The following is a 130,025-nucleotide window of genomic DNA, read 5'->3' as shown; positions in this document are numbered from 1 at the left end:
GCTCACCCAGACCAGCTGGGAGGCTCCTTAGCAGAACCAGCGACACCAGCTCCTCCCAGTCTAACCAACCTCCTCTTCGCAGCCCTCTCCCAGGGCCGCCTCACCTGGCTCCCACCTCTTCAATCCAAAGACCCTGTCACGCGTAAGCGCAAGAGAAGTACAGGCTGCTTTCTTATCCCAGCCCAACTGCGATGGCCTGAGAAGGAACCCTTGACCCGTGCTGCCCCTTCAGCCCCTGGAACGACATTTCCCGGACTGGGAGCCCACAGGAGCTAGACATGGACTATGTGTGGGTTAGGCAGCCAGAGCACTGGGTTCTGGGTGGCTTTACCCTATCTGGCCTGGTTATGGGTAGGAAAAAGGGAGAAGGGGTATGGCTAGGACCTGGGTCTCTTAAAACAGTTGGGGAACAAATCCCAAACTGTGCACAGGCCGGGGATCCTGTGTGGGGCTGAAGCAGTGACAGGACAAAAGATGTCCTGCGGCCCGACCACCAGGAGAACGGAAAGAATAAGGATAAAGTAACTGGGGAGGAATTCCAGCAATGCACTGCGCTCTCTCCCTGCTCACATTCTGGTGCCAATGCCAGAAGGGCCCAGCATAGAAAGTAGGGAGCCGATGTTGAGCGAGATTAAGAATCTTCCCTAGACAGGGTGAATGCTTCGTGCACTGGTTAAGAACTCCTTGGGATGCCCACACGACACAGCTCCACCACTTCCGATCCAGCTTCCTATCATGTGCACCCTGGGGAGCGGCAGGTGATGGTTCAAGCACTTGGTTCCCTGCCATCCACATGAGATACCCAGATTGAGTTCCACGCTCCTGGCTTCAGCTTGGCCCAGCTCTTGCTGTTAGTATGCATTTGGGGAGTGAACCAGAGGATGCAAGACCTGTCTCTGCCTTTTAAGTAAAATGGGAATAAAATGAAAAGCATTACTTTAAGGGGAAAGAAAAAGCTTTGCTACGGTCATTGCTACTACATGGGGGAGCCGGGCCTTGCTCTTGCCAATGAGCATGCATGAAGTCACTGCTGTCACTCTGCTTTGTCTCAGCCCAAATACCAGCTTCTTCCCATCAGTAATTATCTGGGGCAGGGGAAATAATGTGAGCCTGCCCACGTCCTCCACCCACGTGCTGGGCTAGGACTGAGGGGCGGAGCTGGGAGCCTGCCTTCCCTCTCTCTGCTCCCTCATCCTCACCCCGCAGTGGCAGACAGGTGAGCAAATGCCAGGGGCTGGTTCCTGGGCATCTTGCCCCACCACTGCCAGCACCTGGCCCCCACATGTATCCCTGCTGAGAACCAGTCACAGGCCCCAGGCTGAAGTGTGGGCCTCACCAGAGTCGGGGGGCAGGGGTGAAAATTAGTCCACGTGTACTAACAAGAAAACTCAGAGCACCCAGGCCCGCCCACTGAGACTGAGGTGGGAGCTGCTACCCTGCCCCAGCCCCCACTCAGAACTGTGCCTCAGTGTGGGCCCTGGGACAGAAACCAAGCTGATAGGCTGGGCATGAACTTTTTTTTTTTTTTTTAATAAAGATTTGTTTATTTGAAAGGCAGACTGACAAAATTAGAGTATTAGGAGAATCTTCTAGCTGATGGTTTGCTTTCCATATGGCTGCAACAGCTAGGGCTGGGGCCAGGTTGAAATCAGGAGCCAGGCATGGCTTCGGATGGGCACAGCTCCGGCTGTTGCAGCCATCTGAGTGAACCAGCGGATGGAAGACCTCTCTGTCTCTACCTCTCTCTGTAACTCTTTCAAATAAATTAAAGTAAATCAAGAAAGGAGAGGAGGCCGGCGCCGTGGCTCACTAGGCTAATCCTCCACCTTGCGGCACCAGCATACCAGGTTCTAGTCCCGGTCGGGGCGCCGGATTCTGTCCCGGTTGCCCCTCTTCCAGGCCAGCTCTCTGCTGTGGCCAGGGAGTGCAGTGGAGGATGGCCCAAGTGCTTGGGCCCTGCACCCCATGGGAGACCAGGAGAAGTACCTGGCTCCTGCCATCAGATCAGCGTGGTACGCCGGCCGCAGCGCACTGGCCGCGGCGGCCATTGGAGGGTGAACCAATGGCAAAGGAAGACCTTTCTCTCTGTCTCTTTCTCTCACTGTCCACTCTGCCTGTCAAAGAAAAAAAGAAAGAAAGGAGAGGAGTGGAGGGGAGCAGAGGGGAGGGGAGGGGAGGGGAGGGGAGGGGAAGGGAGGAGAAAAAAAGGGGGGGGGGAGGAAGCAAGGTTGGTCAGGAGCCAGGAACTCTATCCTGGTCTCTCCAAGTACCTAGCCCATCTTCCACCGCCTTCCCAGGCACATTAGTAGGAAGCTGGATCTGAGCCAAGACTCAAATTGGCACTCCAGTAAGGGCAGTTGGTGTTGCAAGTGGCAGTTTAACCCATTGTGCCACAGAGCCAGCTCCATAGCCTAAAATGTTATACTAGAAGGATCCTAAGGAACAGGTTAGTGGCAGGGCTGAGGCCCAGGCCCCTGGTCTCCCACTGCGTCCTCCTCACAGGGGACTGCTGACAGCTACTAGCTCCCAGAGGAAGTAGTTCTTGCCTATCCAGACAGAACACACAGCTGCCACTTCAAGAGAGGCCTGTGGATGCCTTCAGCCCTGCCGTCCACAATTCAGAACGCAGGGGGAGCACCTCGACCTGACTTCTGGGACTCCTCATTCCTTTGCGCCACTGGGTCAGTCCATGCATGGTCAGCAGCACTGTCTAAAGAGCTTCAGGAACTGCACTGAGCTAGACAGGCTCAGTTTCGCCTCTGCTGGCTGAGGACTGGCCATCTACTCAGCCATCAGAATGGGAAAACCCACCCTGCCCTGAGGACCCAAAGCTGTAAGTCCATGCATGGTCAGCAGCACTGTCTAAAGAGCTTCAGGAACTGCACTGAGCTAGACAGGCTCAGTTTCGCCTCTGCTGGCTGAGGACTGGCCATCTACTCAGCCATCAGAATGGGAAAACCCACCCTGCCCTGAGGACCCAAAGCTGTAAGCACCCTTCTGTCTTTATCAACTAAAGAACCGGACTCCCCTCGAGAGGGAGTCCCTGGACTCTCGTACACAGGCACTGGGATTAAGTAGCCACCCGAGAGGAGCGGGGCGACCCATTTGGCCGGCATCGCGGGAGCAAGCACCTTCAGAAACCCGAGCTCCTCCGGCTCTGCCAGGACCGCTCAAGTTCCAGCTTGCTGATCTTTTCCGTCTCTTCCCTGGGCTCAAATTCTCCACAACTGGGGATGTGGGGTTTGTAGAACACTCCTGACCCCAGAATTCTCTCCAGCCCCCTCAAAGGCCTGTGTAGGGTTATCTGGGCTCCTGCCCACTCTGAGGAATGTTCTTGCCACAGTCCTTGGGAGAGACTCTGCTGAGGACAAGGGGCAGTCAATCTCTCAGACACCGGTGACATGGGCCCTTGTCCCCTAAGAGGGCCACATTCTTGCCTAACCCTGAGCGCAGCCTGCCCCACCTGCCAGTGCTCTGACGGCCCCCTTGTTCTGACCCTTGAGGTCCTGGGCTTGAATTCAGTCAAGGAGGTCACGCATGGAGACAGGAGGGGGACACAGGGAGGTGACCAGACTCCAACTGAACGGGAGGAGATCAAAGCGCAGCCAGACCCTACTTGGTCTTTTTTCCCATTCTCCTTTATTCCATAACCACCTAGTTACAAGTTGCACAAATCAAAAAATAAAGGCAGAGAAGGGTGGAGGGAAGATTTCTGTGATGTGTGCGTGGGCGGGAGGGGGAGGGAGAAAGAGTCGGGAAGCAGTCCCTGGTTCCACAGCCCTGGACAGGGCTATGTACGGCCCCTGCCATGCGGGCTCGGAGCAGGAGCTGGGCGAAGATCCAGGGTGGCTGAGAGATGGAGGAGGCCCCTGAACCTAGAGCTCACCCCCAAAGACCCTCGGATGCACAGCAAGGGTGGAATGGGAGCGTGAGGAGCTTCGGAGATGGAGCAGCGATGTGGAAAGTCAAGTTAGATCCAGGGCGGGTGCAGCGGCCGTGGGAAGGGATGAGAAGCAAGAAGTAGGTCGAGGGGGCCGTGAAAGGCTCTCCCTGAGACCCCCAGGGGGAGGTGGGGGCCAGCCTGCCTGTTAATTTAATATTAAATTGGGGGTGGGGGTTGGAGAGGAAAAAGTAATTTCAGGGGATGGTTTCTCAGCCTCTCAGCCTGCACCTGGATGGGGAAGAGAGGAGCACAGGTCAAAAGGAAAGAACGCTAGGAAAGCCGGGGGCTGGTGCAGTGAACTCAGCTCCTCTCTCCCGCCAACTGGAACGTGCTCTACCCGAGGGGCAGCACAGCGGGGCCCCAGCGCCCCTGTGCCAGCCCCTGTGCGGCTCGCCTCGCGCAGCACTGTCCCTCCCTCCCTCCCCACTACTTACAAGAGAGGCCGAGGGCCCGGGGCCCTCACCAGTCGTAGCGGCGGGACTGTCGGGAAGGGGAGTCCTCAGGTCCCTGGATGGCCAGGCGAGGCGGCCCCTCGGCCCTCCGGCCGCCAGCCGCTGAAGCCTCATGCCGTCGGAATTCCAGTGGGCGCTGCTGCCGGAATCGCGACGTCTCCCGCCGCCACTCATCATCAAACGCGGCGGCCTCGCCTGCGGAGCACACAGAGCGCAGCTATGACGCTATGACGCCATGACGCTGGCACGCAGCAGGGCTGCTGGATGCACATGCGCAGAGGGAGCCCCAGCCTTTCAGCGGGTGAAAGGCCCTGTGCTTGGGGGAGGGGAAGCAGCAACTTCCTTTAGCGATTTCGCTTCCACGTGGTCCCTGGCGGCCACTGGCAGGCTTAAGACAGAAGGAAATCGGGAATGGGATAATTACTGAGTTGGGGATCCAATGGTATTTCATAACTGTTTTTATTTTAAATGAGATGAAATCAAGGGAGGAGAAAGAAATCCTGATCCAAATGAAAACGGGTAGAATGGTATCGACACCATTCTGGTTGGCATCAGTGACCAAGCCGGCCCTTCCCTCCTCGGGAGGCGGCTGCCAGCACTCGACTCAGTCCCTGGGCTGACACCAAGGCTCCCAGCCAGAGCAGATCCCCACAGCTCTGCCGGAGGAATCTCACTGGGGAGGGCCAGCTGGCATCCCCTAGGAAGCAGACCAGGGCTGCTGGCCAGCCAGCGGGGAGAAAGGCTCACTCTCGTCCAGGTTGATGTAGTCCTGCCGCTCCTCCTGGTCGCCTGTGCGGTGGTTTCGGGAGCGCTGCAGGATGTGAGCCCTGTCCCGGATGTGATGCCCAATGGACATCTGCTCGAGTCCGCTGTCCGAGTCCCGGACGGTCCTCCGTGTCTCCCGGATCTGGGGAGAACAGAGCCTGCTTGGTTAGCCTCGACAGAGCCCTGGCCAGACCGTCCCGGGATACACACAGCAGCCACAGAACCCAAGCCTGAAGAGAGACGGTAGGGCTTCTCCAGGTGTTCTTCAACCCCGCTCCTCCCACACTTACCCCGCCTGGCGCTGAGCGCATCTCCGATGTCTCTTGGTAGACCTTGGGGGCCCCGTCACCCGTGTTGGAGTAGGAAATGACAGTGGAGGACGAAAAGGTCTGGCAATTGCCTCCAGCTGTCATGTGTTCCTGGGGAGGAGAGGGGGCAGTCGGACAGAACGGAGGGGCAGGGGCTTGGTGCCCACATCCCATCAGGGTGCCTGGGCTCCCATCCCAGCTCTGCATGTTCCCAGCTTCCTGCTCATGCACTCCCTGGGAGGCAGCAGGTGATGGCTCATGTAGTGGGGTTCCTACCATCTACATGGGAGACTCAGTTTCTGCCTCTGGCTTTGGCCTGGCCCAGCCATGGCTGGTGTGGGCATTTGGGAAGTGAGCCAGTGAATGGAAGATCTGCCTCAGTCTCTCTGCCTTTCAAATAAGTGACAATGCATAGTTTTTTAAAAAAGGGGGAGAGTGTTTTAGCACAGTGGGTTAAGCCTTGGCTTCAAATGCTCACATTCCATATCAGAATACCTGGGATCTAATCCTGCCTCCTCTTCCAATGCAGGTTCCTGCTAACACACATGGGAGGCGGCAGACAATGGCCCTAATACTTGAGTCCCAGCCATCTACTGGGAGACCCAGAGAGAGTTCCTGGCTCCTGGTTTCAGCCTGGCCCAGCCCCATCTGCAGGCATTTGAGGGGGTGGATGTAAGATAACTCACTCTCTCTCCATCTCTGTCACTCTGCCTTTCAAATTAGAGGAAAAAAAGAGAGAGAGAAAGAGAATGGGGAGGATTCCAGGCCAGAAAAGAGATTTCACTCTTCAGCTGCCCCTAACTTCCTCTGAGACCAACATAAGCAAGAACGCTGGTAAGAGGCAGAGCTGTCACTGCCTACTTAAGAATGCTGCTGCTGCCGCTTCCCACTCAGGCCTGAGGGCAGACCGGCTCCCAGCGTGCTGGGTTCCATCACACTCTCCAGTGCCAGCCCTTCACAGCACCCTCTCCCCCGCAGCCCCAGAGGACTTGGGGGCCCCCAGTCATCACCGAGAACGAGGCTGGCAAGGGCCAGGGGGCGAGAATCTCACCATGTTCCCAATCATGTCATTCATCATCCCAAACATGTCCATGAAGCCACCAGACTAGAGAAAGAGATGGAAAACAGGACTTCAGGGTCAATGCTCGGAGATGACCCGTAGGCACCCCCCGGCCACATGGCCCCCGTCCCCCTTCTCCTCTTCTTTCACACCCAGCAGCTGCTCTCTCTCTCCATCAGAGTGACCGAAACGCTCAGGTTTCTCCCGTAGACTGCTGACCTCCTTCTCCGTCCCCCTGGCTGCTCTGATCCAATGCCCTTCTCCTGACTGCCACTTCAGCCCCTATCTTTAAGAGGCAAGCCGAAGTTAATGGGAGTCTAACTGCTAAGAAATTATTAGAATCTACTGAAAACCAAATCTCGTCAGCCATTCCACAGTTGTCCCCTCCTCTAAAGACCAAACTTTGCAAGATAACTCCATCTTCCTAAGGGTATGGAGTTCCAGGAGCACAGGGGTAGGCACAGAACTGGCTCAGAGTTCTGTGAACTCAAATTGCAGGGCCTGGCGCTGTGCTGTAGTAGGCTAAGCCTCTGCCTGTGGCACCAGCATCCCATGTGGGCACTGGTTTGGGTCCCAGCTGCTCCACTTCCAGTCCAGCTCCTTGTTAATGTGCCTGGGAAAGCAGTGAAAGATGGTCCAAGTGTTCTGGCCCCTGAACCCACATAGCAGACCTGAAGAAGCTCTTGGCTCCTGGCTTCAGATCAGCTCAGCTCTGGCTGTTGTAGCAATTTGGGGAGTGAACTAGCAGATGGAAGACCTCTCTGTCTCTCTTCTCTATATCTATAACTCTACCGCTCAAATAAATAAACCTCTAAAAAAAGAGAGAGAGAAGATCCTGGGGTTACCTGTGAGACTACTCCAAAGCAACAGATTTGGAATGATACCTAAGGTTACAGAATGAACGAGACAGAAGGCCACCGGGAGACAGGAACTCACCATTCCCAACATCCCGAAGGGGGAGACAGCCCCAGCCTACAGGAAACATGGGAGGAACCAAAGTGAGACAGCCACATCCTGTCGTGGTACAATCCCCAACTTTCAACCCTCCTCTCAAAAGGGGTCAAGCAGCCTTTTTCCACACCCCTCCCCCACCTCCTCTAAGATCATTTCGTTTGCTAGGCTGGCTGTGGTGCAAGAAAAATAAAGTGCCGCGTGGGCATCTGGTGCAGCGGGTCAGCTGCCGTTTGGGAGGTCTGCGTCTGTATCCCACGCTGGAGGGCCTGGGTTTGGGTCCTGGCTCTGCTTTCCATTCAAGCTTCCTGCCAATGCACAGCCTGGGAGACAGCAGGTGACAGCCTAAGTAGCTGGGTCCCTGCTGCCCAGGTGAGAGACCTGCCCTGGCTCCTCGCTGTGGCAGGCATTTGGGGAGTGAAGCAAGCAGTGGGTAGGGGATCTGTCTCTCTGCCTTTGAAATAACAAACAAATGCACACAGTGAATAGAAAATCAAGTGCCCGCCCTCTGGCCTCCCCGGGGTCTGGGGTATGTTTCACACGGTCACCTGCATCCTGCGGCTGGCAGGCCTGGCCCCCGGCACGCTGCCATCTGTGATGCTCAGGAAGGGGCTGTATCCGAAGCCGCCGGACAACATCCGGCTCATGTGCTGGCGGTGAATGGCGAAGGGGTCCCTGTGGAGTGAGCATTCTGTAGGACCGGCACAAGGGCCGCGCTGTCAGCCCACAGTCACAGGGCGCAACTGGAGGACACAGACCCCACTGCCCTGAGTCAGAGCTGGTGCTGAGCGCCCAGGGGCCTGTCTGCCCTGCTCCCAGCGGAAGCCGAGCCGGCAGTACTCACATCAGGAACATGGGATCCTCGGGCTCCACGTCCCTCATGAAGCGGAACATGCTGATCTGAGCTCCAGGGGGCTCCCCGCTGTAAAGATGCCCACGCTCGGTTACTCAGAGGTGACCAGGCTGCCGCACGTTCGCACAATGTAGTACTCTCAGCGCACCGTCCCTTCCACATACTGACGCTGACCCCCAACTCCCGGTACTCCACACAACCCCCTTCAAACCTCACACTCTCGGTGAGGGCCATGGAAAATTTTCCGAAGCCCTCAGTCTTCTGCCTCCCCCGCCCAGGGCCATCTTCTTCCCAAAGCCCGAGGCAGGAACACCCTCCCTCTCCCATCCGTGCCCCGGACGACAACCCCAAGTGCTGGCCCTCCGCCCCACTACTGACCCCAACCAGCTCGGCCTCCCCCCCCCCATCTGCGGCCGGGCCTGGCCCGGGCGGACCTCCTGCGCCCCCCGCGCCTGTCGGCTGCCCCCAGCGCCTGCCTCCCCGCCGGGCGGCCCGGAGAGGTAGGCCCGACCCTCTCCCCCGTCCGCACCGCCGGCCCCTCGCACCCTGCAGTCCGCGGGCGCGCTCCCGCCCTGCCCGGGCTGCCTGCTCTGCTCTAGCCTCACCGGTCCCCGGCTCGGGCTCAGCGGCCCATCCGGCCGGTTTCGCTTCTCGGTGCGATGCAGGCTCAGGGTCGCGGCCCGGGACGTGGGGATTGGTCGGGGCTGGAGCTCCTCGGCCGCCCGCACCGCCTCCTCCCACAGCTGCCACCTCCGTACCCCCGCCCTCGGCCAGGCCCGGGCGGAAGTGACGTCACGGAGGGACAGCCCACTCGGGCCGGGCGGCGGGAGCTCCGCCCGCTGGGGTTGGGGGAGGGCAGCGCCGCGTCCCCGGGGCTGGCGAGGGGGGAGTCGGGTCTGGGGCCGCGCGGGGTCCGCTGGGAACGAGGGGCGGGGAGGCCTCATTAATAACCTGGATTTGGGTCCCGGTAAGGGTGGGGGATGAGGAAGAGGAGTCCTTTCCTCGGCAGGGGACAGGGCACCGAAGCTCGTTCCCTTGGGGGCCGGAGGAGGACGCGGGCAGACACCCCTGGGCCAGGGGCGGGCGCTCTGTGGGCGACTAGGTGTGGCAGATCTCTGCGGGGAGCTTTAAGCAGACTTTCTGCAGAGGCGTTCAGGCCTCGAGGAAGGAAGGGCAGCGTTTCTCAGGCGGGAGGCGCCCGCGCCTGCCCCCCCCCCGGAGGGAGGAGCTTTCCTGACAGGGCGGGGTCCCTGGAGTGACGTAAAAACTCTCCAGCCCAGGTCTGGTTCACGCTTGGGAAAGTCAGACTGGGGCAGAGAGGCCAAGGTTGAGGGGCTGGCCGCCAGGGGGCGCTGGTGGGCCAGGCTGGAGCTGTAGCCGAGGCGGCTCCTGGACCCCCTAGTTATCCCCTCCGTGAAGGGTCGGACTGGGCAAAGTCTAGTTCTGAAGTCCTTCAGTTATGTGCTGATCTTCCCTAGCTGTTGTATCCTTACAAGCTCCTGATCATGCACGGATCATTTTTGCCTCTAGTTAGACAGGTAGGTCAAGGGTTTCAAGTTTGGGAGCAGAACGGGGTGGAGGGGATTACTCGGAGGCGGGGCTCCAGACAGTGCCCAGGAGACCTGACTCCAAGGCTAGTGGCTGATACTTTGACATATTAAATGTCTTGCATAAAATCTGGCTCTCCTGGAGACAAGGGCCCTCCCCTGTGGTGTCAGAAGATTTGGACTTTCTAGGGTGGACTTTAGACCAGACTCATCCAAACTCCAGCTCTCCCTGGTTCTTTACTCTGGCTGTTAGTCATATTAGTGCTGTGGAGCCTGACCTGTTCCCAATAACTCCCTGGGGGAGATGGAGGAGAGGGTCGTTGGTGACTCGGAAAAGGAGCTGGGAGCAGGGCTTCTCAGGTTTCTTTGGACCCATCACTGTGAAAGAGGAAGAAACAGTAGTGGGGGTGGGTGCAGGGGCAGATAAGAGGTAAACCAGCAGACTGGCAAAGTCCAAGGAAAACAGAAAAAAGAAATTTTGTCATTACTATTTCTAGGGAAGAGAAGTCATAATATCTTTTAAGTTTTTAATCATCCAGATGCCAGTCTGTTTAATCTGTGACAACCCTGAACACCACCTATGGTAACATACATGACAAAAGTAGCCCAGATGGCTTTAATCTCGACAGCCAACATGCAACCATCCCTTTTCCTCTTGCACCAAACAAAAGCGGTTTGACATGTGACCAAAGGATTCTGGGCCCAGCCTTAACTAGGGAGATCCTATCCGATTTTTTTTGTCCTCTCTTCCTTCCAAAGGAAGTTCTTTATTGACCACTGACAATGTTTAATGAGGCCTTGCACTGACCTAGGTGCACTGTACTGAGCATAAATACAAAATTATAAGACACAATTCCTACTAATTTAAGGCATACAAATCTCCTAGCCTCTTTTGCATTCTCTATTAAAAAAATTATTCAGGCAGGGGCTCACTTGGCTAATCCTCTGCCTGCGGCGCTGGCACCCAGGGTTCTAGTCCCCTGGTTGGGGCACCAGATTCTGTCCCAGTTGCTCCTCTTCCAGTCCAGCTTTCTGCTGTGTCCTGGGAAGGCAGTGGAGGATGGCCCAAGTCTTGGGCCCCTGCATCCGCATGGGAGACCAGGAGGAAGCACCTGGCTCCTGGCTTTGGATCGGTGTAGCGCGCCGGCTGTGGCAGCCATTTGGGGGGTGAACCAATGGAAAAGGAAGACCTTTCTGTCTCTCTCTCTAACTCTGCCTGTCAAAAAAAAAAAAAAAAATCATCCATTGAAAGGCAGAGCAAGAGTGAGAGAGAGAGGGAGAGAAAAATATCTTCTGTGCGCTGGTTTCCTCCCCAACTAGGCCAGGCCAAAACCAGGAGCCAGGAACTCCATCTGGATCTCCAACCCAGGCAGCAGGGGTCCCAGTGCTTGGGCCAACCCCCACTGCCTCCCAGGTGCAGGAAGCTGGATCGTGGAGCCAGCGCTCTGATATGGAATGGCAGCATGGAAAGCAGCGGCTGAACCCACTGAGCCACGACAACGGCCATACTTGCTGCCTTGGCTTCTCTCCATAGCCCAAGATTCTAATATCAGGCATCTTGACCTCTGTGTGATGTTTAACCAGTGTATTAACTTCTCCTAGGAGACAAAACTCAAAACCTGGGTTTTGTTCCAGATTTAAAAATTGTTCAGCAGGTGAGAAAGGAGGAGGAGAAGCAAGAGTTCATTGTCAAAGCCCCTGGAGACAGCCTGTGGGCAGCTGCCTGCTCCTGCAATTGAAGGGGGTGCTACCTCACAAGAAACCAGAGTTTCTGTCTTCCACCTCTTCTTTCCTCTCTTCCTCCCTCTTCCCTTCCCCTCTCTCCCCACCTATCGCCCTTTTCTGTCCAGTAAGTCGTCATGAATGGGAATTCCTCAGTCTAGAGTATCCCATAGCTCCCAGATGCTAAGACACAGGAGGAAGCAGGCCCTACCAGCGATGAGGCTGACAACCAGGAGGATGAGGACTGCTGGGAACGCAGAGAAACAGAGTGACTTCTGCCTTCACTGCTTTGTCTGATGGGGCCCAAGTGGGGAAGTCCTTGCGAGGGTGGAGCTGGGCCAGAAGAAAGGGCCCTCTTTAGATGTGAGGTCACGCATCTGGAGCAGTCCCAGGGCACTTGGATATGTGAACAGAGCGAGGGTGGAGCAATGGTGTTGGAAGTAGGGAGACTATAACAGTCCAGCTATATTTTAGATGCATTTCAGGAAGCATTTTTAAACTTCTAGAATATGCCAGGTATGGAAATGGGTAATATGAAAATTCTCAAAATCATGATTAAAAACCTTAAGAACTTAAAGTCAGTGAGGGATGCTGATGCTTTGAGTAGATGCAGGGGTATGCTTGGAGAGGGGCCTTCAAGGAATAAGAAGGAGCTAGTGAGGGAAAGAAAAGTCCACGTGAGGGTCCGGCACTACAGCCCAGCCACTTAGGCCACCTCTGGGGACACCAGCTTCCCATGTCAGAGTGCCAGTTCGAGTCCTGGCTACTGAGTGGCAGCAGATGATGGCTTGGATGCTTGAGCCCCTGCCACCCATGTGGGAGACCAGGATGGAGTTCTGAGCTCCTGGCTTCAGCCTGGCCCACCCCTGGCTATTGCAGGCATTTGGAGAGTGAACCCCCACTCCTTGTCTCTCCGTTGTGCACAAAAGTGGAGATGAGGATCACTCTTTTGCCTGAATGAATGGGTGGAGGTGAGCACCATAATGGAAATAGGAAACACGAGGGGCTTTCAGTGGGAACATCAAGGAGCTGGGCTGTGTTCAGGGAAGCAGAATGGAATGAGGGCCATGACTCGGGCTCAGGAGTTAAGTCAGTGTGAGAGAACTGAGTCATCAGTGTTTGCTGTATGTTTTGGCAACACAACTTAAAACCACTGAAGTGTGTGATGGAACACCCTTTTTATTTGAAAGGCAGAGTTAGAGAGAGCGAGAAGAGATACAGAGAGAGGTCTTCCATCCATTGGTTCACTCCTCAAATGGCTGCAACAGCTGGGGCTGGGCCAGTCTGAAGCCTGGAGCCTGGAACTTCTTCCAGGTCTCCCACGTGGGTGCAGGGGCCCAAGGACTTGGGCCATCTCCACTGTGTTCCCAGGCGCATTAGCAGTGAGCTGGATTGGAAGTGGAGCAGCCAGAACTCAAACCAGAGCTCATAAGGGATGCCGGCACTTCAGGCCATGGCTTTAACCTGCTGTGCCACAGTGATGGCCCCAATTAATTAATTTGAAAGACAAAGTGACAGACAGATCTTCCCTTTACTGGTTCACTCCCTAAATGGCTGCAACAGCTGGCGCTGGGCCAGACTGAAGGTAAGAGCCTGGAACCCTATCTGGGTCTCCCACACAGGTATCAGGGGCCCAAGCAACTGGGCCATCTTCCACTATCTTCCCAGGCACATTAATGGGAAACCAGATCAGAAGCTGAGTGGCTGGAACTCAAACCAGTGTGATATGGGATGCCAGCATGATAAGCAGCTGCTGAACCCACCACCCCACAGTACCAGCTCCTCCTGGTTATTAAGTCTTTCCTTCTGGGCAAGACAAGACCTTAGCTCTCCTTCCTGGTGTCATTTTCCCTAGCCTTTTCATGTTGACTTTCCTGGTCCTCTGGATCAACCACACTGTTTAAACTACAAAAAGATCAAAACTCTGTGATAATGTATGTGATGACAGTGGATCAAATGATATGAAACACAGCCGCCAGGGTTGCTCTCTGCCTTTCTACTCACAGATCCGTGGAAGTGAGAAAAGAGGTAGAAAAAGAGAAAGTTGAGGGCCAAGGTCTAAGTAGTGATGTCCAACATGGCAGCTGTCAGCCACACAGAGCACTGAAAGGTGATCAAAATAAAATCAAATCCAGCTGCCTAGGTTGCACTAGCCACAAATTCAAGTGTTCAATATCCTGACAGGGCTGTGGCTATTACATTAAAAAGTACAAGGGCACTTCCAAATGTCCATGGAAAAATGGAATTAATACATACATTTATTTGGTTGTAAAAAACTTAAAATTCATGTTTTTTCATAATATGCCATTTTCCTGAGCTTTTGGAGACCCCCATATAAAGAACATTTCCATCATCATGGAAAGTTTAATTTGACGGAGCTGGAAAACAACTTCTGGACTTTTTTTTTTTTTTTAAATAAAAGATTTATTTATTTGAAAGGCAGGGTGACAGACGTAGGGACAGAGACAGCGAGAGAGAGAGATCATCCATCTGCTGGTTCACTCCCCCAAATGGCTGGGCCAGGACCTCCATCTGGGTCTTCTACATGGACGCAGGGGCACAAGTACTTGGGCTATCTTCTGCTCCTTTCCCAGCCCGTCAACAGGAAGCTGGCTCAGATGCTGGCCACCCAAGCAGGGGCTTAACCTGCTGCACCACAACACCAGGCCCCTGCGTCTGGACATTTTAAGGGCCCTTGAAGGCTTTTTTAAGCACACATGTAGGGGAGAGAAACTGGAGGGAGGACAGGGGAAGGCTGGGCAATAGAAAACTATTCTAGGTGTAAAAGCAAAGGAGGTCATAAACTCACAGAGAATAGAAAAGCCAAGCAAAGAATCTGAAGGAGGTATAATGGTGAAACCAACTGTTCTTGCTGGAGAGAAGGCTCATGTAGAAGCAGAAGAAGAGAGGCCACAGAAAGTTCAGTTGTGGGCTGGCAGTGTGGCACAGCAGGGTAAGCCACTGCCTGAGCTCTGGTTCAAGTCCTGGCTGCTCCACCTCCAATCCAGCTCCCTATGTAATGCCTGGGAGAGCAGCTGAAGATGGTCCAAATGCCTGGAGCCCTGCTACCCTTGTGGGAGACCCAGGCAGAGTTCCAGGCTCCTGGCTTCAGTCTGGCACAGCCCCAGTTGTTGGGGCCATCTGGAGAGTGAAATGGCAGATGGAAGATCTCTCTCTCTCTCTCTCTCTCTCTGCAGTTGCCTTTCAAATGCATAAATAAATTTTAACAACAAAATTTCAGTTATGATGTTCAAACCACAAAAGACAGCGACCACCAGGACACCAGTAGTTAATGAGATCTCCAATGAGACACCGACAACAAACAGGCTGTGTTCTCCCAGCCTATTTAAAGAACTCAGGTTGACTCTGAAATTTCTAGTCCAAAATGGTATCTCAGGCTAGTGAGGGCTTCCTCTTTTGTGCCTAGCATTGTGCTAGGTATTTACTGTGCCGCAGGGGGAGCTGTCAGTGACAGCAGAATGCCGATGGAGGAAGGCAGTTTGGTGTCAAGGAAGCTACAGCAACAGATGCGTGGTCTTCGGAGTGCCGTGAGATCAGGGAGGTATTCCGGATCCTCAGGGAGACCACACAGTGCGTTGTCCAGCAAACAGTCCTGGATGCGTGGCCCTTATCACTCTGTACTTTGATCTACTGAGCTCTCCCCATCGATTCCTTCAGTGCAAGGACCATGTTTTTCATTTACTTTTATTTCCATCAGAGTCCAGTGCCCAACACCTAACAGGAGCTTAATAAAAGCTGAAATGCCAGAGCTCGAGTTGCACGTGGAGGGCAAAAAGGCACATCTTTGTTTTTAACTTAGACGTGAGCAGAAGTTGCCCTGGCCACGATGGGCTATACTGACTAGTAGTGCAGTGCGCATGGTGTTTATGCCTTACTGGGATCGCCACAAACAGGTCAAAGTTGGGTGGCTCAGGTCCCTAGCAATCCCATCTCCACTGACCTGAGTTTTGAAAAGATTGAAGCGGGGAGTGGGGAGGGGGAATAGAAAACAAATCACTAGGAGTGGAATGGAGCTACAAAGTATAATGAAGAGGGAAGATGGCCCCACACTCAGGGCTCTTTCTCAGCACCTAGTCTATCAAACAACAAAACAAAACAAAACAAAAAAAAAAAAACAAAAAAAAAAAAACAAAAAACAGGCACGCTGAAAAAAGTGTAGGAAGCTGGAGGGAGTGAAGGACTCCCCAGGAAGGGCTGCAGGTACCACCGCAGTGAGGTTCCTTTCTAGGCTGTCGGGCCAGAAGTCAGAGCTCCCAGGGACTCAGGCCGCCCTTCTCGCCTGCTCGCCTCTTTCCCACCTCCAGAAGACGTGTAAGCAGCACAGGCGACTAGAGGGAGAATTTCTCAATTGGACTGTGGAGTAACTGAATTCTAGGAACAGGCAAGCCTCCACAAAGCCTCAGAAACAGTTCTACGGAAAGCACAGGCATTTGGCACCATTGGCCGGGGACACTAACCCCGGCGGCTGCGGGGGTGGGGGGAGGGGGCAGCTAGCTTAGCATCGCACTAGCTCCAAAGTCATGCTAAGTCTCACTTCCAGCTGCTTTCTCACGAAGAAGCCAAGACTTCCAGGCCCCGGTCTGTTGTCCAACCAGGTAGGTTGGACCACAGCCCAGCCCCTTAGCTTGTGCGGGACAAGGATCCGATCCAGGCCTCTATCTTCCCAGGTCTTTTCCCAGGGGTCCCTGTGGACCCTGGTGTCCCGGCTCTGATTCCCAGTGCGCTCTCCCTTGGGCCTCGGGACAGGATTCTCATTCTCTGCCTCTCCATCTCCCTGGAATTTTCCACTGCAGCTGCCTCTGCTCCCAGACACCCCTCCCCGGGAAAAATTCCCGGCTCCCTCCGCCTCCCCTTCCCTAATCACACCTCATTCCCACCCCCAGCCCAGAGGCCCAGCCCACAGCCCGGCCCACCCCACACTAACCCCAGTGGTCCCAGTGAGAGAAATGAGAGGCCTGGCCCCTTATAGAAAGGGAGAAGGAGGGTCCCCGTCTCTCTTAGGGGCGGGGAGAAAGGACAGTGGAGGGGCTGGTCCCCTGTGGGGCTGGAGTGGGGGGAGTGGCCCTCCTCACATCCCCATATAAGGCAGGGCAAGCAGCTAGGCTCCTGGATTGGCTGATTCAAATGAGCATTCCACCTGGCAACAGGGTTTCTATTGGCTCTCAGGAAAAATAGGAGGAAGGTGGATGGAGGTTGTTAGTGGCGGTGATTGGAGGGGGGAGGGGAGTGGAGGTGACCGGAGTAGGGGGCGGTTACCAGGGCAACAGGGTAAGAGCCCAGCAGGGTGTCCGAGACAGAGGGAGGGGCTGGGAGGTGGGGGAAGAGGAGCGAGGAACAGGAGGGCGGGAGGGAGAGGGTGCGCGACTGGGAGATGGGGGGGGTAGCCAAGGAGGGGGGAGAGGGAGATAAATGAAGCCCGAGAGTACAGAGATAGAGATGGGGAGAGATCACTAAAGACATCAGCCAGTGACTCAGAGAGACAGATTGAGAGAGGGAATGGAAAAAGCTCAGAGGAAAGATGGACCGAGTCCCGCAAGGAAGAACTGGGTGGGGCCCCCAGATCTCTGAAGAGACGGAGACTGAGAAGCCGGGAGAAGACTCGGAGAAACTGAGCGGTGTGGACACCAAGGACCAGACGGCGGTGTATTTGAGCATGCAAATGTCAAATGACGATGACTGATCGGCCAGCGTGTTTTTTTTTTTTTAAGAAAATGAACTGGACTAAAATTTAGATGAATATTGATGACAAACATGGGAGTGTACACACACCAGACACACCTCTTGCCAAACCCCAGCCTTCCACCCACCCACCTTCCTGACCCCAGCCCCCACCCCTGAGATCCCAAGAAACTGAGATTGAGGGCAAGGCGCCGGGGAAGTGTGGGGTTCCAGCAGGACAAGGCTGGAGCTCGGGACCTGGCCTCCGCAGGATATTTGCAAAGGAGGCATCTGAATTAAGGACAGGCCGGGGAAGATGGCAGCAAAGCACAGAGAGGCAACTGTGGGAAAACGAGGGCAGGAAGAGTTGAGGGAAATCGGCAAAGGACAGAGAGCAGGTGGCGACTGAGTGAGGGCCGGAACGCACAGGGGCGCGGGTGGAAGAGGGTGGGCGAGCCGCGGAGAGGAGGTGAGGTCGGAAGGGCAGATGTGCCAGGCAAACGGCTGCGAGGGCAGTCAGGTAAGTCTAGGAGGGCTGCAGAGAAAACAGAGGGGCCCGGCGCACAAGTAGGTGAGCTCGGGGACAGGTGGAGGGTCTGCCTCCCTGCAGGTCACGGGAAAGCAAGAGTCAAGGGGGAACCGAGCGGGGGTCCCGCGTGTCGGTCTCGGCAGCGGAGAGCCCGGCGGTGCCCTTGCTGCTCTGCCACCCCCTCCCCAGGCCCCCGAGCCTGTAGAGGGAGATGACCGCCGACAGCCAACGTAGTGTGCAAGCAGCCCCGCAGCCCTCGGCCTCTCGTCGGCTTTGGCTTTCTCAAATACCTGCGCTGCCTCGCCATCTGCTACCCCACCCCGCCCCACGGGATCACAATGTCAGGGCTTTTTCGGGGTTAGTAGGATCCTGGCCACCTCTCGAGTCCGCCCCCAGAAGACAGACTCGGCCTTCGCGCAGGCAGTAGGTTGGGATTTGGGAGAGGTGCCTCCCCGCAGGAACCCCACCCCTTCCCACCTCCTCGCCCCACTCCTCCCTCCGCGGCCGTCAGTCTCTCCATTCCCCCCTCCCGGGCTCGGCCCTGCCTCCCGCCCCTCGCTCTCCCTCCCCTCGCTTTCATCCTCCTATCCCCACCTCTCCAACCTCCTCTTTCATCCTCCTCCCCGCTCCCGCCTGCCCCACCCCTGGGAAGCCCCTCCCGTCGGGCAGCGCCGCCTTATAAGCGGGTTCCCTTCCCGGGGGCGGCAGCGGCTGGTCGGCGGCAGCTCTGCTGGTGCGGGGGCGGCAAGCGCAGGACCGAGCGACCGCGGCCAGAGCGCGCCGGCCACCGCCCGCACCGCCCTTCCGCCCGCCCTCCGGACGGCCGCAGCCCTGCGGGTCTCCGCTCCAGACCCACCTCCGCCCCACCCCGCGCGCCTCTGCCGCCTCTTCCAGAGACCCAGCTTGCAGAGCGGCCGCCTCTGCCGCTGCCGCCGCCGCCACCGCACCAGGTTCCGGCCGCGGCCACCCTCCGCCGTCCAGGGCCCCTCCGTCTCGGCCCCGGGACCCCGGCTTCCCGCCAGCCCCGGCCCCGGCACCATGTCGGAGAAGAGCGTGGAGGCAGCGGCCGAGTTGAGCGCCAAGGTACGGGCGGGAGCGGCTGCGGTCGGGACCCCGCGCGCCCCCCGCGGATGTGCGCCGGCCCCCGCCCCGCGCCGCCCCCGACGGCCCCGCACGGCCCTCGCGCCCGGGTCCCGGCGGACCCCAGGGCGCCCTCCCCCCAGCTCCTGGCCTGGCGCTGCCTACCCCGCTGTACGCGCCCGCGCCCTCTAGCGGCCCGCGCGCCACGCCGCGCCCCCGGCCTCGCCAACAGCCTGCCCGCGCCCGGCGCTCGGAGCCCGCCGCCGTCCCCACCCCGCCCCGGCCCACTCGCGGCCGCCTGGTCTACCCCTGCGGTTTCCCGTCGCAGCGCTCCGGGGCTTACTTTGCGGAGCCCCCTCCCCTCGACCTTTCCCCGTTTCTGCTTCCAGTCTGACCTCCCCTTACCTGTGCCGGACGGTTGGGGAATCCGAAGTGTACGCGGGACGCTCCCGGGAGGCGGCCGCCCTCGGCCCCTCCCCTCGAGGCCCGGCCGCCGCTGGCTTCCCTCCCCGGACGGCTGCCGCCTCTGTGTTCTTCCCTCCTTTCCGCCCTCTGCTCCACTGGCGTTCAGCTTTCTCTTCCTCGGCGCCCCCCTCCTCTATTAAATAATTTTGAATCCCTAAAAACCTGCAGGAGGGCGGGAATCGCCTTCGCGAAGGCCGAGGCTCGGCATTGCGTGGCTTTGCCTGCAGCTGCCCTCGCTCCCATCCGTTTCCTGGCCTCGTCCCTGTGCCCTTGCGTCTCTTCCAGCCTCCCTCTAATTTCCCTAAGGAACCTGCCTCGTGTCGCTTGGGGAAATTAATGCGGCCAGGGTTTGGGGGCTGGGAGCCCGCTCTCGCCGGGGAGGGGGTGCCGGGGCCTGCCAGGGAAAAGCGGGGAGCCTGCAGGACGCACAAGGCGTTGGGAGGTGGGCCGTGTGTGAGATCCCACGAGGTGTGCCAGTGTGGCCCTCGGTGGCATGTGGCATGTGACTTCGCCGTGTAGGTGTCTTTGTGTGTCTGAGATCCGGCGGCTGTGTGGGGCTTCCTGTGCCAGGTACATGTGTGCGGGTGGAGAACGAGCTGTTTTGGAGCCATGTCGCCGCTTTGTGGGTGCGAGTGGCAGTGGCTCAGCCAGGCTCCCGTGCCCATCGCAGGAGTGGGTGCGGAATGCCCCTACGCGGGCCATGTGGCCACCCATGGCGGAGCACTCCTCTCTGGCTGTGTTGGCTGGCATCGGCGTGTGTCCCTGCATGGAGGCCAGGGAGCCGCTTAGCACAGACCTAGGGCCCAGGTCACAGGCCCTCCTGGAAGAGGGATCATGGAAGGACAGTGGCCAGAGGACAGGACAGGGGAGGGGGGCCCCGCCCCTCGGACTTTGCTCTCTGGTGTTCTGCCTCCTTCCATCAGCCCAGGGCCCTCAGGGCAAAGCTGACCAGCCCCTGGTTCTCCTGGCCCAGACTGTAGGGGAGAGCTTGGTAGAAATGCCATCCCGACCTTGTGGCAAAGAAATGGAGACAGCAAAGCAGCTGGAGGGGGAAGGGGGTTGGAGACCCTCCCCTCCTGCACCAGGCCCCTCTCCTATTCCCCGTCCTGTTCCAGATGGGTCATGGCCTCCCGGGTGATCTGCCCACCCAGGAAACTTCAGCCACATGGAGTCGGTGAGCATCACCAGATCAGATCACACAAGGACACCTACAGTGTCACCCAGTGCCTGCCAGAGGCGGGCTGGGGACAGGACTGGAATCTGAATTTGAAGTCTGGGGTGGAGTCCAGAGGGGACTCTCCTGTGGCCAGCTCCTGCTGGCCTATCAGGCTGGGACATCGCGGCTCTGCCCGCCAGGAGCCAGGGTGCAGGAGGCCCGGAGCTGTGTGCTGGGAAGCTGCCTAGACAGGCGCCACCTGCATCTGCGTGCATCTCCCACCTCCTGCCCAGGCCTTGTTGCCCGCTGCTCCCTTCCACACTCTTCCATCCGACTTTACTCCTCTTCCCCCACAGCAGTGCACGTGCCAGGGGAAGAGGACCGTCTGGGGTGGGGGTGGGAGGAAGTGAGAGGGGGGTGCTGGGAACGCGCTCGGGTGCTCTCGCTGTTCCTGTGGTGTTTGGCCAAGCGTGAGGCTCGGGGAGAAACAAAGGCATTATTAGAAGCTGGGAGGGATGCCCAGGAGACAGAGCTCAGGAAAAGGCTCCAGAGGTAGACAAAGGGCAGAGCTGGGTGGGCCTGGGAGGGACCCCGGGGAGGGCGTGGGCACCGGGCCAGATGGAGGGACTTGTGTTGCCGAGCTGACCTCTAGGGCCAGCGAGGTTTGGAAGACCTCGATGGTGGTGGGAACCGACCTACTGCCCTTCCGTGGGGACTTGGGGAAGGAGGACTCCGTGCTCAGTCCCTTTGTGGCGCAGACATAAGGAGCTTGGGACCCTTGTTCTGTCGCTCAGCTGTGGCCCCTTCTCCATGTCACTCTCCTAAGCTCACTGCACGGGGAGAACCAGGGTTGGAGGAGCTGAGGGCTGCAGGTCAGTTGTGGTGAGTGACAAGTGACATCTTCCCTTGCAGGACCTGAAGGAGAAGAAGGAGAAAGTGGAGGAGAAGGCCGGCCGGAAAGAGCGGAAGAAAGAGGTGGTTGAGGTGTGCTGGGGGCATCGGGCGGAAGCCACCTGTACACTCCCTGTCACTGTCCTGCCAGTTGCTTTGGGGGGGGGGGCTCCTGCCTGTCCCTTGGTCCCTCCCAGGTCCTTGTTGTCACCCTGTGGTGGTGGGTGACCCGGCCTTGTCGTCTGTCCTCCAGGAGGAGGAGAACGGAGCCGAGGAGGAGGAGGAGGAGACTGCCGAGGACGGAGAGGAAGAGGATGAAGGAGAAGAAGAAGGTGGGGAGGGGCAGGGGAGGTCGGGCTCAGAGGCTCAGCAGTCAGGGTGGGTTTGCAGGCCCGAGCAGGGCTGAGGGTGACCGCAGGGGGTCCCCGCCGCAGCTGCCTGCCCTTCCCCATTGACCCATTTCTGGCTCCTCAGATGAGGAAGAAGAAGAGGAGGATGACGAAGGGCCCGCGCTGAAGAGAGCTGCCGAAGAGGAGGTTTGGGCTGGGCCGCGGGGGCCAGAGGGGCTGTCAGGGATGCAGCAGGGGCTGGGCGCCCTGTGGATGTGGGCGCAAAGCCTGTGGCAGCCCGGGTGGGGGCTGGCGCCAGAGCCGGGGGAGGCCCCCGTCCCACCTCGCAGCCACCCCAACGCTCTTTCCTTCCCTACAGGATGAAGCGGATCCCAAGCGGCAGAAGACAGAAAACGGGGCGTCGGCATGAGCCCCCTGCCAGTGGCTGGGGCCAGAGGCCCTGGGGGCCCGGAAGGGGCTGGGGACAGACAAGTGCAGCCACTTCACCTGGCTCCCTGCTCTGGGCCCTGCGCCAGAGCTGCCACCCTCTTCCTTCTCCCTGGCTTTCTCATTTCCCCTCCTCCAGTCACTGCCCCCTGCACCCTCACTCTGCCGTTGTTGCCACCTGACCTGCTCCGTCCATCTCAGTCCCCAGCCGGTCCCCAGTGCCCCCCGCCTTTCTTTGCTCTCTTCCTCCCTGTCCCCCACCAGCCCCCGCCTCCCTCTGGTGGCCTCTCCTACGTAACCGCTGCACCCCCCAACCTCACACCCCACCCCGCCCCTCTCCTGCCTGATCCTTGGCTCCCCGTCAGATCCCCTCCTCTCAGACAGCGCCAGGCCGGGGTGGGGCCGGGGTTTGGGGCCGAGCCCCACAGCTGCCCCCCTCCCCTCCCCTTTTTGTATAATTTAATAAAGAAACGGTCGCGCTTCTGTTTTTAATCTGTCTCCTGCTTTGCCAGGCTCCAGTCAGTGCAGGTCAGGGCAAGGGGAGGGGGAAGGGGGGACAGCAGGTGGCTGACCTCAGGCTGCCAGGGCCCTTCTGTTAAAAAAAAAAAAAAAAAGCAGAGCTCTGGGCAGGAGTTTGGCACAGTGGTGACGTCGCCACCATTTGGGACTTTGGATCCAGCTTCCTGTTAGTGTGTATCCTGGGAGGCAGCAGGTGACGGTTCAAATACTTGGGTCCCTGCCACCCATGTGGGAAACCCAGACTGAGTTCCAGGTTCCTGGCTGCAGCCTGGCCCAGCCCCGGCTCTTGAGGGCATTTGGGGAGTGAACCAGCTTACTCTGTTGTAAATTCGTAAATAGTTTTATAAAAAAACAATACTCCTACCACCCATGACTCAAGAAGACAAGATCAGCCCTCGAGGGCGGCCCATGAGCCGGCCCTTCTGAGAGCAGACATGTCCTGTTTTGGATTCTTGGGGATGCTCTTCCCCAGCGATACCAGACATTGCTGAGCCCAGTGGAAAGCTACCAGCTGTATTGTGCTGAACCAGGCAAATATTAACAGCCCCAGAGACAGGAAGTCCCGCCCCTGGAGTGGGAGAGGGCAGCTGGGCCTGGGTGTGAACCCCTTGGGATCTGGAGTATAAGCTGCCTCTGCCTCTGGCGTGCAGATCAGGCAGGGCTTCTGGTGGTTCTCAGGCCTGCTGTTCTTGGCAGCTACCCTCACCTCACCCAGTTTGGTTCCTTGGGCTGGGCTTGGGTGGAGAGCCGGAGCTGTCTCAGGCTTCCCTCCTTAGTCCCTCCCTCTCCCTCCATCCCCCTTGCTATCTTGGCACAGTGGGGACAGAGGTTGACTCATGGGCGGTACCATTCTCCCCAGATGTCACCTTTTAAGTCAAGTGAGGGGCAGGCCCATACAGCACTCACAGCTTACACCTTCCTAGTCCCCAGCAGGTTACTTAATTGCTCTGAGCCTCAGTTTCTTCATCTATACAATGGGCAAGGAGGATATGCGATTTCATGAATTAAAGTGAGATGTTCCAATGTAGTACCTAGCACAAAATGAAGGTTCAACACACTAGTGATTCTCACCAGCCCAGTTACACCTGATTTATTTGAAAAGCAGAGTGATAGAAAGAGATGATCCAGCCGCTAGTTCACTCCTTAAATGCCCACAAGAGCCAAGGGCAAGGCCAGCCTGAAGCCAGGAGTCAAGAACTCCAACTGGTCTCTCATGTGGGCTCTAGGAACCCAAGTACTTGGACCACCATACACTGCCTTTCCTTTGCACTAGCAGGAGGCTGGATCTGAAGCATTGAGTAGTGGGATTTGAACCAGCACTCTGATGTGGGATGTGGGTATCCAAAGGAATGGTTTAATCCATTGTGCCACTCATTCGCCCAGACTTACCTTTAAAAAATAAAATATTTGAGAGACACAGAGGTCTTCGATCAGCTGGTTCACTCCCCCAAATGCCTGCAATTGAGCTAAGCTAAAGCCATGAGCCTGGAACGCAGTCCAGGTCTCCCACGTGGGTGCCAGGGACCCAGCTTCTTGAGTTATCAGTGCTGCCTCCCAGGGTGCACATTAGCAGGAAACTAGAAACGGGAGCAGAGCTGGCACTCCGACATGGGATGCAGGCACCCCCAGTGGCGTCTTAGCCGACCATTGTTTAGGGTGCAGTAAAGCTTCGGTCCACCTTGTTCCCAGGAGCCCCTGGGGATGGGTGGGGATGATGAAGGTCTGGGAGGTTAAGGGAACAAAGGGGGAGACTGAGCAGCAGGCCTGAATCCTGGAGCTGGGAAGCCACGCAGGGATGGCGAGTGGGCAGTTCAGGCAGAAATGCTTGGCAAGGAAGCCTAGCAGGCCTCTGGGAATGGGCAGAGTGGGTGGGGCGGGGGAGGGGAGGGGGCAGTGGGGAGACCCGGGGCTGAGGAAGTAAACAAGGGGAGCGAGGCCACAGGGGTGGAGGGTGATGCTGCTGGGAATCAACCCCCTCAGACTTTCCACTGCGAAGCGAAACCGTGAGCCCCGGGGTGTGGGGGGCGGGCAGCACCGGGGAGGGGAAGTGGGGAAGGTGAAGGGAAGGCAGGAGGACACGGGCCAGGGCCCTGGGCGCAGCAGCACTGCATGCCGCCTCGCCAGCCTCTGCTCTCTGCCACCTCCCTGCTGGGTCCAGGGACCACAACCCCCCCCCTCCCCAGGCTGCCTCTCTGGTCAGCTTTCCCCCCAGCCCAACCTCTGGTCATTGGTCCTCCCCTACTCTGTCTCCTAGCACCTAACCAGTACCCCCCTCTTTCCTCCACCTCCCTCCTGGCAGAACTCTGCCACCCCTCCCCCCTCCCTGACCTCCTCCCTCCGGTGGGCTCCAGGCAGCCCAGGTCCTAGGGGAGATGTGGGAGGCTCGGCTCCTGGGCTTACTGCTTCTGCAACAGCTGTGGGTGGCTCCAGGTAAGGAGGGGGTGAGGGAGGGCTGAGGTCTCCAGGATCTCCCTGGGGTCTCCCAGGTCCATCACGGAGGTCCCGAGCTCTGTGTTGGATCCTTCTGACACCTTTAAGGGGGCATTTCTTCCACCTCCCAAGCCTCTCTTCAATGGCAGGGAAGGGACAAGGACACAAACTGCTCCCCTGCCACTGGGGGTCTCCCTCAGCTGACACCCAGGCTCCTTCTTTCCCCCTTGGCTCACCGTCTCTCCCCTTGGCCTCTGTTTTGATTCCCAGTGGAGGCTCCAGCGCCCGGGCCAGAGGTCCCAGTGGTGTGGGCTCAGGAGGGCGCCCCTGCTCGGCTCCCCTGCAGCCCCTCAGCGCCCCTCCAAGATCTCCAGCGAAGAGGAGTGGTCACTTGGCAACATCAACCAGACAGGTATGCGCCCCAAACTTGGGCAGCAAAACCTCCATTCCCAGCATCGCGGCCTCCAGACTCGCAACCCCACACCCAAGCCAGCCGTCTGCCCTCTCCCCTGAGTGGCTCGGCTTCCCCTGCCGGCACGAAGCCCTCCTGCCTTTCCTCTGCAAAGGGCTCCCTTCACACCTGCCCACCATCCGATGCCCGCCTCTGCATCTGTGAATGGTGCCGGCCCCGGGAGGGGGTCAGGGGCGGAGGCTCGAATGGCCGCCAAGCGCTCTCCTAGGGAGGCTTCCTCGTCCTCAAAGTGTGGCTTCTCGCCCCTCCATTGCCCCAATTCGCCTCTCTCTCCCACAGCGACCCGCCCGCGCCCGCCGCCCGAGGCTCCGGGCCCCAACGCTACACGGTGCTCAGCGTGGCGCCCGGAGGCCTGCGCAGCGGGAGGCTGCCCCTGCAGCCCCGCGTGCAGTTGGACGAGCGGGGCCTCCAGCGCGGGGACTTCTCGCTGTGGCTGCGCCCGGCTCAGCGCGCCGACGCCGGCGAGTACCGCGCCGCCGTGCGCTTGGGCGACCGCGCCCTCGTCTGCCGCCTCCGGCTGCGCGTGGGCCAGGCCTCGAGTAGGTGGGAGCGGGCCAGGGGAGGGGGCTGGGAGGAGGGCTCCCCGTTCACCGCCCGCCCCGCTCCGGGGGCAGGAAGCACCGGGCGCGGCTACGCCCTAGGCTCTGCCTGAGAGCTTCCCCAAGGATGGAGGGAGGGGGTGGGCCGTGGAGAGGCTGTGGCACCTCTTAAGCTCCCCTTCCCCCACCCGCACTGGGGGTGCCTTGGTGGAGGCGGGCAGCGTCTGGGGGAGGGAGCACTGTGTGGAGTGATTCATTTCAGACACCTGTAGCTTAGGGGGTGGGCCGCTTGGGGGTCCCTGGCAAGCACCTTCAGGTGCCAGGCGCTGAGGGTTTGGGATGGAGAAGGTCTGTGTTTCTAGGACCTTCCCAGTGGTTCCCTGTGGTGCTGGGAAAGCGTGGTGGCCGCGGGTGGGGCCAACCCTGTTGTCTTTGTCCCTGCACAGTGACAGCCAGCCCCCCACGGTCTCTCAGGACCTCGGACTGGGTCGTTTTGAACTGCTCCTTCAGCCGCCCTGACCACCCAGCTTCTGTGCGCTGGTTCCGCGGCCAGGCCCGAGTCCCCGTGCACAAGTCCCCCTTGCACTACTGGGCTGAGAGCCTCCTCTTCCTGCCCCGGGTCAGCCCCTTGGACTCGGGGCCCTGGGGCTGCATCCTCACCTACAGAGACGGCTTCAATGTCTCCATCTCGTACAACCTCACTGTGCTGGGTAACTGACTTCCCTGGTCCTCTCTGACCACACCCGCTTCCTGTCTCCCCCTTTCCTGCCCCAACTGCGCACCCCCAAACCAGGTTCTTGACAGCTAGCGTCGCCCCTCGTGGCTCTGGCCCTCACTGTCTGACACGCTCAGCTGCCATCTGCCCTTCTGGCTTTTCCCGGGGCTGTTCAGCCTCCCTTGCCAGCTGTGGCCTCAGGCTGGCCCAGCCACTGTCTGGATTTCTGAGCATCTGCAGGTCATCCCCCTTAAGAGCTCTGCTCAGCCAGATCACCTGCTTCGCTCTTCTGCCTCCCCTTCCCTACTCAGCTCTGCCACACACCCCCACTCCCCACCCTGCCCCACCACAGGCTTTAACTCTGGGGCTTTCCTTTTCTCTCCAGGTCTGGAGCCCCCAACCCCCTTGACCATCTATGCTGGAGCAGGTTCCAGGGTAGAGCTGCCCTGTCACCTGCCTCCTGGTGTGGGGACCCCGTCTTTCCTCACTGCCAAGTGGGCCTCTCCTGGTGGAGGCCCTGACCTCCTGGTGGCCGGAGACAATGGCAACTTTGCTCTTCGACTAGAGGCCGTGAGCCAGGCTCAGGCTGGGACCTACACCTGCCGCATCCATCTGCAGGGGCAACAGCTCAGTGCCACTGTCATCCTGGCAGTCATCACAGGTCAGCCCCAGGTGGGAAAGGAATAGCTCTCATCCCAGGGGAGCAAGGGCAGGGTGGGGGGTGGGGGGTGGGGGGCTGGCTGGGCAAAGACTTTGCAAATCCACCCCGCCATGCCTGTCCACCGCTTTTCTCACCCGTGTTATAAACCGAAGTGGGACACCTTCCCCGGAGTCGCACAATGAACGTTCCAGTCTAAGGGACTCCCCCTGATCTGAATTGGCTGGAGGGTCTGAGACATTAGGAGGAGGGGTGCAAAAGTTTGAATGGTTCCAAAGACATGGAATACATGTCTAGAATCTTTGTCCACTTTGGGGCCAGGGCTTGGGTTCAAGTTGCAGGAAGTGGCCTGGGTTTGGGAGGAGCTGATAAAGCAGTGCCTTGGTCAGCAAATATTTACTGAGCGAGGGTTTTCCAAGACAGTATAAAGCAAACAGAAAAAAAAAAAAATCTCAGAAAAACATGTGTTCGTTGACTGGTCATTGTCAGCGATGACAGATTAACCATGTCTGCTGTGTTTACCTGTGGCCACTGAATAGTAGCGCCGCATAGTCGGTGCTTAATAATATGCAGTGGTTGAATGACTGACAAATAAGCTGACAGATAATACATCGGTCCTGAGGGCCAATCGTGAATTTCCTCGCATTTTCTGGATGTCTTCACCTAGATATTATATGTACTCCGGGCCTCCCTCTGAGCCCCATTTTTTTCTGACACCAGCCTCGGCCTGGGAGTAGCCCCACTGGTGTCCCCTCCTCCACAAAGCCTGGGGTCCTTCTGTACACAGTCCATCCCAAAGGCTATCGGTTCTTTCTGTCCAGTGTCTTCTTAAGGATGGGCTGTTTTATGTACAACTCAGTAAGAGAGATCATGTGACCCCTGTTTTACAGAGGAGGAACTTTCTTACACAGCAAGTGTCAGGCCAGGGTCTACACTCGGGTGTCTGTGTCACCTACTCCTCGCTGCCCCGGCACCTGCTCGGCCAGATGGAGGCTCTCCACGCCCTGTGTCTCACTGTGCCACTTTGAGAATGCTCTGTCACCAGTGGGACACTTTGGTGTTCTCTAAACATCCAGAAAGGAGAATGAAGTTCATTTCAAGGGGGCTCCACAAGGCACAGGCCCTGGTGTGACTCGGTTATTACGGAAGGGGAAACACTGCAAGGTGTATTCAGGGCCTTCTCACCTCACAATATCTGTCACTGCAGACTCTCAGCCCTGGAGCAGAGGGTGATGTAGAAGAGGGGTGGAGTTGCACTCAGTGCAGTGGGTTAAGCTGCTAACGGCCACACCAGCACCCCCTATCAGAGTGCTGACTTTGAGTCCCGGCTGCTCTGCTTCGGATCCAGCTCCCTGCTAATGTGCCTGGAAAGGCAGCAGAGGATGGCCTATATCCTTGGATCCCTGCCCCTCCAAGTGGGAGACCCAGATGGAGGTCCAGGCTCCTGAAGCAGCAGATAGAAGGTGTCTTTTCTCTGTCTCTGTCACTCTGTCTTTCAAATAAATAAAGTAAATCTTGAGAGAGAGGAAAGAGAGAAAGAGAGGGAGAGAGAGAGAGAAAATCTAAATTAAGATTTCTTATGTGGTCCTACAGTGTCCTAAAAGGAGCCTGAGAAGTTTCTTTCTTTCTTTTTTTTTTTTTAAGATTTATTTATTTATTTGGAAGGCAGAGTTACAGAGAAGCAGAGGCAGAGAGAGAGAGAGAGAGAGAGAGAGGTCTTCCATCAGCTGGTTCACTCCCCAAATGGCCGCAACAGCAGGAGCTGCGCTGATCTGAAAACAGGAGCCTGGAGCTTCTTCCTGGGCTCTCACATGGGTGCAGGACCCAGGAACTTGGGCATCTTCTGCTGCTTTCCTAGGCACATTAGCAGGGAGCTAGATCAGAAATGGAGCAGCCAGGACTGAATCAATGCCCATCTGGGATGCTTCACCCACTACGCCTAAGTGCCGGCCCACTTGCAACATTTCTAAAGCAGGCAGTGATCCACTAGAGCAGGGCATTATTTTTTGTTTGAGAGGTAGAGACAGAGAGAGGAAGATTTCCCATCTGCCCAGGTTCATTCCTTAAATGCCCACAATAGCCAGGGCTAGGCCAGGTTGAAGTCAAGAGCCAGGAACTCCATCTGGGTCTCCCACGTGGGTAGCTGAGACCAAAGGGCTGGAAGCTGGACTCCAAAGCAGAGCTGGGACTCGAACCCAGGCGCTTCGCTATGGGATGCAGACGTCCCAGGGGACGGCTTAACCACCTTGTCTCATGCCTGCCCCTGGAGCATTGCCTTGAGAAGATTAATCTGGCCATGACTTCTGATCTCCTCTCTCCAGCCTTTCCCAGTCAGAACCCCAGGGTGTGCAAAGTGATTGCGATTCAGGATTTGAACCTGGGCTATCAAGGAAATGGGTTGGACCCCTGAAAGCTCTCTTCCCTCTGATTTTTTTCAGTGACTCCCCAGTCCTTTGGGATCCCTGGCTCCCCAGGGAAGCTGCTGTGTGAGGTGACTCCAGCATCTGGACATGAGCGCTTTGTGTGGAGCCCCCTGGGCAACCCGTCCTGGAGGAGCGCCCCGGGCCCCTGGCTGGAGGTGCACGAGGCCACACTGCTTTCCCAGCCCTGGCAGTGCCAGCTCTACCGTGGGGAGAAGCTCTTGGGAGCAGCAGTGTACTTCACAGGGTCGCCCAGGCCAGGTCTGAGGCCCCAAATGCCGTGGCCCAATCCCCTTCCGGATCACTTCCCTGGCCCCCTTCCCGGTGGTCTTTCTTTCTTTCTTTCTTTCTCTCTTTCTCTCTTTCTCTCTTTCTCTCCTCTCCTTCTCTCCTTCTCTCCTTCTCTCCTTCTCTCTTTCTCTCTTTCTTCTTCTTCTTCTTTTTTTTTTTTTTTTGCCAGTCAGAGACCTCAAGCTCTTGTCTAGGCCTGACCTACTTCTGCCACTAATCAGCTGAATGACCCTGGACCAGTCCCTCAAACTCTCCGGACCATACCCCGCCTCTGTCCAGCACAAGGATGTCCTTTGCAGGCCTGACCTTGTGGCTGATCCTGTCCTTTCTCCACAGGAGCCCGGCGCTCTGGGAGAGCCCCAGGTGCCCTCAAAGCACCTGTCTCTCTCTCTCTCATCCTCGCTGTCCTCTTGCTGCTCCTCTTGGTGACTGCAGCTTTTGGAGTTCACCTTTGGAGAAGACAGGTGAGCTAGGGACGACGCCCCTCCCCACTTCCGGCTTCCTCTCTCCTCTAGGGAAGATGATCAAGGTGGACCATGAACCTGTCTCTGCACTCCAGGGCCTGCTTGTGCTTGGGGAAGCTTGAAGGGGTGGGGAGAAAGCTGGGGACCAGGTGAAGAGGGCAAGGGGGCTGGGAAAAACTTGGGGGACTGAGCCTGCTTCCTACGCCTTTTCCCTGGGGCCCTCACGCCTCCTTCTCCCACCCTCCCTCCCTTTCTCCATCTCTTCCCATAGTGGCGACCAAGAAGATTTTCTGCCTTGGAGCATGGTGCTCCCCCTCCTCAGGCTCAGAGCAAGATAGAGGAGCTGGAGCTGGAGGCGGAGGCAGAGCTGGAGCCGGAGCCGGGGCTGGAGCCCCAACAGGAGCCAAGGCAGCTCTGACGGCCAGAAGCGGCCGGATCTCGGCTGCTCCCTCCAAATAAACCCCCTGTCAGCAGCAAGCCTGCCTGTGGCTGTTTCTTGTCCAGTGCCGGTTCCTGTCCCTTCCCTGCCTCTGGGGGCTCCCTTCTCCCACCCCAGCCTCCTAACCTACTTTCCCCAGCCAGTCTCCTCCTCTTCCCCCTTTTTGTTTCTGGCCGCTTCCAGTGTCTCACCCTCACCGTCTCCTGAGGAATCACTTCTCCCGGGCTGCGTAAAGCCCTCACCTCTCCCCTCTGCAGCCCTCCCACCCACAGGGTGCCAGCTGCCCTGGTTTCCTTTATATTGTCGTCCCTCTGGCCGCCCCAGCCCACGCTCAGCTGCACTTTGTCACTGGGGCTAAGCAGTAGGCGGACCCATGCATACGTGTGCGTACACACTAACACACACGTACACACAGAGGAGACCAAGTCCCACAACCTTTCTGGAAAGCCAGCTGAGTTTCCTCCCTCTACTCCCCCTAACCCCCCCACCCCACCCCCCATCCTCAGCCCTGGGTGGTTTTCCTGGTCCCAGGCATGCGAGCACACTGCCATCCAGTGGTCACTGCGTGTCACACCCCACCCAGGTCACCCGGCCTGCTGTGGGAGCTGGAGATGGAAGGCTGCAGTGGCTGAGCCAGAGCACAGATGGCCGCGCGTGCAGGCACCGTCTTTGTGGCTGCAGCCTCTGTGGGCAACGTGCAAGGGTGCACCCCGCAGCTGTCACATGTCCTCAGTCCCCTGCGGCAAGAGGCTGAACAATGCAAGCTTCAGGAGATGCAGCCTTGGCCCTGGCAAGGTTTTAATCCAAGTCTGACAAAGTGGAAGACTGTGAACAAAGACTGCACGTGGGGACGAGACCAGCCAGCAAGACAGCTGGCCGGGGCTTCGGCTGTGGGAGTCGGGAGCCCTGCTTCTCGTTCCGGCTCTGCTGATGCCCTCTTCGCCAATCTCCCCGAGCCTGTTTCCTCACCTACTAAATGGCATAATGGTAATAGCCCACCAAAATGGGTTGTTGTAAATATTGGGTAATAAAGGGGCTTTGAAAGCAGAAGCGCTCCCAACACGTGGCATATGGTGTGTTTGTCTGATTTTCCATTGGGGAGGAGAAAGCCAGCCTGCTCTGGTCATGCTAATAAGGAGACTGAAGACCGACAGTCCATCCATGCTCGCTCGCTCTCGCTCTCTCTCTCTCTCTCTGTCTTTGCTGGAGGGGACATGCACAGGGGCCAATTGAATAGCTCTTTCCACCTCAACCTTTAGCATCCTCAAGTCTGCCTAGAGACCAAGCCCTAGCCCTGCTGTGGGTGTGGAGCTTTGGGATGTGGCCCCCGACAGCTGTGTCAGGGAGCTTCAACCCCATAAAGGGGAACAAGCCATCAGAAGTGAGCAGGTGCCGGCCTTCAGGAGCAGGGTGCGGGGTGGCATAGGCGTTGCTGTGGGGCTCAGCTGGTGTGCTGTGTGTGAAGTGCCTTGAGAGACAAAGCATAAGGCTGAACACCCATCCCTAGGGATGGAGAATGGAGAGTGGGACACCTTAGCTCTGGGCAGAGCCCTAGGGAGACGTGGTGGGGGCACCTTCAGAAGCCTGAGTAATGAACCATCTTAGGCAACTGAGACTGAGCCTCAGGGCAGTGGAGACTCTTGCTTTGCCACAGGGAGAGAAACTGTGGCACAGGAAAGAGGAGGTGCAGGTCCTGACCATGGGGTGGCCAGGCTGTAAAGTCCCGAAGTCCCCTTAGGCATTGTGGCATTGTGGCGTTAAGCTGCACCTGCGCAGCCAGCATCCAATACGGGCTCCGGTCTGCTCCACTTCTGATCCAGCTCCCTGCTAATAACCTGGAAAAGCAATGGGGGATGGCCCAAGTCCCTTGGCCCCTGGACCCATGTGGGAGACCAAGAATAGGCTCCTGGCTTCAGCCTGGTTCAGCCCCAGTTGTAACAACCATTCGGGTGGGGCGGGGTGGGGGGAGTGAACCATTGGATGGAAGATTCTGTCTCTTTCTCTCTCTTAACTTTGCCTTTCACATAAAATGAAAAAAAAATTTTTTTTAAAGTAGTCTCCATAGCATGCTTCCCACCCTTTGCTGTGGGCTGGAGGCAGCTGCCCCAGGACCCTGTTTCCCCACAGCTGCAGTGGAAGACCCCAGGTTTTCACAGGGCAGGGGTTTCCTGGAAAGTTCTGTGGGTGGCATTTTTCCTTTCTGCTCACTAACGTCCTATGCCCTTTGGGCTTATGAGAGGAGTCATCGAAGATTCTCTGTGGGGACTTCCCCTGGCTCTTTCGTGAAGGGGGCAGGGAGGGGACAGAGTCAGAGTGAGGAGGGGCCACCCGGATCCCACCTTCTAGAGAAGAGAGGAGCAAAGGAGGTGGGGAGAGGGAGGAGCTTGTGGGCTCACAGGGCTGTGCTGTGGGGTCTCGCCTGAGAGGCGGCTTTCCTGCTCCCACACCTTGTCCCCACCAGACCTCAGCTCCCAGCCAGCAGGGTAACCTCCAGCCCATGCTGGTCCTCTGAAGGCCTGCAGAGAGCTAGGTTAATTCATTGCCATTTCCAAGTTTACCTGGAAGCCTGTGTTCCAGGATGGGTACCTGGGGGGAAAGGTTATTGGGAGGCAGGGAGCTCAGGGAGCTACAGCAGAGGGGAGAACGATCCCAAATCCTTGTCTGGGAGGAAGCAGGACGTGTTAATTATCACCCCAAAACTTGGATTAAAATAATACACTGTGGCCGGCGCCGCGGCTCACTAGGCTAATCCTCCGCCTTGTGGCGCCGGCACACCGGGTTCTAGTCCTGGTTGGGGCGCCGGCTTCTGTCCCAGTTGCCCCGTTCCAGGCCAGCTCTCTGCTGTGGCCAGGGAGTGCAGTGGAGGATGGCCCAGGTGCTTGGGCCCTGCACCCCATGGGAGACCAGGAAAAGCACCTGGCTCCTGGCTCCTGCCATCGGATCAGCGCGGTGCGCTGACCGCAGCGTGCCGGCCGCGGCGGCCATTGGAGGGTGAACCAATGGCAAAGGAAGACCTGTCCCTCTGTCTCTCTCTCTCACTGTCCACTCTGCCTGTCAAATAATAATAATAATAATAATAATAATACACTGCTTGGGGCCAGCACTGTGTCGTAGTAGGCTGTTTCTGACTGTGGCACCGGTATCCCATATCGGCACCGGTTCGAATCCTGGTTGCTCCTCTTCTGATCCAGCTCTCTGCTTATGGCCTGGGAAAGCAGTGGAAGATGGCCCAAATGCTAGGGCTCCTGCACCCATGTAGGAGACCTGGAGGAAGCTCCTGGCCCCTGACTTCAGATCAGCTCAGTTCCAGCCATTGTGGCCATTTTGGGAGTGAACCAGCATTTTGAAGATCTCTCTGTCCCTCTGCCTGTAACTCTACCTCTCAAATAAATAAATAAAATCTTTAAAAACAATTAATGTACTGCTTGGGACTCCTGCATCCCCTGTTGAAGTGACGGAGTCGGAGCCTTTATTCTGCTTCCAGTTTCTTGCTAACGCCCGCTCTGGGGGGCAGCAGGTGAGGGCTCCAGTGGCTGAGCCCCTGCCTCTCACCTGGGAGGTCCAGATGGCGTTCCAGCCTCCTGGTTTCATGCTGCGCCATTCCCAGCTGTCTGTGCACTTAGGAAGGGGGTGGAAGATCTCTGCCTTTCAAATAAAAATTAATGAATTTCAATGTTAAAATCAACATATGAACGATCTTCAAGAAGTTCATGGAAAATGCATGATGTGAAAATAATTATGCATGGGAGACCAGGAGAAGCACCTGGCTCCTGGCTTCTTCGGATCAGCACGGTGCGCTGGCCGCAGTGGCCACTGGGGGGTAAACCAACGGAAAAAGGAAGACCTTCCTCTCTGTCTCTCTCTCTCACTGTCCACTCTGCCTGTCAAAAAAATAATAATAAATAAATAAATTATGCATGGATTTCAACATTTTGGGGCATCAAAATAAACTTGCGTTCTAGTTCTTCTTTTCACTGAACTTGTTAAAGTACCCTCACGTTCTCTCACATGGTCGGAAGTCGGGAGCAGTCTGGCTGAGACAGTGTGGTGCAGAGTCTCCCCTACTCTTGCTGCTAGGAAGTAGGCCAGGGCTGATGTCTTCTGAAGGCTGGTCTGAGGCTGGAGAGCTGCCTCTCAGAAGGTTCACTCTGGAGGCCAGCAGTGTGGTGTAGTGGTAAAGCTGCCACCTGCAATGCCAGAATCCCATAGAGGGACGAGGCCTGGCTCCTGGCTTTGGCCTGGTCCAGCAGTGGCCATTGAGGCCATCTGAGGAGTGAACCAGTGGACGGATCCCTCTGTCTCTGTAACTCTTTTAAAACAAACAAACAAATATTTAAAAAAAAAAAAAGGCTGTGGGCTAGAGGGCTTCTTCATTCCTCCCTGTGGACTTTACCATGGCAACTGGCTTCTCCCAGAGGGACAGAGTGGACAAGACAAAAGCCACCATGTCTTTATAGCCTAAATCTATTTATTTATTTATATTTAAGAGACAGAGATAGGAAGAGAGATCTACTGTCCTCTGGTTCACTTTCCAAATGCCCACAACACTCAGGAGTCTGGAACTCAATCCAGGTCTCCCATGTGGGTAGCAGGAACCCAAGTACTGGAGCCATCATCCGTTGCCTCCCAAGGTGTGCATTAGCAGGAAGTTGGAGTTGGGAGGGGAGCCTGGACTCAAACCCAGGCTCTCTGATACAGGAGGAAGGCATTTCAAGCAGTGTCTTAACCGCAGCACCAAGTGCCTGCCCCCATGTCTAATCTTGAAAGCCCTGTGCCATCATTTCTGCTTTATTCTATGGGTCATACAGACTAACCAGGCAGAATGGGTGAGAGGACAGCCTAAGGGGCTGAGCTGAGGAGGTGGGAATCCCCAGAGCTGCCCTGCGGCCTGGCTATCAGGCGGAAGGAGAGACAGGGCTAGAGAGTGGAAGGGGCATCTGCCTCCCCAGCCCTCCCGCGGACCTGGCAGCCTCCACCATTGTCTGCTACAGAAGTGTTTGGAGGGCAAAAGCAGCCCGGGGCCTTGTCAAGTCAAGGGTGCCAGGCAAGAAGCATTGAGGCCTGGGGTTCCAATCTGCAAGGCTTCTCGGATCCCTGCCCAAGGAGGGGCAGGGGCCTGAGCAGGTGGAGAAAGCTCCCTGTCCCACCTGCCCCACCAGAAAGCTAGATCCAGACCTGAGCCCCTGTCCTAGAAGGGAGAAGGGCAAAGAGCTTAGTGTCCCTGCTCAGGCAGCTCAAGGCAGCCCCCGCCCCCCCTGCTTTGAAGGGAATGGGGCTGGGGTGCGGACGGGGTCCATCTGCTGCACTCTGCGGCTGACGGTTTCTCCAAGGGGCTGCAGGTGTCAACTAGCTGAGCCCAGGCTGAACTCTGAGTGTGCCTTTCAAACTTCCCACAGGGTGTGGCGAGACCAGGCACCACCCTTTGAGACTTGTAGGAAGTGTTATGGAGATGGGGACACTGTGGCCAGAGTGGGGTCGGCTCCCCACACTGTGCTTCCCAGAGAGCAGCCCCCCACCCCGGTTCTGCCCTCTAACTCCTGAGCCCTGCCCCCACCCCGTGCCCTTTGCAGGGCTGGCAGAGTAGCTACAGATGGCTCTGGTAAGGAGGCCACCGCAGGGCTGCACCTGGGCTTTCTAACCCCCTACACAGCTGGCTGCCCTGCTTTGGCAGTAACGTGGTCTCCAACACTCTGTCAGTTGCCTCTGACGATGTAGGAGTCCCCCGGCATCCCGCCTTCCCCCTTTGCCTCCTCCAGCCGGGAGACCCATAACACACAGCAAAGTCAGCTCTGGGCCAGGAACCACAAGACTGCTGGAAATCCCCGTGCTCCACAGCTGCTGTCACATGGTGGGGTGGGGAGCTTAACTCCAATTTCTTCTCTTCCTTTTCTTCTTCCTCCTTTCTTCTTAAAATATTAATTTCTTGTTTATTTATTTGAAAGTCAGAGTGTCAGACAGAGAGAGAGAGAAGACCAAGACAAAGAGATCTTCCATCTGCTGGTCCACTCCCCAAATAGCTGCAACAATTGGGGCTGGGGCAGGGAGCCAGGAACTCCATCCGGGTCTCCCATGTGGATGCAGGGACCCAAGCACCTGGGCCTTTCTCTGTTGTCTTCCCTGGTGCCTTAGAAGACAGCTGGATTGGCAGCAGTGTAGTTGGGACATGAACTGGCACTCCCATATGGATGCCAACATCGCAAGCAGTGGCTTAACCTGCTGTGCCACAATGTCATCCCCTCTAGTTCCTTCTCCTGCCAAGTGAAATCTGGCATGTGCCGATATGGGTGAAAGGGCCTTGGCAATGAAAAATAGTCCTACAGATGTGAGGATCATGGGGCTGTTAAGCCTCAGAACTCCCAGATGAGGCTCTCAGCCTTGTGTCTCCTCCACTGCTATGGAAGAAGGCAGAGGAGAGACAGTATGAGGAGAGGCACATCTGAGATTGGGGTCCAAGCAGATGAGTTCAAATCCCGGTTCTACCAGCTCTGTGACCTTTAGCAATTTGTAAAAATAAGTAAATAAATATTTCTTAACTTAGTTATTTTTATTTGAAAGGCAGAGGTACAGAGACAAAAAGAGAGACCTTCCATCTGCTGGTTTATTCCCTAAATGCCTACAACAGCCAGGGTTGGAGCAAGCCGAAGCCAGGAGCCCGGAACACATGAGTCTCCCCATGTAGGATCAGGGACCCAGCTACCTGAGCCGTCCTCACCTGCTGCCTGCCAGGAAGCTGAGGAGAGCAGCCCAGGCACTGGATACGGTATCCAGTGAGCTGTGGTGCAACTCAGCTGCTGCACCACACACACTGCCCCCATTTTTAAAAACCTCTTGATGTCTCAGTTTCCCCATCTTCAGAATAAGCCATCTGGAGAATACACCACATCCTGTCATTCTTGTGAGGATGAAGCACAATACAGTCATATAAAGCACACAACAGTTCTTGCGGGGGCTCCAGAAAGCTTGTGGAACTTTTCTTTAAAAGATAATGTACAGGGCCGCCACTGTGGTCCAGCAGATGAAGCCACCGCCAGTGATGCTGGTAACCCATGTGGATGCTGGTTCAAGGACTGGGTGCTCCACTTCCGATCCAGCTCCCTGCTAATGCACCTGGGAAAGCAGCAGAGGATGGCCTGAGTGTTTGGGCCCCTGCACCTATGTGGGAGACCTGGAAGAAGCTCCTGGCTCCTAGCTCCTGGCTCCTGGCTCTTGGCTCCTGGCTTCAGCTTGGCCCAGCCCCAGCTATTATGGCCATCTGGGGACGAACCAGCAGTTGAATCTCTCTCTCTCTTTCTCTCTCTCTCTCTCTCTCTCTGCCTCTCCTTCTAACTCTGACTTTTGAAATAAGTAAAAAATTTTTTTAAGATAATGTGCATTGGCTGGCGCCACGGCTCACTAGGCTAATCCTCTGCCTTGCGGCACCAGCACACCGGGTTCTAGTCCTGGTCGGGGCGCCGGATTCTGTCCCGGTTGCCCCTGTTCTAGGCCAGCTCTCTGCTGTGGCCAGGGAGTGCAGTGGAGGATGACCCAAGTGCTTGGGCCCTGCACCCCATGGGAGACCAGGATAGGTACCTGGCTCCTGCCATCGGATCAGCGTGGTGTGCCGGCTGCAGCGCGCTGGCTGCGGCGGCCATTGGAGGGTGAACCAATGGCAAAGGAAGACCTGTCCCTCTGTCTCTCTCTCTCACTGTCCACTCTGCCTGTCCAAAAAAAAAAAAAAAAAAAAGATAATGTGCATTAATTCTATTTTCTTGAGAGCTTTGGAAGCAGCTTTGCAAATATTCACTTTATAAACTCATGAACTCTCTTTCTTTTCTTTTCTTCCTTGGAAATCCCAGCAGGAAAGCCAGATTCATTCTCTCTCTCTCTCTCTCTCTCTATTTATTTATTTTATTTTTTAACAGGCAGAGTGGACAGTGAGAGAGAGAGACAGAGAGAAAGGTCTTCCTTTGCCACTGGTTCACCCTCCAATGGCCACCGCAGCCAGCGCGCTGTGGCCGGCGCACCGCGCTGATCCGATGGCAGGAGCCAGGTGCTTCTCCTGGTCTCCCATGGGGAACAGGGCCCAAGTACTTGGGCCTTCCTCCACTGCACTCCCTGGCCACAGCAGAGAGCTGGCCTGGAAGAGGGGCAACTGGGACAGAATCCGGCGCCCGGACCGGGACTAGAACCTGGTGTGCCGGCGCCGCAAGGTGGAGGATTAGCCTAGTGAGCCACGGTGCCGGCCTTTATTTATTTTGTTTTTATTTATTTTAAAGGTACAGTGACAGAGAGAGAGAGAGATTCAGAAAGAGAGAGAGATCTTCCAACCACTGGTTCACTCCCCAGATGCCTGTAAGGGTTGGGCCAAAGCCAGGAACTGGACCTCCACTTGGGTGTCCCACATGGGTGACAGGGACCCAAGTACTTGCGCCATAATCAGTTGCCTCTCAGGGTACATGAGCAGAAACTAGACTCGAAGCAGATGTAGGACTCAATCCCTGGCACTCTGATATGGGGTGCTGGTGCCCCAAGCCATGGCTTGACCTGCTGTGGCACTGTGCCCACCCTGAGCCAGGGCTGAACCTGTTGACTCCCAGGAACCCATCTTCAGAGGCAGTCACAGCCACAGGCCCTCTGTGAGAAAGTCTCAGAACATCTACCTGGCCCACAGGTGACACACTGGTGGGCCTGAAGCTGCAGGTGCACCTGGAATGCTTTGTTTGCTCTATTCAATGTTACAATAAAATTAAACACTCATTGCCAGCATTAAAACCGGGAGAAATCACATAGGAGTGTGGTTTCCCACCTTCTCTCAGAATTCCAGCTGTTCTGGTAGCTGTGGTTCACATTCTGGCGTGGCCTCTCCTGGCAGCTCAGCTGGAGCCCTGGGGCAGCGACAGGCCTTGTGCCATGAGCTGGCTGTCCTCCTGGGGGCCTTGGTCCGCACTCTCTCTCCCAGCACTGCCAGCCGGCTCTCCTCACTCGCATTTAAGTTTGTGACGCCCACTGCGCTCGTCCACTCTCTTCATTCACTCACCCAAAAGTGAACAGGAGGCAGGGGCTGGGGGGAGGAGAGAGTGAGGAGTGAGGGTTTAATGGGTAGAGTGGGGGGAGGTTGCAAAAGTTCCAGCGATGAACAGTGCTGATGGCTGCACAGCCATGTGACTGTCCAGAGCTGTGCACTTACACTTGGCTCACACACAGCTTCTACGTGTACTGAGGTGTCACAGGGCACCCCATCAATGTGTATCATTTTCATACGTTGGTTAGAAACAACTTTTTTTTGACAGGCAGAGTTAGACAGTGAGAGAGAGAGACAGAGACATTTGGGTTCACCCCCCAGATGGCTGCTATGGCCGGCCCAGCGCACTGCGCCGATCTGAAGCCAGGAGCCAGGTGCTTCTCCTGGTCTCCCATGCAGGGGCAGGGCCCAAGCACTTGGCCCATCCCCTACTGCCTTCCTGGGCCACAGCAGAGAGCTGGCCTGGAAGAGGAGCAACTGGGACAGAACCGGTGCCCCAACCAGGACTAGAACCCAGAGTGCCGGTGCCACAGGCGGAGGATTAGCCTAGTGAGCCGCGGTGCTGGCCAATGCGTATCATGTTCATACGCTGGTTAGAAACAATTTTTAAACATTTTTTATATTTATTTGAAAGGCAGAATTACGGTGGGGGTGGGGGAGATCTTCCATCAGTTGGTTCACTCACCAAACGACTGCAACAGCCAGCTCTGGGCCAGACAGAAGCCAGGAGCCCACTTTATATAAATATATATATTTACCTGCTATATATATATATATATATATAATATATATATATATATTAATTTGACAGGTAGAGATATAGACAGTGAGAGAGAGAGAGACAGAGAGAAAGGTCTTCTTTCCGTTGGTTCACCCCCCAAATGGCCACTACGGCCGGCGCTGTGCTGATCCGAAGCCAGGAGCCAGGTGCTTCTTTCTGGTCTCCCATGTGGGTGCACTTGGGCCATCCTCCACTGCCCTCCCAGGCCACAGCAGAGAGCTGGCTGAAGAGGAGCAACCAGGACTAAAACCCGGCGCCCGTATGGGATACCAGCGCTGCAGGCGGATTAACCAAGTGAGCCATGGCACTGGCGGCCCCAGGAGCCCACTTTTCACTTTTAAAAATCAGGTTGTTTTTTGTTCCTGGCTGCGGCCTGGTCCAGGCTGGGCTGTTGTGGTCATTTAGGGAGTGATCCAGAGGATGGAAGATACCTCTCTGTCTCTCTCTTCCTCTCTGTCACTCTGTTTTATACATATATATATATATATATATTTCTTTTTTCAGTTCTCTTTTGTATAAAGCTAGAAATAAAACTGCTGGATCATATGGTTAACTCCAAGTTTTTGTGTGGGAACCTTTTTTTCCTGCCAAGGGCCATTTGAATATTTATAACATCAATCGTGGGCCATACAAAATTATCAACTTAAAAATTAGCCTGATACAGATTTAATGAATTTCAAGTCGAGTCTGTGGTTGCCTTGGCAGGCCCAGGCCAAACGATTTCACAGGCTGTATCCGGCCCTCAGGCTGATGTTCCCCACCCTGACCGCTAAAGTCTCAAGTTTTTTTTTTTTGTTTGTTTGTTTTTTTTAATATTTACTTGTTTATTTGAAAGGCAGAGTTACAGAGAGAGGGCGAGATAGAGAGAGATCTTCTATTTGCTGGTTCATTCCCCAAATGGCTACAACAGCCAGGGCTGGGCCAGACTGAAGCCAGGAGCTAGGAATCTCTTCTGGATCTCCCACATGGCTGCAGGAACCCAAGGACTTGGGCCACCCTCCAGTGCTTTCCCAAGTGCATTATTAGCAGGGAGCTGGGTCAGAAGTGGAACAGCCAAGACTGGAACCAGCTGTCCATTTGGGATGCCAGCGTTGCAGGTGGTAGCTTTACCTGCTGCGCTACAACAGTGGGCCCCTCAGTTTTTTTTTTTTTTTAAAGATTTATTTATTTATTTGAAAGAGAGAGAGAGAGAGAGAGAGAGAGAGAGAGATCTTCCATAAGATGGTTCATTCCCCACATGACCCCAGTGGTCAGACCTGGATCAGGCCGAAGCCGGTAGCTTCATCCGGGTCTCCCACCTGGGGGCAGGGGCCCAAGCACTTGGGCCATCTTCACCTGCTTTCCCAGCTGGATCAGAAGTGGAGCAGCCAGGACTTGAATCGGTGTTCACATGAGATGCCTTGGTCGAAGGTGACAGCTTAGCCAGCCTCTGAGGATTTGATTTTAACAGTATTTTACAGGCCTTTTCATAATCTGAGTCTCGCCTGCACCTCTTGCCTTATCTTTGTTGCACACCAACAAATACCACTCACAGCTTCCCATCCAAACCACGGTTTCTTCCTCTGGGCTTTTATTTCTGCTTCATCTGCCTGGGAACCTATTAGACTCCACTTTTTTTTTTTCAGATTTATTTTATTATTTGAAAGTCAGAGTGATAGAGAGAGAGGAGAGCCAGAGAAAGAAAAGTCCTTCCATCTGTTGGTTCATTCTTCCAAAGGGCCACAACAGCCAGAGTTGGGTCAGGCCAAAGCCAGGAGCCTGGAACTCCATCTATGTCTCCCATGGGGGTAGAATGGGCCCAAGCACCTGGGCCATCTTCCACTGGCTTCCCAGGCACACTAGGAGGGAGCTGGATCAGAAGTGCAGCAGCTGGGACTCAAGGGTGCTCCGATATGGGTGCTGCTGTCACAGGCCACGATTTAACCCACTGCATCCTACCACAACATTTTTTGTTAAGACTTATTTTTATCATTGAAAGGCAGAGTTACAGAGAAGCAAAGGCAGAGAGAAAGAGAGAGAGAGAGAGAGAGAGAGAGAGGAAGAGAGAGAGGTCTTCCATCCACTGGTTCACTCCCCAAATGGTCGCAATAGCCAGCATTGGGCAGATACGAAGCCAGGAGTCAGAAGCTTCTCCTAGGTCTCCCACGTGGGTGCAGGGGCCCAAGCACTTGGGCCATCTTCTACTGCTTCCCAGGCCATAGCAGAGAACTGGATCATTAGTAGAGCAGGCAGGACTTGAACCGGTGTCCATATGGGATGCAGGCACTGCAGGCGGCGGCTTCACCCGCTATGCCACAGCACTGGCCCCAACAACAACATTTAATGCATGAAGAAAGTATTCAACAAGTGCTCAGGCACTCTGCTGAGCGCCGGTGTGTAGTGCAAAGGAAGATAGACACAGCCACGACGCTCACCTGCGACACAGACATCACGCAATGAATGATTTACACTTGGATACGTGCTCTGTGCAGTGGAGTCTTTTTTTTTTTTTTTTGACAGTGAGAGAGAGAGACAAAGAGAAAGGTCTTCCTTCTGTTGGTTCAGCCCCCAAATGGCCGCTATGGCCGGAGCTGCGCTGATCTGAAGCCAGGAGTCAGGTGCCTCCTCCTGATCTCCTATGCGGGTGCAGGGCCCAAGCACTTGGGCCATCCTCCACTGCCCTCCTGGGTCACAGCAGAGAGCTGGACTGGAAGAGGAGCAACTGGGACTAGAACCGGGCGCCCATATGGGATGCCAGCGCCGCAGGCAGAGGATTAACCAAGTGAGCCATGGTGCGGGCCCCTGCAGTTGGAGTCTTGGTGGCAGTTGGAGTAACAGCTCAGATCCTGACGCTGGGGGAAGGCCGGGGCTCCCTCGCCTCTGAACCCCCCGTCTGTAGACCTCTTCCACATGAGAAAAGAGTGTCAGTCTTGCCGAGGCCTCTGGTTTTTTGAGTTTTCTTTGACTTGGGGCAGAAAGGAAGCCAACAGTGCTCAGGACACACTTCTCCCAGATGTAGGAAGGCTCCCAGATGGTAAGGCCTCCCAGCATACTTGCTTCTTCCTGTGTAGCTCTCACCCAATTATAATGAAGTCATGCATTGCTGAGTGCCCGTGGCAGAAGCCGGAATGGTGACCATACCCGTCTCACTCCCATCACACCCCCAGCACCTAGCAGAGGGCCTTGGGCTGGCAGACACTTAGCAGTAATGGATTACGGGAGCGAATGAATGGAGAGGAGCCGACTAGGGAGACCAGCGCAGGGCGGGGCAGGGGGTAGGGATAGCCCTGGGCAGGGGCACTTAAATGCTTCACAGGAGCCTGCTGGGTAATGTGAAGGAGGAAAGCAGCTGGCTGTACACAGCAGGGAGCTGGCTTGAATTCCAGCCTGCCCTGAGGTAGGGCACACACCCAGCAGTTAAAGAGCCACTCAGAGGTGGCGGCTAATGCCTCGCTTAAGTCCATTAACTAAAACAGCATCACCTGGCCACACCTGCCGCAAAGGAACCTGGGAAGTATTACTTACATCTGGGCAGCTATGAACCCAGCTCGAAGTGGAAGGTTCTGCTAGTAAGAAGAAGGAGAAATCAGATTGGGGCAAAACTAAAGAGAGCTAAGATTTGAAAATGAATAAAAATGACTTAAGGGCTGGCGCTGTGGTGCAGCTGGTTAAGTCACCGCCTGTGACACCAGCTGCCTTGTGGGCACTGGTCTGAGTCCTGGCTGCTCCACTTCAGATCCAGCTCCCTGATAAAGCATCTGGGACAGCAGTGCTTGGGCCCCTGCACCCTTGTGGGTGACCCAGATGAAGCTCCTGGCTTCGGCCTGCCCAGTCCTAGTCATTGCAGCCATCTGGGGAGTGACCCAACAGATGGGAGCTTGCTCTGGGTCTCTCCCTCCCTCCCTCCCTCCCTCCCTCTCTCTCTCTCTCCCTTCCCTTCTCCCTCTCTCTGTAACTCTGCCTTTCAAATAAATAAATAAATCTTAATATAAAAAATGACCTAGCTCAGCAGTTCTCATAATGTGAGGGGGGCCCCTGGGAGTCCCCGAGATCCTTAGGTTATACCTGAGCACATGCAAACAGAGGAGCACCCACCACACACTGATAAAATTTGAGGGTCCTTTATTGTCAGTGGCGAAGAGTGGGCTCAAGCCCTAAAGAACTCTTGACCCCGAAGCCCAAAGCAACAGGGTTTATAAAGGCAAAAACCACAAAAATGGGAGGGGGAATACATAGTTACTGGGGTCAAGCTAACCTAAAGCCTATGCAAAGCTCATATCAATTATAATCTTAACAATACTAGTTACAATCTTAACAATTTTAGTTATAATCTTGACATTAATCCAGGTATTGGCCTAAATCATAGGTAGGACATAGACAAATTACATTTTTACCATTAACCCAGGTGAAGCCTATCTGCTTCTAAGCTTGAGCAATCATGCTAAGGGGTGTCTGTACTTTGCCAAGCGTGATGTAGTGCACTGCTACTGTCTGAGCGCTTTAGACCATAGTTCCAGACCAGAGTCTCCTGCCGGGGTGTGTGTGTGTGTGTGTGAGTGTGTGTGTGTGTGTGTGTGTGCTTTCTCAGGATGGAGTCCCGAGTGCTCTAAATGGTGTTAATTCACTTCCAGGGATCTTTAGGGCCAAGCTATTTTCCTTCCTTCTTTCCTTCATTCCTTCCTTCCTTATTTGAAAGTCAGAGTTACAGAGAGAAGAGACATACAGAGAGAGATCTATTCACTGGTTCACTCTCAGATGGCTGCAATGACCTGGGCTGGGCCAAAGCCAGGAGTCAGAAATTTCTTCTGGGTCTCCCACGTGGGTATAGGAGTTCAAGGACTTGGGCCATCCTCTGCTGCCTTCCCAGACACATTAGCAAGGAGCTGGATCCGAAGTGGAGCAGCCAGCACTTGAACCCGGAACTCATATGGGATGCGGGTGCTGTAGGCTGAGGCTTTAACCCAGTGAGACACAGCGCCCGCCACCCCCCAAGCTATTTTCATAATAACAGGACATCATCTACCATTGTCACTGTTAGAGTTGGATTGCTCTTGCCACCCCAAAAACGCTCCAAGAGACCTTCTCTCATGCAATTAACAAAGGGTAAGGTTTATTGATGATCCGACATGTCGGGGCCCCCATCCCAGTACAGGCGAGCGGCCCCAAATAGTCTTGGGTTGGGGTTTTTATACACGTTTAAACAAAGAAAATCAATCATTGCATAGATCAGACAGAGGTATAGAGTAAACAATTGATACAAGTTAAGTGATTTTACAACCAGTTGATTTATGAATACAGGGAGTACAGGATATCGAGTAAGGGCCTGATTAGACCTCAGAGAACCATATGGCCTATACAGGGAGTATCAAAAAGCCTCCTATTGCCAAAAGGGAGGGCCACACAACAAACATAACAAGGTTGCAGGAACTGCCTTGATGATACCTAGGAATGCAGCTGAATGGCGATAAGGGACACATGGTGGGGTCAGGGGTCCAGGAGGCAAAGAGATATATGGTGACTTCTTCTATCTTACTTAGGTGAAACTAAGGTTACGCTCACATTGGGGTAATTTACTGACTAATTAACTTTATAGAGAATGGCTATGCAGAGCAAGTCTAACGAGGTCAGGAAAGTTCACCAGAGGAGGTGGGGGGGAGCGGCTTTTAACTTTTTAACCCTTCAGTCACTATGTTGACATGACAATGATGTGGCAATAGCCACCTGGGTGAAACTGCTGCCTTAGCAAAAACCAAGGCAGTGGCACCAAACTGCCCTGCACTCATTGTGGTCCTCACTGCCAGGCACTTGCGGTAAAATTACAGAAAAAACAAGTAATGCCAATTTCACTTGAGAACGCCCTTGATTTTGCAGTAAATATTAATTTCACCCCTTGAGTACAGTGTGTAGCGAAACGAGAAGTAGCAGAAAGCGCTTCTGCTGCCGCTGAAGCACAGTGGACATCTCCAGCAGAAGCACTTGTGTTAATTGCTGGCACTGCAAGCCGAGCTAGCCACATCTGCAGAGGAGGGCAGTGCCGCACTCCCATGTGCAGCTTTTGTTCTGCGTTTGTTTTTTGTTGAGAGAGAGAGAGAGAAAGCTAGACAACCAAACAAAGATGGACAGCTCTTATCTGCTGCTGGGCTGGGGCCAGAGCCAGAAGCCAAGAACTCAATCCAAGTCTCCCACATGGATGTCAGGGACCCGGATACTTGAGCCGTCACTGCTACCTCCCAGGGTCTGCATTGGCAAGAAGCTGGAGTCAGAATCCAGGGCCAGATATTGAGCCTAGGTGCTCTGATATGGGTTGTGACCGCCCCAAGCAGGGCCTTAGTGGCTGGGCTAAATGCTCCCTCTCCTCTATCAAGGGTCACTCTGGCGGCTCTATGGAGGATGGCCCAGAGGAAGGCACGAGGGTGAGTGCAGGAGACCAGTGGGAGGCAGGAGCTGCAGGCCAGGCTGAGGATGGGTGATAGTGGCGTCTGGGATTGGAATAGTGGTGGCACAGCACAGTGACCTGGATGGGTTTCTGAGGCATTTCAAATGTAAAGTTCATGAGACTTGGTAAACAAACTCATGGGAGGGATTGGGTAAAGAGAGAGAGTCAAAGATCACATCCAATTTATTTGTCTTGGGCATCTTAGTGGATGGTGAAGCCCTCACGGAAGAGGAACTTGGAGAACAGTAGTGTGCGGGTGGCTAAGCTCAGCATGGGACAGGTTGAATTTGCTATGTCTGGTGAACATCCAATAGAGATGTCCAACAGGCAGATGGATACCCACATCTGGAGCTCATGAGGCATCTGGACTGCAGAAAAAAATGTTTAAATGTTTATTGATTTATTTTCATTTCATGCGAAAGGGAGAGAGATAGATAAAGATCTTCCACCGACTGGTTCACTACTCAGATGCCTACAAGAACAGGGCTGGGCCAGGCCAATGCCAGGAGCCCAGAGCTCAATCCAGGTCTGCTATGTGCATGGCAGGGGGCAGGGACCCAAGCACTTGAGCCATCATCTTGCTGTTTCCCAGGGTCTGCATTAGCAGGAAGCTGGAACCAGAAGCAGAGCTGGGACTTGAGCCAGGCATTTTGATACGGGATGTGGGCATCCCAAGTGGTAGCTTCAATGCTGCACCAAACCCCTGTCCCAGGAGAAGACCAAGGGAGGCTTGGCCAGAGACAGAGACCCAGAGGAAGAGTGGTCCATGGTCCCCCTGGGCATCTCAGGAATCCTCTCAGCCAGGGTCTTCCTGCCAGCCTGGCCTCTGCCACACACAGCCCTGGAGGCAGCCCCTGAACAAACGTCCCCAGCGCTCTGGAGCAAGGAGCTGTGCTCAGCTCAGCACAGCTGCGCTCACTTGTCCCCTTCCGCCTCCTTCTTCTTTCCCCCACGTCTTGCCAGGCTGGAGCATCACTGATGCACTTTATTTTTTTATTTTTTATTTATTTATTTTTTTTGCTATACAGCTGTGGCAGCGATACTCAGGGCTCCAGACTTAGAGGTTCAGCTGTAACTTTTTCCCTTGACTTTGGCATTTTCACTTTGACATCTTCACGGGGAACCAGGGGGTGGAGACCCCAGCCCCAGCTGGTGACGTGCGGGACCCGCCCAGGCCTGGGGTGCGGAGGAGCCTCGCTCCTGGGCTTCCTGTTTCTCTTCACTGAAGCCCATCTCTGCAGCAGTGACAGAACCCTCTTCCCACCGGCCTCCTGGCTGCAGAGCTCCAAGCTTGCGCCCAGACACACCCGTGTGAGCAGAGGGGAAGGCAGCCCAGGGCCCAGAGGTAAGCTGGACAGACAGCTTCGCTCCTTTCCCTGGAAGTGCAGAGGGGAACGTAGTGGCAGATGCGCTGGAGCGTGCTGGGCTCTCGGTTCCCCACTCAGAGCTCTGGTCACTTTCTGACGCATTTTTCCCCAGACCGGTCATGAGCAGTGATCTCCCACTGGGACCACGAGCTTCGGGAGGCCAGAACCTGCACCCCACTGCGCACAGCCAGTGTCCAGAGCCGCAGGAGCTCCTAAGAGGGGTACTGACCCCAATTGCAGGGTCAGACTGGGAATGGGGACTTGGGGCCACCTCGGGATGGGAAAGGCAGTGGAGGACAATCGGGCATTGGGTGGTAGAGAAGATGAAGGGTGGAAGAGAGAAGAGAGGAGAAAGAGGAGGAGGGGGAAATTAGAACAAACAAGTGTTAAGGCAAGAGGAGACCTACAAAAAAGAAATGGAGAGCGAAAAAAAAAGGTAAAGGCAAGAAAATGAGAAAGAGAAGTAGACTCTAGTCTAGAGGCAAGTCCCCCCACATCAATTTTCCCAATGACGCAGTCACCAAAAACTCACCCCGATGTCTGCATTTCCTACGCGATGTGATCTTGTAGCCTCTTAAGTATCTGCCGTGTAAACATGTGTCTACTTTTGGGCATTGTTAGGATCTGTGATCAACAGGCCTAAAGGCATTCTGGCTTTGGTTGACTTACAAATGAATAAGGAAATGCGAAAGCTAAAACTCTGGAATTGTGGAAACGGAGCTCTTATGTATGAAAGGCTGCAACGCGACAGATAAATATGCTGAGGAAAATGTGCTGGAAGAAAAACTGACGCTAAGAGAATGGGTTTTCAGCACCTCAGGAGGCACAGGGGGGTCAGCAGAGCACTTGCAGGCCGTGCCGGGGCCCGGAGCCATGTCGGGGAGAGCAAGGACCCAGGAACTCTCAAAACAGGTGGCCCTGGGGCACCCCAGCCTCCCACCTCCACAGCCTCGGCCTTTTCCCTGTCCTGGGACCTCAGGGTCTTGCAGCCAGGCCACGCCCGGGGCCTCTGCTGTCCCCTCCAGACTCCCTGTGGGAGAGCCGGCCTGAGGCCACTCTGCTCCCTCTGAGCAGACAGGCCGCCTGCCCCATTATGCCAAGATTTCTCTCCAAGCGGGGCAGCTGCTTCGGCAAGATGTGCCCTTGGGGGGCCAGTTTTAGGGGTGCAAGGTCGGAAGTAGAACCTGATGGTAGAACTAGACAGTAGAACCCGCTATTTCAGGCTCTGACAAATAATTTCTTGTGCTGTGTCCGGTTCTGTGGCTGATACAAAATGGCGCCGTCCACATCAGATGAGAGCGCTCCCGGGGGTAGGATTTGGGGTGCTCAGGGGGTGACTTCCCCCCTCAAATCTGGGGACACTTGCTTGTAAATACAAGAGGTCTATTCTCTAAATAAAAATCCGCCCATGACAGGGCCCAGGTACAGCGTGGAAGCAACCCTGGCTCCCAAGGGGTCCTGCATGGGCCAAGGGTCTTGAGCGTGTTGGACACCCAGTAAATAAATAAAGCGAAGCAGCAGCGGCGTCTGGGCGCTGGGAAGGTCGGGGGGTTACCAGGGCTCAGAAGTGGAGCCCTGCTCCGGATGGCACCTTTCAGGGGCTGAGGGGAGAAGGGGGCGCAGCTCCCGCAGCGTGGGCGTCTGGGGCAAGGGAGAGGATGGTGGAGGTTGCGGCCACCGACCGCAGGGACCCTTAGAGGGGCCGGGTCTCTAGGAAGTTCACACAGCGCCACTGAGCCATAGGCAGGGCGTGTGTGGGCTCCGGTGGGCTGAGTGGGGGCTCTGGGGAGAAGATGAAAGCGCCCATGGGACCTCAGACTGTCGCTGCGGCGGGGCTGTGCCCTCTCGTGCGCCCCTGCTTCGCTCTCCAGGCAGAGATGAGGGCGGCAGGAACCTCAAGGGCTCAGAGCGAGCTCGGGGTGGGTTGGGGAGGGGGTGTTGCTATGTTGGGTGGGTCTCTCTCCCCGCTTGCTCAGTTTCCCCATTTCTTCCCCTCCCTGCCCCCTCTCCTGTGGGAAGCGGAGCCCTGGGGCCCACTTTCCCCAGACACCCAGCCTCTCCGGAGGCCCCCTCCATGCCTATGGAAGTCTATCCTGTGATGTCCACCTGAGCCCACCCATGGCCGCAGGCCATGCCCGCAGGGCCCTGTCAGTCAGATGGGAGCTGGTGGGAAGAGATGGAAAAAGAAGCCAGGGGCAAAGGGAGACCAGGACAGCCGCCATGGCCCCCAGGTGTGTGAGGCCCAGGGAAAGCCCTAATACAGAAATGCACAGATGTGAGCAGATACCGCAGGAGAGAGGGAGGCGGCAGGGAAAAAGTGGGCCATGGACGGGGAGGGGAGAGGGTGGGAGAGGCTCACGCCAGGCCTGGGACCAGCCAGCCTGCGCCCGGCCTCTCAGACAGGAGAACACAGGATGCCACTGCACCAGGGCAGAGCGCTGGGAGGATGCTGAGGAGGGGGACTCAAGGCCAGGCCTCTGAAGTGGTAGCGGAAACCCAGAAGCAACAAAGCAAGCAGCAGCTGGAAACCCACAGCCTCCTCCACCAAGCAGGGCAGGTGGGGCGGTGCGCGGCGCTGGGGGCAGGGAGGCAGCCCTCTGCAGGGCCTCCAGGACCTCGGGGTGCGGGGTGTGTGTGTGTGTGTGAGTGACAAAATGACCACCATATGAGGACCGGTCAAGAACGCCCCCACAGGGCCAGCGCTGTGGCTCAGTTGGACAATCCTCTGCCTGTGGCACCGGCATCCCATATGGGCAACAGATTCTAGTCCCAGTTGCCCCTCTTCCAGTCCAGCTCTCTGCTGTGGCCCAGGAGGGCAGTGGAGGATGGCCCAAGTGCTTGGGCCCCTGCACCCACATGGGAAACCGGGAGGAAGTACCCCACTTCTGGCTTCAGATCGGCGCAGTGCCAGCAACGGCCATTTGGGGAATGAACCAACGGAAGGAAGACCTTTCTCTCACTGTCTATAACTATCTGTCAAAAAAAAAAAAAAAAAAAAAAAGAACGCCCCCAGCCTTCCTCAGGCCTCTGAGCAGGAAAAGCTGACTCCGGACCTCAGGGGTGTCCTGTCGGGAAACTGTCCCTCCGCGCCCCTCCACACACCGAGGACACAGCCTGCCTGGGACGGGGCAGTGGAAACCCTATTAGGTGTGAGGCCGCCCCTCCCCCAGCCTTCCCCTGAATGCTTCCTGCACCCCAGGTTACAGGGAGTGTAAACACTCCCCCCCCCCTCCGACTCCAGGGCAGGGGGACCAGCGAGCAGCCTCCCTTCTCTGACTGGGGTTTCTTTCCTGACTTCCTACCCCCAGGTTTAAACAGAGTCCACCTGTCCCACCATGGGATGGGTCCTGCTCGGTTCCCCTTCCAGGCGGGAGTAGCTGGAGGGAGGCTTTTCTGCTTGCAGGACCAAGCCGCCAGCACCTCCTCTCTCTCAAGTGTTGGGCAGGAAACCGCATCTACCCCAGAGGGTTTGGTAGACTGTGGGAGGGGGTTACACGGCAGAGGCCTGGGCTGGAGGAGGAGGCAGCTCCCACGCGGAGCTGCGCAGGCATGGCAACAGCAGGAAGGTCCTAAAGAAGCAAAAATGGTGCCTGTGAGACACAGTGAGGGCGTGAGCTGTGGGTAAGCGGCCGCCTGATGGGAGCTGTACTGGGCGGACACACAGCCAGCTGGTGCCAGAAAGGATGCCCAGAGCGAGGAGAAACACCCGGGCCTCTTGCCCAACACTCCCGTCTCATCGCTCTTGTTTTAAAATATATTTTTATAAGATTTGTTTATTTATTTGAAGGGCAGAGTGACAGAGAGACAGAGACAGAGAGAGAGGTATTCCATCCACGGGTTCACTCCTCAAATAGCTCAGTCCTCAATAGCTGGGGCTAGGGCAAGCTGAAGCCAGGAGCCAGGCATTCCTTTGAGGTCTCCCATGTGGGTGGCAGGGGCCCCGTCACTTGGGCCATTAGTAGAGAGCTGGAGCAGAAGCAGAGCAGCCAGGATGAAACCAGCACTAATAGGGGATGGCAGTGTTGCAAGCAGCAGCTTAACCCCCTGCACCGCGGTGCTCTCCCTCCCATCTCATCTCCCTGGGCACTTCCCCGTGGCCACGCCTATCTGGCAGCTGGAGGCTGAGGGAGCCTGGTTGACTGTGGCAGTTAGCACTGGGTAGAGAGAGTGGTTGGCAGGACCTCCCAATCAGGAACACACAGGGGGATGCCTGGGGCCTGGGGCCAGGGCTAGGAGTATGCCCATACTCAAATGATCCATGTAATTAATTAATTTTACTCATTTGATGGGGAGAGAGAGAGAGAAATCTCCCATCTGCCCTTCTCCCAAATGCCTACAACAGCTGCATCTGGGCCAGGCCAAGCCAGAAAGCCTGGAACTCTACCTGGGTCTCCCCCATGGGTGGCAGGGGCCCAACTACTTGAGCCTTCACCTGCTGCCTCCCAAGGTGTGTACTAGCAGGAAGCTGAAATTGGAAGTGGAACCAGGACCCAGACCCAGACGTGATATGGGATGGGAGCATCCCAAGTGGCACATTAAGTGCTGGGCCAGGTACCTGGTCTCAACTTCAATCTTTCTTTATTAAAAAGATTTATTTATATATGTGGAAGGCAGAGTTACAGAGAGGCTTTTCCAGGCCATAGCAGAGAGCTGGATTAGAGGTGGAGCAGCTGGGACTTGAACCGGCACCCATCTGGGATGCCCGCAGTGCAAGTGGCAGTTTTACCAACTACGCCACAACGCCGGCCCTCTCAACTTAAGGTTTTTAAATCTGACCAAGCATCAGTAACCTGCAGGTTTGTGAAAACACAGATGACAACATCTGCCTCCACTTTCTGATTCAGCAGTTCTGGGGTGGGGCCTGAGAATTTGCATTTTTCCCTCTTAAAAAAAATTGTTTACTTTATTCATTTGAAAGGGAGAGAGAGAGAGAGACCCCTTCTGCTGGTTAATTCCCCACATGTGCACAGCAACTGGGACCAGACCAGGCCAAAGCCAGGAGCTGGGACTCCCGCGTGAGCATTTGGATGCAGGATGCAGATGCCCCAGGTGCTGTGTTAATCCCTACACCAGATGCCTGACCCTTGCATCGTTTTCTGATCCTGCCTGACAGACAGCCCAGTCCGGCACTAGGAACAGCATGTTTTTAAACTTTCCTAAGTTTTTACTTAAAAAACAAAACAAAACAAAACACGTAAACCCAGACTTTTTCCACTTCTATTTGTAGTTTCCATTTGTTCAATGCTTTAAAGCTCAAAGACACAACACCTCTGCTTTAAATTGCACAAGGGCCTGAAGCACCCTAGCTTTTAGCAAGCAGACCAGAGACTCAACAAAAATCAAAAGAGAAACAGGGCAACTTAAATGCAGCTCATGGGCCAGCGTTGTGGAGCAGCTGGTTAAGCCACTGCCTGTGACAATGGTATCCTACGTTGGAGTACCTGTCCCAAGTCTCCTTGGCTGCTCTGCTTTCAATCCAGCTCCCTGCTAATGTGCCTGGGAAAGCTGCCGAAGATGCCCCAAGTCCTTGGATACCTGCCACCCATATGGGAGACCCAGAGGGAGTTCCTGGCTCCTGCCTTTAGCCTGGCCCTGCCCCAGCTGTAGCAAGCATTTGGGGAGTGACCCAGCTGATGGAAAATTCTCTCTGTCTCTCCCCCTGTCTCTATAACTCTGCCTTTGAAATAAAAATAAATTTTAGTAAAAAAAAAAAAAAAGAAAAAGAAAAAAATGCAGCTGACACCTGCGAACATATTATACATTTGCAAATTTCAACATCAGTAAAAGTAATGCAGTTCACAGATGAAATGGAACTATCTGGAGGTGTTGAGCCACAGCAGGTTAAGCATCCCATAACAGTGCTGGTTCAACTACTCTGCTTCTGATCCAGCATCCTGCTGATGCATCCTGGGAGGCAGTGGAGGGTGGCTCAAGTGCTTGGGCTTCTGTCATCCACATGAGAGACCTGGATGGAGTTTCCAGGCTCCTAACTTCAGCATGGCCCTCTCCTGGCTGTTGTGGGCATTTAGGGAAGGAACCAATAGATGGAGGATCTCTCTGTCTCTCTTTTCCTTTCAAGTAAATGAAGATAATGAAGCAAACATTTTAAAAAATCTCTCTGGGAAAAAAAACTCTCTGGAACTGGCCTACCATGAACTTCTGAACCTATACAAGTTACGATACATGTGTAGATATGTGTGTGTGTGAGTGTGTCCGTGTTTATGGGGGGATACCTCAGAAAGCTCCCAGGGAAATGGAATTAAAGGATACATTTATTTTGGTGCAAAAGTTGTGAGGTCCACGCATAGTTTTTTCATCACATGCATTTCCCATGAACATTTTGAAGGTCTCTTGCATGCATGGATTTCAAAATTTTTTTCACCAACATTAAATTTCCTTTAACCTCATTTCCATAAAGTTTTTTAAAAAATATTTATTTATTTGAAAGGCAGAGTTACAGAGAGGCAGAGGTAGAGAAAGAGAGAGAGGTCTTCCATCTGATGGTTCACTCCCCAGATGGCTGCAATGGCCGGAGCTGCGCCAATCCGAAGCCAGGAGCCAGAAGCTTCTTCCGGGTCTCCCACATGGGTGCAGGGGCCCAAGGACATGGGCCATCTCCTACTGCTTTCCCAGGCCATAGCAGAGAGCCCATATGGAAAGCCGGCACTGCCCGGTGGCAGCTTCACCAGCCAAGCCACAGCACCGGCCTCTTCCATAAAGTTTTGAAGTACCCTCATATCCATGATGAATAAAAAGTTCTGTTTACCTAAGTGAATTGGAAATCCATGCTGATATTTTTTAAAAGTAGAAGCAGGGCAGAAATTCAGACCAGAGAGATACTTTCTCTACTCTGTGTTAAGTCCACCAGCTTCCTTCCTGAACTAATTGTTAAAAGCCTCACATAATCAATAAAACAAGAAAACCTATCCATACTGTAGTTGCTGAAAAGTGGTCATCTCTCTCCCTCTCTCTCTTTATTTAGTTCTTCATGGGAGGCCAATTTTTGTTTTTCTGTAAGGCTGGGATTCTTATTAAATTTAATTTTCAAATATTTCCTATTTACAATGCTTATTAAAAACACTAAAATTTTTTTTGCACTTTTAAAACAAGTTTTAAGCCGGCGCCGTGGCTCAATAGGCTAATCCTCCACCTTGCGGCGCCGGCACACCGGGTTCTAGTCCCGGTTGGGGCGCCGGATTCTGTCCCGGTTGCCCCTCTTCCAGGCCAGCTCTCTGCTATGGCCAGGGAGTGCAGTGGAGGATGGCCCAGGTGCTTGGGCCCTGCACCCCATGGGAGACCAGGAAAAGCACCTGGCTCCTGGCTCCTGCCAGGATCAGCGCGGTGCGCCGGCTGCAGCGGCGGCCATTGGAGGGTGAACCAACGGCAAAGGAAGACCTTTCTCTCTGCGTCTCTCTCTCTCACTATCCACTCTGCCTGTCAAAAAAAAAAAAAAAAAAAAAAAAAAAACCAAGTTTTATTTTATTTATTTGAAAGACAGAGAAAGAAAGGAAGAGAGATATCTACCATATACTCCTCAAATGTTTATAATGGCTGCTCCACTTCCAATCCAGCTTTTTGCTAATGCTCCTGGGAAAGCAGTGGAGGATGACCCACTGATGCTTGGGCCCCTGTACCCACACAGGAGACCTGGATGAAGCTCCTGGCTCCTGGCTTCGGCCTGGCCCAACCCTGGCTGTAGCAGCCATTTGGGGAGTGAACCAGCAGATAGAAGATTCTCTCTTTCTCTCCCTCTGTAACTGTGGTCAATTTGTTGCCTAGGCTGGACGTGACATGCAGTTGCTGTACCCGCTCTTTATGCTCTGGTTTCTCCCTGTCCGCCACACACTGGCAGGATGATTTACCGCACATCACACGCAGATTTACCACTCAGTCAAGTACTTCGACAAGCACTACGAGTACTGGCATGTCATGCCACCCAGAGAACTCTCCAAACAAGTACCCAAAACCCACCTGGCGTCTGAGGAGGCCCGGAGGAGACCTAGAGTCCAGCAGAGTCTAGGACAGGCCAGAGCCCCGGATTCTTCTTTTTAGGGGATCTCTTCCAAAGGTCAACAGAAACAAGGTGTATCTAGAGATCATCAGTTCCTCAAATTAATGTGTATATATATATTATATTTATTTATTTTATTTAATTTATTTTTTTGACAGGCAGAGTTAGACAGTGTGAGAGAGAGACAGAGAGTTATAGACAGTGAGAGAGAGACAGAGAGAAAGGTCTTCCTTCCGTTGGTTCACTCCCCTAATGGCCACCACAGCCAGTGCTACGCTGATCTGAAGCCAGGAGCCAGGTGCTTCCTCCTGGTCTCCCATGTGGGTGCAGGGACCCAAGCGCTTGGGCCATCCTCCACTGCCTTCTCGGGCCACAGCAGAGAGCTGGACTGGAAGAGGAGCAATCTGGACTAGTACCCAGTGCCCCAACCAGGACTAGAATCCGGGGTGCCGGCACCTCAGGCAGAGGATTAGCCAAGTGAGCCGTGGTGCCGGCCTATATACATTATATATATATATATTATATATATACATATACACATTATATATGTATATATACATTATATATACATATATACTTATATATACATGGTAGTGTTCAATGAATACTTTAAACGTGCAAACCATTTATCCACACCTGTGACTGAGCTGTATTTGACACAGCAACAGTGCTCACTTAAATGTAACTGCTTTAGTGGAGGTGTTGAAGATAAAATTTTCTCTAGTCAGTTTCTGTCTTAATTTAAGTACCTGTTTCTCTTTACCAGTTACTTTTGTTAAATAAAGTTTGGGGGCTGGTGCTGTGGTGTAGCGGGTAGAGCCTCTGCCTGCAGTGCCGACATCCCATATTGGCACCGGTTCGAGTCCTGGCTGCTCCACTTCTGATCCAGCTCTCTGCTATGGCCTGGGAAAGCAGTAGATGATGGCCCAAGTCCTTAAGCCCCCTGCACCCACGTGGGAAACCCTGGGGCTTCTCCTGGCTTCAGATGGGCAGAGCTCCGGCTGTTGCGGCAAGTTGGGGAGTGAACCAGCGGATGGGAGACCTCTCCCTCTGCCTCTCCTTCTCTCTCTATGTAGCTCTGACTTTCAAATAAATAAATATTTTTTAAAAAAAGAAAGTTTATATGTTGCATTTATTATTTTTTTTATTATTATTATTTTTGACAGGCAGAGTGGACAGTGAGAGAGAGAGACAGAGAGAAAGGTCTTCCTTTTGCCATTGGTTCACCCTCCAATGGCCGCCACGGCCGGTGCACCGCGCTGATCCGAAGGCAGGAGCCAGGTGCTTCTCCTGGTCTCCCATGGGGTGCAGGGCCCTAGCACTTGGGCCATCCTCCACTGCACTCCCAGGCCACAGCAGAGAGCTGGCCTGGAAGAGGGGCAACCGGGACAGAATCCGGTGCCCCGACCTAGACTAGAACCCGGTGTGCCGGCGCCGCAAGGCGGAGGATTAGCCTAGTGAGCCGCGGTGCCGGCCGCATTTATTTTCGAAGTAAAAGGTTACAACTTTTCATATAAACGCTCTAACATTTTAACTGGTATTTTGTCACACATGGAAATACTGACTTTGGCTGTGTGTGATGAGATGTGAAGTTAGAGAATTTGTCACACCAAGAACATCACCCAGTCTTCACTTGGGCCCAGGAGCAAGTGCTGGGTTTAGTGGTTAAGATGCCACTTAGGGTGTCCACTTTCCAGATCAGAGTGCCTGGGTTCCAGTCTTGGCTCTGCTCCTGACTTAGCCTCCTGCTAATGTGCATTCTGGAAAGCAGTGGTGAGAGCTCAAGTAGAACAGGTCTCTGCCACCCACGTGGGAGACCTCTACCGAATTCCAGCCTCTGGCCCGGGCCCAACCCTGGTTGTCGTGGGCCTTTGTGGGGTGAACCAGTGGATGGAAGATCTCTGTCTGTCGCTCCCCCTCTTCGTGGAGGAGCAACACAGGACCCTGCGCTGTTCTTTTGTCTGCTCGGCCCTCCCCGGGTTTGCTGCTGGTTCTTCCCGGGTTGGCTACTATCCCTTCCACCTCCGTGGAAGGGCAGTTCCCCCTGGCTGCATTCCCCACTTCCGCAGGGGAGCGGCACACCGCCGGCCGGCTCTCTTCGGGGGCTGCACGGGTTCCCTTAGATGTTCCCCATAGATGTTCCTGGTGCATGCCGTCTCTCTCCTCCTTTATAGTCCTCTTCCGCCAATCCCAACTCGGCTGCCCACACGCCGAGTACGCTGCTCTCCAATCAGGAGCAAGTCCTACAGTTCATTAGTTGAACTGGAGGCAGCTGTGCGGAAGCTGTTTACTTCTCTCCCAGCGCCATATTGTGGGAGAGCAGATGCATAGAATAAGTCCTAATTCGAGTAACTTAGTCTAGTCCGGATTGCTCCCCACAGATCCCCCTTTCTTTTTATTTTTTAGCGTTGATACACGCCTGTCTTCGGTGTCCCGCGGTACACACTCTGCTCTACTTGCTAGAGTTGCCACAGGCTCTTACAAGTCCTATCAGGCAAACCGAATCCGGGTCCTCTCTTCGCCATGTTGTGAGGAGGTTTTTAGGCGCTGATGCGTGCCTGTGTTCGGTGCCCTGCAGCGCATGCTCTGCTCTGCCTGCAGGGGACTTACAAGACCTATCAGGCAAACCGAATCCAAGCCTCCTAATTGCGGTATTGTGGGGAAGCTTTACTGATGTTAATTCGTGCCTGTCTTCGGTGACCTGCGGCTAGCCGCCCAGGTGCTCACCACCTCACCAATCGGGCAGACCGAATCCAAGCCCTCTAATTGGCATGTTGAGGGGAGGCCCTATTTTTCTCCATTTCTCTATCTCCGGGCATTCCTATTTCTCCCATTTTACTTCTATCTTCCAGCATTCCTATTTTTCTCACTTTACTTCTAAAACTTCTGTTTCTCTTATCCCTGCGGCTTTCCGGCACCTCGCCCCGCCGGCGGGTTCCCGGCTCTGCGCCGCTTCAGCCCGCGCGCCTCTCTCATCTGCGCAGCTTCCCGGCTTTGCGCAGCTCGGCTTCGCGCGCTCCGCGGTCTCCACGCTTAACCCTTTCGCGTCTGAACCACGGCCTACGCCAGCGTTCCCTATCTATTCACGCCCCGTGCTCTCTCTGCACGCGGCGGCTTCCGCGAGTAACACAGCGTAGCTTGCGTCTCCACCACTAGCATTCAATCCAAGTTCCCCGGGCTAGCCTGGCGAATTCAACCCAGCGTACGTCTCCGCCCCACGGTTTGGCTTCCCGTCCTTTGCTCCCCGGGCTAATCAGACGGATCCCAATCTGGCTTGCGTCTCAGCTTCTGGTTTCAACTTTTCGCCCCCTATTCCCGGGCTAACTTGAGAACCCCAAAGTGGCTTCCGTTTCCGCCTCGGCCTGCCCCCCCGCGGCTTCAATTTCCCTAACACTTTTCTCTACCCGGTATGTTTCCCTAAGTTTTCTTCCAACAATATTCCTCCCTCATTTCTCCTGGCCTCTCCCCACAGTCCGCATCCGAGTCTGTTTGTTCTAGCTTTCACTTTCGCTTTTGACCTTAGAGATTTCTCCCAGCTTCCCCCCGTAGTCCGTATCCGAGTCTATGCCTAGGCTTTCAATAGCTTCTTCCGGCACCTTTTTCGTCCGGCTTTTCCCTAGGCTGTTTGCTAGTCTCTCTCTCCGGTATTTTCCCAGCTCTTCCCGTTTCTTCCCTCCTAAGTTTCATATCCGTCCTAAGTTTCCTATCCGAGTCACGGCACCATTATGTCGCTCCCCCTCTTCGTGGAGGAGCAACACAGGACCCTGCGCTGTTCTTTTGTCTGCTCGGCCCTCCCCGGGTTTGCTGCTGGTTCTTCCCGGGTTGGCTACTATCCCTTCCACCTCCGTGGAAGGGCAGTTCCCCCTGGCCGCATTCCCCACTTCCGCAGGGGAGCGGCACACCGCCGGCCGGCTCTCTTCGGGGGCTGCACGGGTTCCCTTAGATGTTCCCCATAGATGTTCCTGGTGCATGCCGTCTCTCTCCTCCTTTATAGTCCTCTTCCGCCAATCCCAACTCGGCTGCCCACACGCCGAGTACGCTGCTCTCCAATCAGGAGCAAGTCCTACAGTTCATTAGTTGAACTGGAGGCAGCTGTGCGGAAGCTGTTTACTTCTCTCCCAGCGCCATATTGTGGGAGAGCAGATGCATAGAATAAGTCCTAATTCGAGTAACTTAGTCTAGTCCGGATTGCTCCCCACATCTGTCTGTCTCTGACTCTCCTCTGCCTTCCAAATGAAATGCAAATCATTTTTGAAAACTATAACAAAAAGGGGCCAGAGTTGTGGGACAGAGGGTTAAGACACCACCTATGACACTGGCATCCCATATCAGAGCACCAGTTCGAGTCCCAGCAGCTCCACGTTCAATTCAGCTCCCTGTTGATGTGCCCGAAAAGCAGTGGAAGGTGACCCAAGTCCTTGGGTCCCTACCACCCACATGGGAGATCTGGATGGAGTTCTAGGCTACTGGCTCTGGCTTGGCCCATCTCTGAGTATTATGGCCTTTGGGAAAGTGAACCAGCAGATGGAAAATTCTCTCCCCACCCCCTTTGTCTCTCTCTATTACTCTGCCTTTTAAATAAGTAAATATAGAAATAAATCTTAAAAGAAAATACACAAAAACATTAAATAAATTGGGCCCAGCATTTAATGACCTGCCCTGCAGGGGGCCTGTTCAGTGGGGCCCACGTTCAGTGCCCTGGACTGGCTCTAAGGGTCATGATGCCAGAGGAGTCTCTGTACCCCCCACGTCCAATACATGCCTCCTGCCCAAAGATTAGTGTGTCTCTCTCTCCGCATTTCTGCAGGCTCAGGTCCTTGAAGTCTCAGGCCCCTGCCCGCCTCAGCAAAGCCACCATGAACCGGAGAATCTACTTCCAGTGCCTGCTGCTGGTGCTGCCGCTGGGTGAGTGCTCAGACTCTTGGACTGGACTCGGGGCCTGGGGTGAGCGTGGTGTGGGGAGTGGGGCTGATGGGCAAATGGGGAGATGGGGCAGAGCAGGAGAGGTCTGCTTTCCCACCTAGCACTACTCCCAGCGGCCACCTGGGGGAAGACCGTGGTGAGAGGCAAAGCCGGAGCCATCGTGGAGCTGCCCTGCCAGAGTTCCCAGAAGAGGAACTCAGTCTTCAACTGGAAACATGCGAACCAGGTCAAGATCCTGGGAAACCAGGGCTCCTCCTCCTCCTCCTTCTGGCTTAAAGGTAGGACATCCTTGTCCCCTGGCCAGGGAGGAAAACACACTATGGATTAAACACCCCTGGTCAGACACCAGCTCCTGGAAAACTCTGAGATTCCAAAAGTCTGGGGTTGACCGAAACTCTCTGATCCTTTTGCCCAAAGTTCCTCTATACCAACTGCTGCTGGCCCAGGGAATGGCTTTGGTTAGTATATTGATTCTAATATATCGATGTTTGTGGTCTTACTTTAATAGTCATTAAGAAAATAATTATATGAAACTGATAACTTCACGAATTTATTGCTATGGACCCTTGTAGACAATACTTTGTTTACTTCCATTAAAAGCAACAAAACAGGGGTTGGCATTGTGGTGTAATGGGTTACATGTGACACTGTCATCCCATATCTGAATACCAGTTGGAGTCCTGGCTACTGGCTTCCAGTCCATCTTCCTGTGGATGTGCCTGGAAGGGCCAGGGTTGTGGCTCAGCAGGTTAAGCTGCTGCTTGGGATGCCACATAGGAGGGCTGGTTGCTTCACTTCTGATCCAGGTCCCTGCTAATGGCCTGGGAAAAGCAGCAGATGATGGCCCAAGTGGTAGGGCCACTGCCACCCACGTGGGACACCTGGCTGAAGCTCCTGGCTGACCCAGCACTGGCTGTTGCAGCCATTTGGGGAATGAGCCAGCAGGTGGGAGACTGCTCTCTTCTGGCTCTCCCTCTTTCTGTGTTACTCTTTCAAGATAAATGAAAAAAAAAATTTTTTTTTTAAAAAGTCAACATCTGGGATGGGATATTGTGCTATAGTTTTTGCAAGTTGTAACCCCAGGGTAAACCTAGTACAGGTTCATAGGATCACCTGTCTTATTGCTTGCAAATGCATGTTAATCTGTAATATCTCAATACAAAAATTTTAATTTTAAAATCACCAGAATATGGGACTGGCATTGTGGTGCAGCAAGTTAAGCTGTTGCTTGTGACACTAGCATCCCATATCTAAGCTCTGATTTGCTATTTTATTTGAAAGGCAAAGCACCAGAGAGAGAAAGAGAGAGAGAGAGAAAGAAAGAAAGAAAAAGAAAGAAAGAAATCCATCTTCTGGTTCATTCCCCAGATGGCTGCAACAGCCAGGGCTCAGCCAGGCAGAAGCTAGGAGCCAGGAATTCCATCAGGGTCTCTTATGTGAGTGGCAGGGGCCTACCCAAGCCCTTTGGGCCACCTTCCACTGCTTTCCCAGGTACATTAGCAGGGAGCTGGATTGAAAGTGTAGTAGCTGGGACTCGAACCAGTACTCTGATACAGGATGTTGGCCAACATCAGCTCCCTGAGTCTACTGATTGTAGCTTCCTACTTATGTGTGCCCAGAGAGGCAGAAGATGATAACTCAAGTACTTGGGTCCCTACCATGCATGTGGGAGACTTGGAATGAGTTCCAGGCTCCTGGCTTCAGCCTGATCCTGCCCTATCTACTGCAGGCATTGGGGAGAGTACCAGCAGGTGAAAGCTTGCTCTCTCTCTTGCTCATTAACTCTCAGTATGTTTCAAATAAATGATTAAATATTTTTAAAAGAAAGAGCATCTTAAAATAACTTTTATGAGGCTGGCCCCATGGCATAGTAGATTAAGCCTCCACCTGTGGCACCAGCATCTATATGGGTACTAGTTCTGGTCCAGCTCTCTGCTATGGCCTGGGAAAGCAGTGGAAGATGGCCTGAGTGCTTGGGCCCCTGCACTCTCATGGGAGACCTAGAAGAAGCTCCTGGTTCCTGGCTTCAGGTTGGTTCAGCTCTGGCCATTGTGGCCATTTGGACAGTAAACTAGTGGATGGAAGATCTCTCTTTTTCTGTCTCTCCCTCTCTCTGTCTGTAACTCTGCCTCTCAAATAAATAAATCTTAAAAAAAAAGAAAAAGCTTTTATAATGTATGTTATGGGGTCCTACATTGTAGCACACTGGGTTAAACCACTGCCCGTGACACCAGCATCCCATATGGGAGCACGAGTTCAAGTCCAAGTTGCTCTGCTTCTAATCTAGCTCCAGCCAAGGTGCCTGGGAAAGAGGGAAGGATGGTTCAGGGCTTGAGCCCCTGCCACCCACCTGGGAGACCCCGATGGAGCTCAGGGCTCCTGGTTTGGGCCAGAGCCAGGGTGGCCATTTGGGGAGCACACCAGATGATGGAAGATATCCCTCCTTCTCTCTCTGTAACTCTTGATTTCAAATAAATAAATAAAAATCCTTTTTTTAAAAAAAATGTTACTAATATTTCCCATTTCGTGAAAAATTATATCATTTTAGTGCTAGTCTAATATACCACTAAATTAATATACTCTAATGTGCAGCCATTACCCTTTTGTCTAACACTTTGCTCTATTAACACCATAATTTTTAAATTAATTTTTAGAAAAGCACAGAGAGAGACAGATCTTCCATCTGCTGATTCACTCCCTAAAATGCCCACAGCAGCTGGGGCTGGGCCAGCCTGAAGCCCAGAGTCTGGAAATCATTCCAGATCTCCCACATGGATGGCAGGGATTCAAGCACTTGGGCCGCCACTTGCTGTCTCTGAGAGTATGAGTTAGCAGGGAGCTGAAAGTAGAAGCAGAACCGGGGGCCAGCATTGTCAAATAGTGAGCTAAGTCTCCACCTGCAGCATTGGCATCCCATAATGGCACTGGTTCGAGTCTCGGCTGTTCCTCTTCTAATCTAGCTCTCTGCTATGGCTTGGAAAAGCAGTAGAAAATGGCTTAAGTGCTTGGGCCCTTGCACCTGCTTGGGAGACCAGGAGAGCTCCTTGCTCCTGGCTTTGGATCAGCCCAGCTTCGGCCATTGCGACCAATTAGGGAGTGAACCAGCAAATGGAAGGCCTTTCTCTCTGTCTCTCTTTAACTCTACCCATCAAATAAATAAAATCTTAAAAAGAAAATAAAAGAAGCAGAACTGGGACTTAAATCCAGGGAATCCAGATACTCTGATATAGGAAGTTAGCATCCCAAACAGCAGCTTAATTGCTATTTCCTCTTTCTCCTGTTTTTATTTATTTATTTGCAAGGCAGAGTTGAGCGAGTGAGATTTTCCATCTGCTGGGTTCACTCTCATTCCCCGAATGGCCACAACAGCCAGGGCTAGGTCAGGCTGAAGCCAGAAATCAGAAGTCAAGAGCTTCATGCAGGTCTCCCACATGGGTGCAGGAGCCAACACTCAGGCCACCCTCCACTGCTTTTCCCAGGCCATTAGCAGGGAGCTGGATGGGAAGTGGAGCAGCTGGGACTCCAACTGGCACCAGTATAGGATGCCAGCATTACAGAAGGTGGTTTAACCTGCTGCACCCCAACCCCAGCTCCTTAACTGCTGTTTCAAATGTCCACTCTATAATTATTTTTAAAAAGATTTATTTATTTAAAAAGCAGTGACACAGCAAGAAAGAGGAAGGGAAGGAGGGACAAAGAGAGGGAGGTGGGCTAGAGAGACAGAGAGATCTTTCATCTGCTGCTTCACTCCCTAGATGGTTGTGACAGCCAGGGCTGGGCCAGGCCAAAGCTGGGAGCCCAGAACTCCATCCAGGCATCCCACATGGGTGGCAGGGGCCCAAGTACGTGGTCCATCATCCACTGCTTTTCCAGGCACATTAGTGGGAAGCTAGATCAGATGCAGAGCAGCCAGGACTTGGACGAGCACTCTAATATGGGATGCCAACTTCCCAAGTGGCAGTTTAACTTGCTGTGCCACAACACCAGTCACTATAGTTATTATTTTCGAACTTAAATTTTGAATTACATTTTCTTTCCTTTTTTAAAGATTTATTTATTTACTTGAAAGTCAGAGTTACACGGAGAGAGGAGAGGCAGAGAGAGGTCTTCCATCCACTGGTTCACTCCCCAATTGGCTGCAACGGCTGGAGCTGGGCTGATCTGAAGCCAGGAGCCAGGAGCCTCTTCCAGGTCTCCCACATGAGTGCAGGGGCCCGAGGACTTAGGCCATCTTCTACTGCCTCCCAGGCCATAGCAGAGAGCTGGATTGGAAGTGGAGCAGCCAGGACTCAAACTGGTGTCCATATGGGATGCTGGTACTGCAGGCAGTGGTTTTACCCACTATGCCACAAATTGAATTTTTAAATTATCATTGTAAGGGCCGGCGCCGTGGCTCACTAGGCTAATCCTCCGCCTTGCGGCGCCAACACACCGGGTTCTAGTCCCAGTCGGGGCGTTGGATTCTGTCCCAGTTGCCCCTGTTCCAGGCCAGCCCTCTGCTGTGGCCAGGGAGTGCAGTGGAGGATGGCCCAAGTGCTTGGGCCCTGCACCCCATGGGAGGCCAGGAGAAGCACCTGGCTCCTGCCATCTGATCAGCGCGGTGCGCCGGCAGCGGCGGCCATTGGAGGGTGAACCAACGGCAAAGGAAGACCTTTCTCCCTGTCTCTCTCTCTCTCACTATCCACTCTGCCTGTCCAAAAAAAAAAAAAAAAAAAAAAAAAATCATTGTAAGGGTAAGGTTTTAGAAACGAGATGAAGGGGGACTGGCACCATGGCATGATAGGTTGGGCCCCTGGCTGTGGCACCTGCATCCCATATGGGAACTGGTTTCGCTCTCAGCTGCTCCTCTTCCCATCCAGCTCTCTGTTGGTGGCCTGGGAAAGCAGCAGAGGATGGCCCAAGTGCTTGGGCCCCTGCACCCACATGGGAGACCCAGAAGAAGCTTCTGGCTCCTGGCTTTGGAACAGCCCAGCTCTTGGCCATTTGGGGAATGAACCAGTGGATGGAAGCGCTCTCTGTCTGTAACTCTGCCTCTCAAATAAATAAATAAATCTTAAAAAAAAAAAAGAAATGAAATGAAGGATGTAAATCTTTTAAAATAGTGGGTACACAATAGCGGTATTCAAAAAGCTCAATTTTCCATAAGCATTTTGAAGTACTTCAAGGTTGCTTCCGGAAAGACTTTGTTTACCTACCTCTAGTTCACTGTCATTGGTGCCTCTCTCTACTGCAACCTTGTAGCACCTACTTACAACTTTTTTTTTTTTTTTTGCTAATTTGATAGTTTTAATTTGCATTTCTTTGATCTGCTGTGAGGTTAACACGATGTGCTACTTTTTGTGTCAATGTTTCTGTTCTCTTTCTATCACCTGATGTTCCTCCAGAGCAGCTCCCCTGGCCACTTCCTGATTTCTCCTAATTTCAGTGTGATCCTCCGTGGTCCCCTAATTTCTGAACCAGAAGAGGGAATACTTGGTTTCCCTTCAGTTACCAACTGCGGCCACTCCTTGCTTTTCTTTCTTTTTACTTTTATTTGTTGGAGAGGCAGAGAGGCTGACTTGGCAGCAGTGCTGTGCAGGCATTGCTCTGCGGAGGCTGGGGCCCCTGCTGGACCTTGAAGCCCTCACTCCCCCCCCCCCCATTGCCTACACTTCTTTTCAGGCTTGATTCAACACTAATCTCCCACAGGGATCTATGCCAGACTCACCCAGACTCAGACCTGTCGCACTATATTGCAATTGCTTTTCCAGCATAGAGGACAACATGCACAAGTGGGCCATCATTTTTTATTTTTTTTATATGAGAAAGACAGAAGCACGGAGGAAGTGTTATTTTAGGAGGAAGGTGTTGGTAAAATGGCAGTGTTATCTGTGGCGCAATCTACACCCCAGACACCATCCTAGGCTCTAGCCCCCAGCCCCAACCATGGCTGAAAGCCAGGTGACTCCACGGCCCAACCAGCAGTGTCAACTCTACCCACATCCTAATGGGATTCACTGCTCCTACTTCCCTGCCCGTCCCCCCCCCCCCGCAAAGTTTTAAGAGAACCTGTTCCTGAACATGTGGCCTTCTCCCTCTCTCTCTCTCTCTCTCTCTCTCTCTCTCTCTCTCTCTCTCCAGTGTTTGGTGTGTTTTGTGGCAGCCTTACAGAAGGTGACACATTCCATTAAAAAAAAATATTTTATGTATTTGAAAAGTGGAGTTACAGAGAAAGAGGGAAAGAGAGAGAGAGAGAGAGAGAGAGAGATCTTCCGTCTGCTGGTTCACTCCCAAGATGGCCACAACTGCTGGGGCTGGGCCAGGCAGAAGCTGGGAGCCAGAAGCTTCATCTGGGTCTCCCACATGAGTGCAGGGGCCCAAGGACTTGGGTCATCTTTTGCTGCTTTTCCCACGCCATTAGCAGGGGAACTGGATTGGAAATGATGACAGCTTAACCCACTACACCACAATGCCAACCCCCATACATTTTGGAGACATACATTTTGAACCAATTGAACTTGGGGTGATGGCAAGCAGTAGCCTTATCTTTTATCCGTTATCCAGACTTATCCCTTGGCTGTCGGCTCAGACTTGAGGAGAGAGGTTAGGTCAGAGTCATTTGTAAAGTTGGCAGGGGATGCAGTGAAATTTTTAAGTCAACAGAGACTTGGGCATTTGGTGCAGTTGTTAAGATGCTGCTTGGGGCCAGCGCCGTGGCTCACTAGGCTAATCCTCCGCCTAGCAGTGCCGGCACACTGGGTTCTAGTCCTGGTCCGGGCGCCGGATTCTGTCCCGGTTGCCCCTCTTCCAGGCCAGCCCTCTGCTGTGGCCAGGGAGTGCAGTGGAGGATGGCCCAGGTGCTTGGGCCCTGCACCCCATGGGAAACCAGGAAAAGCACCTGGCTCCTGGCTCCTGGCTCCTGCCATCGGATCAGCGCGGTGCGCCGGCCACAGAGCGCCGGCCGTGGCGGCCATTGGAGGGTGAACCAACGGCAAAGGAAGACCTTTCTCTCTGTCTCTCTCTCTCACTGTCCACTCTGCCTGTCAAAAATAAATAAATAAATAAATAAATAAATAAAAAGATGCTGCTTGGGACACCTGCGTCCCATATCAGAGTGCCTGGGTTCAAGTCTCTGCTCTGCTTCCAATTCCAGTTTCCTGCTAAAGTACTTTGGGTGACAGCAGGTGATGACTCAGGTACGTGGGTCTGCCTTATGTGGTAGACCTGGATTGAGTTTTGGCTTCTGTCTTAAGCCTGGTCCATCTTTGGCTGTTGTGAACATTCAGAAATGAACCAGTGGATGGAAGACTTCTCTCTCCTTCTGTCTGCCTTTGAAATAAAAGTTAAAATTAAAAAAAAAAAAAGAGTAGAGGGGACCGCATACCCATGCCAGAGGAGTGTTCTAGAGATGGTATCGTGCAGTGTGCCCAAGAGGCCTGAATTAATCCATGTTCCACCACTTATTGGAGCCAAATTTCAAAAGAAGTAAAATTGAAAAGCCTTCCTCCCACGCCTATTTCTTGGGCCTCACTCCTCTTCCAGGACAACCAAAGTTTAATTTCCTTATGTTAACTTTCCAAAATATTTTTTCTTTTTTAAGCTTTTATTTATGTGAAAGGCAGAGAGACAGAGAGATCTCCCATGTGCTGGTTTACTCCCCAAATGCTTGCAATAGCCAGGGCTGGGCCAGACTGAAGCTAGGAGCCAGGAACTCTATCCAGCTCTCCCATGAGGTGACAGGGACCCAACTCCTGGAGCTGTCACCTGCTGCCTTCCAAAGTAGGCATTAGTAGGAAGCTGGAATTGGAGGAGGAGCTTGAACTTGAACTCAGGCAGTCTGATGTGGGACATGTTCTTCTTCTTCTTCTTCTTCTTCTTCTTCTTCTTCTTCTTCTTCTTCTTCTTCTTTTTAAGATTTATGTATTTATTTGAAAGTCCGAGTTACACAGAGAGTTGTAGAAGCAGAGAGAGAGAGAGAGAGAGAGAGAGAGAGAGAGAGGAGAGAGAGAGGTCTTTCATCTGCTGGTTCACTCTCCAATTGGCCACAATGGCTGGAGCAGCACTGATCCAAAGCCAGGAGCCAGGAGCTTCTTCTGGGTCTCCTACGTGGGTGCAGGGGCCCAAGGATTTGGGCCATCTTCTACTGATTTCCCAGGCCATAGCAGAGAGCTGGATTGGAAGTGGAGCATCCAGGACTCAAACCAGCACCCATATGGGATGCTGGCACTGCAGGCGGCAGCTTTACCCTCTATGCCACAGCACCGGCCCTGGGATGTGTACTTTTAAACCACTAGGCCAAATATCCATTCCCCTTTATCAAGTAGTTTTGATCCACAGCTGGTTGAATCAGTGGGTGTAGAACTTGTTGGTATAGGGAACCAACCAAATGCATGTGTGTGCTTATGGGGGTAGTTTCCTACTCCTTTTACAATGAATAGTAGCCTGTTTCACATCTTGCTTTATTCAGTGAAGGGTGTTTCTGAGATACTGTTCCAGATCCCTGTATAGAAAGATTGCTCATGCCTCTTGCATGGCTGCCTAGCAATTGCCCAAAGGGTGAACTATAATTTATATAACCTATCCTTTGTGGACATTTAGCTTTGTAAGCACATTTGTAATTCTGATAGATACTATAAATTACCTTCCAAACAAATTACATTGGTGTTCATTCTTACCAATAATGTGTGAGAATCGTTATCAGCAAAATGAGCAGAATGGGCATCTATTTCCGGGAACTGTTGCGAAGGTCATTGGAGACTATGGGTGTCAGGGATGGGCTTGTAGAAGCTGGTGCTCTCCAAATAAGGCCATGATTTCACCATTCCGGATGAGTGACCCACCGTCCCAGCCGGGTAAGTGGACGTCGTGGGATCTCCTGGCCAGTCGGGGGTTCCCCAATTCTGCACGAAATCGTCAGCTCAGGTCAGAGCACCTGTGGGTTCCACCCCTGCCAGGGTGCCTCCATCTCCTGCACGTGGCTTCTGTTCCCAGGGAACTCCCCGCTGAGCAATCGCGTTGAATCCAAAAAAAACATGTGGGACCAAGGATCTTTCCCCCTGGTCATCAAGGATCTCAGGATGGACGACTCGGGGACTTATATCTGCGAAGTGGGGGACAAGAAGATGGAGGTGGAACTGCTGGTGTTCAGATGTGAGTAGGGGAGGCTGAGCCCTCCTCCCATCTCCCTGCCTCCCCTGCTCTCACCCTGCACCAACTGGGGCAGCCACAGGTGGGTCAGACAGGTCACCAAGTCTCAAACACCCCCTCAGCCTTGGATGGAGAGGTGGGGAGAGAGAGAGAGAGAGAGAGAGAGAGAGAGAGAGAGAGAGAGAGAGAGAAGGGAAAGAGCTAAAGGAAGGAGGGAGATTCAGGAAGGGAAGGAGGGAAAGGGAACTCAGCCTGGACTGGGGGTGGGGACCTGGGTGCCGGGGAGATAGGAGATGCTGGGACAGGGTTATGAGGATGGAGAGCCACTCCTGGTTTCCTGTCCCCTTCCTTTCTCCTTGGAGATGGGGTGTGTGACACAGGCCATCTGCTCCCTCCTCCACAGTGACTGCCAACCCGAACACCCGCCTGCTACATGGACAGTCACTGACCCTCACCTTGGAAGGCCCCTCTGTGGGGAGCCCCTCCGTGCAATGGAAGAGTCCAGAAAATAAAATCATAGAAACCGGGAAGACTTGCTCCATGCCCAAGCTGAGGCTCCAGGACAGTGGCACCTGGTCCTGCCACCTGTCGTTCCAGGACCAGAACAAACTGGAGTTAGACATAAAAATCATAGTGTTGGGTAAGAGACGCTCCTCTCGCCTGCCACCCCCTTCCCATGCACCAGCCCTCCCCCCACCCCCATGCACTCATCCTCAGGGTTGGCCATAGAAGAAGGGAGGGAGGGGAAACATGAAGATGGGAGAGCGCCAGAGACCCCTGGGGCAGGCCCCAAAAGAGGAAAGTCAAGAGCAGCAATCTTCTGTATTGCTTCATCTCCCCACCCCTACCAAATCCACTTCCTTGGGGACACCAACACCAGCAAGCCAGCCATTATGAAATGCCACTTTGTACCTGTACAGCCCCAAGCCAGGCCCTGTGGGAAGACCAAGAGCCCAGAACGCAGGTCCTGCCCCAGACCCCTCCTGTGCTCATGTGACAGGAGACAGTGTAGTGGGCGGGGTAGTGCACAAAGTCTGATCTATATCCGGATCCCACCACAACCAGTGCAACCTGAGGTAGGTTCCTGAAGCTCTGTGTGTGCATCTGTGAAATGGGGGCAAAGCTAAGTGTGACAGTGCCTTCCTTGGTGAGAGTTGATAACTGGGGCACGCTGAGAACAGCAGCTGGTGAGGCAGTAAGCCCCACCGATAAACCACACCTGAGGAGGGAGAGGCCCCCGTGGCTGAGCTGGTCCCGGAAGCCTTGAGGGGGAGAAGCATGCTGGGGTGGAGAGACAGGAAGAAACCCAGGCACCCAAAATGAAGAGCTGGACCGCCTTGGTCCCACTTGCACCTTTCCGCTGCCCCGGCCACATGCGCACACCCTCCAGTGTGCCTGCATCCTCCTGTTTCCCCCTCACCCAGGCTCTCTCCCTTCCTGCCTCCAGGCTTCCAAAAGGCCTCGGCCACAGTCTACAAGAAAGAGGGGGAGCAGGTGGAGTTCTCTTTCCCGCTTAACTTCGAAGACGAAAGCCTGAGCGGAGAGCTCATGTGGCAGGCAGACGGGGCTTCCTCGGCCCAGTCCTGGGTCAGCTTCTCCTTGGAGGACAGGAAGGTGTCTGTGCAGAAGATCCTCCCTGACCTCAAGATCCAGATGAGCAAGGGGCTCCCGCTCAGCCTCACCCTGCCCCAGGCCCTGCATCGCTATGCTGGTTCCGGAAACCTGAGCCTGACCCTTGATAAGGGAAAGTTGCATCAGCAAGTGAGCCTGGTGATGCTGAAAGGTGAAGAGCTAGACTGAGAGGGGTACAGCAGGGGTGGAGGTGGAGGGAGGGGCTCCCCTGGAGATGGGCTGGCGCACAAGGGGGATGTCTGGTTAGAGGAACCTGGGGCTGGGGCTGGCTTTGAACTCAGGCTGGGATCCACATGGCCTGGCTCCGTGGAGAATCTGCAGAAGGCTTGCGCTAAGAACCAGGGTCCAAGTTCCACCTCTGCCCAGTCCTCTGCAACCCTGGCTAAGTCCCCACTACTCACCTGTCTGACAAGGATAACAGAACCCACTGCTTATATGGAGTGATGGTGTTGAGCAGCCCTTCCTTGTCTCCTAACAACTCCACAAACAGCAATTTGGCCAACACTTGCTGCGTAACACACGGCAGCCCCACTCAAACACGTGCCCCGTATCCCTGCATTCATTGATCCTCCGGGGCTCAGGTTTTTAAGTAACTGCCCAAGGAGCACATGCCTTGGAAGCCATGGCATTGGAATTCAAATCCAAGTCCAAGGCGGTGTCTCCTCTCTTAGGACTGCAAGGAAATGAGCTCTGTGAGGCCGCAACCACCCCTGCAAAGCATCATTTTGATTGTTTCACTGAATCCCCATAGAGCGCGAGGGTGCTGGGAACCCAGAGGGCCAGGCCTCCTGTCTCTGTCTCTCATTCCTCTGCAGTGACTCAGGTAAAGAACAAGTTGACTTGTGAGGTGCTGGGACCCATTGACCCCAAGATGAAGCTGAGCTTGAAGCTGGAGGACCAGGAAGCAAAGGTCTCCACCCAGAAGATGGTGCAGGTGCTGGACCCCAAGGCAGGGACCTGGCAGTGTCTGCTGAGCAGTGGGGACCAGGTGCTGCTGGAGTCCAAGGCTGATGGTGAGGATTCAGGCTCCAGGGCCCAGCCCCGGGCCTCTGCCTTCTCAGCTGTGGGACCCTGCCAGGTTGTCAGAGACCACCCAGGACCCCAGCCTCCCGAGGTGAAGGGCTCGTATGTGGGGTGGCCTGGGGTCGTGGAGGTGTGGTCCTAGGCACTCTAGGCCCACAAGTTCCCACCTCCCTAAGGCCTATAGCCAAGATGGGGCCCACTTGGCTAAGAGCCCCCTCCCTGGCTTCCTTCCAAACCCAGATCTACACACACACGCACACACACGCACACACACAGGCCAGGGTCCTCTGTGCCCAGCTCCCCTGAGAACCCTGTAGTCTCTACAGCATCAAGCCCATTCCCTTGGGAGCCTTGTGCACCCTGCCCTCGCCCTTCCAGCCCCAGGATGGCAGCCACATCTGGCTGGGCAGCAAGGCTGCGCTTGGTGCCTCCAGTAGACCCTGTGCCTCTGACGGTGGGGGGAGGGGATGCACCTTCCTAACTCCCCACTCCACTCTTGCAGTTTTAGCCACGGGACTCAGCCACCAGCAGCCCACACTCCTGGCTGGCGCACTGGGGGGTGCCGCGGGCCTTGTACTCTTCGCTGGGCTCTGCATCTACTGCTGTGTCAAGTGCCGGCACCGACGGGTGAGTCTCCCTGGAGTCACCCTGCTCCCCCCCCCCCCCAGGGCCCTCCTGTATCTGTGCCTGGCCCTCTCCACCCACTCCCACGTTCCCGAACTGCAGACCGGGCCCTGTCCCAAATCCCACATGGACAGACAGACAGCTGGGAGCGCAGAGTTAGTGTCCAGACAGATGGGCTCAGCCACAGCAACTACTTCTCCTCTCCTAGCTTCCCCCACCCCCCCTCCAAGGGGCACCTCCCTTCTGGAGGCAGGGGACCCTCACGACTCCCCTCCTTGTTCCTGGACAGCATCAGGCACAGCGGATGTCTCAGATCAAGAAGCTGCTCAGTGAGAAGAAGACCTGCCAGTGTCCCCAGTAAGGACCTGGGTGGAGGGGAAGGGGCAAGCAGGAGACTCGGTGGGGTGGGGGGATGGGAGGGCAGGAGGGGAGGAGGAAGAGCTGAGAAGGGAGCAGTGAGAAGGGAAGGAGGCAAGCGGAGGTGGTGGAGAGGGAGAGTCAGGGGGTGCAGGGGCCTGCCGAGAAGGGGCAGCAGGCCTGGGGTACCCGGATGTGGCTCTGCAGCTGTGGTCCAGAGGCTGTCACAGCACTGGAAGAGAAGAGTCAGAGCAAGAGCCATGGAGGCCCTAGAAGGCGAAGCCGCTGGGGGGACAGACTTGCTCCCCTCCTCCTTCCTCTCTCCAGCCGGCTGCAGAAGACTTACAATCTCCTGTGAGGTGCGAGGCCTTGCCACCTGCAGCCTCCCCAGCTGTCTGCCCTGCAGTCCTGGTGGCTCCTCCGGGGCCCGAGGACCGGATGAATGTAGCAGATCGCAGCGCTGCCTCTGCCCTCTCCCATGCCCAGCTCTGCAATTTCCAGAGGCGTCACCCTGCCATTCTGCCCCCACTTCCTTTGTCTTCAAGCCCTGCTCTTTGCTGATTATTTCTGCTCTACCCTCTCCCCCTTGGATCCCAGGGGCGAGCACAGGACCAGCCCTACCTGGCATGCAGAGGAGGACAGGGAGGCAGGGAGCACAGGACTCTACAGGAGAGGATCAAAGAGAACAGGGGCTTGCCTGAGACCCCACAGCCAGTCAAGGAGAGACTCAGACCCAGGGCTCCTGGTGGACTGCAGCCCCCACTGCCCCATGCTGCCTGCTTCTCACCTGTGTTGGCGGAGCCACACACTTACCTCCTGCCCAGGTGGGCCTCCCAGAAACACACCACGCACACAGCCACATACGGGTCCACAACAGCTCCCTACCACCCAGCAGCACAGCTGCACCTCGCTCTATCTGTCTACCTTATGGAAACCCCAGGAGGCTGGCAGTGACGAGGCCATCACGTCCAGTTTGTAGGCCAGAAACAGAACCCCCAGAGGCTAGGTGAGTACCCATGGTCACACAGGGTGCAAGTGCCGGAGTCCAGACTCCCCCAGCGGCTTCTGGAATGCCGAGAGAAATGCCACGCAGCTGCTCACGGTACCCATGTGTCCCCTTGGGCTCCCAGGAGCCCAGGCCCCACAGGGAGGGCCAGTCTCAGAGAGCGCAGAACAGGGGCACAGCCTCCCTCCTGGTCTTGGCGTTCATCACCTGTGTTCCCTGGAGACGCTGCCTTGGGAGCCCCTGATGAGAGCACAGGCCCTGAGGGACAGGCGTCCAGTGCCCACTCACCCTGTGCAAAGCTGGCCCCAGAGTGAGCCCTGCGCAGCCCTGTGGGAAAGGTGACAGCACCAGGCCTCAGGTCCCCTGCGCCCCAAACCCTCCTTCATGTTGCCTCCAAATGGTCCATGATGCAAGGCAACCAGAGTTAGCAGGATGCCCCCTCCTCTTCCTCTCAGGGACCCCAGCCTCCTCTGCCTCTCTTCTCTTTCCCTTCCTCACCATCTCCCTCAGTCCCAACCTCTTTCTCCCCTCCCCCCTTTCCTTTCCCTTCATTCTTTTCAGCTTGCCTCTTCCAGGAAGACCACCCAATTGCTGCCAAGGCTCCCCATTCCTGCCCAACCCCTACCTCTGCCTCCCGGAGCTGACAGAAAAATACAATAAACTTACTGTAAAGGTGGCGTGTGTGTGTGTGCGCGCGTGTATGTGTGTGAAAGAGAGAGACAAAGAGACAGAACCCTCTCTGGGGACCAGGAATCTGCTGGTCTTTGGGATCCTCTCCAGAGAGGCTGCCAGACTTGCTCTGGGGAGCAGATGAAGTTTTGTTGGAGAAGGAAAAATCCCCTGGAGGCTGGCTGCCCCCTGCACCCCCCCCCCCCCAAGCCTGTGTGTGAGGCTAAGACTTGGTGGGGACAGGCCTGACTGGGGGGCGTGGAGTTGTGCTTTCCTGGCCTTCCTGTGTGCCTGGAGGAGGAAGGCCAGGTAGAAGCTGTCATCGTGAGCCTCCCTGGCTAGGTGCGCCCAGGAGGAGGAGGAACCGTGCGTCGTGGAGCGCCCGCAGCCTTTCGGTCCCATGCACACCCACTGCCCAACTCCAGGAGCAGCCCCAGCTGACATCACAAGCCCCTTCCTCCCCAGGCGCCTCCTGCACCTGCCCCTCTGAGCCATCCCCAAAGCACAGCCCTTACAGGGATGCACACAGTGACACACGGTGATACACACTTCCTCCTCCCCGGTCCCCGGCAACACCAGCTGCCTCCTTGAATTTATGCTCGCGTGCAGAATGGGATGAGGTGGGGACAGGACGCGAACCGCTGCACTACAGAAGCCCGCTGCTCGCCACCCTCCCCGCACCCTCCTGCTCCGCGCCTCCCTTGCCCCACCCCCCCAAGTCGCCACCATCCAGTTTCCCCGCCCTCCACTGGCCACCCGCCCCCCCCCCCCCAAAGCTGCCTTGCAGTCCTCCTAACACGGGCTCAGGCCGATGACCCTGGAAGAGCGGCCAGGAGAGGCCGAGGGGGACCGGGGCCCAGGGAGCCGCCTTTGCGGCCGGGACTCGGGGGAGGAGGGAGGCCCTAGGGGGAGGGGGAGGGAAGAGCGCGGAGGGAGGGAGGGGGGCGGAGGAGGAGGAAGAGGGCGGGCGAGCTAGAGCTGGAGCCGGCGGGCGGCGGGAGCCCGGGCGCGGAGCCGCGCCGGGAGTGCGTCTTCGAGGCAGTGCTGGGCGCAGCCAGAGGTAAGACGACCCCTGCCCCGGCCCGCGTCGCCTCCCCTCTTCCCTCAGCTGCTCTCTCCCTACTCCCTGGCCGGCCCCTCCTCCCCAGCCACCTGCTGTTGCTGCCTGGAGAGCAGGGTGGGTGGGTGGGTGACCGGAGGGAGGAGCTGTCTGACCTTACCCTTGCACCGCGAAGGGCGAGGGACCCCTGCCGGCCAGGGCGCGCGCCCCCCAGCCCCCCTGCCGCCTCCCTCTGATCCCTCTCTGTCCTTCACCCCCTCTCCCTGCCCTTCACAGCCTTCCTGCCTTCCTCTCCCCCTCTGCCTCCCCATCCTTTTCTTCCGGAGCCCACCAGCTGGGCCTGGACAGAGGTGGGTGGGCAGGGGTCCACGGCTGTGGGGAGGGGAGTGGGGGGGCGCTCCTGACCAATTCCCTCCACCTCCCTCTGGCTGGCCATTGCCATGGCAACTAGGGTGTACTGGGCTTGGAGGGAAGACAGAGATGGGGGTGGACCGGAGCCTCTTGGGGAGGGCAAGGGTCTGAGGCTCTCCCAGCAGGACCGGCCGCTGTGTCCTTTTCTCACCCATTCACCCCAAAGCCTTTGTGCCTGTACCTACAGCCTCGACTCTTCCCCGGGAGATTCACCGGGTTTCCTCTTAGTCCCCTCCCCAGGGCTCTCTGAAGCTTAGAGTCACTAAAAGCAGCCCCTCCTCCCATCAGAGGGAAACTGAGGCTGTGAGCCAGGACTCCAGTGGGAGCCAGCACCTTGTAGAACATTTGGCTTCTCTCCTCCAGCCTGCGATTGCCTGCTGCTCCCTCCTCCCTCCCGGCTCCCTCCCCAGGGGGTTCTGAGCTTTCCCTTCTATTTTCAGATACTACCACTTTGCCCCCTTTCTCTTCTGCTCAGACTCTCCTCCTGCTCCCCAGTTCCCCCTCTTTCCATTTCTGGATCCTTCTGATGTCAGCAGTTTCCCCGCCTTCGGGTTCCCTAGCACCCCCTATCCCCCCACCTTGGTCCCAGCCTCCCTCTCCCATTTTCTCACATCCCTGGGTAGCTGAAGGGTGATCATCCAGGCTTGGGGGAATGGGGTTGAGCACCAAGACGGCTGTACCCGGGAGCCTGGCAGGGAGGGGAGGGGGCTGCAATGCCACATCCCAGTTTGCTGTGAATCCTTGCGATGAGACACGTCCTGTGTCTCCCATCAGCTAGCATGAAGGCAGGGGTGAATGAGCACTGAGCAGCAGGTATACTGGAAAGGTACCTGGGGGCTCCTGAGGGAGGAGACAGGGAGGAAGGGAGGCCTTTGCTGGAGGTCTGGTGGATCAGGAGCTTGGATCTGTGTGTGGTGTTTGGATGGCCACCTGGTTGAAGGCAGGGACATGGTCTGGGTGATCCCTGTGGCCCCTAAGCAATCAGTGAGTCCTACAGTTTCGAGAGAAAGGCGGCACCTGAAACCCTCTGGAGAACCTGCCAAGGGCCTACCTCTGCCCCCTCCCTGCCCTATCTCCTCTTTCCCCTGCAGCTTGTCCAAGTGGCTGAGGCCCACGCCCAGGCCCCTGGGGGCATTCAGAACATCTCTGACTGGTCAAGAGCCCAGGGAAGAGGAGGCCTGGAAGGCGCAGCATGGAGACCAGTGCACCCCAGCCAGCCTCCTAGTTGGGAGAGCAGCCAGCTTGCCGCCCCCACCCGTCCCAGGGCTACTTAGGGAAGGGCCTACCCAATATGGAGGCTGGACACTGCCTCTGCTGAGCCTCTGTCTGCTCCTCTGCCCTCCACGCCCGGCCTCAGCTGGCTCAGCCGTGCAATGCTGAGCAGTAGGGCGGGCCTGGGGCCAGCCGGCCTCAGCACGGGGCAAGCACCGTGGGCATCATGGGGGTGTGCGTGAGTGGGGCTCCTGGGTGAGACCTGGCCCCCGCCCCCAGGAGCTCGAGGGGGGCGGGGGGCTGAGGATAGGATGGCTCGGGGCGGGCTGGCAGCAGAGGAGGCCTCCCTGCGCTCCAACGCACTGTCCTGGCTGGCCTGCGGGCTCCTGGCTCTGCTGGCCAACGCCTGGATCATCCTGAGCATCTCGGCCAAGCAGCAGAAGCACAAGCCGCTGGAGTTGCTGCTCTGCTTCCTGGCGGGCACGCACATCCTCATGGCGGCCGTGCCCCTCACCACCTTCGCCGTGGTGCAGCTGCGGCGCCAGGCTTCGTCCGACTACGACTGGAACGAGAGCATCTGCAAGGTCTTCGTGTCCACCTACTACACGCTGGCCCTGGCCACCTGCTTCACGGTCGCCTCGCTCTCCTACCACCGCATGTGGATGGTGCGCTGGCCCGTCAACTACCGCCTGAGCAACGCCAAGAAGCAGGCGCTGCACGCCGTCATGGGCATCTGGATGGTCAGCTTCATCCTCTCCACGCTGCCCTCCATCGGCTGGCACAACAACGGCGAGCGCTACTACGCCCGGGGCTGCCAGTTCATCGTCTCCAAGATCGGCCTCGGCTTCGGTGTCTGCTTCAGCCTCCTGCTCCTCGGGGGCATCGTCATGGGGCTGGTCTGTGTGGCCATCACCTTCTACCAGACGCTGTGGGCTCGGCCCCGGAGGGCTCGGCAGGCCCGGAGAGCGGGGGGCCGTGGTGGGGCCAAGGCAGGGGGGCCGGGAGGAGGCTTGGGGACCCGGCCAGCTTTTGAGGTGCCCGCCATTGTGGTGGAGGATGCCCGTGGGAAGCGGCGGTCCTCTCTGGATGGCTCCGAGTCGGCCAAGACATCCCTGCAGGTCACCAACTTGGTCAGCGCCATCGTCTTTCTCTATGACTCGCTCACGGGGGTGCCCATCTTGGTGAGACTGGGGTCCACCATCTCCTGGTCCTTGTCCAAGCCCCAGCTCCATCAGCCACCTGGCAGCTCCGTCATCTTGCCTCTGGCTCCATCATCCCTCTTCCTCTCCTTGCCCCTTACCCCCTCCATTTGCGACCCCTCCATCTTCCTGCTCCCAGCACCGGCCTCCTGGTGCCGCTGTGTACTCTCTAGTTGACACTGCTCCGTCAGCCTGCAGCTGTATTCCCCATCCTGCAGCTGCCACAGCTGTCATCCAGCTGCGGAGCGTCACTCTCCATTCTCCAATTCCCTCTGGGGACCACACGGTCTCTAAGTATCCCTGGGTGGAGACCCCACAGCGCTCACTCACCCCACCACTCGTCCAGTCCCCAACCTTGTGTCCCTCCCGGCCCCAGGCCTTCATTTTTCCCATGAGTCAGTCCCTTCCGCTCTGTCCAGCCCATCCCTGCCTCCGACTTGCACCTCCGTGCCTCTGTCCCCATCACAGGGCCCGGAACCCTTTGCTGACTTCTTGGCCACCAGCTGCACTGGGGCTGCCGGAGGAGGTCAGGGTCAGGGGGCTGCGGGGGCTCCGGGCCCTGACTTGCGCCACCCACGTCCTCCTGGCAGGTGGTGAGTTTCTTCTCGCTCAAGTCGGACTCGGCTCCACCGTGGATGGTGCTGGCTGTGCTCTGGTGTTCCATGGCACAGACCCTGCTGCTGCCCTCCTTCATCTGGTCGTGTGAGCGCTACCGCGCCGACGTGCGCACCGTGTGGGAGCAGTGTGTGGCCATCATGTCGGAGGAGGACGGCGATGACGGTCAGAGGAGGGCCTGTGCTTTTGCTTTCCTGGACACCTGTCTTCTCCCTTTCCCACCCCGTCTCTGTACGGATGGGCTGTCCTGGGGTGCCCTCTGCTGGACAAAGTCCGCACCATCCCTGGGCTCCCCTTTTCCTGCACAGGCTCCTGGCTGCCTGCTCACTGTTTCTCTGTGCACCCAAGGGGTTCCCCCTCGAGGCCCACACGGTTCTGCTCTTGGAGGAGGAGGGCAGACAGTTGTTGCAAGGTGTTGCAGTGAATGCCTCTAGATGCAGGAAGCACTAGGGATTCAGCACTGTGGGCTACCCTTGCCGACCTCCGGGAACTTTAGAGACCCAAGGAAAGCAAAGGTTCAGGTTGGGGTGTGTGGTGGGGGCGGGTACTCCCTGCCTGGACCCACTCTGCCCCTGTTCTCTCCTAGACGGGGGCTGTGATGACTATGCAGATGGCCGCCTGTGCAAAGTTCGCTTTGATGCTAACGGGGCCGCAAGCCCTGGGGGCCGGGACCCCACCCAGGTGAAGCTGCTGCCTGGAAGACACATGCTCTTTCCCCCTCTTGAGAGAGTCCATTACTTACAGGTAGGGGCTGGGGAGCACACCCCCCACCACTTCTCTCCAGATTCCACTGCCCACTCCCACCCACTATGGCCTGGTGCTGGCCTGCAGGGCACCAGAAAGGGTAGGTGGGCGAGGACACAGCAGGAAGGTGTGCCCCCTCCAACCTCTTAGAACCGGGCTGGCCCACTGGAGCAAACACGCGAAGACCCTTAAGACAGGCCGCCTCGCAGAGCCCCCACTTCCTTTGCTTCCACCTCCTCTGTCCCTGCAACACCTCCAGGTCTTACCCATCCTCTTCCCAGGTCCCTCTGTCCCGCCGTCTGTCCCACGATGAAACCAACATCTTCTCGACTCCTCGGGCACCGGGCTCCTTCCTGCACAAGTGGTCATCCTCCGACGACATTCGGGTCCTCCCAGCTCAGAGCCGGGCCCTTGGAGGCCCCCCTGAATACCTGGGACAGAGACACAGGCTGGAGGATGAGGAGGATGAGGACGAGGAGGAGGCTGAAGGCGGGGGGCTGGCCAGCCTTCGGCAGTTTCTGGAGAGTGGGGTTCTGGGGTCAAGTGGGGGACCACCGCGGGGTCCCGGTTTCTTCCGGGAAGAGATCACCACCTTTATTGACGAGACGCCTCTGCCTTCCCCGACTGCCTCCCCGGGACCCTCTCCTCGTCGGCCCCGGCCACTGGGCCTCTCACCCCGCCGACTCTCCTTGGGGTCTCCTGACAGCAGAGCTGTTGGACTTCCCCTGGGGCTCAGTACAGGGAGACGTTGCTCCCTGACAGGGGGGGAGGGGGCTGCAAGGGTTTGGGGAGGGTCTTGGGGCCCAGGGAACCCCATCTTCCCCCAGATGACTCTCTGAGCCCACTGGGCCTGCTGGACTTGAAGGAGGGGCCTGGGTAAGTAACCCTCACTCCAGCTGCCTCCAGACTCTGGGGAGATGGGACTAGAGACCGGAAGTGGGCTCCGGAGCCCCTACACTCTCCCATCCCAGTGACCAGATGCCCTGCTCTCCTTTCACCACCCTTAGCGAAATGTATTAAAGGCTGACATGTTGCCATGGAAACGTTGGTGTCCAGTGCACTTTGGTGGTGGAGGGTGTGCACAGAGGCTTGGGGCTTCGGAGAGGCTCATTGAGGACAAAACAGAGCAGGGGCGGTGGCCAGAGGCCGGGAGGACAGGGAGAAGCCGTCACACTCTTCAGCGCGCAGACTGAGCAGAGGCAGGCGTGTCCAGTGTGGCGAGCTGGCCGTGGAAGCCAGGGAGATACTTGAAAGTGGTCTTTGGGGCCTGAAGGGTCTTCTTTCAGATTCCCTGCGGTGGTTTTAGGGGTCTCTGTCCCCAATGCCCCCAACTCGCCCCTTCCCCCAGATCCATCCAGGAGCGACTTCTGGGCAGTGAAGTCCTTGGCCGCCCTGCTGTGCCAGGCCCAGAGCCCTCCCCGTGGCTCCGCAGGCTCCTTCTGCAGAGGCGTGGGGGTGGGTGAGTGCGTGAGAGGCACCCGGGAGCTGCAGCGCAGAGAGAGGGGAGAACACAGCCCCAGACACTCCCTCCACAGCCCGGGCCTCGGGCCTCGGTGCCAGCCTGCTGCCCTTGGGCCCGTTTCCCTTTCTCGCCTGGGCCGGCCTCCCTCTTCCTTCTCTGCCATCTCTCACGGCGGCCTCGCCCCGACTGGGCCTGGGCCCCCCTCGCTCCCTCAGCCTGGCGCATTCCTTTTCTCCTCCGCTCCCTCCTCCTCTCCATCCTCCCTTCCTTCCCTCCCCCCTCCCCCCTTTCCTCTCCCTCCCTCGCGGCTCCCCATTTCCCTTCGGCAGCGGCCGGCCGCTCGGGCACCATGCTCCGGCTCCTCCGGTTGCTGCTGCTGCTGCTGCTGCTGCCTCCCCCGGGGTCCCCCGAGCCCCCCGGCCTGGCCCCGCTGTCCCCGGGGGCGCCCCCTCAGGCCCCCGACTTGCTCTACGCGGACGGGCTGCGCGCCTACGCGGACGGGGCTTGGGCGCAGGCCGTGGCGCTGCTGCGGGAGGCACTGCGGAGCCAGGCGGCGCTGGGCCGCGCGCGGCAGGACTGCGGGGCGAGCTGTGCGGCCGAGCCGGGCGCCGCGCTCCCCGCCGTGCTCCCGGGCGCCCCGGGGCCTGACTCCCGGCAGGAATCCTGGGAGCCACTGCTGCTCCGCGCCGCGCTCCGCCGCGCCGAGTGCCTGACCCAGTGCTCGGCGCGGAGGCTGGGCCCCGGGGGCGCGGCGCGACTCCGCGTGGGGAGCGCACTGCGGGACGCCTTCCGCCGCCGGGAGCCCTACAACTACCTGCAGAGGGCCTACTACCAGGTGCGGGCGCCGCCTGGCCCGTCTCGAGGGTCCCACCCCCGGCGCTGGTTGCTGGGCCGGGAGAGGGCGGAGAGCCGGCGCCCGGCGTCGCACTAGCACTGGGGGCTGCGAGGCGCGTTCAGCAGACCTCAGCGTTCCAGGAGGTCCCGGCAGAATCGCCGCCCGGTACCTGTTAGGGTCAGAGGGACAGCCCGGGGAGAGTGCGAGCGCCCTTGCCGTGGGGCGGGAGCTCAGGAGGCGGAGTGGGAGTAGAGCGAGATGGAGGGAGGGGGCCCGCGAGGCGCTGGCGAGACCTTGCTGAGCCCCCCGGGGAGCGAGTCTAGGGGCGGAACTGGCGGCTGGACCTGGACGGCGCGGTCAGGGCTGGTGATGTGAGCCTTCGCTTGGGGGCAGGCTAAGGTTTGGGAAAGGTAAGCCGTGAGGGTTCCCCAGGCCAGACTTCTGGGGATGCGCGCAGCTCCTGAGACAGTGGCTGCTGCCTACGTGGCTAAGGGAGGGCGCTGGTCACACACCTCAGCTCAGGGTCCTAGAGACCTGTGGGTTTTTGGCTGGTCGCTGGGGTCTCCCCAGCTTTCCCACCTCACTGAGCCATCACTTGGCAGCTTGTCTCCCAGATGAAGCCCCTCCGGGGTCCCACCCTTTCCGCAGTCTTCAGACCCCCTTCCCTTAGAAAGCAGGCTCTTGGGGAGTCCCGGTGTTTTGATTTCTAGGGGACTGCAGGCTGGAGTGTGTGTGGGCAGGGGCGCTGGGAAGGCGGTGGAGGTCTGAGACCCCCACCTCAGGACTCCCTCCTGCCTTCGCTCCCCAGCTGAAGAAGCTGGACCTGGCCGCCGCGGCAGCACACACCTTCTTTGTGGCCAACCCCACGCACCTGCAGATGCGCGAGGACATGGCCAAGTACAGAAGGATGGCGGGGATTCGGCCCCAGAGCTTCCGGGACCTGGAGACGCCCCCGCACTGGGTGAGGCCCTCAGCACCACTCCTGCCTGCCTTCAGCCTTTCTTGTTTTACATTTTTAAAATTTTTTTTCACTTTGTAAGCCGGAGAGACAGAAGTTTTCTGTCTGCTGATTCACTCCCCAAATGCCCTTCACTTCAGCCAGGGCTGGGCCAGCCTGAAGCCAGGAGCCAGAAATTCAGTTTGGGCTTTCCACGGGGATGGCAAGGACCCAAGTACTTAAGCCACCTTCTGCTGCCTCCCAGGTGTGCATTAGCAGGAAGCTGGAATCCGAAGCTAGGCGTGGACGCAAGCCTAGGCACTCTGATAAGAGATGTGGAGTGGTGGCTGCTGCTGCTGCTGCTGCTTTTGTAAAGTAATTGTGGCTGCTTCAAATGTATTTCCTCAGCAAGCCTTTAAAAAAAAAGATTTATTTGTTTTAAAGAGAGTTTCAGAGACATAGGGAGAGACAGAGGGAGATCAATCAATCTTCCACCTGCTGATTCTCTCCCCAAATGGCTGCAACAGCCAAGAGCTTCTTCTGAGTCTCCCACGTGAGTAGCAGGGGCCCAAGCACTTGGGCCATCTTCTGTGGTTTTCCCAGGCCAATAGCAGGGAGCTGGATCGGAAGTAGAGCAGCCAGTGCCCATATGGGATGCCAGCACTGCAGACAGTGGCTTAATCCGCTCTGCCACAGCGCAGGCCCCCAAATGGCTTTTTAAGCACTGCCTCAAATATCCACCCCTACCCCCAGCCTTTGTGCACAGGCCTCATTGACTGTGGCTCTGAGCAGCTCGGGCCTCGGGAGAGCTGGGTTCTGGTCTTCAGTGACTTGGAGAGGAGAATCCTTCTCCAGCACTTGGTTTCCTCTCTAATGGTCCCTGACGTCTGAGGCTCTAACATTCTGGTTCTTGGCCTCACCCTGTTCTTCCCCAAGGTGAACAGGAAGCCCAAGTCCATGTCCCAGTTGAGACCATTCCCCTCTCTCCCAGCCTTCCTCAGCACCCCGTCCCCAGGCCCAGGATCTCGGCTGATCACCCCTCTTCTCCCTAACAGGCAGCCTATGACACTGGCCTGGAGCACCTGGGACGCCAGGAGGTGGGGCTGGCACTGCCCCTGCTGGAGGAGGCGCTACAGGGGAGCCTGGCCCAGGTGGAGAGCTGCCGGGCCAGCTGCGAGGGGCCTGAGGAGCAGCAGGGGCTGGAAGATGAGGAGGAAGAAGGGGCTGGGGGGCAGGGGGGCCTCTATGAGGCCATTGCAGGTAAGGGGTTGTGTGTGTGTGTGCATGTCGGGGGTGCGGGCTTGGTGCCAGGAGAGGAGGAGCCCGTGTGAACTGAGTGGCTCGTGTGTGTCCCCTACAGGACACTGGATCCGGGTCCTGCAGTGCCGGCAGCGCTGTGTGGGGGACACAGCCACACGTCCTGGCCGCAGCTTCCCTGTCCCTGACCTCCTTCCCGACCAGCTGAGACGGCTGCATGAGGCCTATGCCCAGGGTCAGTGGGGGCCGGGCAGGGCAGACACAGGGCGTGAAGGTTTGCTTGTGACAGCATCCTGAGCCCACCCCTGTCCCCCGCCTGTCTCTGGGTCTGTAGCTTCTCTCGCAGGACTCTGAGGGGGACCTGTCACTCCAGGAAGACTCTAAGTTGCTCTCCTTTGGCGCCACTGTGAAAAGCTCAGCGGGCAATGGGTGCCTCTGGCTCCTTTGGCCCATGCTGCTTCTCGCCTTCCTCTCTTTCCACTCTCTTCTGCTTTGAACTCTGTCCGCTGCGGTATGTTTGAGTGAGACTCACAACAAAGGAGGAGCAGATCTGCAGGGCTGGGTGGGGGCTGCCGCAGTTGGGTGGGTGGCTGGCCGTCCATGGCCACCTTCTGCAGCTCTGCCTCCGCCCACCTGCTCAGTCCCTGCCCCCGCCCCGCTACTGCGTTTCCAGTGGGGAACCTGTCCCAGGCCGTGCAAAATGTCCTGAGCGTCCTGCTCTTTTACCCGGCGGATGAGGCGGCCAAGAAGGCACTGGCCCAGTACCAGGCCCAGCTGGGAGAGCCACGCCCTGGCCTCGGCCCCCGGGAGGTAATCCCTTCACGCTTACCCGAGAGATAGTCCTAAATGAGACCCCATCTGGTCTCCTACCCGAGCACTCTCATCCCCCAGGGGAGCCCCTTAACCAGTGTCAGACTTCCGAATCGCCTCCTGTCCCTCCACCACCCACAAATTGAAGCTCTGAGCCCAGCCCCCAACTCCACCTGTGCCTGTGCGCACACGCCGACAGACACGTGCCCACACTCACTCGAATGCACGCACATTCTCATGCACATGCACTTCTACACTCACATGTGCCACGCCCGCTCTCACGTGCTCACACTCGCACGCCCTCCGTCCCTGTTTGAAGCCAGATACTCTGAAGCTACACCCTGGAGGAGGGTTGAGCTGGTGACCCCAGGGGCGGGGGGCAGGGCCAGCGTGAGGCCCTGGGGCCCTGAGCCTTCACTCCGCTGTGTCTCGTCCCCTTCGGCCACCGTCCGCCCTGGGGCCCGCAGGACGTCCAGCAGTTCGTTCTCCGGTCTCTCGGTGAGAAGAGGCAGCTCTACTACGCCATGGAGCACCTGGGGCGCAGCTTCAGGGACCCTGTGAGTCACCCACTGGTCCCCAGTCCCTTGGCACTCCATGGGAGGGAAGCAAGCGCAGGCCCCGTGTGTGGGTGGGGGTGGGGGTAGGGGTGGCTGGTCAGCAGCCGTGGTCCACATCTCTCCAGGACCGGGAGGCTTGGAGAAGAGTCTGCCGCCTCTGTTTCAGGGGAATCCTGAATGGAGCAGGGTTCTCAGCCGTCCGGCACCACGGCCCCAGCCCCGGCCCCCGGGGAGTTCCTCTGTTGCGGGGAGGGGCTATCGTCCATGCTGTAGGGCCGGCAGCAGCTTCCCTGGCTTCTCCCCAGCGGTTGTCAACAGCACGTCCTCACCCCTGACTCCCGGCGATCAGATGCATTTCTGGACATTGCTTAGTGCCGCGAGGGCAGGGGCCAGATCGCCCTGATGGAGAGTGAGGACCCCGAGGACACTTCCAACGCTGGCTGTGTCTCTTACTAGCCTTCGGATTTTTTTTTTTTTTTTAAGATTTATTTATTTATTTGAAAGGCAGAGAGAGAGAGAGAGGTCTTCCATCTGCTTGTTTGCTCTCCAAATGGCCTCAAGAGCCTGGAGCTTCTTCCGGGTTTCCCACGTGGGTGCAGGAGCCCAAACACTTGGGCCATCTTCTACTGCTTCCCCAGGCTATAGCAGAGAGCTGGATCAGACGTGGAGCAGCCAGCGCTCGAACCGGCGTCCATATGGGATGCAGGCACTGCAGGCAGCGGCAGATCTAAGATCAGGGGTTCCAGGAGCTGGCCTTGGTGGGTGATGGCATTTTTCTTGACCACCACAGGACGCCTGGACCCCAGAGACTTTCATCCCTGAGGCGCTGAGAGAGAAGCTCAGGTAGGAGGTGTCCTGTGGTGGGCGGGGTCTGGCCGGAGCTGGGAGGCAGGTGGGGTGCAGCCCCTGAGCCTGTCTCTCAACCCTGAGAGAGGATCAGGAGAAGAGGCCCTGGGACCGTGAGCCCCCACAGCCGAAGCCCCTGACTTACTGGAAGGGTAAGTTCTGGGGCCTGCAGGGTCTGGGGGTGCCTGCTGCTTCTGGGCTGTCCTCGGGCAAGCCCCCACCCCGTGCCCTGTCTCTCCCCCTGCAGATGTCCTTCTCCTGGAGGGGGTGACCCTGACGCACGACGCCAGGCAGCTGAATGGGTCGGAGCGGGCCGTGCTGGACGGGCTGCTCACCCCGGCTGAGTGCGGGGTGCTGCTGCAGCTGACCAAGGTGGGAAGGCAGGGCGCGCAGGTGGCGGGGCGCAGGGCAGGCCCCTCCACCCTGTCCTGGTTCTCCAGCAGGAACTGTGCCACACGCTGCCTCCCAGCTGTGCGTTTCACTCTTAGTTCATTTTAAACTTGGTATTTATTTGAGAGACAGAGAGAGATCTCTCCTCCATGGACTCACTCCCCAGATGCCCACAGCACCTTGGTTTGGGCTGGGCCGCTGCCGGAGCCAGGAAACTGCATCCAGGTCTCCCATGTGGGAGGTAGGGACCCAACTTCATGAGCCATCACTCGCTGTTTCCCAGGGTCTACACTGGCACAAACTGGAGTCAAGACCCAGTGCAGGAACCCAGCTGAGGCACTCTGATGTGGGACACCTCAACTCTGATATGGGGCACCTCAACTCTGATATGGGGCACCTTAACATAACCACTAGGCCAAATGCAAGTCCCTGATCTCTCTCTCTCTCTTTTTAAAGATTTATTTTGTATTTATTTGAAAGACAGAGTTACAGAGAGAGGTAGAGACAGAGAGAGAGGTCTTCCATCCACTGGTTCACTCTCCAGATGGCCGCAACTGCCGGAGCTGAGCTGATCCAAAGCCAGGAGCCTAGAACTCCATCTGGGTCTCCCATGTGGGTGCAGGGGCCCAAGCACTTGGGCCATCCTCTGCTGCTTTCCCAGGTCACAGCAGAGAGCTGGATCAGAAGTGGAGCAGCTGGGGCTCTAAGTGGCACCCATATTGGAGCATCACAGGCAGTGGCTTAACCTGCTGCACCACAGTGCTGGCCCCTGAGCTCAGTCTTAAAGAGGGGGACAAGGCCAAGAAGGGTAGAAAGGCAGTCCCAGAGGGAGAGGAACAAGTGACATTCTGGGAAGTGCAGGAGAGCACAGGGGTTAAGGACATGGGCCAGCTCCAACAATTATTACCTGCAGGATCTTGGGCAATTTATTTTAATGTCCCTGAGCCTGGCCTTTTTTTTTTTTTTTTAAGATTTATTTATTTTGAAAGATGGGGGTGGGGGAGAGAGAATATCTTCCATTTGATGGTTCACTCCCCAGATGTCGGCCAGGCTGAAGCCAGGAGCCAGGACTTTCTTCCATGTCTCCCACATGGGTGGGAGGGGCCCAGGGATTTGAAACATCATCTTCTGCTTTCCTAGGCTATTAGCAGGGAGCTGGACTGGCAGTAGGAGCAGCCAGGACAGGAACTAGCACCCATATGGGATGCCAGCATTGCAGGTGGCAGCTTTACTTGCTATGCCACAGTGCTAGCCCCTGGTTTTCTCATCTATGAATACAAAATAGGACTTTAAAAATTTATTGGCCGGCACCGTGGCTCACTAGGCTAATCCTCTGCCTTGCGGCGCCGGCACACGGGGTTCTAGTCCCGGTCAGGGCGCTGGATTCTGTCCCAGTTGCCCCTCTTCCAGGCCAGCTCTCTGCTGTGGCCAGGGAGTGCAGTGGAGGATGGCCCAAGTACTTGGGCCCTGCACCCCATGGGAGACCAGGATAAGTACCTGGCTCCTGCCATCGGATCAGTGCGGTGTGCCGGCTGCAGCGTGCCGGCCGTGGCGGCCATTGGAGGGTGAACCAACGGCAAAGGAAGACCTTTCTCTCTGTCGCTCTCTCTCACTGTCCACTCTGCCTGTCAAAAAAATTATTTATTTATTTATTTATTTGAAAGGCAGAGCATGAGAGAGATAGAGAAAGACAGAGACAGAGACACACCTTCCATCTGCTGGTTCACTCCTCAAATGGCAGCAACAGTCAGGATGGCACCAGGCTGAAGCCAGGAGCCAGGAACTCCATCTGGGTCTCCCACATGGGTGGCAGGGGCCCGAGCACCTGGGCCATCTTCCACTGGCTTCTCAGTCACATTAAAAGGGAGCTGGATTGGAAGCAGAGCAACTAGGACTCCAACCAGCACTCTGATATGGGATGCTGGTGTGGCAAGTGGTGGCGTAACACACTGCCACATACCAGCACCCAAATAGACCATTAATAGTGTTTCTGGGAGGCCAGTGTTGTGGCACAGGAAGTTAAGCCGATGCTCGCAATGCCAGCATCCCATGTTGTGGTACAGGTTGGAGTTCAGCTGCTCTGCTTCTGATTTAGCTTCCTGCTAATGGGCCTGGGACGGCAGGAGCAGATATCCCAAGTGGTTTGGCCCCTGTCACCCATGTGGGAGACCAGGATGGAGTCACTGGCTCTTGGCTTCAACCTGGCCCAGCCCTGACTGTTGGACATCTGGGAAGTGAACCAGTGGATGAAGGTCTCTTTCCCTCTGTCTCTCTCCTTTCTCTGTCTCTCTGTGTTTCAAATAAATAAATCTTTAAAACATAGTATATTTGTTGTAGGATTGTTGCGACAATAAACGAGTAGATAGTATATTAGCTGTCATTGTTTTTATCAGGTTGTATGAATACAGGAGGGGCAGGCATTGTGGCTCGGTGGGTTAAGCCTCAGCTTTGGGCATATACATCCCATGTCAGAGTGCCTGGGCTTGTGTCTCACCTCCACTTCTTTTATTTTGACTTTTTTTTTTTTTTTTTGACAGGCAGAGTGGACAGTGAGAGAGAGAGACAGAGAGAAAGGTCTTCCTTTTGCCGTTGGTTCACCCTCCAATGGCCGCCGCGGCCAGCGCACCGCGCTGATCCGATGGCAGGAGCCAGGAGCCAGGTGCTTTTCCTGGTCTCCCATGGGGTGCAGGGCCCAAGCACCTGGGCCATCCTCCACTGCACTCCCTGGCCACAGCAGAGGGCTGGCCTGGAAGAGGGGCAACCGGGACAGAATCCGGCGCCCCGACCGGGACTAGAACCCGGTGTGCCGGCGCCGCTAGGCGGAGGATTAGCCTAGTGAGCTGCGGCGCCGGCCTTATTTTGACTTTTAAAAATTATTTATTTGTTTGTTTATTTATTTATCTGAAGCAGTTACAGAGAGAAAGGGAGAGAGGAGAGAGACATCTTCCATTCACTGGTTCATTCCCCAGATGGCTACAATGGCCAGGGCTGAGCCAGGCCAAAACCAGGAGCCAGGAGCTTCATCCAGATCTCCCATATAGGCAGCAGGGGTCCAAACACGTGGGCCATCCTCTGCTGCTTTCCCAGGCTGTTAGCAGGGAGCTGGATCTGAAGTGGAGCAGCCGGGACTAGAACCAGTGTCCACTGCAGTGGCATTGCAGGTGGCAGCCTTACCTGCTATGCCACAACGCCGATCCCCCCCCCTTCTGATCCAACCTTCTGCTAATGTGCCTCCTATAATGACTCAAGTTCTTGCGTTCCTGCCACCCATGTGAGAGGCCCGATGCAGTTCCTGGCCTTTGGCTTCAGCTTGCCTCCGCCCTGGCTATTGTAGGCATTTGAGGAGTGAACAAGCAGATAAAATATCCCCCCCCCTTTCTCTGTCACTTTGCCTTTTAAATAAATGAATACCTTTTTTAAAAATATGAATTTAGCGGTGAGCATTTGGTGTGATAGTTAGGCCACTGCTTCAGATGCCAGCATCCCATGTTGGAGCGCCTGGCTTCATGTCCTGGCTTCACTTCTCCAGCTGCCTGCCAATGTGGGGCAGTGGGTGATGGCTCAAGTGGTTGGGCCCCTGCAACCCACATGGGAGACTTAAGTGGGGTCCCAACTCCTGGCTTCAACCTGGCCTGGCTCCAGTTGTTGCAGGCATTTGGGGAATGAATCAGCTGATGAGATCTCTTTCTGTCTGTGCCTCTGTACCTCTGCTTTTCAAATAAGTACAATAGATTTTTAAAGAGAAAAAAAGAGAAGTTAAAAATAAAGTATGAGTTTATTTTGCTGTGTAAGTTTTTGAAATTCATGCGTAGATTTTAATATTTCAGTGAGGGCCTTCTGTACCCCTCTGGAGAGCGTGAGCTGTGTATGTAAGTGGTGGACAGCTATTGATCCGAGGACCCAGGCACTGCATTCCCATAGAGCCTCCAAGTGCAGGCTCTGGAGTCACCGCCGTCCCCCTAGTGGCCGTGTGTAGAATGCAGTGGGAGAGAAATAGGGGGAAATGCTTTCTGGAGGGCAGTAGGCCTGTCTGTGCCTGGGATTAGATCCTTATTTCAAGAGACTGAAGTGAGGGGCCAGATGAGCAGTATGCAGAACGTCAGAGAGAGAGACGTTCAGGACTAAATCCCTGTGGCAGGTGATGAGAGGATGGAGTCAGGTAACTCCCCAGTCACAGGCTTCTCTCCCTTGATCACACGTATTGTGGCCACAGGTCATTTGCACTTGCTGTTCCTGCTGCCTGGAGCATTTCCTCTCAGATATTCAAGTGGCTCCTTTGCATTATTGGCATCAATGTAGATGTCACCTCTTCAATTAGCATCTCTCTCCCATGCCCAGGCACTGTTAAGATTGTATTTTCTTCATGCTGTTACCACCATCTGAGTTGATCTGGTTTATTTATTTATTATCTCAAAATATAAACCCTGGGGTGGGTGTTTGGCGCAGATATTAAGATGCTACCCGGGCCGGCGCCGCGGCTCAGTAGGCTAATCCTTTGCCTGCGGCGCTGGCACAACGGGTTCTAGTCCCGGTCGGGGCGCTGGATTCTGTCCCGGTTGTCCCTCTTCCAGGCCAGCTCTCTGCTTGGGCCCTGCACCCCATGGGAGACCAGGAGAAGCACCTGGCTCCTGGCTTCGGATCAGCGCGGTGTGCCGGCCGCAGTGCACCGGCCACGGCGGCCATTGGAGGGTGAACCAACGGCAAAGGAAGACCTTTCTCTCTGTCTCTCTCTCTGTCCACTCTGCCTGTCCAAAAAAAAAAAAAAAATGCTACCCAGGACCCCCGCATTCCATATTGAAGTGCCTGAGCCCAGCTCTCCCCTGACTCCAGCTTCCTGATAGTGTGCACCCTACAAGGCAGCAGTCATGGCTCAAGTAACTGAGCCCCTGCCACCCATGTGGGAGACTCAGGTTGGGTTGCTGCCTCCTGATTTCATCCTGGCCCATCCCCAGCTGTTGCGGGCATTTAGGGAGTGAACTTATGGGTGGGAGCTCTCTCTCTCTCTCTCTGCCTTTCAAATAAATAAAATGAATTAGAGTTTAAAGCTCTCGCGAGGGAAGGGACTGTCTTTGCTTACCGTGTTCCCAGACCCTTGAAGAGCAGCACGTAGTAGATGCGCAGTACAAATGCGTTGAAGGAATGACTGTAAGAACAGGTTGACTTGGGACCAGGCCATCTCCCAAAGCGGAGGCTCACGTGCTGGCAGAACTCCGCCGTGGCACTTAAACTAAGCTTCCAAAAGCGGACAGCAAAGTGAATGTCCGAAAAGAGAAGGATCCCGGGTGTAGACACCCCAGCACGGAGCCCCTGGTGCTGAGGGTGGGTGTGTTGGTGTTTGGGCACCCGGGACCAGCATCGAGGGGTGGTAGAGCCGTGGCATCCGTAGTTTCTCTGAGGCAGTGGAGGTCAGAGGATAACACCCCAGCAGGTGCTATCACCAGCTTCTGGCCTGTGCAACTTCCTGTCTCCAAAAAGACTCTTGTGTTCTCGGCCCATGGGGGAGGAGTGATCCAGCCCCTCCTGCCCCGACCATGGCTCCCTCAGCTGTCCTTCCCCCGTCAGACCCCGGAGAGTCATGGTCCACGCACCCACAGAGGGTCGTTCCCTGAGAAGGGGGCTGCAGCTCAGGAGAAGGAGCCACAGGAAACTGCGGGAGCCTCTGGCCTCTTCCCAGGAGTGGGAGGGCGGGAGGCCAGGTCTTGCGGCCCACAGCAAAGCACCTCCCTGTTTAGGATGCAGCTGGGGCTGGAGCCAGGTCTGGCTATCGTGGTCGCCGCTCACCCCACACCCCCCACGAACGCTTCGAGGGGCTCACAGTGCTGAAGGCAGCGCAGGTGAGAGGAGGCGGCCCTGGCCTGGCCTGATGCCCAGGACTAGAGCCGCAGGTATGGGGAGCCTGGGCACCAGGGCTTAGCTCCTGGGATGGACCAAAAAATCCCTGGTCCCTAGGCCCAGGGCTGAGAAAGCGGGGACTTCCGCTGCCATGGAGCTGATGGAAGGAGCAGTTTCATTTGGTTGCTGGGACTGCAGAGGGGCAGGGGCTGGGGCTGGGGCTGGGACCACCCGTCCACTGCCTCCCTCCATTCCTGCCCCTCCTCTTGCCTCCTGCAGCTGGCGCGGGCCGGGGCTGTGGGCAGCCAGGGTGCCAAGCTGCTTCTGGAGGTGAGCGAGCGCGTGCGCACCTTGACGCAGGCCTACTTCTCCCCGGAGCGGCCCCTGCACCTCTCCTTCACCCACCTGGTGTGCCGCAGCGCCATAGAAGGTAAGCCGGAGGGGGGGGCGGTGGGCCTCCCCAGCCTCAGGTGCCTGTTGCTCATGGCACCTCGGCACCACTGCCTCTGTGACTTTGAGCCTTCACCCCAACTGCCCTGCCCAGGTGGGTGCCTGGCTTCTCTGTCCGGCTGTGAGCCCCGGGGGCAGAGGGCATTTAGCAGCCCCGTTTGTGTCCCAGGTGAGCAAGAGCAGCGCATGGACCTGAGTCACCCCGTGCACGCCGACAACTGCGTCCTGGACCCCGACACCGGGGAGTGCTGGCGGGAGCCCCCTGCCTACACCTACCGAGACTACAGGTGGGTGGCCTTGCCGGGGTGGGGGTGCACAGGCAGGTGGGCACACAGAGGTCATTCCGCTGCGGGCAGGGGTCTCACCACCTTCCGCCCTCTTCCTCCCCAGTGGAGTGCTCTACCTCAACGATGACTTCCAGGGGGGTGACCTGTTCTTCACTGAGCCCAACGCCCTCACTGTCACGGTATGTGGGTGGGGGTGGCAGGGTGCCAGGGCCCAGCTGCGGAGTCAGGATTTAGAACAGAATGTTCCCAGAGGCAAATGCAGGGAATGGTGGGGGCCACCTGTGCCCCCTCCTTCCCCTGCTGTCCCAGACCGCTGTGTTCGGGGGCTGGGCCAGAGCAGGTCTCCAGACCCTGCCTGCAGCGTCTGCCTCACCTCTTAAAGGAGGATGCATGGCGCACAGCCTTTCTGGTCCTCGCTCGCCACAGCAGGGCCACCTAGGCTGAAGCTCAGATTCTGGTTCTTCACCTGCTGAGGTCCTGGTTCCCAAGTCGGGTGCGGTGGCAGTAGTTTAGATTTATCACTGGAGAAAACGGGCCGGTGCCTGGTGAGAATAAGTCATGAATGCATGTTGGGTGGTATGATCCCCTCCTTCCTGGATCAATTTCTGCATAGACACCAGCAACTCAGAAGGTGTAGGTGTTTGGTGTAGCAGCGAAGAGGCTGCTGGGGATGCCCACATCCCATACTGGAGAACGGGGGTTCAAGTCCCCTCCCCGCTTCTGATTCCAGCTTCCTGCAAATGTGCACCCTGGGAGCCAGCAGGTGACGGCTCAGCCAGCTGGGTTCCTGCCACCCACATGGGGGACCCGGACTGATTTCCTAACTGCTGTCTTTGGCCTGGCTTGGTCCTGGATGTTGTTGGCATTTGGGGGGTTAACCAGGAAATGATAGATATCATTTTCTCTTTCAAATAAATATAAATAAATAAATGTTTTTTAAAAAAATTGAGTAGGAGAAATGAGCAGTGATTTTTAAAAAATTATATTCATCTACTTTTTCCTTTTTTTTTTTTTTTTCCAAGAAGCAGAAAAAGAGAGATAGGGAGAAGAGAGAGAGAGAGAACTCCCATTTGCTGGTTCATTCCCCAGATGTCTGCAATGGTCCAGTCTGGGCCAAAGCCAGAAGCCAGAAACTGAATTCAGGTCTCCCACATGGGTGGCAGGAGGCAGCTCCTTGAACCGTCACCGCTGCCTCCCAGAGGCTGCTTTAGCAGCGAGATGCAATCAGGAACCAGAGCTGGAAGCAAACCCAGGCGCTGCGATGTGAGGTGCTAGGCAGTGACTGCTAATTCTTACCCAGCCGCCTACCCACCTGTAGTCCAGGCTTCCTTGGTGGAGAGATGCCTCCAAGGTACTCACTCTCTTTGACCCAGAACCTGGCCCCTGTGTTCCTGCCCTTACCCTGGACTCGAAAAAGCAGGGCACAGTGGGAAGGCGCCAGCAGGAGACCCCCAATGGAGGCCCCACTCTCTTTGGCTTCCAGCTCCATTAGCCTCTGCCTGGCATTTTCACTCCTTGCCAGAACCAGTCCCCGGAAATTAAGGAGTGGGAAGTGATGGGCGGGAGAGCAGGCCCACCCTGCTGCAGGGAGCCAAGCCTGCCTTTCCCTCCAGGCTCGGGTGCGGCCTCGCTGCGGACGCCTCGTGGCCTTCAGCTCTGGTGTTGAGAATCCCCATGGCGTGTGGGCCGTGACTCGGGGACGGCGCTGCGCCCTGGCGCTGTGGCACACGTGGGCTCCTGAGCACAAGGAGCAGGTACGGAGCACGGGACGGCTGTGAGGGAGGGAGGCTGGGGGGTGGCAAGGGGCTGGGGCCAAGATGGCGCAGGAGAGCAGCATGGGGGCGGTTGGCCCAGACTCTCCTCCCCACCCCACCCCCAGGAGTGGACAGAAGCCAAAGAGCTACTGCAGGAGCCAGAGGAAGAAGAGGAAGAGGAAGAAGAGGAGGAGGAAGAAATGCCCAGCAGAGACTCTTCCCCAGAGCCCCCAAGCCGCAGGCTTCAGCGGGTCCAAGACAAGACTGGGAAGCCACCTCGGGTCCGGGAGGAGCTATGAGCAGCTGCCCAGCTCCTTGGGGACGTACATGGCCACTGACACGTGGAAGGTCAGCTCAGGGTCAGCCCCCATGCAATATCAGGAGCAGAAGAGCAAGTTCTCTGTCCCCACACCCCACCGTCTTGGGGACCCAGAAGGGCCGTCCGGCTCTGGACTCAGAGGACCCTGCACAGACCAGCCTAGACTCGCCGGGCCTGGCCCCACAGGTGGATGGACGGGGGATGCAGTGCCTCCCTGAGGGGCAGGGGCAGGGGCAGGGGTAGGAACTGCCTGCCTTCATCCAGGAGGATGAGGGCGAGGACACCGGGCTCTCCTCTCCCAGCCCGAGCAATAAAGAACATGAGGCTCCATCAGCCAAGGTGGGTCCGGTGTGTCCGTGTCTGCTGGCTGCAGTGGGGGTGGCTGAGGCGGGCCTGGGAGGAGACAGGTGTCTCTGGGCCTCCCAGGGGCGGGGCCACTGGAGCCTGTGATTTGTCAGGGAAATCTCAGCACCTGCTTCCCTCATGCAAATAGGCCCAAGCCCCTGACAGCTGCTCCTCAGGCCTCCAACCCTAAACCTTGTCTTCCGTCTCTGAGCTCGCCTGGGCCTTGGGCGGCCTGACCCCCTGACTCCTGCTCTCACAGCTCCACCAGGACACCGTGTGTCATGGGAGCAAGAAGGGGCCCGACCCCAGGCCGGGAGTGGGGGCTGGGGGCTCCCTTCCATGGATAATCCATCCTCTGCCCACAGAAGGGGCAGGCTCTGCCAGCCTTCCCGTGGGTTCCCTGTCCCTGTCCCTGTCCCCCCTCCACCACCACCACTGCTGACCAGGATCAGACCCAGGGGCAGCTGGTTGGGGTTTGTCGGGAAGAAGGATTATCCAGCTCAGTCCCCTCTAATCTCAGCTCCTGCCCGAACCCTCCCATGTTCCTAGCCTTCTCCCCCTCCACCTGAGCTAAGGCACACAATTGAGGGTAAATGACAATGGGGCCACCCAGCACCCTCGAATCCTGGCTCCTGGTTGCTAAGTGGCTCCTGGCTGCCAAGATCAGCACCACTGGTGGGGGCCAGGGCCTCAGGGCCACTGGAGCTGCGGTCGCTCCTGCTCCTTTGCGCCCCTCCCGAGCCCCAGCCCTTAATCCTCACAGCTTTGCTCTAAGCCCATGGGGCCTGATGCTCTTATGTCTGCCTGCAGAGACGGACCAGGGGAGCACCCCCTTCGGCCCCTCCCTCTGGGGCTGCTCCCCGCTCCAGCCCCCTACTCCTGCTCCACCCCTGCTCCGGGCTGGGCCCCAGTCTGGCAGCACACATGTCCCTCCCTCCCTCCCTCCCTCCCAGTCCTGGTCCCCACCCTGGGCAGCTGATCTCATTTGCCTGACGTCCTCGTCCTCGTTGGCCCTACCCTTCCCCTGTCAGTACCCCCCCGACCCCCCCAGCCGGGGCCAGGCCAGGCCAGCTCCTCTGGCAGCAGAGCTGGGGCAGGTGACAGGCAGCGGGTGTCGCAGCCGAGGGAGTGAGGAGGCGCCTGGGAACGGAGCTGGAAAACTGGGAGCCGTCCAGCCAGAGCCCAAGTAAGAGGGAACTGGCCGGGCTCTACTCTCTGGGGCTGGGGGCTGCGGGGGGAGCTCAGGGAGGGCTGGGGCTGGATGCACTGGTCTCCGACGTGGAAGGCCTGGCTGGGGACGCGATGCAGGCACCCCAACATTCCCTCATTCGTTAGAGGGAGATCCAGTCCTTAGGAGTCTCGCGTGGGGTGTGAAGCACAGAGCATGGCCTGGTGGGGACTCCCCAGCACCTATCCTGTGTCCCTGGCAGGAGCCGGAGCTACCCCTTGACCGGTCAGCCATGGGGGAGATGGAGCAGCTGAGACAGGAAGCAGAGCAGCTCAAGAAGCAGATCGCAGTAACCCAGAGCCCTCCCACCTGGGGCCCAGAGACCACACAGCAGCCGAGGGAGTGGGGCCTGGGGGCGGAGGGGCTGGCTTTGCTCTTGACTGACACCTTAGGGGCCTCTGGCCTAGAAGTGATCAGAGACTGAGTGTGAATCTCATATCTGAGACCCACCCCCCAAAACCCCAGAGACCTGGGCGCCCTCTACCCGCACCCTGCCCGTCCCCTCCCCTGATGTCTGCTTTCCCCACAGGACGCCAGGAAAGCCTGTGCTGATATTACCTTGGCAGAGGTGAGACCCCACCCCCACCCCGTCCCCCTGAGGCCAGAACATGAGGGGAGGGGCGGGGAGCTGTGCTCCCTGAACAGCCACACCTGGTGCCCGAGCTTCGGTACAGTGCGTCCGGGGAGCCAGGGCCGGCATTAATTAATTCATTCCACAAACTCTGAGTGAGACCTGCTGCGGCCCAGGCACTGTGTTAGATGCTAAATGCACCCTATTCCTTTTGTCCACCGTGAAACAAGAGTGATTCCACACCCCTGAAGGGCTGTGAGTGTGAAGATTTACTTTGTAATTCACGAAGCCCTTAGAAACTGGTAGCTGGGCATCTAATACTGTGTTCCCTCAACTCCAGCATGCGCCTTGCTTCCCATTTGCAATGGCTGCTTTCCATTTCTACTGGCAGCATGGTTTTTTCTTGGTAATACACAATATGATGGAGTTTTCTAGAGTTGATGACACTTTAGATTGGGTTGACTATGTTAACTACAAGAGTAAACACGCTGGGCTAAGTTCTTTAAATACATAATTTCATTTAATTTTCACCACAGCTGTCAGGTAGGTGTTGTGATGGCCTCCTTTTACATCTTAGGCTCAGAGAGGTTAAGCAGCTTACCCAAGATAACAGAGCAAGTAACAGCAAGTCAAAGCTCCTAAGTCTGGGGCCCTTGCAGCTGGTTGGAGTACAAGGGGCACTGACTAAGAATCTCGGGAGGCGTAGTTGCAGGGTGCCCCACAAAGGTGCTGACCTGGGTGGTGGCTGTGCCATTGGGAGTTTGTGCCTCTCTTCCCCAGGGTGGGGTTCAGTGGCTTCACCCTGGCGGCTTGAAACTGATCAAGATGACAGTGTTTGCATAGTGGAAGTTGCCCTCCCTCACTCCCCGTGGAGAAGCTGGTGTTGAACACTTAGTGACACACATCTGTGTGTGTGGTCACGCACATATCCGTCTGAGCCACACCAGGGCAGGGACTTATTTTCCCGGGACTGGGGGTCTGCCCCTAAATACTGGAGCAGAAACTTGCACAGACCAGTGGCTAGGACAGACACCCCATACCTAATGCCCCTTTCTCTGCAGCTGGTGTCTGGCCTGGAGGTGGTAGGACGAGTCCAGATGCGGACCCGGCGGACACTAAGGGGACATCTGGCCAAGATCTATGCCATGCACTGGGCCACTGATTCCAAGTGAGGCTTGAGGAGGGCCCAGAGGGGAGGGGGGCCGGCAGGAGGGGCTTGGATGACCCGAGTGCCCTCTCCACAGGCTGCTGGTAAGTGCCTCCCAGGACGGGAAGCTCATCGTGTGGGACACCTACACCACCAACAAGGTACCAGCCCGGCCTCTGCCACTCTCCCTCCTTCCAGCCCGCAGTGCCCAGCGCCCTCTGCCCCGGGGGTTCTGCCTCCACCCAAACCCCACTGTCCCGCAGGTGCACGCCATCCCACTGCGCTCCTCCTGGGTCATGACCTGTGCCTACGCCCCGTCAGGGAACTTTGTGGCGTGCGGGGGGCTGGACAACATGTGTTCCATCTACAGCCTCAAATCTCGTGAGGGAAACGTTAAGGTCAGCCGCGAGCTCTCTGCTCACACAGGTGAGTGAGAGGCCCACTCTGCCCGGCTGGGGGCTAAAGCGCCCCAACAGATTGCGGCTTTGCAGCCGGGGCACTGTCCTTCTGACCACCCCTAGGTTATCTCTCCTGCTGCCGCTTCCTGGACGACAACAACATTGTGACTAGCTCTGGGGACACCACGTGGTGAGGCCTGAATGCTGTGGGGGCTGGGCTTGGGAGGAGGCCCTCGGCTTCTATCTGTGACACGTCCTCCCTCTCGCAGTGCCTTGTGGGATATTGAGACGGGGCAGCAGAAGACTGTGTTTGTGGGGCACACGGGTGACTGCATGAGCCTGGCTGTGTCTCCCGACTTCAAACTCTTCATTTCGGGGGCCTGTGACGCCAGCGCCAAGCTCTGGGACGTGCGGGAGGGGACCTGCCGTCAGACTTTCACTGGCCACGAGTCGGACATCAACGCCATCTGTGTGAGCACCCCACCCTGCTCCAGCCCGGCAGCCACCAAGACAGACAGACACACACACAAGGTCCCTTTTCACTTGGAAAGAACTGCACCTTACATCAAGACCAACAATTCTCATGTACCCTGCACCCAGATTCATGGCGAATATGTGGGCATCTTCGCTTTATCATCCTCTCTCTGCAGAGAAATACAGTTTAGATAGACACACACACCAGGATGTAGATTTAGATATGTTTTGAGAGTAGGTGCAGACACCATGCTTCTTTATAAACAATTTTATTTATTTATTTGAAAGGCAGAGGCAGAGACAGAGCTTTTCCATCCTCTGGTTTACTCTCCAAATCCCTCAACAGCTGGGGCAGGGCCACGCGGAAGCCAGAAGCCAGGAACTCTGTCTCGGCCTCCTGTATTGGTGACAGGGACCCGGTGATGTGAGCCGTCACCTGCTGTCCCTGAGTGTGCACATCAGCAGGAAGCAGCGATGAGACGAGGAGCCAGGACTCAAACCCAGGCACCCTGAGATGGGGTGTGGCATCTCAACCACTGTGCCAAATGCCCGCCCCCATCATGTCCCTTTATCCTTTAAACAAACCAAAAACCAAGGTCCTTCTGCTAGAAGCCACAGGATGATTCTTAAAATCAGGGAATTCAACACTGACACAATACTATGGTCCAGGCCATATTCAGATTTCACCAATTATCTTTCAAATGTCCTTAATGACAATTTTTTCCTGTTCAGGACCCAATCCAGAAACATGCATCACATTTCTTTGCCATATCTTCTTAGTCTCCTTTAAGCTGGAACATTTTTCTTCCTCTGTTGGGCCTGACATTTTTAGATTGCAAACCAGTTTTCCATGCCTTTCCCCACATTTGCGTTTATCCAATTCTTCCTCATGATGGGATTTGGGTTATGCATCTGTGGCTGGTCCTGTTAAACGCACTGAGATCCCACCCACTTGTGTGGCATCTGCATCAACCTCTGCCCTTCCAGCCATGTGCCTCAGGGGCAAACCCAGCCTGGAGCTCTGGCCTGCAAGCTGGAAACAATGCCTGCCTGCAGTGCTGTGGTGAGGGGCACGTGACAGGGGAGGGGAAGCCAGAGGCACGCAGGTGGCGTGTGCTCAATGGCAGCACTTGGGTCAGGGGTTTGGTGCAGAGGTTAGGATTGGAATACCTGGTTCTGGTTCTGGTCCACGGTACTTCGCTCCTGATCCAGCTTCCTGCTATTGAGTACCCTGGGAGACAGTAGGTGATGGCTCAAGTACTTGGGTCCCTGACACCCATGTGGAAGACCTTGCATGGGGTTCCAGGTTCCTAGGTTTGGCTTGGCTCAGTCCCAGCAGTCATAGGCATTTGGGGAGGGTGGTGAACCAGAGGGTGGAAGATCTGTCTCTATTTCTATGTTTTTCAAGTAAATTAAAAAAAAATTTTTTTAAACAAAATGTCAGCAGTGAGCAACCATGCTGTAGCTGCTTCTCACCAGAGGCCAAGGCAGGGACAGGCAGGGAGACTGAGAGAAGCAGCTTGCCCTGCAGCCAGCCGGTGGGAACCAGGGGGAGGTGGAAGCGGCGGGCTGCCCAAGGTCTGACTCCCTGGCCACCTGTACCCTCAGTTCTTCCCCAATGGAGAGGCCATCTGCACTGGCTCGGATGACGCCTCCTGCCGCCTGTTTGACCTGCGAGCAGATCAGGAGCTGACCGCCTACTCCCACGAGAGCATCATCTGCGGCATCACATCCGTGGCCTTCTCCCTCAGTGGCCGCCTGCTCTTCGCAGGTTACGATGACTTCAACTGCAATGTCTGGGACTCCATGAAGTGTGAGCGTGTGGGTAAGGGCCAGCCCCGTGCACTGCCGCCTCAGCTGGGTTCTTCCTCCTACCAGCTCCCCCTTCTTGGGACCCTCTAACTGCTGGACAACTCTGCTCCTGGGGCCCAGCACCCTTGGTTCCCAACTGTCTGCCCCCAAAGACAAGTTGCTCTGAGTCGCCCTTCTCCACTCCCCAATGCCATGGCTGCGCTCTGCTGGTCATCCACGTTCTGGGTTCCTGGGGCTTCAGGGACAAACACTGAAGGGAGGCACAACCCCAGGGAACGCTAAAAGGGAGCAGAACCCAGGGGACCTGATGGTTTGGCCGCAGCCCAGGGGTGTACCTGGCACCAGCCTGGACCACAGCTGAAGCCGAGCAGGGTGTGGCTTCTTCTCTGGACAGCAGCACTGGCTGGAGAGTCAGGACCCAGATCCTGCTCCAGACACTCCCTCCCTCCCTGATGCCCTAGAGCAAGCTCCTTCTCCTGGGCCACACCCCTGCATCTGGAAACAGGGCAAAAGGAAGAAAAGATTGCCTTCCCCACTTTCCAGTGCCTGCCAAGGTGCCCCGCCCCTCCTGCAACCCAGGTTCTTGACAAGAAATTAACCTCAAGAAAAATCCCTTCCCTTAGGGCTAATCTTCTTTCAGACTCCTCCAGGGGCTTAGAGTGCAGCCTACCCACCCCAGGATTCCATGCACGCGTGCACGCACACACAGCACCTCCCCAGTCAGCACGGGGGACAGGCTGACTCCTCTCTTCCTCCTCAGGCATCCTCTCTGGCCACGACAACAGGGTCAGCTGCCTGGGGGTCACAGCCGACGGGATGGCTGTGGCCACTGGTTCCTGGGACAGCTTCCTCAAAATCTGGAACTGAAGAGGCTGGAGGAAGGGGTGTGGACGGCCATGAAGACACCCAGCTGCCCCTCCCACACCCAATCTCATTCAGATTCTCTCTCCTCTGTCCCAGATGCCACTGCTGCTCTCTCCTTTGAGGGCAGGGGGGAATATGGGGAGTGTGCCTTTGGGAGGTAGCATCAGGGACACGGGGCAAAGAACTGCCCCATCTCCTCCCACGGCCCCTCTCTCCATAGTCCTCACAGCCCCTCCCTTGCCCAGCAAAGAAAACAGCCCCTCCCCAGCCTTTGCAGGCCCAGCAGGCCCAGCAGGCCCAGCGTAAGAGCCTTGCCCTAGGATTCCTCCCCAGAGCTGCTCCTTTGTCCAGGTCTGGGTGGTGTAGGGCACTCAGCCCCGTCACTGTGACTCTGGCATCACGAGGCGCCTGGGTCCCTTCTCCTTTTTCTGCCATTTGCCCTCTCTCCTATGGCACCTGCAATAAAGTATAGCAGTCTGGTACATCTGGTCTACCCCGGCTTCTGGTCTCAAAAGACCCAAGCGCCATCTAAGGGTGATCAAAGTGTTACAGATTCTATGACAAATGTCAGAAAGAAGGGTGAGGGCAGAAGCCCCAGCCTCATGGGAGGAGAGATGGGGGTGGGGGACCGTGTGCCTGCGGGGTGTGTGTGTGTGCAGAATAATTGTGTTGACAAGTTAGATTTTTAAAAGGCCCTGAATGCCAGGCTACATCATCCTCGGGAGTGATGGGAAGCGGGCAGAAACACGGCTTCTCAGGAAGACATCTCAGCAGTAGTGTGGGTTAATGAGATGGAGCAAGGAGACTGACATGGAGGAAATGGGGGGCGGGGGCGAGTGGCCAGAAATGCAAGCATGAGAGGATGGAGGAACAAGCAAGTGGGAGTGGGGAGGGAGTGAAGGCAGACGCTCCAGGACTCAGTGACTGAGTGCGAGGATATGCGACCCTGAGAAGGGTTTGAAATGATGGCCAGGCATGGCGGGTAAAGCCACCTCCCGGATACCGGCATCACACATGGGCACTAGTTCGTAGCCCGGCTGCTCTATTTCCTATCCAGCTCCCTGATAATGGCCTGGGAAAAGCAGCAGCAGATGGTCCAAGTGCTTGGGCCCCTGCACCCATGCAGGAGACCTGGATGAAGTTCCTGGCTCCTGGCTTCAGCCTGGCCCAGCCCTGGCCATTGTGGCCATCTGGGGAGTGAACCAGCACATGGAAGATTCTCTGTCTCTCCCTCTCTGTCACTCTGCTTTTAAAACTAAGATAATCTTTAGAAAAAAATAACTGAAATGATGGCCAGGGCCCCTGGGTAGACAGTGCTGCCATTCACAAGGATGGGGAAGAGGGGGCGAGGAACAGCTTCTGGGGGAAGATCATAAATCCAGTTATATCCAGTAGAGACACACTGAAGTGCTAGGGGGCAGCCAAATAAAGGTGAGGGTTAGACAGAGGAGAGACCCACAAGTTATCCGAGTGCAGGGGAGTGGCGGCTAAAGGCCTAGGGGTAATCACATATGAGCGCAAGAGAGGGCCAAGGACACAGCCCTGGGGAACACAATTTGAGAGCCTCCGGGAAGAGAGGTCCAGGCTGCCGTTCTGTACACTGAAAACACAGGATACACTGTAGGTGTGACTTTTTAAAGCATCATTTAAAATCACTTCCTGGGCCGGTGCTGTGGCTCAGCAAGTTAATGCCCTGGCCTGAAGCGCCGACATCCCATATGGGTGCCGTTCAAGACCCGGCTGCTCCACTTTCCATCCAGCTCTCTGCTATAGCCTGGGAAAGCAGTAGAAGATGGCCCAAGTCCTTGGGCCCCTGCACCCGAGTGGGAGACCCGGAAGAAGCTCCTGGCTCCTAGCTTTGGTTTGGTGCATTTCCGGCTGTTGTGGCCAACTGGGGAGTGAACCAGCGGATGGAAGACCTCTCTCTGTGTCTCTGCTTCTCCTCTCTAATTCTGACTTTCAAATAAATAAATAAACTTTAAAATAAAATAAAATAAAATCACTTCCTTTAATATACAAGAGACACACGAGATACTAAGAAAGCCCAGTAACGTTCTCAGTCCAGAGTGGCTGGTTTAGGAGGAGTCGAAGACAAGCCTTTCCTTGGGCTCCCAGGCACAGGGGGGAAGGATGCGGAAGTCACTGGGTCCCGGAGAGCCCGTCGCTGGCCCCACAGGGCCTAGCTCTCTACCAAAGGAAAGTGCTGGTTTTCCTTGTCGTGGTCCTGGCCTTGTTCCCAGGCTCGCCCTCCAGCTTTCAGAAGCCGCCCGGTCCCGAGCACGGACCCTTCCTTCAGCTCCCGAGCATTGGCACTTAGGGGAGAAGGCCGCTTTCCCTGCAAAAGGCGGTGCGTGAGCAGGCCGGAGGGAGGGAGGGTGGGTGGGCGTGGGGGCGTGGGGGGTGCTGTGCAGGAGGAAAGACCTGGGAGGGGAGCCTCCACCTGCAATGCTACTACCACTCTAGTAAGGGCTTCCGCCTGCTCTCCTTTTACCTGCCGTGGCGCCAGGGTGCCGGGGGAGTTGTCGTCTTGCAGGATGGTGAGTGGGGGTCTCCCTAACACTTTGCCACTCGGTTTCCGCCTATTGTGCTTAGAACCTAGGACAGGTAAGGTGGCGAAACAGGTAACATTAGGGGCCTATAGCTTATTCCTCCTCACCCAGGGAATGACCCCAGAACGTCATGCTGCTTTCTCCTCCCCACACCTTGCCCTCAGGTTCTGTACCTGAAGATCGGGGCGTCTCAGGCTCTCTCAGGGCCTTGTCTGAGCTCTGGCTGCCCACAGGGGTCTCCGTGGGCTGTCTTGCTTCCTCCGTGGAAAGCCCCTGTCTGGAGGGGAGCTCAGTCGGCTTCCAGGCTGGCATGTGGCCCTCAAGGGCTAACTGAGGACCCAGCGGCAAGTCCGAGTCAGAGGAGGAAGGTAGCTCTGGGGGCAGAGCTGGCTCGGGGGGAAGACTGGATTTGGAGGCTTCAGTCTCAAACACTTCACTCAGCTGCTTCACCAGGAGGCCTGGGGGGTCTATAGGAGAGAAAGAAGCGGACAGTGACATCTGACGCCAGTCATTCAGCAGGGAGACACAGGAGCTTTAGGTGAGGTGAGGGAGTGGGAGGAGAGAAATGCAGGTGACAAGGCTCCAAGTGGAGGCCCCTTTAAGAAGGAGCCCTATCAGGGCCGGTGCTGTGGCATAGTGGGTGAAGCCGTGGCCTGCAGTGCTGGCATCCCATATGGGCGCCAGTTTGAGTCCCAGCTGCTCCACTTCTGATCCAGCTCTCTGCTGTGACCTGGGAAAGCAGCAGAGGATGGCCCAAGTCCTTGGGCTCCTTCACCCACATGGGAGACCTGGAAGAAGCTCCTGGCTTCGGATCAGCCCAGTTCCAGCTGTTGAGGCCAATTGGGAGTGAACCAGCAGATGGAAGACCCCTCTCTTTCTTCCCCCTTTGCCTCTCTGTAACCCTGCTTTTCAAATAAGTAAATAAATCTTAAAAAAAAAAAAAAAAAAAGAAAAAGAAAAAGGAGCCCTATGGGGGCAGCACTGTAGCATAATGGGTAAAGCCACCACCTATGATGCCAGCACCCCATATGGCACTGGTTCAAATCCCGGCTACTCCACTTGCGATCTAGCTCCCTGCTGATGCACCTGGGAAAGCAGTGGAAGATGGCCCAAGTCCTTGGGCCCATGCACCCATTTGGGAGACCTGTAAGAAGCCCCTGGCCCCTGGCTTTGGACTGGCCCAGCTCTGGCCGTTGCGGCCATTTGGGGAGTGAACCAGTGGATGAAAGATCTCCCCCCACACCCCGCCCCTCCCCATAACCCTGGCTTTCAAATAAATAAATGTAAAAAAAGGGGCCCAAGAATAGGTGACGGCCTCTGGGCCCAACACTCACCTCCACTGCTGGTCTTCATGGGTGTCCGCGCGATGCCAAGGGTTGGAGAGCGGGGATCCGAATCCTGGGCCTGTTTGGACCCCTCCAGCTGTTCTCCCGAGGGCAGGCTTGGCTGTGGGGAACTCTCCACCTGTCAGGACCACAGGTTAGAACAAGTCCCGGCCCCACTCTTCTCTCCTTCCCAAGTTTCAAGCAGGAATTGCCAAAGCCTTGGAACACTGTCCACCCCATGCAGGCTGAGAATGCGGAAAACGAGGCCCAGGGCGGCGTGGGGGTGTGAGGACCTCTCAGAACCGGAGCGGGCAGAGGCCCAGGAACCCCAGAGTACCTGGATGGGAGTGCGCTGGATGCCGGCGCTGGGGGAACGCGGGTCCGCCACTCGGGCCAGGAGCTTGTTGTGCGGCGGCGGCCGCGCTGGGGTGACGGGGACGCTCTTGGCTGAGCCCATCTCCACCAGCAAGAGCGGCTTGGGGCAGGGCCCGGCCCGGGGCGAGGAGGAGACGCCTGCGAGAAGCGACGCAGGTCTCAGCCCTCGGCGCGACCCCGGCTGACCTCTGAGCCCACACCCCCGACCTGCGAGCTTCCCGCTGAGGAACCTCCCGGCCGCTGGCTAGCAGCTGACCAAGCGGCTCATTTCGCGCCTGCGGGGCGCTGTAGTTTATTCATCAATTTATTCAAATCACTTACCGGGCCCCAACTCCAGTTGTGCGTACCAGCTCGAAGCTCAACTCCCAAAGATACGAGTTTCAAACCTCCCGCCACGCCCCCTGCTCTGACCCTATTGGCTCAGCCTATGGAGGCTCCCATTGGCCCACTGTGTGACACCCGCCTCTAGACGAAGAAGCCACTGGCCGGGGAGGTTGCCCATCACGGAAAGCAAGGAGCCAATAGCCTGAGGCTTTTGGCTTGCCTCTGGGTGACGCCTCTTTGATAAGGAGACTTTTGTTCAGGATCCGCCTACGGGCCGCCCGTCGCGAGGACATGCCGCTCTTCGCCTTGAAGGCCTTCAGTTTCAAAAACGAATGCTTTTTTTTATTGAAAACGAAATCGTGAATTATACGCTGTCACGCACAAATCCAGCTGGAGACGGAGTTACGATGGTTTTCCTGAGGCGAGCGAGATAGGAATCCTTATTGGTTGACGGAGTTATCAATCACTCGACACCAGTCCACTTTCTCCGCCTCACTGGGCAGCCCCTTTTTAAAAAACTGGACAAGACCTAGGGAAGTTTCTGGAATTGCGAGGTTTAAACAACCGTTAGTTTCTGGTGTTGAGTAAAAGGCACGCGAAGAGACAGGGACCACAGAGTCGTGTGTGGGCTACGAGGCCCAGGGCTCCACATGCGCTCCAGCCCTGGGAGGGTAGGATTGGCTCTCCCGGCCATCAATTGCGTTAGGAGCGCTTTTCATTGGCGTGAGTTAAGAGCAGGCTGGGGGCGGAGCGCTAGTAGGCTCCATCCAACTGCCGTTCTCGCGCGTCCTCTCTGCAACGCATGCGCCTAACGAGCAGCGTTCATTGGACGGGGAGAGTAGGGGGTGGGGTACAGGGAGCGGTGGGAGCCGCTGTGTGTGGAGGAGCTGCTGCCGGTGTCATGGCGGAGCTGAGTGAGGAGGCGCTGCTGTCAGTATTACCGACGATCCGGGTCCCTAAGGCGGGAGACCGGGTCCACAAAGACGAATGCGCCTTCTCCTTCGACACGCCGGTAAGCCAATTCCCCACGCCCACAGCGAGCACGACTTCCTTCCATCGCCCTGGTCATTCTGCCGGGGCCTGCAACGCTTGGGCTACCGCCTCCATGCGATGCACCATGGGATTTGTAGTTTCCCACGCTCCTCTGTGCCGTTGCCTTCCATCAGCCGAGGCTGTAGTGCGACTACCGTCCCCGGAATCCGCCGCGCTCCCCCTTTACGCTGTCTGGCTCGCAGAGCACTGTGGGCATTGTAGTCTCTCACTGCTTTGGTTCTCGTTCTAAGTTAGGGGCTCCACCCAACAGTCGGACTACATCCCCCAAGTGCCCCCCTGCGAAAGCTGGAGTCGGCCTCGCCCGTCGCGCACGGCGCTCCGGGTTTTGTAGTCTCGTGTGGGAGGAATGGGGGCGACTCCCCGCTGTTCTGGGCCGGGGTTGAGGTTTGGTAGACTGGCGTTCTCTGGCGGCTCATGGTCGGGACATGATTTGTGAAGGAGGCCGGTTCTGCGAAGGGCCGAGTTAGGGAGCTCCACCCATGGTTAATGTGGACAAGGGGCCGGGAGGTGGGTCGTTGGTGGTAGGGAGGGGAGGAATGAGTAGAGGATAGCTCTAGTCGTTTCTCTGGACGTGAACCATGGCCGCAGCCCCCTCGCTCTTTCCTCGCAGAGAGAACTCCTTTAAAGTATTTCTGGAGCGATGGCTTCTTAGAGGATGTTAAGGCCCCTTCGCCATCCCACTCCCACTGGACTTGTTAGACAAAGCTGCCACCACCCACACCGGGCTTCGCCTTTTTGTGGGCTCCACCCGGTACCTCCCCTTCCTGCAGTTTTGCCTTTCCTGTGTCACCCTGGCAGGGAGACCAGGCTCCAGGGCCTGAACGGAGTGGGCAGCCGCCTGGCTGGGATCCGCCCCCCTCACCATCCCTCCCCTCAAGTCCTAGTGAGCCCTGCCCAGGGTGTTCAGCCAGACCAGCCCATGGCTTGAAAACTGCAAGTCAGAGTGGAAAGGCTTCACGTGTGCATCGCCGGTGCTGAGCATCCTGGCAGGCCCAGTTCAGGATCATCGCTGTGATTTGTGGTTTGCTGGACTTGCTGGGCTTTGATCTGAGCTTCAGACAATGCGCTGTCTCTCGGAAGTCTGGCTGTGGCAGAGGGAAAAGCAGACTGCCCAGAGCGGGGCTCCAGGTTCCCCACCTTTGGTGAAAGCAGCATCTTCTATTTCCAACAGAAGGATAATTGCTCTAGGGGGCTCACGGTCCTCCAGGGGGACAAGGCTTTTCTTAATTAGGCAGAAGGTACAAATCAGAGGGTCCCTGTTTACAATTCTGTTCACTCCTTTCCCTCTCCTGAGGAACTATTTTGAATAACCCAAAAGGGCTTTTAGAATTTCCTGACCGCTTCCCTCTCATTCCACGTCAGGAGATCTCCAGTGTGGCCTTCTGGCTTTGCTAACAACTTCTGGTGTGTTTGATTATCATGGGAGAGAGCGAGCTTAGTCGCCCGCCCTGATGTGAAATGCGCTATTTGTTCATGAGCATTGCAGTCCAGGCTGTCCTAGGGAGTGGCACAGAGAAGTCTATGGGACCAAGACAGGGCCTTAGATAGTGCCCTATTTTTAACACTGCAGCAGAGAAATTTTCAAGGCCACTGAGCTTTTTATTCCAGGAAGAGGATGCCTGTTGTTCAAAGCCTTGGAGCTGAGGGAACACTCTCACTGTCTCCATTTCCCTCCTCTACCTTCTCTACCACTTTGTTTCAAAGGCACTGTTAGACCTATGCAGTTGGGGCTGGCACTATGGCATGGTGGATAAAGCCACTGCCTGTAGTGCCGGCATCTCATATGGGTGCTGGTTCGAGTCCCGGCTGCTCCACTTCCAATCCAGCTATCTGCTGTGGCCTGGGAAAGCAGTAGAAGATGGCCCAAGTCCTGGAGCCCCTGCACCCATGTGGGAGACCTGGAAGAAGCTCCTGGCTTCAGGTTGGCACAGCTCTAGCCATTGTAGCCATCTGGGGAGTGAACTAGTGGATGGAAGATTTGCCCTCTCTCTCTCTCTCTCTGCCTCTCCTCTCTCTGACTTTCAAATAAATAAATCTAAAAAAAAAAAAAAACCTGTGCAGCTTTGGAGGAGGCCCGTCCCTCTCCCCCACCCCCTTCAGCTGTGATTCAGGGTGGACAGTGTCTCCTGATTCTTGCACTGTATGTGTCTTAGCTGTCTCAGCAGTGTTGTTAGGCTGTTCTGGGAAGGGAAGGTTGGAGGCTGATGGGACTTCACTAGGGGCCTTACTGGTCAGAGGGGAAGGGAGTGAAGAGAGTGATGGCTGGTGGCTGGAGATTGCTAGTCTTTGTATCCTGGCCAGACCAGGTCCAGGATTAGCTGTGAGTCCCAAACAGGGCATTGTTCTCCCGGAGCAGAGAAGGGAGAAGACTCCTAGTGTGGACCCTGGGAGAGTGTGGGAAAGGAAAGGCCTGGCCTTGTTGGCCAGCTCAGGAGTCAAGTGTACTGTGCAGGGCTGGAATCTGCCCTTTCAGTGTGGAAAGTTTTCTTTCTTTCTTTCTTTTTTTTTTTTTTTTTTTTTTTTTTGACAGGAGAGTGGACAGTGAGAGAGAGACAGAGAGAAAGGTCTTCCTTTTTGCCGTTGGTTCACCCTCCAATGGCTGCCGCGGCCGGTGCACCGTGCTGATCCGATGGCAGGAGCCAGGTACTTATCCTGGTCTCCCATGGGGTGCAGGGCCCAAGTACTTGGGCCATTCTCCACTGCACTCCCTGGCCACAGCAGAGAGCTGGCCTGGAAGAGGGGCAGCCGGGACAGAATCCGGCACCCCTACTGGGACTAGAACCCGGTGTGCTGGCGCCGCAAGGCGGAGGATTAGCCTAGTGAGCCGCAGGGTTTGTCTTGGAAGTCCTGGGTTTGGGTTCAGTGTCTGATATGAAGGTCTTTCCTCTCCCAGAAATGTAATCGCTGGCACTGGAAGTCTAGTTTGATCCATTTACTTTGTGGATCCCTTGACCCAGGGAAGAGGTGAGAGGAGTTTTCTGTGATTTTTTTTTTTAAGATTTATTTTATTTTATTTGAAAGTCAGAGTTACACAGAGAGAGGAGAAGCAGAGAGAGAGAGAGAGAGAGAGAGAGAGAGAGAGGTCTTCCACCCGCTGGTTCACTCCCCAATTGGCTGCAATGGCCGGAGCTGCGGCGATCCGAAGCCAGGAGCCAGGAACTTCTTCAGGTCTCCCACATGGGTACAGGGGCCCAAGGACTTGGGCCATCTTCTTACTGCTTTCCCAGGCCATAGCAGAGAGCTGGATTGGAAGTGGAGTAGCCGGGTCTTGAACCAGTGCCCATATGGGATGCCGACACTTCAGGCCAGGGGGTTAACCCGCTGAGCCACAGCACCGGCCCTCTGTGATTGTTTAGAAGACTGCAAAGCTTGAAGAAGGAGCAAGAGTGAAGATGGATGGTCACTGATAGGAGTTGCTCAACGCCAGTGTCCTTGTTGTTTGTTGTCAGAGTCACAGGAGGACATGGGGAGAATCTTCGCTGTGTCCCATGTCCTGAAAGACAAGGGGCAGGCATTGGGTATAGTGGCCAGGATGCCAGCAGAACGCTGGGTTCAACCTCAGCGCCACTTCCCATTCAGCTTCATGCCCATGTGTACTGTGAGAAGCAGCAAATGGTGGCTCAAGAATTGGGTCCTGGCCAGCGCGGCAGCTCACTAGGCTAATCCTCTGCATGTGGCGCTGGCACTCTGGGTTCTGGTCCCAGTCTGGGTGCCGGATTCTGTCCCGGTTGCTCCTCTTCCAGTCCAGCTCTCTGCTGTGGCCTGGGAGAGCAGTGGAGGATGGCCCAAGTGCTTGGGCCCTGCACCCGCATGGGAGACCAGGAGAAGCACCTGGCTCCTGGCTTCGGATCAGCGCGGTGCGCCAGCCGCAGTGGCCATTGTGGGGTGAACCAATGGAAAAGGAAGACCTCTCTCTCACTGTTCACTCTGCCTGTCAAAAAAAAAAAAAGGGTCCCAGTTACCTATGTGGAGAAACCTGGATTGAGTTCCAGGCTCCTGGCTTTGACCCGGCCCAGTCCCAGCTGTTGATGGACATTTGGGGAGTGAACCAGCAGAAGGAAAATCTTTGTCTATTGATCAGTGTGTCTGTTCGTCTCTGCATTTCCAATTTAAAACATAGTTCATGGAAAGGTCTAAATAAGTCACCAAGAGCCACCCAGTGACATAGAACAGAACCTTTGTTCTAGAGACTCGGCGGGTTCGGACTGAATCTCTGGCTCCATCCCCCATCCCCACCCCCACCCCGTGCCCAGGCCAGCCTGTATCCTCCTTGTGTTTCCTCCCTTGCTTCTTGCCCTGCAGGAGTCTGAGGGCGGCCTCTACATCTGCATGAACACATTCCTGGGCTTCGGGAAGCAGTATGTGGAAAGACACTTCAACAAGACAGGCCAGAGAGTCTACCTGCACCTGCGGCGGACTCGGCACCCGGTAGCGACAGAGGCTGGGGCAGGGGCGGGCTGCGTCCAGACACATCCCACGGGCGCCCATGTGGAATCTGACCTCCTGCGGGCTCTGTCTCTGCCTTTCACCTACTTGTGTCTGTATCATTAAAACTTGGCTTCCCTGTGTTCTGCAACTAACCACTGCGTTCCCTCCATCCCTCCTGTCGGTCCCCCCCTGGTGCTCACCGCAGAGAGAAGAGGATACTACTGCAGGCACGGGCGACCCGCCCCGCAAGAAGCCCACCAGGCTGGCTATCGGTGAGCCCCGCTGCGGGGCTGTCTTCCCTGCTCTCAGAGCCCCAGAGGATTGGCTTGACGGGTGGCCCCAGCTCTGGAGGGGACAGGGTGCAGTGCTGCATTGGACGAGGGACATGGACTGCTCGTGGTTGCCCTACTCGCTCCCTTTTTCTTCCCCGTCCCCAGGTATGGAAGGCGGCTTTGACCTCACTGAAGAGAAGTTTGAGTACGATGAGGATGTGAAGATCGTCATTTTGCCCGATTACCTGGAGATCGCCCGGGATGGGCTGGGGGGGCTGCCTGACATCGTCAGAGACCGGGTAGGACTGCCTGGCCAGCCCATGAGGAGCCTGGGACAGGAGGGTCGGAGTAGTGCAGTCTGGGCCGAGCATGACGAAGCTGAAGGCCAGGAGCGGAGGGACATGTGGGCGGGTGTTGAATACTGTCTCTGACCCTCTCTCCCCAGGTGACCAGCGCGGTGGAGGCCCTGCTGTCGGCTGACTCAGCCTCCCGCAAACAGGAGGTGCAGGCATGGGATGGGGAAGTCCGGCAGGTGTCCAAGCATGCCTTCAACCTCAAGCAGCTGGACAACCCTGCCCGTATTCCCCCCTGGTGAGGCCCGGCCCCCTCTCCACAACTCCCAGAGCAGGGGCAAGGGGGCCACCCGTCCAGATGTGACAAGGGGGTAGCAGGACCGGGAAGGAGACATGGACAAAATATGGGCCCCCCATCTGTAGCACTCCATAGACCCCCAGCCCCCATTTCTGCTCCTTTTCTTCTCCCTGGGCTAGTGGCTGGAAATGCTCCAAGTGTGACATGAGAGAGAACCTGTGGCTCAACCTGACAGATGGCTCCATCCTCTGCGGCCGGCGCTACTTCGATGGCAGTGGGGGCAATAACCACGCCGTGGAGCACTACAGGGAGACAGGCTACCCGTTAGCTGTCAAGCTTGGCACCATCACACCAGACGGGGCTGGTACTCTTCCCCCGCCCCTCAACACCTGCCACCCTCACACCTTCAGTTGTTAAAAAAGATTTATGAAGAAGGCAGGGTGACAGAGAGAGAGGGACACACAGAGAGATCGTCTACCCACTGGTTCATTCCCCAAGTGCCCTCAACAGCCAAGGCTAGGTCAGGCTGAAGCCAGGAGCAGGGAACTCCATCCAGGTCACCCATGTGGATGGCAGGAACCTTGGGCCAGCATCTGCTGCCTCCCAGGTGTATTAGCAGGAAGCTGGATTGGAAATGCAGAGTAGCCAGGACTTGAACTTGGCAGTCTGATATGGGATGTAGGTCTCCCAAGCTGTGGCTTAACCCATGGATTCACAATGATGCCATTTCCCCCCCCCCCCCAAAATGTTTGTTTATTTTTATCTACTTGAAAGGCAGAGTGATGGAGGGTTGGAAGGGAGTCAGTTGTTTTTATAATTGACATGAGTAATACGTGAACACATTTTCTTGATAAGCACTGGAAATACTGCAGATGAAGTTTAAGTCTTTAATGAAACTTCCCTGCCCCTGAATCTGTCTCTTTCTAAAGGCTGCCATCAGTAGCTGTTTAGTGAGTACTCTTGCAGCTCTCTCTTCCCTTGTACCTTATCCTAGGGGCAGAATCAGTCAGCTCTAGCCCTCACCCCATGGTCCCTGACAGCCAGTCCCAGAATGGCCTGTGACTGAAGGAGGCCGGGAGGGGACCCTTACAGACTGTGCTGTCCCACCAGGGCCCCTCAGCGCAGGGCACGGGATCGGTGGCCAGGCCAGTCCTGAGCCGTGTCCCCTGACGCTGCCTGCCTCCTGCTCTAGATGTGTACTCATATGACGAAGATGACATGGTCCTGGACCCCAGCCTGGCCGAGCACCTCTCACACTTCGGCATCGACATGCTGAAGATGCAGAAGGTGAGGCGCCCCTCACCCCTTCCTCACCTGAGCCTGAGCCTGAGCCAGGTTGGACGAGCTTGCACACTTGTCCCGGTCCCCAGGATATGTGGGGCTTCCTCTGAGAAACTTTTCTAGCATCATTTCTTCGTTCAGGGAATACTGAATAAGACAGGGGTGGTCCTTGCTTCCATAGACTTACGTTACAGAAGGAAAAGCAGGCATTGTCCCATATGCAGATAAGTGAGTGCCAGGAGAGAAGAGGGGGTCCTGCAGAAGTGAACAGCGGGGAGACCTGACCTAAGCTAAGGGCTCAGGGACTTCCCCTGAGGAAGTGATGCGCCGTGACAGTGAAGGGGGAGCCGGTGACTTCAGAATGGGGACAGTGCTTCAGGTAGAGGGGATCTTACTCGTCTCATTCCTTCACTCAAGTAGTGGCCTTACGGCCACCAGACCTCTGAGACGATTACCTGTGGCCTTCCCGACCGCACACTGAGTGACACCCAGCATGCCTCCCGTGTCAGTCCAGAAGTCCACAGGTCCTAGGCTGCAGCTGAGTACCGTTGTAACTCAGAGGTCAGCGTAGAGAGTACCGGGCTGTTGGTCACCCAGTCTGAAGTGCCCCTTCCCACGCAGACGGACAAGACGATGACAGAGTTGGAGATAGACATGAACCAGCGGATTGGCGAGTGGGAGCTGATCCAGGAGTCGGGAGTACCACTGAAGCCCCTGTTCGGGCCCGGCTACACAGGCATCCGGAACCTGGGCAACAGCTGCTACCTCAACTCTGTGGTGCAGGTGCTCTTCAGCATCCCCGACTTCCAGAGGAAGTGAGTGGTGCCCTCTCCCCACTGTTGGCCCCTTGGCTTCGTACCCTAACACCCCCAGCTCTGCTCTGGGCGCACGCCTGCAGCCGCCCTCAGTACCCCTGTGTCTGATCGCAGTCTCGAATAAATCATTCCTGTGCCACCAGCTGGTATGCTGGGAGGGAGCAGGTCACAGGACCACATGGCTCTTACCCAGACGCAGAACACCAAATCCCAGGGCTCTCCGTGCCTCCTGATGGACTCGGGTTGGCAGGTGGTCTTTATTTTAGGCCAGTGACGTCAGAAGAGCACCTAACATGGACTTGGGAGTGCTTGCAGCATTTGGGAGTGGGGAGGGCCTGGGACAGGAAGGCAGATCCCTAGCATAGGTGAGTTATAGTCTGACTGGGAATTAGTTGGATTTGAAAGCTTAGAACGTGTCAGGGAGTCCAGTGGGATAGGAGCTGTGTTCATCCTGATCTCAGGCCACCTTCTGCCTCCCTGGCTCTGTGCTGGGGAGGAGGCAGGAAAGAGCGCCCTCCAGGACGCTGTACACTGACCTGGTTGAGAAGGGAAGAGAGGTTCGGTCACAGTAGCTGTCCACATGGCAGGCAACTGCTCCCTTCTTTCTTGGCGCTCAGGCCAAACCCCCTCCAGTCACGCTTCCCTCGACTCACAGGTACGTGGATAAGCTGGAGAAGATCTTCCAGAACGCCCCGACGGACCCCACCCAGGACTTCAGCACCCAGGTGTACGTAGCCAGGCCCTGTGTAGAGAGGCGCTGAGAGCCTTTCTCCTCTATGACCACCCAGGGTGGGCAGCTGGTCAGCCCCTGGCTGGTTATAAGCTTTTGGGTGGCAGAATGTCTTCTGGAACTGCTCTTGTCCTGAGCTGGGTTCCTGGGAACCTGAGGTTTTCACAGTGGAGAGCATCGTCTAAGGAGGGAGGAAAAGATACAGGTAGATGCGAGGATTGTGGGTTGATGAAGCTAAGTGATTTCCTTTGCTGTTGTCAGGGCCAAGCTGGGCCATGGACTCCTCTCGGGGGAGTATTCCAAGCCAGCCCCAGAGTCGGGGGATGGGGAGCAGGCGCCAGAACAAAAGGTGAGTCAGCCACCCTGTCCCTTTGAAGCTCCAGAATAGGGGAACGGGACTGGGAGATGTTGAAAGAAGGCTGCTTGGTGGCCGCCGCTGGGCCACAGCTGAGTCCCTGGCCTGGCTCCCCTAGGAAGTCCAAGACGGTATCGCCCCTCGGATGTTTAAGGCCCTCATTGGCAAGGGCCACCCTGAGTTCTCCACCAACCGGCAGCAGGACGCCCAGGAGTTCTTCCTGCACCTCATCAACATGGTGGAGGTAGGGGCCGGGAGGGCGCACTCTGCACACTCTACACACTCTGCACCTTCAGGTCGGTCCCTCGCCCCCTGCCCGTTCCTGCCCCAGCCCAGCCCCACCCTGTGACCCTGCAGTCTGCACGTGCTGTTTGCTCCCTGTGAGCAGTAACTGCGCCCAGGGCAAACAGTCAAAAAACAAACATGATCCTCACCCTTTATCTAAGGATCCACCAAACTCAATGATAGAAGACTTACCGCTCATGAGGAAAACTACCTGTACGTCCCGCCAGAGTCCCCCAGTGCTCGGTGGTGGAGCCAGAACTGGGAGAGGGAAAGGTTAATTAGGAAATGCTGCTAACCTTCCTTGCATCCCCACGCCCTGCGTGGGAGTCCCCTTCCACTCCCCTCTCCCCCAACTCCCCGGTGGACTTCTTAGGCCCCGTTCCCCACGCTGGCTGCTGGACCTCTCTACCCTGCCTCTTTCCCATAGAGGAATTGCCGGAGCTCTGAAAATCCTAATGAAGTGTTCCGCTTCTTGGTGGAGGAAAAGATCAAGTGCCTGGCCACAGAGAAGGTGAAGTACACCCAGCGAGTGGACTACATCATGCAGCTGCCTGTGCCCATGGATGCAGCCCTTAACAAAGGTGCGTCGCTGTCTCCACGGGGCCTCGGTGCACTTGGAGGCTAAAGCCTACGAGGACCGCTGGGGAGCCCCGCGTATGCCCCATCCCGCCCCGCCCCGCCAGCCACAGGCTCGAGTTGGCCCACACTTGTTAGCAGAGCTGTGTTGCGACACAGGGGCGAGATTATGTGCCTGTGTAGCAGGTAGACTTTGGGAGGGCAGAGGACCAGAAAGAGCCTGGGCCACGGAGCCAGCAGAGCAGGGCTGAGGAGGTCTAGTGAGCAATTCTCTCGGCAGAGGAGCTTGTGGAGTATGAGGAGAAGAAGCGGCAGGCCGAGGAGGAGAAGATGCCCCTGCCGGAGCTGGTTCGGGCCCAGGTGCCCTTCAGCTCCTGCCTGGAGGCCTATGGGGCCCCTGAGCAGGTGGATGACTTCTGGAGTACAGCCCTGCAGGCCAAATCGGTAGCTGTCAAGTAAGTCCTTTGGTTCTGGGCCCCAGGTCATGAGCCTATGGCAGGGTAGTCCCCAAAGATACAGCCACCTTGTTCTGGGGCTTTCGTCCTTCTGTGGTTAGATTTCAGGGCTAAGTCACTGGGGCTGGTAATCTGGCCCCGAGGGAACCAGGAGGCCCTGGTCGGGGTGGACACAGTGGTGACTCCATCTGTCCGTTACCTCGTCCTGCCTGACAAATCCCTCTTCTAAGCGGTCTCCGAATGGAGCGGCCTCTACGCCCACTGCCTCCATGGTGGCAGAGCCGGCACTTAGATCAGCCGTGGCCTTCCTTTCTGCCTAGCTGCTGGCACCCAGCAGGGGCCAGCGATCTGAGCGGGTGCTGGGCTCCAGGAATTCAGCTCTGCAGCCCTACCAATGAAACAGGAGCTCCAGCAGGGGTGCTGATTCTGCCTGGGGGAGCCAAGGGGTGGGCGGGGTTGTCTGGGTTGATGGGGTTTCTCCTCCTAAGAGGCTGAACCAAGGGTGGGGGTTGCAGGAGAGGAGGACCCTGGGGCTTCTCAGGTTCCAGGACCTTTTCTCTTCCCAGGACCACACGGTTCGCCTCATTCCCTGACTACCTGGTCATCCAGATCAAGAAGTTCACCTTTGGCCTGGACTGGGTGCCCAAGAAACTGGGTACGGCGGCTGGGGTGAGGGAGGCTGAGCAGAGGATGGTAGCAAGAGAAGAGACCTTACGTAGCACATGTGCACTCGTGTCTCTCGGGCTTTCCCCTGGAAGGAGAAGACGTTACCTTAGAGCTGTCAGAATGTGCCTCGTTTGAAAAGCACTGACGAAAGATGTCAAAAGGCTTCTTCGATTTTAGGGTTATGATTTACAGCCAAAACTGATTTTTGTGTTTTTAATTTTGTAATTGCTAAGGTGTTTTCATGTTGATGACCTTGGAACAGTTAGGTCTCCTGAGTTACCGGTCTCTGGCTAATAGGAGAGCTGCTGCTTTACCTCTCTTTCTGGAGCAGGAAGTTGAGGCCCCCAGGGTATCAGGTCCTCCTGTGTCACAACGGGGACAGCTCCTGTCCTGGCCATGGCTGCTTCTGGTCTGTCTGGGGCTGGAGTGCAGGCCTCCAACTCACTGCTCTTTTTATTACAGTGGAGCCCCTTAGGATTTGTACCTCTCTTAAGCAGCTCCTCGTTCCGGAGCCAGCCCAGGACATGGGGCGAAGTGCTTGCCCGGGGCCTCAGAAAACTTCTGGGGTGACCCTTTTCCTGCCATTGCACTTGCAGATGTGTCCATTGAGATGCCAGAGGAGCTGGACATCTCTCAGCTGAGGGGCGCCGGGCTGCAGCCGGGAGAGGAGGAGCTGCCTGACATTGCCCCGCCCCTGGTCACGCCGGATGAGCCCAAAGGTAGCCTTGGTTTCTATGGCAACGAAGACGAAGACTCCTTCTGCTCCCCTCACCTCTCCTCTCCGACATGTTAGTGACTCTTCTTCCTGCCTGTCTCTCCCGTGCTGCTGGGGGACTTCTCTGCCTTGCTCCCTGGCCCTGTCCTTTGTGTTTCTCCTGTCCTCCCTGTCAAATTCCCTTTGCCCTCGGCGATGCACGTGGTGCACACGCCAACTGGAGCGCTCGCAGCCACATTGTCCATGTCGCTGGGAGCAGTGCTGGCTAACTGCTTCCCACCCGAATGACCTCCTTAGTTTGGGGGGTCAGGCGTCATGCTCCAGAAATGGGCCTGTTCTGGGAGGACGGGCAGGGTACCAGGCCTACGTGATGTCGTGTGGTGACTGTGGTCCTGTGAGCTGCTGCCAGTCCATGGGAGAACAATGCATGGCATGGGGATTGGGGGAGGGCGAGGGGCTGGCCTGTGGAGGGAGGAGGAGCCAAAAGTGGCCGGGACGAGCAGGTCACTGAGCCACGGCTTCCCACCGCAGCGCCCATGCTGGATGAATCGGTCATCATCCAGCTGGTGGAAATGGGCTTTCCCATGGACGCCTGCCGCAAAGCCGTCTACTACACGGGCAACAGTGGGGCCGAGGCTGCCATGAACTGGGTCATGTCGCACATGGACGATCCAGGTAGGCAAGTGGAGGCAGCAGGGTGGGCCAGGGCCTCCCTCTTGCACCCAAACACTTGAACCCCTTCACACCCACAGATTTTGCAAATCCCCTCATCCTGCCTGGCTCCAGTGGGCCTGGCTCCACAAGTGCAGCAGCCGAGCCCCCACCGGAGGACTGTGTGACCACCATCGTCTCCATGGGCTTTTCCCGGGACCAGGCCCTGAAAGCCCTGCGGGCCACGGTATGGGCTGCCCTGGCTGCAGACATGGGGCCCAGGGGCAAGGGGGTGGGAATGAGGCTCCACCCCCCCGAGCAAGAGCGAGAGCAAGGCCCACAGGTGCGGTTTGCCCAGGCTGGGCGCCTGCCCTTTGCTGGCTGTGGTGGAGGAGCTGCCACTTTCCCTGCTGGTCTGCCTGCCCCAGAGCTTGTCAGAAAGGGCGACTCCTCCTTCCTCCCCAAGAACAACAGTTTAGAGCGGGCTGTGGACTGGATCTTCAGTCACATTGACGACCTGGATGCCGAAGCCGCCATGGACATCTCAGAGGGCCGTTCAGCTGCTGACTCCATCTCTGAGTCTGTGCCAGTGGGACCTAAAGTCCGGGACGGGCCTGGAAGTGAGTGTCCCTGGGAAACAACGAGCCTGGTGGAATCCAGCCGTTCTGCCACGTCAGATCACTCACTCCAAGGCACCTCTGCCTTCCTCGGGTCGGGGTCAGAAGCTTCTTCCCACGGATGGGACTTCCGGGGGCGGGCTTCTAGAAGGTTGAGATGGCCGTAGACCCCGGACATGCCCCACACTCCCTGAAACTCATGACCTGAGTGTGAGCTGCCACTCAAGGACCCTTGTCCTATTTTCTCTCTGCCCTCCCCCTCTCTCCTTCCCCAGAGTATCAGCTCTTTGCCTTCATTAGTCACATGGGCACCTCCACCATGTGTGGTCACTACGTCTGCCACATCAAGAAGGAAGGCAGGTGAGGGCTGGCAGTGTGCATTTCGAACGGAGAGGTGGCGGTGGGGCTGAGGCAGGGCCGTGGAGTCCTTAGGATGTTTGTGGGAGAGGGGAAAGCGCTGCCCGAGGGGGACATAGGCGCCCCAGAGACTGCAAGAGTGCTTTGCTATGGCAGAGATCGGCAAACTGCAGCCAAGGCCTGAATCTGGCCCCTGCATTTGGAAATCAGGTGTTAACGGGATACGGCCACACTCCCTTGCTTGTCTGTGGTCACACAGCAGCAGGAAAGCTGAGTAGTTGTGTCAGTAACCAGGTGGCTTGCAGCACTCCTCGGCCCTTCACAGGAGGTCTGCTGACCCCCTGCCCCCCAGAAGGGATGGGGGTGGTGGTGAAGATTCGGGGATCTGAGGACACGAAATAGGGGAAGTGGCCCTGCGAGACAGCGCTCCCTCAGACAGCAGACTGGGGATCCGGGCAGACAGTTGCCCAGACCCACCAGGTGAGGGCTGTGTCTGAGACTTAAGTTGATGCCACATGGAATGCCCAGTGTGTTCACCCCTTTCTGTGCCTCCCCTACTCCTCCAGATGGGTGATCTACAACGACCAGAAAGTGTGTGCCTCCGAGAAGCCGCCTAAGGACCTGGGCTACATCTACTTCTACCAGAGAGTGGCCAGCTAAGAGCCCGCCCGCACCCCTTACGCTGAGGGCGGGGACTGGCCACCTGGCATGAGGGACAGGGGCTGCGGGATGGACTTGCGCCCCCCTGCTCTGTACCCTTTTTCTTTTTGTCCCCAGCAGCTGGAAGAAAGCTGGAGGCCACAGGAGCATGGCCAAGCCGAGAGGAGGGGCACTCTAGACTCGGGGGATAGAGCAGGGAGGGGACAGGAGGGGGCTGCCCGCCTGTCTGTCAGAGTCTTTGTTGCTTCCCGGCCCTTGAATCCAGTGCTCTGCTTCTCTGTGTCACCCTGCCCAGGCCCCTGGTGTGGAGGGGAGGGTCTTGTGTGTGTGCGTGCGTGTGAGTGTCCGTGCGTGAGAGTGTGGGTGGGTGGGTGTGGGTGTAGCTTGTGCATCCCTTCCAGGGGGTGGGGGCCTGTGACTCCCCTCCCCCTTTGTGTTTGCCCCTGTGCGGTTGGGCAAGGAGGGATATGAGGGACATGGGGACCCCCCCTTGCCCTCCTGCCTCAGTCCTCCATCCTGTCTTTTCCCTGTCCTTCTGTGGAAAATGCCAAAATACACGATGTGAATAAAAGTACAGTGGCTAAACTGTGGCCGGTCTGATAGCTGGGGGAGCTCGTCGCCGCGTGCCCTTCCGTGTGCTGCACAGACAGCTCTGCTTTTCTCTAGTCGCAGAGCTCTGGGGAAATGGAGAATGGGCAAGTGCAGAGCCAAGGGGAGAGGAGGGTGAAGAGCCCTTCTGGCAGCCACGTAGAAGGGGGTCCAAGCAGCCCCCAAATGCCCCCAGGGCCCAGCGGGTTCTCAGCTTGGGGCCTCAGCCCCTGGCTGGCCTTGGCCAGCTAGAACCAAGAGGGGGCCGGGGGGCCCCTGCGGGTGGGGGCTACTGCAGCTTCGAAACCACCTCTTGGCGGCGTGGGCTTCCCCCCCCCCCCCCCGCCTCCGCAGCCCTCCTGGGGCGCCTGTGACGAGCTGGATGGAGCTGCTCTGATGGGGCCAGAGGGTTCTCTGTCCCAGAGCTGGAGATGCACCCTCAGCGCTTTTCTCAGCCCCACTGAGCAATGTGGTCTGAGCGAGGCCAAGTTGGAGCCGCCGCTGGGCCTCTGGGCGGCTGAGGTCGTCAGTGGGTCCCCCCGGTCGCAGGAGTTCTCCGTTCCGCTTTCTCCCGAAGTCGGGCAATCTCTGCAGAAGCGCCTGAACAAGCCCCCGGACGCCCCCAGAATGTTGCTAGGAGAAGGGGAGACGACGTCAGAGCCCTGCGCCAGCAGGCGGGCTGGAGGGCGGGCTGAGAGGCAGGGGCGGGTCCGCCATGGCGGGGACGGGGCAGGAGGCGGAGTTCCGCTTCTCGGCTTTCTATATAAGCCGGCAGCGGCCGCAGCCGCGGCCGCACGGCGGGACTGACCTTCAGTGTGCAGGCCCGAGCGCCATGGCGCCCTCCAGGAAATTCTTCGTTGGGGGCAACTGGAAGATGAACGGAAGGAAGAAGAACCTGGGGGAGCTCATCACCACCCTGAACGCAGCCAAGGTGCCGGCCGACACCGGTGAGGCCTCGCAGAAAGGGTCGGGCTGGGGGAGTCCGGCATCCGCGTGGACCTGGGTGCAGGGCTGGGGACCAGGGCGGTTGGGTGTCCAGGCCTTGGCCCCCGGCACAGCGGCCCGCCAGCCGCGATGCCAGAAGGGGAGAAGCGGGGCATTTCACAGTGACCGCGGGCTGCGGGGGCCCCAAAGGACTCCTCGGGTCCCTGAGAGAAGATGGCCCCGGGGCGCGGGCTGGGGCTGCACCAGCCAGGCTCAGGGGGGTAGGAACGGAGCTTGAGCCTCTGGGCGATAGGGAGAAGGAAGCTGCAAGCCCCCGCGCGGGGGTCGGGCCTGGGCTTGCGCGGGCCTCCAGCCCCCTGCTCCTGGGCGCCGGCACCGTGCGCCGCTGCACGTAGCCCGAGACTCCTCCCCGCCCCGCCGAGGCCTCTGCGCCCAGCCACTCCGATCCCTTCCCCTCTGCTGCCTGAGCGGCTTCTGCTTTCCAAAGGAGGGCCCGAGCCGTTTGGGAGCGAGGAGCTGGCCTACAGCCTTCCCCAGGCTGGAAGGGGGAAAGCGCAAGGCCGCTGTGAGCTCATCAGCGCCCTGCGGCAGGGGCAGAGCGCGAGCCTCCATCCTTGCCCATTCACCCGCCCGAATCACGGAACCACGGGTCTCATCCAAGAGGCATCCCTTCCTGGTTTCTTCCCCAAAGACCCCAGTGCAAACCCGAGGAGTTGGACCCTTTCCCTTTTGCCAAGAAATCCTTGCCTTGCTGGGCAAAGTAGGGGTGGGCTATTTTAGAAGGGAGGCAGGGCTGGCCCCAGAGAATGCTGAGTCTGGGAGGTGCCCATGCCCAGAATAGCCTGAGGAAATTGGAGCCACAGCTGTTAAAGAGCAGAGGGCAGGGTGAGGGCCGCGGCCCGACGGGGGCATCTGGAAAGCTGCAGGAGTTGGGTGCAGGCCTAGCTGGCTGGGAAGTGGGCAAAGGTCATCTTGCTAGAGTGGAGAGGGAGGGAAGCAGAACCAAGGAGGCCAGGAGTCTGCAGAGGGAAGGCTTCCTCTGATCTGATCCTGTGCCCCCTCTCGTCCTCAGAGGTGGTTTGTGCACCCCCCACTGCCTACATTGACTTTGCCCGGCAGAAACTGGATCCCAAGATTGCTGTGGCTGCACAGAACTGCTACAAAGTGACTAACGGGGCCTTCACTGGGGAGATCAGGTGAGGTGGAGGCAGAGAGGGGGGGAGTCTGGGGACCACTCCCTCACTTTGCTCATTGAGGGCAAAGCCACAGGGTGTGGCTCCCTGCTGACCGGTGGCCTTCTGTCTTCTTTAGCCCTGGCATGATCAAAGACTGTGGAGCCACGTGGGTGGTCCTGGGCCACTCTGAGAGGAGGCATGTCTTTGGGGAATCAGATGAGGTTAGTAGCCAGCAGAAGAGGTAAGAGATGCCTTATCCCAGGAGGAATGAGGAACGCCTCACCACGTCTTTCCTTGACAGCTGATTGGGCAGAAAGTGGCCCACGCCCTGTCAGAGGGCCTTGGTGTGATTGCCTGCATCGGGGAGAAGCTGGATGAAAGGGAGGCTGGCATCACGGAGAAGGTCGTGTTTGAGCAAACCAAGGTCATCGCAGGTACCTCTGGGGAGGGGCCCTCCGAGCCTCGTCCGGGGCCACAGCCACAGAGGGTGGGGTGAGATACCTGGGCCTGACTTGATCCCCATGCTGGCTCAGGAAAGGAAAAGAGATTCCTTGCCAGGGGCCTTAGCATTTCTGCTCCTCCCCCTGAAAGTCTAGGTGCTGCCTGGAGGTCCTCCAGCAGCCACCAGGGAGCAGTAGACCCTCATCACTGTGCATACTCTGGGGCGCTGGGCGGGGTGCTCCCCCTGCCCGCCCTTCCCTCCATCTCTGCTCTCTGTCCTCAGATAACGTAAAGGACTGGAGCAAGGTTGTCCTGGCCTATGAGCCTGTGTGGGCCATCGGAACCGGCAAGACTGCAACACCCCAACAGGTAACCTAGCCCTGGAGCCCTGGCCTCTCCTGTCTCGCATTAGATTCACCCAGGGCAGCCCCTCGTTTGAAAGATGAGGAGAATCGAGTTGCCCAGGGTCTCCGTCGCAGGGCCTCCCTAGCACTGAAGGCCTGGGACCCTGACTCAGATCCCAGGGCTCCTGCCTGGAAACCACATGAACTGTCTCCACTCTGCTAGGGATGTTTTTCCTTAGAGCAAGAGGCATTGGAAATGGAATGGGTGTTACCTAGTCTGGCTTCTTGTTCCAGGCCCAGGAAGTCCATGAGAAGCTCCGAGGGTGGCTCAAGTCCAACGTCTCTGACGCTGTGGCTCAGAGTACCCGCATCATCTACGGAGGTGAGCGGGGCCGGCTCCAGCCTTGGGTGGAGTGGGCTCAGGCCTAGACTGATCCCTGCTTAGACATGCAGATCCCAACCAAGCTCTCTGCTCCCCTCCCAGGTTCTGTGACTGGAGCAACCTGCAAGGAACTGGCAAGCCAGCCTGACGTGGATGGCTTCCTTGTGGGAGGTGCTTCCCTCAAACCTGAATTCGTGGACATCATCAATGCCAAACAATAAGCCCCATCCATCTCCCCTGCCCCCCCTGCTACGCCAAGAACCAGGTAGCCCAGTAACGGCCCCTAGGCTGCACACGCTTCTCATGGTGTCGTCTGCCCCCTCTCTTGGCCTAATCCAAACTGTACCTTCCTCTGCCCTTTACATCTTCCCCTTGTAAGGGTTGGGACCAGGCCAATCACTCGTCCACTTACTACAGTGATTAGAACTAAACATGTCACCGAGATGGCTTCTCCTTGGCTGAGAGGCAGGAGGGGTGGGGCTTGCTCCCGGGCCCCCTCCATCCCCAGTGAGGGCAGGAGAGAGGCCATCCTCCTGTCCCCTCCCACGCCATGAGGCCAGGACGCTGCCCTCTTCCGTGGTGCCGATGCCTGTGTGTGTTGTGTGTGAGCCACCCACGTGTGAGGGAAATAAACACCCAGCACAGAGCTTGGTGCGTCCTCCTTCACTGCCCTTGCAAAAGAAAAAAGAAAACCATGAACGGGTTTCTATAATAATACATTCCATGTTGTATTTCCTTGAAAAAAAATGTCTTGCACAGCAGGCTGCCACAGCCCTGAATATGTTTCCTCCCCAGAGCCTGGGTTGGGTAGGGGTCCAGCCTCCCCTCCCCCGGCCACACTGGCTGGAAGCAGCTCTAGGCCTGTGGTGCCTGCTGACCCCCCCCCCCGGGGGGGGGGGACAGGGGTGGTGGCAAGGCTCCTTCAGTCTGGTCGTCAGGGGTCACTGGTAGAGCAGGTAGCGCTTCATGGCAGGGGGCAAGGGCAGAGCAGATACGTGGCCGAGCCGGCCATGCCCCAGGGTGTGGCGCACACACAGGCGGCTCAGGTGCAGAAGGGAGTGTGGCTCCGCTGGGGAAGAGAAGGAAGCGAAGGTAAGTAGGTGTGCGGCCATCAGCCAGACACCCTCAACTACAGGGGCTTCCCCAGCCCCACCCCTCCTGCTCTGAGCCTGCCCCTACCTTGGCTAAGGGCAGGGAGCTAAGGCACCCAGGAGTTTTGTGTCACAGCTGGGAGGGAAGCTCCAGCTAAGCAACAGGCCAAGGTGGCTTTGATTCCAGACGGACCTTGGAGCGGGATGGATGGCCCTCACTCTATGGTGGCTCTCCATGGGGGACAGGGGGACAGGTCCCCCTCTGCTGAAGGCTGTGGTCACAGAGCCACGGCCCAGCCCCGGCCCGGGTCAGTTCCCAAAGAGGCTCCTCCCCTGCAGCCCCACCCCCCAAGGTCCTGCCTCATCGGCTGGGCCCAGGGCCCTTGTGGCTCCATCTCAGGGTTTGAGGAAGTAGGTATGTGGCTCAGAGCCCAGGGAATCAGGTACACCTGGGTGCCCTGGCACTGCCAACCCTTGTCCTTTTGGACCAGTGCACCTAGCCCAACACCCAGGTAACCCTGGGAGGGGCTGGCACATTCGTAGTACCTTCCTCGTCCCGAGAGGTCCTTACTAGCCACGAGAACTTGAGCAAGGTGCTTTCCAGAGCCTCAGCCTCACCTGTGCTGCTGTCAGATTACATTAGGTGACAGCTCGGACAACCCTCAGCTGCTCCTTGGCACGGAACAGGGATGAGGCAGGTCATATGATGGCCCTCCACTCGTTCTACTTTGGAGTTTCCACCCAAACCACTGCCACCGGTACCAGGATCCTCTCCCCACACCCGCCCCAGGCCTCACCTCTCCTTTCGCCCAGGTAGCGGATGCGGACCTGGCACTGGCCCCAGACGGCGCTTACTGCCGGATACAGGGTCCTGCCCTTCAGTCCTTGGAAGGCTGGCCCCAGGTAGGTGCCCCCAATAGCGTAGCCCAGAGTCCCCTTCTCCATGTCCAGAACCACCAGCAGCCTCTCTGGCACCTCCAGCTGCTCACCCTGAAGTCCGGCGGGATACTGGGGGGCCCCGGGCCCCTTGCTCTGATGGTACAGCTTCCCTCGCCCGATGTCCCAGCCCCATGACTCGCTGTTGCTGCCCAGCAGCGCCGCATAGTGGTCGGCCTGCAGCGGGGCAAGGGCCGTGGCCACGCCCACCACGGCGTGGGTGCCCCTCTGCTCCGGGGGCCAGCTGATCTCCCATGCATGTAGGCCCCTCGAGTAGCCCCTCTTACCCCGGGCCCCGTCAGTGCTCTGGGCCACGGGCCGCCGCTCAAAGCACAACCCCCCTTCCTTGACCACGATGTTCTCAGAGCAGTCCTTAGGGTTCCAGCCGTGGCGCCGTTGGACCCCCAGGTCAGGAGGAGGAGCGGACAGTAGCTCCTCCAAGCCCTCGGGACAAGAGAGGTCGGGGTACAGGGCTTGTGGGGCAGGGGTGCTGCTGCTGCCCCCTGCCAGGGCCGTCTGGCCCATGGAGGTGAGGAATTGGGGGGCTCTCTCACGGTCCTGTAGGGGAGTCTCTCTTTGGAAGGCTGAGCTGCGGTTCGGGACTGGCCTGGAGGGGAGTTGGGAGAGAAGGCGGTGTAAGCACGGAATAATGGTGGGGGCTCCTCACCCAGGCGCCCCCTCCTTTGCCCCACGTCCACCCACCGGCCCGCTGCTCCTCCCTCGCCGCTGCCCTGTCACCCTGCCTTCACCACGTCCGTGCTGGGTCGCCCCTTCGAGCCTCACCATGAGCCGTCCCGTTGGCCCGACCCGATCCCGGGCTACCGCCCCGGAACCTCTCGTGGCTTCGCTGCCCAGGACGTCGCCGAGTCTCAGGAAGGGCGGGGGCGAGAGGAGCCGGGGCGCGCCGGCCGCTTCCGCCCCCAGCTCCGCCCCCAGGCCGCGCCGGCCTCAGGCCCCGCCCCTCGGCCCGGCTCCCCGGGACGGTTAACCCTCTCGTCGCCGCCCGGCCCAGCCCGCCCCGCGGGGGCCCCTCTCGGGCGGTTGGCTCTTCACGCGGGTCACGACCGCGGAGGGCAAGCCCGGCCTCGAGGCCCCTTCCGCGACGCCCACCTGGGGTCACCTCCGGGAACCACTCTTGCCCGGGACCACCGAGGCCCCCGCCCCCGCT

The 130,025-nt window shown here is 56.7% G+C and overlaps 11 protein-coding genes across 17 annotated transcripts; 8 read left to right on the top strand and 3 right to left on the bottom strand.

Moving 5' to 3' along the window:
- Positions 1-3,718: 3,718 nt before the first annotated feature.
- MLF2 (myeloid leukemia factor 2) lies at positions 3,719-19,841 on the bottom strand. Of its 3 annotated transcripts, none has more exons than XM_017343412.3 (9): positions 19,295-19,841; positions 8,324-8,401; positions 8,028-8,154; positions 7,465-7,500; positions 6,520-6,573; positions 5,451-5,579; positions 5,143-5,302; positions 4,378-4,590; positions 3,719-4,171 (listed from the first exon to the last, which is right to left on the bottom strand). In XM_017343412.3, the coding sequence occupies exons 2-8, from the start codon at positions 8,371-8,373 to the stop codon at positions 4,403-4,405; spliced, it is 744 nt and encodes a 247-aa protein (XP_017198901.1). In that variant the 5' UTR covers positions 8,374-8,401; positions 19,295-19,841; the 3' UTR covers positions 3,719-4,171; positions 4,378-4,402. The 3 variants fall into 3 exon arrangements, with proteins under 3 accessions (XP_017198901.1, XP_002712941.1, XP_008257981.1); XM_002712895.5 differs by lacking the exon at positions 19,295-19,841 and adding an exon at positions 8,938-9,126; XM_008259759.4 differs by lacking the exon at positions 19,295-19,841 and adding an exon at positions 8,878-9,120.
- PTMS (parathymosin) lies at positions 18,021-22,669 on the top strand. The gene is made up of 6 exons (XM_051849948.2): positions 18,021-18,039; positions 18,462-18,892; positions 21,423-21,494; positions 21,655-21,733; positions 21,876-21,937; positions 22,110-22,669. Exons 1-6 carry the CDS (start codon positions 18,021-18,023, stop codon positions 22,158-22,160), a joined length of 714 nt encoding a protein of 237 aa, XP_051705908.2. The 3' UTR covers positions 22,161-22,669.
- Positions 22,670-24,934: 2,265 nt separating this feature from the next.
- On the top strand, positions 24,935-32,193 carry LAG3 (lymphocyte activating 3). Its single transcript, XM_008259760.4, has 8 exons — positions 24,935-25,126; positions 25,397-25,538; positions 25,878-26,137; positions 26,584-26,847; positions 27,238-27,513; positions 29,949-30,191; positions 30,558-30,685; positions 30,957-32,193. Exons 1-8 carry the CDS (start codon positions 25,069-25,071, stop codon positions 31,101-31,103), a joined length of 1,518 nt encoding a protein of 505 aa, XP_008257982.3. The 5' UTR covers positions 24,935-25,068; the 3' UTR covers positions 31,104-32,193.
- A 16,457-nt stretch (positions 32,194-48,650) lies between these two features.
- CD4 (CD4 molecule) lies at positions 48,651-74,779 on the top strand. The gene is given in 10 exon segments (NM_001082313.2): positions 48,651-48,666; positions 61,507-61,604; positions 61,724-61,900; positions 70,593-70,751; positions 71,152-71,388; positions 72,196-72,531; positions 73,196-73,393; positions 73,906-74,030; positions 74,317-74,384; positions 74,712-74,779. Coding segments are annotated over 9 exon segments (1,380 nt in total). The 5' UTR covers positions 48,651-48,666; positions 61,507-61,555; the 3' UTR covers positions 74,743-74,779.
- A 2,206-nt stretch (positions 74,780-76,985) lies between these two features.
- Positions 76,986-82,343, top strand: GPR162 (G protein-coupled receptor 162). Its single transcript, XM_002712902.5, has 5 exons — positions 76,986-77,119; positions 78,622-79,923; positions 80,532-80,721; positions 81,143-81,300; positions 81,582-82,343. The coding sequence occupies exons 2-5, from the start codon at positions 79,054-79,056 to the stop codon at positions 82,137-82,139; spliced, it is 1,776 nt and encodes a 591-aa protein (XP_002712948.3). The 5' UTR covers positions 76,986-77,119; positions 78,622-79,053; the 3' UTR covers positions 82,140-82,343.
- Positions 82,344-83,041: 698 nt separating this feature from the next.
- P3H3 (prolyl 3-hydroxylase 3) lies at positions 83,042-97,374 on the top strand. Its single transcript, XM_051850153.2, has 15 exons — positions 83,042-83,597; positions 84,406-84,558; positions 85,590-85,794; positions 85,895-86,026; positions 86,465-86,601; positions 87,069-87,158; positions 87,949-88,001; positions 88,089-88,156; positions 88,252-88,376; positions 94,127-94,228; positions 94,506-94,656; positions 94,846-94,963; positions 95,067-95,142; positions 96,577-96,717; positions 96,843-97,374. Exons 1-15 carry the CDS (start codon positions 83,112-83,114, stop codon positions 97,014-97,016), a joined length of 2,211 nt encoding a protein of 736 aa, XP_051706113.1. The 5' UTR covers positions 83,042-83,111; the 3' UTR covers positions 97,017-97,374.
- A 1,055-nt stretch (positions 97,375-98,429) lies between these two features.
- On the top strand, positions 98,430-104,357 carry GNB3 (G protein subunit beta 3). 2 transcript variants are annotated; one of them, XM_002712904.5, is made up of 10 exons: positions 98,430-98,567; positions 98,812-98,898; positions 99,139-99,177; positions 100,242-100,348; positions 100,425-100,488; positions 100,591-100,753; positions 100,849-100,915; positions 100,995-101,196; positions 102,808-103,024; positions 103,772-104,357. In XM_002712904.5, exons 2-10 carry the CDS (start codon positions 98,842-98,844, stop codon positions 103,876-103,878), a joined length of 1,023 nt encoding a protein of 340 aa, XP_002712950.1. In that variant the 5' UTR covers positions 98,430-98,567; positions 98,812-98,841; the 3' UTR covers positions 103,879-104,357. The 2 variants fall into 2 exon arrangements, with proteins under 2 accessions (XP_002712950.1, XP_069905410.1); XM_070049309.1 differs by lacking the exon at positions 98,812-98,898 and having other exon boundaries at positions 98,454-98,567.
- Positions 104,358-105,864: 1,507 nt separating this feature from the next.
- Positions 105,865-109,079, bottom strand: CDCA3 (cell division cycle associated 3). Of its 2 annotated transcripts, none has more exons than XM_051850155.2 (6): positions 108,588-109,079; positions 108,087-108,262; positions 107,759-107,888; positions 106,598-106,891; positions 106,367-106,470; positions 105,865-106,210 (listed from the first exon to the last, which is right to left on the bottom strand). In XM_051850155.2, exons 1-6 carry the CDS (start codon positions 108,739-108,741, stop codon positions 106,055-106,057), a joined length of 1,014 nt encoding a protein of 337 aa, XP_051706115.1. In that variant the 5' UTR covers positions 108,742-109,079; the 3' UTR covers positions 105,865-106,054. The 2 variants fall into 2 exon arrangements, with proteins under 2 accessions (XP_051706115.1, XP_002712954.1); XM_002712908.5 differs by lacking the exon at positions 108,588-109,079 and adding an exon at positions 108,446-108,581.
- A 194-nt stretch (positions 109,080-109,273) lies between these two features.
- On the top strand, positions 109,274-123,540 carry USP5 (ubiquitin specific peptidase 5). 2 transcript variants are annotated; one of them, XM_002712910.5, is made up of 20 exons: positions 109,274-109,460; positions 113,804-113,929; positions 114,135-114,201; positions 114,367-114,500; positions 114,647-114,792; positions 114,972-115,156; positions 115,985-116,079; positions 116,695-116,888; positions 117,544-117,615; positions 117,880-117,967; positions 118,092-118,217; positions 118,686-118,839; positions 119,115-119,289; positions 119,856-119,944; positions 120,552-120,674; positions 121,202-121,345; positions 121,423-121,568; positions 121,788-121,941; positions 122,214-122,298; positions 122,862-123,540. In XM_002712910.5, exons 1-20 carry the CDS (start codon positions 109,350-109,352, stop codon positions 122,953-122,955), a joined length of 2,508 nt encoding a protein of 835 aa, XP_002712956.3. In that variant the 5' UTR covers positions 109,274-109,349; the 3' UTR covers positions 122,956-123,540. The 2 variants fall into 2 exon arrangements, with proteins under 2 accessions (XP_002712956.3, XP_002712955.3); XM_002712909.5 differs by having other exon boundaries at positions 120,552-120,743.
- Positions 123,541-123,996: 456 nt separating this feature from the next.
- Positions 123,997-127,477, top strand: TPI1 (triosephosphate isomerase 1). The gene is made up of 7 exons (XM_002712911.4): positions 123,997-124,490; positions 125,561-125,684; positions 125,800-125,884; positions 125,965-126,097; positions 126,388-126,473; positions 126,743-126,830; positions 126,933-127,477. Exons 1-7 carry the CDS (start codon positions 124,259-124,261, stop codon positions 127,049-127,051), a joined length of 867 nt encoding a protein of 288 aa, XP_002712957.1. The 5' UTR covers positions 123,997-124,258; the 3' UTR covers positions 127,052-127,477.
- Positions 127,478-127,533: 56 nt separating this feature from the next.
- On the bottom strand, positions 127,534-129,790 carry SPSB2 (splA/ryanodine receptor domain and SOCS box containing 2). Of its 2 annotated transcripts, none has more exons than XM_002712912.5 (3): positions 129,641-129,790; positions 128,719-129,464; positions 127,534-127,899 (listed from the first exon to the last, which is right to left on the bottom strand). In XM_002712912.5, exons 2-3 carry the CDS (start codon positions 129,380-129,382, stop codon positions 127,772-127,774), a joined length of 792 nt encoding a protein of 263 aa, XP_002712958.1. In that variant the 5' UTR covers positions 129,383-129,464; positions 129,641-129,790; the 3' UTR covers positions 127,534-127,771. The 2 variants fall into 2 exon arrangements, with proteins under 2 accessions (XP_002712958.1, XP_017198907.1); XM_017343418.3 differs by having other exon boundaries at positions 129,560-129,743.
- Between the last annotated feature and the right edge of the window lie 235 nt (positions 129,791-130,025).

Source organism: Oryctolagus cuniculus, chromosome 9, assembly GCF_964237555.1.
Source record: "Oryctolagus cuniculus chromosome 9, mOryCun1.1, whole genome shotgun sequence".
Taxonomy (NCBI): Eukaryota; Metazoa; Chordata; class Mammalia; order Lagomorpha; family Leporidae; genus Oryctolagus; species Oryctolagus cuniculus.
The sequence above is the reverse complement of the archived record's forward strand: the minus strand, read 5'-3'. Positions and strand labels throughout refer to the sequence as shown.

Coding starts and splice junctions, on each gene's coding strand:
- CDCA3 (XM_051850155.2), bottom strand. CDS start 108,741: ATGTCCTCGCGACGGGCGGCCCGTAGGCGGATCCTGAACAAAAGTCTC. Junction 106,892..107,758: donor CATGAAGACCAGCAGTGGAG/GTGAGTGTTGGG, acceptor TCTCTCCTATAG/ACCCCCCAGGCCTCCTGGTG. Junction 106,471..106,597: donor TGAGACGCCCCGATCTTCAG/GTACAGAACCTG, acceptor TACCTGTCCTAG/GTTCTAAGCACAATAGGCGG.
- TPI1 (XM_002712911.4), top strand. CDS start 124,259: ATGGCGGGGACGGGGCAGGAGGCGGAGTTCCGCTTCTCGGCTTTCTAT. Junction 125,685..125,799: donor GCCTTCACTGGGGAGATCAG/GTGAGGTGGAGG, acceptor TGTCTTCTTTAG/CCCTGGCATGATCAAAGACT. Junction 126,831..126,932: donor TACCCGCATCATCTACGGAG/GTGAGCGGGGCC, acceptor CTCCCCTCCCAG/GTTCTGTGACTGGAGCAACC.
- GNB3 (XM_002712904.5), top strand. CDS start 98,842: ATGGGGGAGATGGAGCAGCTGAGACAGGAAGCAGAGCAGCTCAAGAAG. Junction 98,899..99,138: donor AGCTCAAGAAGCAGATCGCA/GTAACCCAGAGC, acceptor CTTTCCCCACAG/GACGCCAGGAAAGCCTGTGC. Junction 100,349..100,424: donor CACTGGGCCACTGATTCCAA/GTGAGGCTTGAG, acceptor CCCTCTCCACAG/GCTGCTGGTAAGTGCCTCCC.
- MLF2 (XM_017343412.3), bottom strand. CDS start 8,373: ATGTTCCGCTTCATGAGGGACGTGGAGCCCGAGGATCCCATGTTCCTG. Junction 7,501..8,027: donor CTGCCAGCCGCAGGATGCAG/GTGACCGTGTGA, acceptor TGTTTCCTGTAG/GCTGGGGCTGTCTCCCCCTT. Junction 5,303..5,450: donor TGCGCTCAGCGCCAGGCGGG/GTAAGTGTGGGA, acceptor TGTTCTCCCCAG/ATCCGGGAGACACGGAGGAC.
- LAG3 (XM_008259760.4), top strand. CDS start 25,069: ATGTGGGAGGCTCGGCTCCTGGGCTTACTGCTTCTGCAACAGCTGTGG. Junction 27,514..29,948: donor CATCCTGGCAGTCATCACAG/GTCAGCCCCAGG, acceptor GATTTTTTTCAG/TGACTCCCCAGTCCTTTGGG. Junction 30,192..30,557: donor CACAGGGTCGCCCAGGCCAG/GTCTGAGGCCCC, acceptor CTTTCTCCACAG/GAGCCCGGCGCTCTGGGAGA.
- USP5 (XM_002712909.5), top strand. CDS start 109,350: ATGGCGGAGCTGAGTGAGGAGGCGCTGCTGTCAGTATTACCGACGATC. Junction 116,080..116,694: donor ACATGCTGAAGATGCAGAAG/GTGAGGCGCCCC, acceptor CTTCCCACGCAG/ACGGACAAGACGATGACAGA. Junction 120,744..121,201: donor TCACCTCTCCTCTCCGACAT/GTTAGTGACTCT, acceptor TTCCCACCGCAG/CGCCCATGCTGGATGAATCG.
- P3H3 (XM_051850153.2), top strand. CDS start 83,112: ATGCTCCGGCTCCTCCGGTTGCTGCTGCTGCTGCTGCTGCTGCCTCCC. Junction 83,598..84,405: donor TGCAGAGGGCCTACTACCAG/GTGCGGGCGCCG, acceptor TTCGCTCCCCAG/CTGAAGAAGCTGGACCTGGC. Junction 96,718..96,842: donor CTCCTGAGCACAAGGAGCAG/GTACGGAGCACG, acceptor CCCCACCCCCAG/GAGTGGACAGAAGCCAAAGA.
- SPSB2 (XM_002712912.5), bottom strand. CDS start 129,382: ATGGGCCAGACGGCCCTGGCAGGGGGCAGCAGCAGCACCCCTGCCCCA. Junction 127,900..128,718: donor CTACCTGGGCGAAAGGAGAG/GTGAGGCCTGGG, acceptor TCTCTTCCCCAG/CGGAGCCACACTCCCTTCTG.
- PTMS (XM_051849948.2), top strand. Junction 21,495..21,654: donor GGAAGAAAGAGGTGGTTGAG/GTGTGCTGGGGG, acceptor TCTGTCCTCCAG/GAGGAGGAGAACGGAGCCGA. Junction 21,734..21,875: donor GGATGAAGGAGAAGAAGAAG/GTGGGGAGGGGC, acceptor CTGGCTCCTCAG/ATGAGGAAGAAGAAGAGGAG.
- GPR162 (XM_002712902.5), top strand. CDS start 79,054: ATGGCTCGGGGCGGGCTGGCAGCAGAGGAGGCCTCCCTGCGCTCCAAC. Junction 80,722..81,142: donor GGAGGAGGACGGCGATGACG/GTCAGAGGAGGG, acceptor GTTCTCTCCTAG/ACGGGGGCTGTGATGACTAT. Junction 81,301..81,581: donor AGAGAGTCCATTACTTACAG/GTAGGGGCTGGG, acceptor TCCTCTTCCCAG/GTCCCTCTGTCCCGCCGTCT.